Here is a 139,117-nt window from a genome sequence, read left to right as displayed (position 1 = left end):
CGGATGTGGCAAATGTAGTGTGAACCACACTCTGATGTTGAATCGATCCATCAATTTGGATCACACGCCGATTTGTTTGTAAGTGGGAACGAAGTCCTAGTGGACCGTGGCCCCTTTCCTTTCCTATTAAGGTATTTTCATCTTTTTGCGTGCAATATTCTTGCTTTTTCCCACCTCGGTAACCGTCGCTGCTATCTCTGGAGGAAGCGGTCGCAAGCCTTTTTAAACCTGAAAGTCCGGGTGATAAACTGGAGAACGCATTTGGGTCTTGCACTGCGCCGGCCAAGACCGCAAGCAGGAAATTTCACACTCGCAACCTGCTAATAATACACACTGGTTTCTCTATAAAGACAGAGACGGAGGAAGAACAAAGCCATCTTCTGTCAGGGTTTGGGTTTGTTTCTTCCTTCCCTTTCCTCTAGCTCTTTGTTTTGTTTCCAAGCCCAGTTTGTAAGAATTAGAATAAAGTAAGCACATCAGAGTCAAGTAAAGCAAGAGTATTTGGCAATAGAGCCAATGTGGCAGTGGTTTGAACATTGGACTCTGACTCTAGAGACCAAGGTCCGAATCCTGGCTCAGTCCTTGGGAAAGTCACACTCTCTCAGCCTCAGAGGATGGCAATGACAACCCCGCTATGAAGAAACTTGCCAAGAAAACCCCATGATAGGATCACCATAAGTTGGAAATGACTTGAAGGCAAGAATTTGGCAACAACAATCAGGGCCTGGAAGTTACTCTTTTGGAGTCCCAAGATCCTCCAGTTGCTGGGGCTTGTCATCCAAAAAAGTAACTTTCCCAACCTCTGATACACTCAGCTCCAGAATATGTTCTGGCTTCATCTTTTCTTCCTCCAATGCAGATTGTATGTATCTCCTTCCTTTTGGAAAGTTGGAGTGAAAACATGGCACAGCCGGTTTGTTTGTGGGCTGTGTCTCCCTCTGCTGACTAGAGACTGAATAACTTCCCAATTTCCAGCTAGTTGGAGCCTTGGACCATGGATCTGGAGACCAGGGTTCGAATCCTAACTCAGCCATGGAGAGTGAGTCACACTCTCTCAGCCTCAGAGGATGGCAATGGCAAACCCTCTATGATGAAACTTGCCAAGAACCCCCCATTATGGTCCACCTTAGGGTTGCTATAAGTCGGAAACTACTTGAAGGCACACAACGACAACCACAAAATCTCTTTGTGCAGGATCATCCAAGATCCACAAAGCAGTGGATACCTTTATGGGACCAACCAAAATGCAGAAAATACATGATTGCAAGCTTTCGAAGCTATCTCTGGCTTCTTCACCAGACAAAAGGGTTAAGAATCGTACAGGAGAAAGAATAAGTATAAAATGGCCATGTTGCGCAATATACATATTGCAAGCCTTCAAAGCTCCACTGGCTTCTTTATTAAGCGAAGGTGTTGAGCATGATAGAGAAGAAAGAAAGAAAGAAAGAAAGAAAGAAAGAAAGAAAGAGGAAGGAAGGAAGGAAGGAAGGAAGGAAGGAAGGAAGGAAGGAAGGAAGGCAGACAGACAGATAGATAAATAGATAGATAAGACAGACAGACAGACATAGACAGAGAGAGAAAGTTAAGATAGATGATGATAGATAGATAGATAGATAGATAGATAGATAGATAGATAGAGTTGTTATCTTAGCCCTGCATTTGGTCAAGAAGTTGTAGTTGTCCTCAGTTCCGATGTTATGGAAAGATATTCCTACACAGTTCCAAGGGGGAATGTGCCATTGCCTCCCTCTGAGGCTGAGAGAGTGTGGCTTGCCCAATGTTACCCATTGGCTTTCCATGGCCAAGCAGGGATTCAAACCCTGCCGCACATAGCCATGATGTTGTGCTCTGTGTCTGATGCAGGATCTCGGCTCACGACAACAACAACAATGATGCCAAGAACAGGGTGAAGAAGAGGGTGGGAAAAACACTGTGCGAAGGAGTAGCCAGAAAGAGAAAGAGAAAAAAAGTCCAGTTAAATTGGGCCGAAGCCAGGGCTCAGCCCCAGCTCCAGGCGCATAGTGTGGCTTTGGCTCCTGTTCCACTATATCATGGAAATCCCCCAAATACACAAGAGAAGCGGCATCTCGTGATGGTCTGAAAGCACACGGCGCTGTAGTGCCGATGATTAATTTTTAACTCATGAAGCTTTGCAGCGGCGGCATATAAAAAAGAGCTTCCTTCCTCTGTGGCTTAGCAACAGGTCCTTGCCGCAGAGTGGCATGCGCTCCTTCCCAACCCAGGCTGAGAAAAATCAGAATTATATTGGGCCAAGATTTGAGAAGGATCAGCCGGGAACAGACAATGGGGGCTTGCCTTAGTCCAGCAGATGGTAAGCAAAGAGGCATGGATGGGGGGCATTGCCAAGGCAAAGCGGTTCTGGAGCAAAGGGTCCAGAGGTATTGGGGTGGAAGCTGGGGAGAGTGGATCTTTTGGACTATAACACCCACAATCCACAGTCAAGGCTGGGGATTGTGAGAGCTGGAGTCCCAAAGGAGGTGATCTTTCCCAGCTCTTGTTATGAAGGCTAAGATCAGGTGAGGATCAAGTCTAAGGATGGTCTTACAGGACAGTGGTTCTCAAGCTTTGGTCCTCCAGATGTTTTGAGCTCCATCTCCCAGAAGACCTAGGAGTCAGGAATTCTGGGAGATGAAGCCCAAGACATCTGGAGTACCAAAGTTTGGGAACCGCCATCAGAGGAGACGGTGCTCCAAATGGTTGCTTCTGGGAGTTGCTGCACCCTCAAAATATTTGCCAAAAAGGCTATAGATAAGGATTGGGTTTGGATCGGGGGGGAAACTGGCTCCCTTGAAGTGAAATACCAAGAATAAGTGTGCCTCTGGGCATGCACAGAATGCATTTCCTGCAGCACTGGGGATGCACTGAGCATGCACAGAGTACATTTCCGGCAGCACTCTTTGCCTGCTCACAGCGACATGTGGGATTTCTGGCTGCAAGGGCCCATCCACAGTGCACAATTATCGTACTACATTCCACTTTAACCGCCATGGTAACCACCTGTGGAATCCTGGGATTTGTAATTCAAGGAGTCACTGGAATCCTGTGGCTGAGGATTCCTTCTAAATGCCACCCACAAGCCGCCAATTCCAGCATCCCATAGGATACAGCCGGGGTGGTTAAAGGGGAATGTGCCACTACGATGGTGTCGTGTAGGGATGATGAGCAACATCGCGATGCACACTGGGCATTTGTCATACTCATTGGGCACTTCTGCTGCACACCAGATTTTGATGCACACTGGATATTTTGGATGCACTTGGACACTTCTGATGCACCCTGGGCATCCCTGTTGCAATTCAGCTCTTCTTCACTGGTGGCTGTACGCACACCAGGAATGCTCCAATGCACACCGATTCCATTGCACATTGGGACTGTTGTGTCAGTCAATCCACTGGCTACCGTTGTCCAATGGATACTCATGCAGTTTAATGCTGTGGGAGCCCTGAGAGAATACAGATATTGCAAAAACCACCCTTCTATTATTTTTCCTGCGCATGCAAACCCACTAAGACCCATACTGCGCTCCAGCCTATATTGTTATCCTACCTTTCCTTCCAATATTCGAGGTGGTTTACAAAGATTTTTAAAAATGCAATCTAGTGTACATAACAAAACCCTATAAAAGTTAATACTGTATCTCAGTTAAAAGACATAGAATTAAACTCATATTCCCAAGCCATGTTTCCAAAGCTCTGGTTGTCTCTTTCTGGGGACAAGCTCTGGTAAAAAGAAATCAAAAGTGAAAGGGAGATACTTTCCCATCTCAGCCATGTGTCTTTTTGGCGCCTTGGACACACAGCCGATCCCTAAGGACAAACACTTCCATGAGAGTATATATAAACAGAGTTAATGTTTAAGCATTTGGAAGAGTTGAAAAAACTCAAGACATGTTCTTCGCATGTATGCCGACAAGACATCTTGGAACTAAGACAAATTGGAATTGATAGCCCACATTCAGACAGAATTCTCTAAAGGGGGGATTTGTTTGTATTTTGCACATACTCTTCGCTATTTATGAAGCTCTAAAAGAGTAGTTGCTGTTCCCCCAATGCAGTTGCAGGTTGAGTCTCTCTTATACTGAAATACTTGGGACCAGAAGCGTTTTGGATCAATATATACAATTCAGGTTGTGTCTGGAATTATGAAACACTCCAAAAGCCAACGCTTTGTAAATGTATGGCTGAGATAGTGACACCTTTGCTTTCTGATGGTTCAGTGTACATAACCAGTTTCGTGCATAACAATATTTAAAATGCTGCATAAGGGTATAAGGTGGATCTGAAACTTCAATGCGTTTTGTGTTTAAACATGGATCCGATTTCCAAGATATCTCATTATGGACATATACTTAAATACAGGTATTCCAGAATCCAAAATCCCAAAACACTTCTGGTCTGAGGTATTTTGGATACATCCTGTACTCAACCTGTAACCGAGTTGGGGGAGCAGAAAATACTATTTCAGGGCGTCACAAATGCCCTGATTTTATTCCATTGGAAAAAGAAATCTCCTCCTATTCCTCTGCTGAGTAAATGGAGTGCAAGTTGCTTTTGAACCCAGTTTGCAGCAACTGAAGTATGCTGAGGCCAAAGGGGGAAAGTGGGAAGAGGGGAGAGAAATTGGGGCATTTTAAAAACAGCTGGAAAAGTGGGAAGAACATGGAGTTTCCTTTTTCCAACTCTTGCAGCAGAAAATGCAAACATCCATGGCTCAAAAAATAGAAAGGAAGGGAAGTCTTAGCCATTTAGCTTTCCTCTATTGTGCAACTGTTTAGGGCTGCTAACTGGTTGGTTTCGGTTTTGTCTTCTTGGAATTCAAGAGATGTTATCTAAAGCGTAAAGCAGACAAAGCAAACCCGACCAATACCTGCTTATAGACTCAGAAGGCAAAAATGCTTCAGATAGCTATGTCTAGTGTTAAACTTGAGTTTTGCAGGAACCAGAGGGCCATAGTCTCATCTTGACCAAGCCAAGAACTATAGCTTTCTTTCTGTATAAAACAAGGTTCTAGTCCTTATTTTGGGGTTCTTTGCAGTGGCAACTAGTAGCTCTCAGTACCAATTGTGAATCTGCACTGGACTTTTCTTGGAACTTACAATAGCAATAGCATGTACATTTCTTATACTGCAAAGTTAATGCAGTATGACACCACTAGCCATCATGGCTCCATAGCGTGGAATCCTGGGATTTGTTGTTTGTTGTGGTACCAAGCCTCGTTGCATGACAAAAGAAATCCAAGACACAGCATGAGAGAAGTGGCTTTCTTGCCTCTCATAGCACTTCTGTTCTCAGACCCAACAGAGACGGTCATAAAAAGTGTGCCTTTTGTTGAGCTGGCAAAACCCATTTGGTAAAAGGCATGCTTTTATGACCCTTGGGAATGAGAACCAAAGTGCTAGGATGTCATGCAGAGGCACAGAGAAAGCCGCTGCTCTCCTGCTCTGTTTCAGCTTTCTTTTCTCACGCAATAAGGCTCTACAAATCTCAATATTCCATAGCACTGAGCCGAGGCATTTAAAGCAGTGTCAGACTGCATTAATTCTGTAGTGTAGATGCACTACACCAACACTAGATATAACAGTACTGATCTCAATGAAGAGCTCACTTGAGGGTATGTGGGAGGGGAATATATGCGGAACCAAACCTCCTCTTTTTCCATTTCCATTGGTCATGGTAGTCCTGTCCCCCACAGATTCCGACGTTTCGGGCTGCCCGACCTCTGCTCCACTCTTCTTCCATCCTTACGTCAAAGGGTCCCAGATTGTGATGGACGAGTCGCACTCTATTGCCAGCCGAGTTGCCACTTTCTGCAACGGCCTTGTCTTCTCCAACCGACCCATGGAGCCTTATGAGAAGGTGACCCTGAAGATCTCCAAGGAAGATGGAAAATGGCACGGCGGCTTGAGGGTGGGCTTCACTTGGGAAGACCCTTCCCTCTGGGAGCCCAGGGAGCTGCCTCCGTTCGCTTGCCCAAACCTGGTCAACCGAGGAAAGACTCGAGCCTGCGTATTGCCGGACGAATACTGCAAGGAAGGCACCATCATCAGTTACTGGGTGGACAACCAAGGCTGCATTTTCTGCAGCATCAATGGGGAGCCAGAGGACATCTTGCTCTTAGACGGGGTCTTGGTGACGTCTCCGCTTTGGGCTGTGATGGACATTTATGGCAGGACCAAAGGGGTCCAGCTGCTGGGTAAGTAAGCAACTCAGGCATCCAATGGGTTAATCAGTTAGTGTACTAACAGTTTAATCTGTTAGAGGCACTGGATGAGATTCCCATTATCATCGTTATTATTAACATTTATTTATAGAGCGCTGTCAAGTTTGCAAAGCACTTTACATAGCAAAGTTCAAATAAAACGGGGGGGAGAATAAAAACCTGCCAAGCGGCATAATCTAAAACAACACTGCATGATTAAAATATCTCTAAAATAATACTAATTAATAATACTAATACTAATAATACTAAACAATGCCTTCCCAGAGGAAGCAGTGGTGGCTAATGAGGCAGAATTCCACAACATGGTGCCCTGGCAGTCGAAGCAGTGCCAAACTGCATTAATTCTGCAGTGCAGAGGCAGCCTAAAACATAAAACAGACCCATTGACATGGGACTTGCATACAACCAGCCACAGACAAGGCTATGCTAATGTGCAAAATAGTATTATCGGGATAGGAATTTGCATTATCGGAGTGGATAGGGAAAGACAAATGTTGATGTGTGGCATCCTGAACTCTCTTTTCTCTCCACTTTAGATCCCTCAAACCTACCCACAAATAATAACATCCACAGCCCACTGCTGTTGGCCCACGAAGACGAGATTGGTAAGTCCCTGCAAAGATCTTTTCTGTTGTCTGACTCGGATAATTTCCTCTTAACCTAGGAGGCCATCCTGCAAAAAAAGCTGGCGTGAACCCTTTTGCTTTCTCTCCGTACTCCATACCCTCCAACTGTCCAGATTCAGCAGGGAGAGTTCAGTTAATTCTCTATTGTCCCTTTTTGTTTCCAACTGATTTTAAAACATCCCAGTTTCTCTGTCCTCCTCCCACTTTCTCTCTTTATCCTAAGCTTCTTTCAATTGCTTGGAGGATGAATCTTTCCCTTCTCAGTCAGCTCAGGCAAAAGCAATCTGCTGCATCCTCTCCTAGCTTGTCTGTTCTTCCTCTTTAATAACCTTTATCATCTTGACCACACTGTGATGCTGCTTGTCCAGATGTGTCCCAGTTTTCATATGTAAAATACAATGGGTCCTTGGTATTTGCTGGGGTTTGCTTCCAGGAACCCCCATGGATACCCAAATCCTTGCACGCTCTTCACATTACATGCAACGGCATAGTAGAATGATATCTCTCATATAAAATGGCCAAATCAAGGTTTGCTTATTAGAATTTTTAAATTTTTGGAATATTTTTAAGCGGATACGGAGGGCCGACTGTGTTGGATGTGTCTCGCTCCTGCACCTTCTACACAAAACGCTCTTTCTTTTCCAGAGTCAAACCGGCATGACTCCCACAGCCTCCTTGAAGGCCCAACCGGTGATGAATGCGCCGTGTGCTTTGGGTACAAGGCCAACACCATGATGCTGCCTTGCTCCCACGCCAACTTCTGCGCCTGCTGCTCCTTGAAGATCTTGAAAACCAGCGGCCGTTGCCCGTTGTGTCGGACGAAGGTAAAGAAAATCCTTCACGTCTCTGGGTTGGCCGAAAGAGAGGGAACAGAAGATCAGTCGGACAATGCAAAGGACATCCAACCTCTTCGGTGACAAAACTGACCCTGCAAAAACACTTGGAAATATTTGCACTCTCGACGGGAGTGCGGAGGAACTGAAAAGGTGGAGAAAAGGTTGGTTTGAAGGAGGAGAAAGGGAAAACAAAGGGGTCTCCTTTGCTGGGAAATGGATGAGTTGACTGACTGGGAAGGATCTCCTCGCTTTCCTTTCATCTGGGAGATGAGAGTTGGAATGACACCTGTAGTAACGGCAATAGTGTCTACAAAGAGAGGTCATTCCATAATGCAGGTGCCACAACAATTGTATGCCCACTGATCTCATACCCAGTTAGACTTTGAAGGGGCACACTTTTTTTGGCAGCAAAACAGTTGAGCAAGAGGGTGTGTATATTATCATAAACTTTTGTAATCTTTACAGATGACCGCACCTGTAGAGCAGAAGGCAGTTAACATTTTATGACACCTAGATAACACTCGAGTAGAGAAAGCGTGGGCTATAGGATGGCAAAATAAAACTCAAATGAAATCAACTAAGGTCTCTTTAGTAACTACACACATTCACCACACAGGTCTGGACAGAACTAACAAAAGATCTTGGAGCCAGATCTGAAAAGCCTGGGCAATGGAAGATTCTGGGAGTCACAAGCCAAAAAAACAAAACGCACCCCATATCCATGTTGGTTATGTTGTTGTGTGCCTTCACGTTGTTTCTGATTTATGGTGACTCTAAGGCAAGCCTATCCTGGGGTTTTCTTGGCAAGATTTGTTCAGGGGAGGTTTGCCATTGCCTTCCCTTGAGGCTGAGAGCATGGGTTTCATGGCTGAGCTGGGAATTGAATCCTTGTCTCCAGAGTCCAACACTCAAACCACTACCCCACACTGTGTTTCTGTCACTATTCCACTGGTTTGGAAGGATCTCAACGCAGCCAGAGGCTGCTCCCCTCTTCAACATATAGGGACCAAAACAGTAAAATTAAACTCCGTTAGCAGCAGTCAAGTAACTGCTGGTGGGATCCAGGATGCCTCCGTCTTTCGTAGGCAGAGAATATTGAATATCTCAAGACATTTCTGTTCTGCTACACTGGAAAAAACCCTTAGGTGCCATATAGATAAAACTCAGCCAATTTTAGTCCAAAAGAAAATGTTCAGCCACATCTAGAGGTCTATACAATTCCTCCTCCAATTGTAAAGGCTTGATTTTGTGCGTTTGTTTAAATGTTCCTTCCTTGGATAATTCAGCATTTGCAATAGATGAGTATTCTTAGAAGTCAGTGGAATAAAACCGATTAAACTGGAGCAGGATGAGTCACTCGGGGCCTTAAGAAAGTTCAGCCGCTGGAGTGCCAAGTTCAACAGACAGCAATGATGAGCAAACCATTAAAAAAGAAAGCTCAAATAAGCATGGAATTTTTTCCTTGGGGCAGGATGCTCACATGAGCCTTACATCATACTCACACTCTCCGTCCTCCTGACTATTGTACTAAAATGCAGGCAGGTGTCGGGACCAATGGAAAATTTCCTTAACCGAACTGTCCTCCCTTTTGGTTTATTTGTATTCCTTTTCCTGTTTCAACACAGCTCAAGGTTAACACAGACCTCACCTGGAACATCAGATGCAGAGATGAAGGATTACAAAGCACAAAAAGCGATGACGGTATCTTGAAGCACGTTCTCATTTGGGCAATTATTGGAGACATAACTATAGTCACAATAGCTCACATTGTTCATTCTGTTGGAGGAGGACTCTCAGAGGTCAAGAGGTACAACAGGAAACGTTGATTTAAACAGACAAGCGCAGATGAGATAAAAGCAGGGAAAGCCCCTCTATCAATGGAGCTCTTTGGCCAAAAGGCACAGCGGGGCAACATTAGATGAGATAAGCATCATGGAACAGAGGAGGAAATGCTTTCCTTGTAACATTTCAAGGAAGCTGATCAGAGTGGTGCCAAACTACAAGGGACAAAAATACAACCTCAGTTAAGATCCTAATGAGATAGATAAACTTCACACACTAATATTAGCCCCATTCACTTGTTAACAGAGATTTTTGGCACTCAATAAAGCTGGCTATTTTTAATCAGCAAAAGACTACAGGAGACTGAGTTTGTGTTAAACAATTGGGAAACATCCCAGCTCCACTTCCCAATGCAGGAAAGCCTTCCCGTCTCATCCGGCAAACAACTCACTCCTTTGCAAATCCAACACGTTTTACATGCAGCAGTTATTGAACAAAATCAGCCCCTCTGAAATGTTTGGGGGACCTGGTTGTTCCATCAGAGGCTTTTAGGGGGAGGAGGAAGGGGAAGAGAAGTCCAAAGCAAGGTAGAGTGCAGATCCCATACTGTGGTCATTTATTTCTTTTAAAAAAGATGTTTGTACAAATATATAAAATCGCTGAGGATAATTTCAGTGTGGTGTGAGAAGAGACTGTAAAAGCAAAGCATGAAAGAAACAGGTCTTTTATGTACAGGAAGTTCATCTAGGTTGAATATACATTGCAGTCTTTTGCTGTCAAGAAGACAAACAAATTTTAGAGGACTTGCACAGCAGCTGGATAGTCACATCAGGAGAGGGAAGCTGAAGGATTCAGAAGACAGTTAAGGGCACAATGAAACAGGCACACTGCTCCTGATTGTCCATAGTTCTTTATCATCAGTGAATCATGCACTGTTTTGACAGTCCCAGGAACTGATGCTGCAGGCATCGTTAAGCAGAGAGACAGTTACAGATGGGCATACGATGTGAAAGAGGCCATCCATCTATGCATCTCTTTTGGGATGCATCAATTTCCTCCTCGAGGGTCCCAGATTTTTTGCCCAGCTGGGACACATTAAACTCCTTGCATCACTAAAACGTCTGACAAGTCTTCCAATCCCTCCAGCTTCAAGTTCTGGAAACAAAGGAGGAGGTGGGAAATCAGCAAACACAGCCATCTTCAAAACTGTTTACATACAAGTTTGGTCTCAACATAAAAGTGTGTGTATGTAGGAGAAGACATCACCAGGTAGTTTACCAAAGTCAAGATCTTTATGACAGGAATAGGTAGACTGAGAAGAACCCACTCGTCCTACTTGTCCTCTGAATTCCTGGTGAATTTAGGATTACTGTACATACCTTTTCATTAGCTAAGTGCAAAAGGGAAGCAAACGCCAAGGGCACAGACAGGTTCTTTGCCATTGTGGGAGGCAGCCTGCAAGAGACAGACAAGGAGGAACAACTCAGACTAAGAAGTAGTCCTTGCTGTTCTGAAATAAAATCCATAGCTTGCATTGAACAAACTCGGTTTATAAACTCAGTTTATTCATAGGTTGCAATGCAGTTTACGCCAACATGATTCCAGCCTTTAAACATTATTTTACACTACAGGTGTGCTGGTGCAAGACAAAGCCAGTGTTAGTTAGGTAATGAAGAAATTTGCCAAGAAAAACCTCATGATAGCAATCCCTAATTTGGATTGGATTACAGGGTTACCATGAATCAGAAACAATTTGAAGGCACACAACAACAACAACAACCTTTAATCAGTTATGGGGAAGAGAACTGCTCACAGATGCTTCATCTGGAAAAGAGTCAGAAGGGATGGAACAGGCACATCCCAAGCCAGCCTGTGCCTTGTTTGAATTCATCCTCTGCTCATAACAATAAAAAGGATTCGAAATTCTGCCATTGGCATCCCACCCTTACAGCCTGGCATCCTCTCAAGAGTCTTGAAACCCTGAAGTACCTGTGAAGTAGATCCTTTGTGATGCTACTGAAGACCTTCTGTCCTGATACCACTGAACAGTTGGTGCTTTTCTTTAGAGCTTCATTCTATGTAAGGAAGATGGAAAAATGTTAAAGTTAGCTAGTTGCCAGCCTGAAAGCCTGTGGCGCAGCACCCGCCGTGTGTTGGTTTCTGTACAGTTCCTGGTGATTTTAAGTGTAGCAACACCTATCTTACATGGGCTAAGGATTTCAAAGTAATACACACAAGTACTTTTGGAGCCTTGAATTTCCAAAGCATTACATTCATTAATTAACCGCTGACTCTATTGTGGGATTTCAGGGAAATGCACAGACCAAATAATTTAAAACTATTCCAGATTTTAATACCATAAAATAATTTAAACAGTATAAGAACATATTAAACTAGACACATAACAAAACGTAAAAGGCTGCACCCACTAAAAGCCATCACATTTTAAACATATAAGCAATTACTACCAGTAAAGATCTTGTGCCCGAGAGTTGGGTGCCTACCAGTTACTATAGGAAAGTACCAAAGTACAGAATGGTGTTTGAATGAACTACTTTTAAACTAGAGCTTAAAAGTCCTTTAGTGGACATGATGGCACACAAAAAACCCTACTCTAAATCAAATTCCCACAAAACCAGCTGAGGCATAGGGCACTGTGGAAGAGAACTTGAATTCCCTCAGAACAGAGACCTCAAGGATAACTAGGAATAGGGATTCTCATTTATCCTGGTGCATACCTCTTCTTCGGTTTGATCCTTTGCAATATGAGTCAGAAGACCCCACATGGTCTGTTTTAGCCTCTTCATGTCCATCCTTTTGGCAATCTTTGCATACTGAATATCGATCTTGTTCACCTGGAAAAATCAAGGCATAGAATTAAAAGAACAGAGCTAACCGACCATTACCTGGGCAGTTTAGCAGAACAACAATACAGCAACATAAGATAAACTTTTGAATCCTGCCCTCATGGCACCCAGGCACTTGCATCCCATCCCTTAGTACTGAAGGAACATGCTACTTGGTGTAGTTTTGCACGTCTTCACTCATTTCAGAGACTATCTGCTTGGTGTGGAGGCAAAATTTGCCCAACAATCACATTCACAGGCAACACTTTGCCCACTTACTTTGCACAATGGTTGAAGGGGGAATGAGCTACTCATAGCAATAGCCTGCATGACTGGCGAATTACGTTAACTTGGCATTTCCCTCTCAGAACAAAAATAGCACAGCTTTAACTCTGTAGACCTGGTTCCCATGCTATCTTCAGTATTTGTGGAGGAATGACGTTTACATTTTCTGCTCAGCCCCAACATGTAATGTAAATCACAACAACCTTTAGAAGGGGTGCCACTTTGCAGTTAAGTATCTGTCAACACAAGTGCAAAGTTGTGTATATCTCAACACAGAGCCAGCATGGTGCAGTGGTTTGTGTGTTGGAATCAGAACATTGGAGGTCCAGGGTTCAAATCCCAATACAGCCATGGAAACCCACTGGGTAACACTGACTGAGTCACACTCCCTCAGCCTCAAAAGAAGGCAATGGTGAAGCCTCCTCTAATAAATCTTGCCAAGAAAAAGCTAGGAGAGGGTCGCCATAGGTAGGAATCCACTTGAAAGCACAAAACAAGAACAACTCCTCCCCACAACTTGCCTTCTGTGGCTCAGCCACCAGGTTTAATTCACCGTAGGTAGTGATGTTGAGCCCACTGAGGTCTCCATTGAGTTCTCCACCTTGGCCTGCTGCTCCTGCAGGATGGGCAGTCATTTCAAACATCCCACTTTGGCCCACAAAGTCTATAGGATCATCATCGTCACTGTCATCATTCTGGAAAGAAAGTGGAAAGAAAGCCAAAAGTAGGTATATTCAAATGGGGAACATGGTCTTCCACAGACAGTGATCGATTCTAAAATATTTATGACTCATGTCTCCTGCCATCGGAAGGTGGTCCCCACCCCAAAAGAGGGGAGCTTTGACAGCTGTATTGGAGATGTATTGAATGCATGGTTTTTTTAAGAAGCCAAGAAACTTTGGTTTATGGGACTGTGTTCCTTAAAACTTTTAAACTACCCCCTAAAAGAACATAAGAATCTAGTTTCAAGGACTTCAGCTCTGCATGAATTGCTACATCAGTCAATATATCACCTCTCAGCCTGGCAGGACCCACAAGGCAATTGCAGAATGGATTAAAGCATTCAGAACAATACACAGATAATAATTTCTTTTAACAAAATAAAAAATACTCCTTAAAAACCAAACACTTAAAATGCTGGGGTTTGGTTCCAGGACCCCCTGTGGATACCAAGATCCATGGATGCTCAAGGCCTATTAAATACAACGGCACAGTAAAATGGTGTCCCTCATGTAAAATGGCAAAATCAAAGTTTGCTTTTTAGAATTTGTATTTTTAAAAACCATTTTCAAGCCATAGATAGTTGAATCTATGCATAAAGAATCCATGGAAATGGAGGGCCGACTGTATTTCTTTTCTTTTATTTTTTTTAATTTATTTAGGTATTGATACCCCTCCCTTCAGCCCTAATGGCTCTCAGGGCGGCTTACAATTATTATTTTTGATCAGACAGTTCCCTGCCCTCAGGCTTACAATCTAAAAGACACGAAACAAAAGGAGAAGGGAATGATGGAGGGAAAGGGGATGAGGTCCAGTGGTTCTTCTCTCCCTCTGAGGCCTGGACCAAGGCAGATGGATTGGAGGGAGGGCTCTTCCTTCTTCCAGGCTAGTCCTGATTCTACAAGCCACCATGGGGGAAAGGCCTGATATAATTAATGCGATTGACTGAATCATTCCTTGTTCTAGTTAAGACATATTTGTGTTTCTTGAAAGTCAGCAAGGCCCTTTAAATTTCTACAGATCATAGCACAGTGGGGCAGAATAGCTACTCATGTTATTGCTAGTCAAGCCCACCAAAGTTTGATTAACCAGTGAAAAGACTGCAACCACAGCAAAGTCTACTATTACAGCTCTCACCATGAAGCACAGACAAGGAAGGATGCACATTCAAAGCAACACATACATTGTATTATGTATTTTTATGTTTTTATTGTAACCTGCCTCAATCCGTAGGGAGAGGTGGGCTATAAATAAATAAATAAGTTGTTGTTGTTGTTGTTGTTGTTATTACTATTATTATTACCACTCTCTACAACTCACCTGCAATGCGGGACAGAAATTAGAGGTATCATTGGGGTTATTGTAATCATACTCTCCCACCTCATCGTCGCGACTGGGCGAGTTACTCTGCTGTGCCATCTTCCACAGCTATAGAAATAAAAAAACCATAGAAGAAATTAGTTACAGATACAAAACAATAACAACTCCAGAGTATCTCTCAGTGAAGTCTTCTGCCCAGAATAGCAAACTGGTGAACAGACCGAGCCGAGAATGCAGCAGAGATACAAGAAACAAAGCAAACCATGCTGAGCACCTGAATGAACAGACATAGCTCACCCTGTGGTTTGGTTTGAGGAAGAGGCGAGTGAGGTTCTCTGGGTCGTAATGGAAATCCGCAGGGAGGGTGTTGCTTTTCTTGTTTTGGTTTTCAAGGGTGGCTTTAGACAGAGTCGTAGCTGCCTGTTAGAGAAAACCAACAGTAGATTGAGAAACCAAGCATTTCAATCCTCTTCCAACTAGCCTCCATCTTCAAAGTTCATGTTACAAGTAATCTGCAGCAGAACCACATTTGACAAGTACACACAGAGGCTGGAATCGTGTTAGTTATTCTCACCTGGAGTAGGTCTACTGACTCAATTGCTGAATGGTGAGTCAACCTATAAATAAATCCCATTGTCTGACTTTGCGTTGTTCCTTGTCATTGTGTGCCTTCAAGTCATTTCTGACTTATGGCGAACATAAGGCAAACTTATCTTGGGGTTCTTTGGCAAAAAATTTTCAGAGGGAGTTTGGCCACAAAACTGAAAACTTAGGAATTCCATAGCATTGAGCCATGGCAGTTAAAGCGGTGTCAAACCACATTAATTCTTCAGCATAGATCTAACCCAACATTATTAGAAGGATGCCAGGTTGAGGAAACCTTATCAAACTGGGAGCCACCATGACATCTTGCAGAAATCGCCACCATAACATTATTAAGGCTTAAATACCTACCCTTGTTTTGCGGAAGTAAGGCTCAAAGTTAACCTCTTCGTCAAAAACGATCTCAAAGATTTTTTTTGCAGGCTTTCTTTTGCTTACTTTTTCAGAGTTGGCATCACCTGCACGGAACGGACAGAAGATCACAAGGCAGAACGACTGAGCAGATGTCTTCGGGCAGATGACTCCATTTATAAATCAACACTACATTCAGATTTCTAAATGAATTATTATTAAGGAAAGGGCAGATGCTAGAGACGCCAAATGTTTGGTGTGGATTTGTTACCTTTTTGCTATGTTCTAAACTATGTAATCTTTGGCAGTAAGTTTTAAGAACTATAGAAAATAATAGGATACGTCCTAAAGTTGTGCTTTTCATTTATATTAAATGAGTTTTTGGAAGAACAAGTTAAATGCCTATGAACAAGATAAACTGTTGTCTGTAGGTGGCAATCTGACCTGTCTCAAGCTGGTTTGATCAGATATAAGCCATAATATAAGCAATTAAACTTACATACTATGGATAGGGTAAAGAAATGTGAAGTTGAATTAACAGATTCACAGAAAAACTGAGGTTGTTACTCATAGGAATACAGGTTTTCACACCCTTTGTATGTTTTTTTTTCCTCACACAGTTTTATCGCAGGTGTTTTTCTGGCCTGATACTTTGGAGATGATGATGATGATGATCAAGAACAACAGCACTACATTTAACCCTAACTTTGATCTACCAAACCTGATTCTATGATCAAGATAAAGCTTGGACCTGTATTTGTCATGGAAAGGCATGCTTCGAAAACAACCAGAAAAGCATCATGGTCCAAGCGAAGGCCTTTGGAACTACTTCACACCCCCTTTCCAAAACCATACCTTTCTGGCGAGGCTTGAAGCGCCAGTGCTCTGGGCCTGCCCACATGGACATTGCCCGAGGGCTGAAATAAGAGTATTCGCTGGGGTTCATTGACAGCTGAAGGCACATGGAGCCAACATCGCCTTGTCCCAGGGGAACCACATCTTTTCTGGCAGAAACACAAACACATACAAGAATGATAGAATTAATGGGTGTGATCATCCTCAATTCTAAATTGCAGAATGTACGGGTTTGATCATCCTTCCTAAAATTAACTGCATGTGTGAGGCAAGGGCAACACACTTGATTCATGACTACTTCTTCGGCAGAAAAAGTGAACTCTGATTAAAGATTCCAAAAGGTCTGCATATAAACAACTGAAAGGGAAGAGCCAGAAACTGACCATTAAACCTAAAAGAGGTAGAGCAGTAGTACTCAGACTTTGACCCTTGGGACCCTCCTTTACCTGCACCTGAACATACCTTGAGCTTCCTGGTGCTATTCTGCAGGCCTCCACCTTTTCTGGAAATTCCCCAAGATCCTTTGCAACTGTCGCGTCCATGTTGTCAGCATCAAAATCATCGTCCACCAGAGGGTCCCCAGGGTCACTGTCAGCCTCTGCGTTGATGTCAAACGCCTGGTCGCTCTTCTTAAATTTATCCAGCAGAGCGGAGACTGACTAAAAAAGGAGCAAAAGGTTAAAGGACACTCTTTACAATGTGCAAAGGGGAGGTGGACCAAAAACACACCAGTCAGGGAATCGCATGGCCCCATAAAGCTCACCCTCCCCACCCAAATCTAGAAGACAGTAGAACAGATTTCAAAACCGGGAGGAACAGATGTTGTACACACCATTATGTGTGCCCAATGAGTGCATAAGGATGTGTACACAATGATGTACACTGTTTGTACATAATGGTGAGGTTGTAATTGCCTCTGCCTGTACACTTAAGGACTCAGTAAACTTCTCTTACTAACAAGATCTGATAAGAAACAAGAGGGACAGAATATAAAGTCATGCAGCTCTGAGTCTACCTGGGATATAAAGCTGGTGTTTGTAGGTGACATAGGCTGACTAAATGTGCAAGCCTGGATGCATCTGCTTGAAAGTAAGTAAGCCCCATTATGTCCAACCAAGTATATTCTAGGTAGGTGGGTAGAGTGTTGCTTGCCTGAAGAGCAATTTCTAATGACATGATGAAGATAAACGTTTTTAAGGAATTCCAAGCTAAGCTATATAGCAGATACCTGATTTGGAAAATTATGTGTGTGAAGGGAGGAGATATGTGTAAGTAGTGGAAACAAACAGGCTAAAAAGTTTTTTTCCTAGTCATTATACTATTATATTACTTATTCCTGTATCTATATTATATTAGAATTTGGTCACTCAATAATAACAATTGGTCGGGAGTTCAGGAAAAAGGAAATATTGACACAATGCACAATTTAACACAGAATGCAGCATCTCAGCCCACACTTAGATGTTGTTGTTTTTTTTAAGAGTATAGATAAACATTGAAAAAAAGCCCTATCAATAGAGAGTGGCCAAATGAGTGGGAACTTCTTATCCTCACCATGGGATAGGGTTTACTTAATTCCCTTGAAGCAAAGTGACAGCCAGGTTGACCTACCTCATTATGGGAAGTACTGTCCCACTCAGAAAACCGAAAGCCAGCCAGCGAAGGGCAAATGGGGCGCTTTTCAGCACACTGCAGAAGTATAGCTAGAAAGGATGACAACGGGGATGTCTGTCAGAACCAACGAACTCTTACCCCAATGTACAGTCAATCAGTCTTAGTCAAGTGAAAACAAAATACTTTTATTGCAGACATCAGAAACAGAAGCCATCAGTAATGCGTTTAGGTCAAACCTACCAGGTCCTACTCACTACAATATACTAAAAACACAAAATCTGTAAACTCCACTCCTGCTGTTTGGCCTGCAAACTTTATCCCCACGGCTAATACTAATGGTCTCTTCTATTTCCCTCCTGCCCTCCTACATGCCTTTTTCAAGCAGCACAGTTCTACAACCTGACAGTAAAAGTCCTCCTCCGCATTCCTCCAACGTTCTTCAGTAGCAGACTCCACTACCAAGCAGATTAACCAAGCATGATAGTACAATGCCTCAGCTCTTTATTAAACTACCTCATATCGATCCTTCCCAGTAAAACCAATTCCCCCTTGCAAAACACCCATACATTACGACAGACCCTGCAATAGGTTCTGACAATGTCTCAGTAAAGTTTCTGATACAAGACAAAGCATGTCTCCTACCATGCTCCTCAACAAAAGGACTACCAAATGGTCTGAACAGTTCTGATCCTTGCAAAAGGCATTACTTCACTTATATCCTTTCTCCTGGCATGGGTCTCAAGGTGGCTTACAAGAAAGTTAAAATCAGATACAGCTAAAAACCTGTGGACAAACAAAAACAACACAACACGCGACTGATGGACAAGCTTGCTTAATGTAAGAGCCGCCTATGATATACTTCAGATCTTTGAGCCACAAGAAATGAACAAATATTACACACATGTCGTTATTGTTACATGCACATTTCATATTTTGTTACAATTACATCTATAACAAACACTAAGAAATACATGTACATAATATTTATTCATGTATGCTATTTTTAAAACTGTTAATTTGTATTAATATAATCACAAAAGAGTACTCTTCCCGATACTCCAAGTCAAATGCAATGGGAACAGAACATAAAGCTAATGGTTTTTAGCGCTTACATTTCAAGCCTGGCACTTGGACATGTGAACTTGATAACTCAGAAGTCACAGATGAAGCCAGAGGTGTGACCATGGAATCAAACAGGACTTCACTGAGATCGCTCTGTGTATGAAGCGTGGCCAGGAAAACCCCGGCTGTACTGCACTCATCGAAGGAGGCCACCGTTTGCTGGAATATGGGATCGATCTGAATATGAATCAGGAGAAAAGACCAGGTTTAAACATCAATGTGAAAGACATACCTGCCATATACCACAGTGTCTTTTAAGGAAACACAGCTATTTTTGTGGGGAGAGAAAGGGGCAAGGAGGCAATTTGAGGATCGGATCAACTCGGAGGGGAGGTGGAAATGGGAGTATTCAGAAATGAAGTGCATTCTTCCATCCCTTCCCTTTGTGGCCCAGACCAGCTACATCTTCATTGCACTGCCTTCTCTGTCTTCCTTCCCCAACTGGCGGCAGAGCCTCCAGCGGACAGGACTGGACAGTGCGTAAAGGGCTACAGAATAGCACCTCCTTTGTGTGATGCTTAAACACGTGCAAGTTACTAACAAGAGTCTGGCCCATGTCTCTGCATCGCCCAAATGTCACCAGGCAGTTAAGTCAAAGAACTGTTCTAAGAAGGATGGAGAATAACCGTCAGAGGAGGTTTTCTTACCTCGCTCCTCCGATCTGCCTCAGAGGCATTGATGTTGTTCAGATTCTGTTCAATGGTTTTGTACAGATGCTTCCTTTTACTTGGCTGCTTCTTGGAATTTTCAGGATTCACATCTGCTCCACCTAAACGAAAAGCCACAGTCCAAAGCTGGGCCAAACACACTTTTCGGGGACTTAAGCTGAAGCCAGGCAGAGAAGGCTAAAGACTTTGTAAAACTACAAATCCCAGGATTACATAGGATGGAGTTACAACACTTAAAGTGGTGCCAAAATGCATTAATTCTATAGTGTAGATGCATCCAAGTAGAGACTGGGGGATGAATCTGGGTCCCTGTGCATTCAACACATGTGCTTTACACATGTGAGCAACCCACACACATTGCATTCCAAACCCTACACCATTAACTGCATCAAAAAGCATACCTGCATCCTGGCCATCTCCAGGCCCTGCTGCCGCATCATCTTTACCCAACCTGCCCAGAACTCTGTATACATCAGCATGGACAGCATCAACCCTAACTGCATAGATCTTTGCACTGGCATCAAGGGTACCAGCTGCCACCTGTAAGAGGAAAGGGAAAGAAAGGAGTTAAAGAGTAGGACCCAGGATGGGAGACTTTGGCTGAGAGAGGGGACTTTGGACTACAGGATTCTTTTATCCCTGTATTTTTCAGTTCAGAAACTCTGTACTTTACAAGACAGAGAGGAGTAATTTAGCACAAAAACCTATTAAAAGGGGAATCAGCACAAATAGAGGGGAAAGTCCTTATTAACTGGTGGAGCATCTTCTATGTGTCATAGAAAACACCATCAGAATGGATGCTAACCTTAAAGTTAGTGACTTCAGACTCCTTTTGCTTGAGTATTTCTGTCATATAATCGATGAGGTACAAGCCAAAAGCATTCTTGGTGGTGATTTTCTGGAAGAGAACAGCAATTATGCATGTATGAATAGCAATGCTATTCACAAATGCAATCCTAGTACAAAGTCAAGATTGGATTCAGCACTAAAATAATCATAGGTTCAAAACACATCTGAACCAGGGCCGTTAAAGCAGCCTCAAACTGGATTGTTTCTACAGTGTGTTTTAAACCATAGATTCAGCAGCACTAAACAACAAATTCTCAACGAACAGGAGGCAGACTTACATTTTCTGACGAAAGTTTAATGCATGTGGAATAATGATCTGCAATCTGAGCGTTGGATAGTTGTGGGATTGCTGGGAATGACGTCTCCGTTTGCCTAGAAAATCCAAACAGAAGAATGGCAGACGCACAGAAACCAAAATTAGAAAGCAAAAAATGACTCCCCCCCCCCACTTTCTTTGATAGATTGCCTTTCAACCAAAGCACAGGCATTCATGTTTATAAACTATGGGCCCGAACAGACACCAAATAAAGCTGCTTCGGGTCACTTTGGAAGTATGCTATTTAAATGATGCATGAGTCCTAAGAGGACAGAAGCCACGCCAAAGCCATGCTCCAGTCCTAAGGACTTGAGCGCAGCTTTGGTGCAGCTTCTGGCCTCTTAAGAGGTGTGTATCATTTAAACAGCGCACATCCAAAGTGACCCAAAGCAGCTTTATTTTGGCCTGTCTGTTCAGGCCCCATGTTGTCACTGTGTTTACAACCCACAGAGCTGAGCCATGGTACATTGTTCACCACTGTAGCATGAGAAACGATTGAACAGACAGATACACAAATGTGGTTTTTGCAAAAGCCGCTCTTACTTGCTGGAGGGAGACTGTATGGCCAGAGGCGAATCGGCGTTATACTGCAAGTCAACAATCCTGGAGCGCCGCCGTTGCTTCCTCTCCCGCTCATCGTCGTTGCAGCCCTCCAAGACGGGGGTACCAGAGGCATTCAGGGGCTGCCGCCTGGGGCCAGGGGACACAAAGACGTTGTCCGAGGAAGTGCTGCCTTTCTGGCCGGCGGACTGCGGCGTCGAGGAGCTCATCGCTGCTGAAAACGAAACAGCTTGTGAGACCGATATTCCAGCTGGTTGAAAAAGCAACCCAGGGCTGCATCCGCACTGCAGACACAATCTGGTTTGGCCCCACTTTAAACTGCCACGGCTCAGTGCTATGCAATTAACTGGCGCCAGAGTGAAGAGCTACTCAGAGGAGGTTCGTCAAAGCAAAAAAAAGTTGTAATATATATATTAATTATATTATACTATTATTTATAATAATTTATAAACACAAAACACATTCATGTTTCGTATACACCTCATGGGCATAACCTAATGGCTATGTTTTTAAATAATTTTGTGCATAATAATATAATATTATACATATATCACACACACACACATATATATATAATGTATAATAATTGATAATGTTATAATAATATTTTATATATATATATATATATATGTTATAAATAATAACATAGAATAATTTATATTATAATAATATTTTATATATATATATACACATATATATTATAAATAATAATGTAAAATAATCTATAATATAATGTAATATACATATATATTATAATTAATAATGTATAATAATGTATAATATTATATTATATATATATCATAGTGTATAATAATTGATGCTATTATGATAATATTATATATATATAAGTAATAATTTATAATATTGTAATATAATATTATATATATTATTATAAATAATAATGTATCATAATGTATATTACAATAATTATATATATAACAAATAAAAATGAATGTATAATATTATAATAATATAATATTATATATTGTTATAAATAATAATGTATAATGAAAATAATTGATAATTTTTATAAAAATTGATAATAGTATAAAATATAATATTATATATTATTATATATACTAATGTATGATAATAATTGATATAATAATATATTATTATACACACTAATGTATAATAATAGTAATTAATATTTATAATAATTATATATATATTACATAATGCATATATATATATATAAAATAAAGTATAATAATTATTAATAATAAGTTATTGTTATAATTCTTATTTGTTTATTCTTTGATCATCTCTTGGGTTTAAAAATAAAATGCATTGGAAATAACTGATGGAGAGCTTTGCATGGGAAGGGCGGGGCGGAGTTTGAATGACAGCGGAGGGAGCTACTCCTGGCCAATCAGCGGCCAGCTACCTTCCTTCCTCCTCCAATCCGCCAAAGTTCCACGCTCGCATCCTTCAAGGCTTTCTATTGGCTGAGCCGTCCCCGTCTCGACCAATCAGGAGTCTCCTCCGCTACCCCCTCCCGCCCTCCGCCCGTCAGTCAAGGCGCGGCTCATGCAGAAACAATAGGCGCCTTTCGGGCCTCTAATCCTTCTTTCCCTGCCGACCGCTCCCTTCGCAGCTCACCTCTCCCACATACGGGGGACGAAGCGGATTCGTCGCGGCCGCTGACGCTTCTCTGGCGACGAACGTCTTTAATAGCCTCCTACTGCCGCTATTTCCTCTCTCTAGTTTGAATCGACCCGCGCTGGTAGTGCGCATGCGCGTTGCGCGCACGCCGTGACGTCAACGCGCAGGCAACGGACTTAGACAAGCGCACGCTTTCGCTCCGCCCCTTGTGGGAGGGGCTTAAACAGAACCTGCGAATATAGACCTATAAAAAGTGTAGAGAGGAGGATTTTTTGTTCACCCGGAAAAAAGAGCTTAAATGGAGTCTGGAAACATAGAGTTATGAAAAGAGTGGAGAGAACCATAGATATCTATGGCTGCTGCATCTACAAAAATGCATTTTATTATTATTATTACTAACATTTATTTATAGAGTGCTGTAGGATTTGCACAGTGGCACCGCTTTAACTGGGGTTTGTAGTTTTGTGATGGCACTAGAGAGCTCTCAGAGAGAGAAGGCTAAATGCCTCACAAAACTACAGTTCCCAGGGCAGTTAAAGCGGCCTCAAACTGGATGATTTCTGTAGTGTGTTTGGACTGTAGTTGACAATATGCTTGTTGTCCCTCCATATTGACTAGGGTTAGGGGCACAAGACCCCCACAGTGAATTTGGAAAAACACTGTGTTTTGACCTGAGAGGATACCTCTCTAGGAATCTCTAGGTCCTCCAGGGCAACTCTATGGTCAACGTCCGGCAGACAATGACCATAGAGCTGCAATGGAGGAGCTACAAAGGCCTAGTAGCGTATTCTCTCTAGGAATCTCTAGGTTCTTCAGTGCGACTTTTATTTGAAGTTGACCATAGAGTTGCACTGGAGGATCTAGATATTCCTAGAGGGGACATATTAATCAAATCCGTGAATAATCAAAGGTGCAAATATCAAATATGGAGGGATAAGTGTAAATGGATGAGCGATCTGACTCTGCAGCCTCTTATGTGAAAGGCCTAGGTTCGGTCCGCAGTGTCTCCAGATACGGCTAGGAAAGAAAGAACTGAAACCCACTATGTTTTAAACTAGACGGACCAGAAGCCTGACTCAGTCTAGAGCAGCTTCCTAGATGCCTATTGATTCAACATTGAAACTCCATTGAAACGACAAAGCACAAACTGCAAGCACATCTTATAGCCATGAAATCCCTGCGATCAGGTTATGGGTTTTTCTAGAATTTCAAGACCTATGGAAGCAAATGGAAAAGTTAGACGTCCCTGGCAGCTTCGTGCATAAAACCACATTGAGAAGAATGTCAAAACACAGCCTGCTGGAGCCTTTATTTCAAGTCTAATAGAGCAAATTTGTTTGTAACCGGAGAGTATAAAAATACAGAAGCGTCACTGGTGCAAGGAATGCACACCGACTTTGGTCTGAAGCCCCTTGTCTGCCTTTCCCCAGATCGTTCTGAAGTGTGGGAGACCTACGAAAACCCCCAAACCTGGATCGCTGTTCCATATTCAATGAAACCACCTAACCCAGCTTCATTTCATTGCTGGCACCAGTGCCTGCCACCTTCCCAGCCCATTTGGATGCATGGTTCTTGGATGAAACGCTCGGGAAAGCGTCGACCTGCGCTACTTTTTGTGGTCCGAAAACAGAGCCCTCGCTAATTCCACGACTTCCACGGACTCCTTCACGGCCTCAGCATGAAGTTTGGGGTCCACCGCCAAGTGTTCGAAAAGATTGAGGGGCTCGGCGCTCCGGAGGACTTGGGGCATGGGGATCTGGATCGGCAAGGAGATGTTGCCGATCAAGAAGTGCGCAAGGTATTTCTTGCGCAGGGCGGTGTGCAGGTACAAGAGGATGTCCTGGAGCCTTGTCGCAATGTTCTCGGGTCCCCAGTCGGAAAGGGGCCGAAGGAGCAAGAGGTGCATCAGGCAAGTCTTGTAATGGTAGCTTGTGAGGACGGGGTTCTTATTGGACGGGCTGGACTCCTTGAAATAAATGAGGATTTGGAGGCATTTCAGGTGGCAGCTTCTCTCAGGGGCCCGCTGGCTGACCCATTTGAAGAAGAGCAGCTCCTGGATCGCAAAGGCTTTCAGCCAAATCGTGCCCTTTGCGTCTTCGCTCTCACCGCAGTGGCTGACCAGAAAGACCAAAGAGTCTCCTTGCTGGACCCCAAGGATGATGTCGACCAAAATGGACCGCCCAGACGGAAAGGCCAGTTTCAGACGACATGTTGTGCTGGACATCTGGGGCGTGAGTTCAAGGTTGTACTTGTGATGGAGATTGCCCCAGGCCTTGCCCACCATACTCTGGAACCACTGGACGGTTTTCTCCGCATCCAGGTGGGAGCTGGTGCACAAGACGTGGAGGAGGAAAGCCCCTTGCTTCTCTTCCCTCAGCTCTTGTTCAGGGTGGTGCAGGAAGCACACTACGTCTCCCAGCAGCCGCTGTCTCTTACACATGCACTCCATCTCCACCAAGATGTGGCCGTGTTTGCTGGGGCCGCCCTCGAAGTCACTGCTTTCAATGTGGAAGGAGTGGCCCTTGGGCGGCAGGAGAGGGATGATGACGGCGAAGGGCTTGGAAAGTTTCTGCGTGTGCCATCCTTCGAAGGCGCTGTCCACCCCGATGCAGTTCTCCATCAGAGGCAGGGTGTTCTGGTACGGAAGGGCTTTCCGGCACTCCTCCAGCAAGTCATTCACGAAGGACTCTACAAAATGGCACATGCTGCTCAGGTCGCTGGTTTCCAGCTCGACATGGCTGTCGTAGAAGGCCTCCAGCGTTATCTGGCTGGGTTCGTACTCTTCGGGCTCCACGTCGGTGTCGTCATACTCGTCCGTGGTGGAGGCGCTGGAGCTGTCCGTGCTGGAGTCGTAGTGGGGCTCCTTCTCCATGGTGTGCCTGCAGCACCCAAAGATCACCAGAATGACTAGGCCCACATAGGGCCACCCGTCCCAGGTCCCATCTTCAGCCGGCAGGTCAGATGCCACCAAGTCCTCCTTTTTCTGTCTTGGGTCCCAGCTCCAGTCCTTTTGGTCGAATTCCACTTGCAAGCGCCCCATTTCCTTGGCCAGCAACTCCTCGTGCTTCTGTTGTCGGTCCAGTGTGGCCTGGTCTGTGTCGTCGCTGACCATCAGGGGGTGATAGATAAGGCCTAACACCGCAAAGAAGATGATAGGACCCAGGGCCATGTCTACAGCTGTTGACCCTGGAGGGGGCAAAAACATGAGAGAGAGGGAAAGACTTGAGCAGGAGCCAAGGAAGACTTCAGGCAGAATATTCATTGGCTTGTGATTGTTGCGTTGATAAAATGCCTTCCTTCCAAAGAGCTCAAGGCAGTGTGCATGGCTCTCCCGCCATCCCCACTTTTTAATTTCACAACCACTCTGTGGTTTCTTAGGCTAAGAAATTGTGGCCCAAGATCACCAAGACTGAGTGAAGATTTGAACCTAATACTCTCCTTGGCTTGGCTATATAAACCCACTGGGCGACCTTTGGCAAGCCCCACTCTCTCAGCCTTAGAGGATGGCAATGGCAAACCTCCTCTGAACAAACCTTGCCAAGAAAACCCCATTATACATTGACCTTAGGGTTGCCATTAGTTGGAAATGACTTGAAGGCACACAACAACAGCAGCAACAAACTCTCCATCCTAATCCATGATTTGAATTGCTGCACTATGCTATATAAACAGGACTTTATAGATAGACAGATGTATAGATAGATTTTCCTAAGTGCTAGCCTGCTGATGTTTCCATAAAATTAATATTTTGGGGTTTGGAGGGAGATTTGGCTTCAGCTATGAGAAACTTCAAAGCAATGGGGGCAGGCAGAGCAACCAAGACAATGTGAGCACAGCAAATAGAAGAGTTCTAGGTGTGAATGATTTTCATCATCTTATTCTCTGCAATGCTAGCAATAAGGAGAATTCCATTTGAGGCACAAAATTCCCATGGGAGGTGGCAATGCCTTCATTTTGTCTCCTTCGCTTTATGGTGATTTATGTTCTGTACACCAAGAGGTTGCTAAAACGACATCACAAGAGCCAGGACCTGTACAGAGGTTTGCCTGCCCCTGTTATAGATCCCCCCAAGAGTCTCACCTCCACAGTCCTCCCCTACATACCTCTGGAGGCATGTGGCTCTCAACAGGGCAGCACATCTTGAACCAGGGGCCGTCCATCCCCGATTTCCACCCCGTTGGCACCGCATACCATCCTGAGCCACTCTTCCCTTGTTTCAAGCCCAGGTTCCCTCCAGCAGCCCCTCTGTCTGCTGCTGGCCCCCTGAGCCACCTCTCCCCATTGTTACTTGACTGACTGTGAAGTCACATCTGCCTTGCAGTCACAGCTGGCCTTAAAAGGATAGCACAGCACAGCCATCCTCCCTCCACTGCGAGAACACCCAGCTTGGCACAGACCTTTCACCAGCAAAACCATGGCTGTTTGATGTTGAGAACCACCTTGAGTCAATTGACAGCAGCAACAACCTCATCTGTTTCATTAGCCTTGTACACCACTTTGAAGATTGCTCATTTCAGCACTTTATAAATGTTCCAAAATGAATAAATAGTTACATCTGGACCCCAAATGCTGTAGGTTTCCCATCCTGCTTTCCTCATCACTTAGAAAACCTTCTCAGAAAAGCCCTTGGAAGGGAGTCCAGTCCAGAAAAGGTCTTATATAAAGTCCCAACTTTTGGTTAGGAAGATCGATGGGGCATCTGTGCCCTGGCAGGCAGAAGCCTGGCCCCCTGGCATTGCCCTTGGGATCAAGTGCAAGCGATCATGGCTATGCTTGCCTCCCATTGTCTCCTCCCTGCAGAATAATCCCTTCATATCATCTCCATAATCCCCCCTTTATACACGGCAATGTGTCACCTTGCAAGAATGTGAAGAGAATGACTCTGGGGTCAGAGGAAGAGGGATTTGGAGGGTGGAGAACTCAGGGGCACGCCAAGCATTGAGTTCAATGGAGAGGCGATTGACGGACTTTAATGGCGTTGCGGTGGATTTACACTCGTGTCAGACCAGGTGCCAATAGCCCTCGTGGCTCCCTTTGGGAAACGCCGGTGGCATCTGAACCGTAATCGCACAGGAATCAAAGCCCACAGCCACCTCGGGTCCCATATTGGGAGGCAGGCAGGATAAAAATACCATGAAACGTAATGCATGAAAATAAATAATAAATCAACATACATGTGACACATGAGAAACCCTTTGCTGGCTTGCTGGGCAGTGAATGTAGAAATACCCTCTGAAATATAATTTTTAAAAAGCACCTGGAATTGGAGGACAATGGAAAAAAAGAAGCCTCAACCTAAGTCCTCTTAGTAAAGATTTCCAAAGGACTGAGAGGCGCATGCTTTTTGTATTTGCAAGCAAAGCACGTGGTTCAGTTGCAGATCGGCACAAACCACATCAGAGAAAGTGATATGCAAATCAAATCCATTTAACAAGAGTTCAGATGTTAAAATTACACCTTGCCTCATAACAGGGCTGTGTGTAGGACTGACCCATGGCATTCATTATGTAGAGGGAGCTTGTAGCACCTTTGAGACGAACTGAAATAAAGAAGTTTGCATCATGAGGTTTCCTAGATTTCAATCTGCTTCCAAAGCATCTGAGGAAGTAGACTGAAGTCTATGAAAGCTCATGCTGCCAACTTCTTTCTTTCACTTAGTCTCGAAGGTGCTCTCTCCATACTGATTCTGCAGAGTAACACAGCTATATTTTTGAAATCTACCACCATGGTATTCATACAAGTGTTTTTAAAGACTAGGACTTAAGGAGAATCAGATCTCTATCACAACAAAAAAAAACAGCCCTTTGTAGCCTCTTTTCCGATGGACCCCATGCGGTGAAGGTGGCTGGCCCTGGAAGCCAAGTGGCCACTAGCCCTTCTGTTTCCAGGTGGCCACCTTCTCTAGAAGGACATTGCAGTTGGAAAACCTTGGGGCCCAGCTACGAGAATAAGATGTAACACGACAGCGGCTGGCATATTTACGGCCTGCGATGGGACAATATCAAGGCTCCATGTGCCGGGTGGCAAGTCATTGAATAACCTTTAGGGGTTTATTTATGCTGCGGCTGGCCCTGTGCCCCCCGCTGTGCCAAGTGGCGCTGAGGATTCAGCGATTCCAGATCGGCCCTCATCCATCAGGCCCTGACGGCTGGCTTGAGTTACGAGGGTCTCCCAGTAATGACAGCCAATTAATCCCAGCCTCTTTAGCTGGGATTACTGTCCATGTAGTTCATTACTTTTGGGTCCAATCACGGCCCCCATTCTCCGGGGCGGGATGGAGGGGCACGTTTCCACTGGACCAGCGACACTTGCTGCCCAGAAAGCCTGTCGTCGCAGCTATAAATAAAGCAACTTGTTTGCTGAAGAACAAATTTAGCCTGTCCAGAAGGTCAAGGTGGCAAGGAGCCCAGAGTCTGGCTCCAAATAGCCTTCCATTAAAATGGTTGTCGTGTTTGAGCTCCGCCACCAAAGGAGGAGAAGGCCGAGGGGGCATGGAAGGTGGAAAGGGGGCGGCAAGGGCAGGACCCTCCATTGCCTTTTCTCCTTCTCTCACCCCACCTTCACTTCGGCAGATGGTAGGGAGGAAAACACCCTATAACCCTGGATTGGTCTCAGTCAGTGGCATCATTGGGTTGGTGTTACCCCAGTGCGGTAACTCATGCTTTCAACCTCAAGCTTGGAATTGCCAGGCCAGTGGTCCCTCAAGAGTAGATGGAGCCACTATGGAAGAGAAAGGCTCCAATGCACTTGCCACTGGTGGACTGGAGCACTCAAAGGCACTGTCTATGTGCTGGGATGCTCTGGTCTATCAGCCATGTTCACATGTCCTAAAGGGGCCCAGGCACCATTTGGTGGCAGGAGGGACCTCCAGGAGTGTTTACAGCATCCTGGCCAGCCTTTTTGCCACCTAAGGAAGGGTTGACCCAGTCCTTCCCAGGACCTTCAGTCTCTGGGAGACCTAGTCTATCTGTGGCGAGGGTCAGCAACTCCACACTGGAAGGCAGACACATGCTCCCTGAGATGTCACCCAGTGTGGTCCACACTCCAGCACACCCCTAATGATGCTCCTTTTGGGGTTGTTCTGCTTCAGTCCACAGTGTGGCCAGATCCCAGTTGCTGACTGGTACAGAGTCTTCCCTTTTTGTGGGTCATCTCCAGGTGGGAGACAAGGGTGCAACATTCTCCAGTTTTGGTGGCTCACTCCAAGCAATAGGAAAGGACTCTATGGAAATCTCCAGCTCAGCTGGGATACCACCGGCTTGATACAATGTCTCAGGATTGGTTCATTTGTTGCTGCAACTTGCAAAGGTTCTACAAGAGTTTATCTATTTAGTTAGCTTCTTCCTTCCCTCCTTTCTGATTCTGACTTGATGGCTCTGAGGCACAACTGTATCAAGAGAAAGGTGGCTGGGTGGGCATTTGAAAGCCCAGGAATGGCACCATGGACTCTCTGGGTTTCGCCTTCCTTTAAGTCTCCCTGCTCCCAGGCATAAAACAATACAAGGGAACACTGTTGCCGCAACAAGCTACAGTGATCATAATTCTATAGCATGGAGCCATGGCAGTTAAAGTGGTGTCCAAATGGATTATTTCTGCAGCCTGGGATGGTTTCACAAAGTTTGCGTGGAGACGCTAACAAAGACAATTGGAGGCCATGCATGGGATGGCGGTGGTCCTTTGACTTTTCTCTTTGTAACTGGTGGGGTGGGGATACCAGCCCTCCATTGAGCTGGAGGCATTTTTCCCCCAAATAAAGGAGGGGAAGGGAATGTTTCCCAGCAGGTTGGCCTCTCAGCTGTCACAGCTGTCTTTAAAAATTCCAGCCCGTCTAACTCCGTTTTAGCACAGCTGCCTGGGAAAGACATGAGATGCAAGATCGGAGGCTGCCAAGGCTGCACCAAGCTAAGGGTGCATCTGCACTGTAGAAATAATGCACTTTAGCGTCACTTTTAAGTGCTGTAGTTCCCTCCTATGGAATCCTGGGATTTGTAGTTTTGCAAGGTCTTTAGCCTTCTCTGCCTAAGAGTCCTACAAATTCCAGGACTCTGTAGGATGGAGCCATGGCAGTTAAAGAGGTTCCAAACTGCATTATTTCTACAGTATATTCAGGAATCCCTAAATTTTGGTTCACCAGGTGTTTTGGACTCCAACTTCCAGAAGTCCCAGCCAGCTTGGCTGACAATCAGGAATTCTGGGAGCTGAAACCCAAAACATTTGGAGGACCAAAGTTTATGAATCATTGGTATAGATGCCCCCATAGACATTTTGAATGAAGGATGGAAAAAACGAGATTGTCAAATGGATCAAGAAGACCGTCCTGGGGTGCTTTGACACCAGTCTTCCCCTTCCCTGAGCCTTCCAGACTTGTTAGGTTATGAACTCCACAACCAATCTGGGGATGATGGAGTTGTAGATGCAACGGCTTGGAATTTGGGTTTCTGGGCAGCGAATAATAGAAAGCGGGTATCGCTGGCCCAGAGCAAAAGGATTTTCACGACAACTTGAGCTGCCTTGGAGGAGGGGAACTCCCAAGTGGCTTGCAGAAGCCAGTCTGTCTGAGTGGCTTGGATGGAGAAGAATGAAAGAACACACTGCCTTCTTCAATCATTCAGCGGAACGGAAACTGTGGAAACCTGACCTTCTCTTTGGGATGGCAGCTCTCCTGACCCATCTTTCAAGGCCTAATTAGCCAGCTGGAGGCCTGTCCTGCCTTGCCAGTTGCTGACAGCCAGCGAGAGAGGCAATGGGTGCCCAATGCCAGGTCCAAAGGGATGGAAGGATTGGTCCCAAGCTCCCTGCTGAATGTGGGCCCCAAGGCTAGATTTGCGGAACACAAATCCCTCGATTCCACCCCAAAAGTGGAATGAGAGATGCAAGATGACTTACCTTTTAAATAGGATGTATAGGTTACATCTCCCATATCTGGAATTCCAAAATCCCAAATATTCCGAAATCCCAAAATAGTCCCCGTGGCTGGCTGAGATTGGGATGCCTCTGCTTTCAGTGTACCCAAATTTTGTTTCATGCACAGCATTATTTAATATATTGTGTATAAAATTACCTGTGGGTTATGTGCATAAAGTCTATTTGAAACATAAATGAATTTCACCTTTAGACTTGGGTCCCATCTCCCAGAGATCTCAGTATTGCAAAGGGATCTTGTAACGCCTTTGAGACCAACGGAAAGAAGTTGGAAGCATGAGCTTTTGTAGACTTGAGCCTACTTCCTTGATGGCCACTTGGCCATATGTTGGCCATATATTTCTATAAGTGTTCAGGTTTGTCAGATCTGAATGAATAATGCATATTACCTAGAGTCCTTTAAACACTACACAGTTATAGTGCTATGATTCCACTTTAACTGTTCATGCTTGCATCCTGTGGGATTTGTAGTTTGAAGAGGAGCATTAGAATTCTCAGCCTCTAGTGATGCACCAAACTGCAAATCTCAGGATTCCATGGCAATTAAAGTGGAATCATAGTGCTATAATTGCATAGTATGGAAGACCCCCAGTTCAGGGAAGGGACAAACCAGAGTTCTGGGCTTTGGATGTCATGGAGAGGAAGACTCTGTTTTGACACATTGCCAATGATTATGATCAATAGCTCTGAGCGCATATTGGGAATGCACTGGAGGAGGTGGCCTTTAGTGCTCTTTCCTGGAGCTTCCAAAACCGTCTGACCAGCCATAGCTTGGCTCTTAATCCTACTCTCGAAGGGCTTTTGATTTGACCTAAGAGGCCAGTTTGTCTGTCCTTCTCTTAAGTGGTGTCCCAGACAAGCCACAAGGATGAATGAAACTCCATCTGGAAAAGATAAACACCGAGACAACTGGTGCCGAAATGGAGCATATTTCACGTCGTCTCTGAAAAAGCACCCTGGACGAAACGGCAGCCTCCGCCCCAGCTGCCATCTCCTCATCCATCCCCACGTCCAACGCACCCAAAGAAGCCCGCTGCGGAGACCATGGCTGATTGACACCTGGTTAGACTAGACTCAGCTGTCCCTGATATTTGACACACACAAATGCACACACACACACAGACACAGACACACTCTCCCCTTCTCCCTGGCAAGCCAAAGAGGGCTCCAGCCCTGGGAAAGAGACAAAAATATGTGAGAGAAGGAGGTGGGATAGGGTTAAAAAAAAGCTAGTGTGATACTTCGAGGGTGAAATCAGTTCCTAAGAAGCTGCAGCCGTCTTTGGGGGAAGGAGACCACCAGCAGAAGGCACTGGAGGTGGATCTGGGGGAGAAGGAAAGCGGATCCCAGAGAGAATGAAGGAAGGGAATTTTATAACTGGGACCCTATTGCCAACAGAGGAGATTCCCTAGACTGGAGCATTTGTCCTCCTGGAAAACCAGCGTCCCAACTTTTGTGCCATTTTGTTGCTGCCTTGGCTCTTGAAAGAGCATCACAATAGACACTTCATATCTTACTGATTGGGGAGCTCTTGGGGTAGGAAGCAGCACAGGTTTACTTGCAGCTGGTGGACTTTGCAACAGGGAGATCCATCTCTGAACCTCGGGGAGTATGTCAGCCGTGCTGCAAGCCACCGAAGGTAGCGCCAAGGAAATGCCATCCAGAACACTGACTGGGACCCCCAGCACAGAGAGCGGAGGTAAGGCCTTCAGGTGGAAAGAGTTCAAGGAGGTTCTAGCTCACAGGAGAGCTTCAAAATGCTCAGCCCTGGAGTAGCTGGGCCTCTGGAAGTATGCAGCTGGGATTCTCTTGGTTAGTTCTAACTAGACCCAATGAAGTAGTCAGCAAGTAGTGCATTAAAAAGGGCCAACTTGGTGTAATGGTCTGGGCATTGGACTAGGACACTGGGAGACTTTCAGGGAGAGGGCAGATGACTTTCCCCTTCCATTATCAATGAAATATCTTTGAAGACTCTGAGAAATGCAGTGTCTACTTAGGAGTCCCTTCCATGTGTTTGGTGTGGCTTATTCCCTAGTAATTATGCATAGGATGGATGGATGGATGGCAAGCAGCCTTTATTATTCCTAGGAGACCACAGCCACCATCACTGCTCCAATGTTTCATTCAAAGACATAGGAGTTTATCACACAAAGGAGATAGGGAGTTTATCCCATGAATATCTTGGGAAAATTGCGTAGTTACGCAAGATGATTTCACACGACGTCACACAAAACTCACCATTAAAGTGGCCACAAAGAAGCATTACTTTCGGAGTTTCAGTGACAATGCATTTCCAATATCACTTTATTTATGCAATTGCGTGTGCAATTACTCACCATTTCCACTTTATTTGCAGGATGCTTTAAATGCACTTTAATGTCACTTTAATGCTGAAATTAATCCCAGTGTGATAAACTGCATCGTTGGGTTAGTCTGGAAAATCAGTATGCAAAGGGATCTTCTGGCACCTTTTGAGACTAAAGGTCCAAAACACACTGCCGAAATAATCCAGTCTAACAGTGCAAGGGAATCCTGGGAATTGTAGGACCCCTCCAGCCAAGTCTTGGGTGTTTGAGCTCCCTCTGCCCCACTGATCCAGGGTCCATGGGGGTGAATCTGATGCCCATTATATGCACTAACCCTTCCCTTCCTTGTGGTCTTATTCCAGGAGAGAACGGTGAGACCTCTCAGTGCAAATCGTCCGATTCCAGCGGCGAAGAGGAGGCCAATGTGGGCAAAAAGAAGCCGCGGAGGCAGAGGACGCACTTCACCAGCCAGCAGTTGCAAGAGCTGGAGGCCACATTCCAGCGGAATCGCTACCCGGACATGAGCACCAGGGAGGAGATTGCAGGCTGGACCAACCTCACTGAGCCCAGGATCAGGGTGAGCACAAACCCACACCGTTACAGCTTCCACGTTGCTTCCAAGTTCCTGTGTATACTCATGTATAAGTCTAGAAATTTTAGCCAAAAAATTGACTCCAAAAACCTGAGTCGACTTATCGACGGGCCATTGTAAGTAATATACTTTAACTCTTATTTAAAAAGGAACCATGCTGTAGTGAAAAGCAAGAGCATAGTTTGTTCTGGAAGCATTGGCCCTCCTCTGTTCTCCCATTCACCCAGCCTTTAGGATAAGCACAAACAGTTGTGCCTGCTGGAATTTTGTAAGTTCTTTGGCATTATTTTCCTTGCTTCATCCTTTAGATGCTTTGTCATACGCCCCTAAGTTTTACCCTCGACTTATCTACAGTTCATATCAAAATCCATAATTTTGGCCTCAAAAATTTGTCCCCGCCTTATACATGAGGTCAACTTATAGTCAAGTATATATGATAAGTTGTTGTTGTTGGAATATGGGAGAGGGGCTTCTCCATGGCCGCCCCAAGGCTCTGGAACTCCCTTCCCTGAGAAGTTAGACCTAAATCTCTCACTGTTCAGCTTGAATAGGGGACCCTATTTGAATTCTAGTATTATGAAAGAACCGGGACGGTTTGAGTATTGGAGACAAGGTTCAACTCGCTGGTCAGGCATGAGATTGGGAGGGTGTTTGTTGTATTCTGGTTCAGGGGTTGGAGGGGGTTGTATTTGACTTACAAGCTGTGAGTAACTGTGGTTGGTATTTAATGCAAAAGTGTAAATGATTTCACCAAGGGCTGTCCCTAGATCTCAGAAACCTCAGAGCCTAGGACAATCCTGAACTGGAAACTCTACATGCAACAATATTACGCTGCACTGGTGATTCCCAAACTTTGGTCCTCCAGATGTTTTGGACTTCAGCTCAAAATTCCTGACTATTGACCAAGCTGGCAGGGCTTTCTGGGAGCTAAAGTCCAAAACACCTGGAGGACCCAGGTTTGGGAACTACATTGTGACATATAAGAGCTCAGTTTGTATTTTGCAGAGCATCACAGCAGAGGAAGATCTTGCTTACATGAAGCAACCTCACATTCAGTCACCTCTTGAATTGTTGCAATCCGCTACATCAGAGAGTACGTTCTTTCTCCTTTCATCTCTGTCTTTCTCTTTTTCGATTTCTCAAGGTCTGGTTTAAGAATCGGAGAGCAAAATGGCGTAAGAAGGAGCGTCACCAGCAGTCTGAGCTTTGCAAAGGAGGCTTTGGGTCGCAGCTCAACGGCTTCCCTGGAAACCCATACGAGGACCTCTACCCAAGCTATGCCTACAGTGCCTGGGGTCCCAAGGGGCTCCATGCCAACCCCATCCATGGCAAAGGTTTCCAGCTCTTCAACTCCATGAACTTCAATTCCACCTTTCCTCCCCAGAGCGTGTTCCCTGCCACCGGAGGAGCCTCTACGTCCAGCGTCCCATCTCTGGAGAACTTCAGCAGCCTGGCAAGCCCACCTGGGCCTCCTAGTTCAACCTATGGACCAGGTGGTTCTTCACCGTATATGTACAGGGACCCCTGCAATGCCAGCCTGGGCAGTTTGCGACTGAGGGCAAAGCAGACACAGCCTCCTCTTGGCTACAGCACTCCGCCGAATGCAGCCATCAGCCCCAACTCTGGGCAGTATCATCTGGACAGGCCAGTGTGAAGGATGTCCAGATGGGTGTCCCACCAAGACTGTTAGTATTAGCCTCTGGGAAAGGGTTTGTCATCCATTGGTCCTGTACAGAAGGTAAATAGGATGCTGGTCCTGAAAGACAAGGTGCATTTGGCTTCCTCCATTGTGGACGTTGCCGGTGTTCACTGCAAAACTTTCCTCCGATCATGGAACCAGGGTTTGTAAGAACATCAAAAAAGCCCTCCTGCATCCCACCAAAGGCCGATCTCCTTTGGCATTCTGGGTTCATATTGGCCAGACATAAGGTAGAGGTGCGGAAAAGCATCCTGAAACAGCTAGATTGGAATGGCAAGGAATGGTCTGCAGGGCTCCCAAGTGGAAAAAATAAATTGTCCTCCAATGGGACATTTTAACCATGTTTATGGGCCCTGGGATATGGCAGGAGGTGTGGTCCTCCAAGTTCTCCTGGGCATCTATTGCAGCCTCCAACCATTGTCCACCTCAAAGGTGGCGGTCAGCCAATGCCATCCTGTGGGTTTCATGGCCATGGGAGATTTGAACACTGGTTTCCAGAATCATAGTCCAACACTCAAACCATTATACCACATTGGATTCCTCCCCCCCAATTTTTTAATGGCTTTGGTAATGTTAAATGTTTCCCTTTTTAAAGGATGATAATTCCCAGAATCCCTTGCTTAAAATGCTCGCCAAAGGATTCTGAAAATTGTCATCCAGGAAAGTAATTTTTCCAAACTCTGGTTTTATGTTGTTAGTAGTGTGGAGGCATGAGAGATAAAATGACAGCTGCATAGCCGGACATTTTAAGCCACAGTTTGCCAAGTGATGGCCCTCCTAGGTACTATTGCACTGCAACTCTCATCAGCCATTGTAGCCTGAGCTGCTGGATCATGGGTCTTGCACTCTGCCATCATTGAGACTAGGACCTCAAACCGCCTACCTCTGGTTTAAACGCTTTAGAATTGCCAAGGAGAATCACAAAGGAGAGGGACAAAATAGACATCTCCCATAAGAAGAGGTGAAGGAATTGTGGAGAAGCAAAGCTAACATAAACCATGGATGCTGGAGCTGTCTTGGCAGCCTAGCCTGAGTCACGCAAGTGGATATTCATATATGCGCACAGCCTTGTCTATTATAGCATCCTGAGATAAAGACTCTTTTGAAAGCCCGGTTTTTTTAAATTGTTGTTTTATGTGTGACTGCCATGCGATTCTTCTGAACAATAAACCTATTTTCTTTTCTATTTCCCTGCAATACCATGCCACTCTAATCTGCTCATTAAATCGGTTAGTCTATATTTTGTGCTAAACCAGGAATAGGGGGGTGTCCACGGAAGTGTGGGCAAATGCTCATGATGTAAAATGCCCTATCGTTTCTGTTTCCCGAAATGCATTGCTACATATAAATTCTAAGCATCTTCATTTTGAGCCTGGGGGCTTTTGCGGAAAGGTAAGTATCTGGAAGTATCGAGACTTTCCCATTCTTTTCATTTCAAATTTACTTGAATATTCATGGTTCTGGGTTCAATTCCAATGTAGAAATAATTCCCCCGAGGCTGAGAGAGTGTGACTTGCCCAAGATCACCCAGTGGGTTTCATGGCTGAGTTGGGAATCGAATCCTAATCTCCAGAGCCATGGTCCAACATTCAAACTACTATGCCATGTTGGTTCTCCCTATATTGGACTAAGATTTCCATTATCCCCAGCCACCATGACCAATGGCCAGGGATGATTGGAGTTGTCATCCTCCACATCTCTTCACACCAAATTGGGGAACGCTAAGCCAGTGTCACAAGCCAGGATAAACCTTTTTTTGGGGGGGAGGGAACCAACCTAGATGTATTATTTTTCATATCCTTTGAAAATTCTGAGCCATGATTAATTTCAGGTATGGGAGCTTCCTAGGCCAGATGGCTTCTCCTCCTCTGGTTCCCTGAATCCCTTGGGAGCATTTCTCACAATGGACGCTTTTCAATCCTCCTGACCTAAGGTTGCCCTTGAAGACCATCTGGAGGTTGTTCCTGGTGTCCTTTCTGCTTTGCCCAGTTGGAACTGCTAGGAAATACAGTTGGTAAATTTAGAACAAATAAAAGGAGATACCCTTGCGCACAGCGTGTTGCCGGATGGTGGAATTCGCAGCCGTGGGAGACGCTGGTTGGCTAGTCTGCCTAGAAATGTCCTGCTTGGTGTGGCTAATATCATCAGGTTAAATAAGTCACACAGTTCTAGGAACTGTGTGACTGCTATCACTCCTCCTTGATCAGAGCTAACAGTGAACCAATGCTCTTTTGCACCCATGTAATATTTGCAATCATCATGATATCACCATCGTTTCATAAAAGCCGTGTCTTGACTTGGCACTAAAAGGAAACCAACATTGGCCCCACTTCTACATCAGTCACTGGTCAGGCTTGGTTCAGTGCTATGGAATTCTGGGAATTGTTGTTCATGAAATATTTAGCCTTCTCTGTCAAGATAGCCCTGGAGCCACTCCCCACAAAACCCGGGTTTCTATAACATGGAGCCTTGGCAGTTAAAGCCGTGTCCAACTGGATTATTTCTATAGTATGCATGCTAACCCAGTCATCATAAACCTAGTTTGGAGCTTGGAAAGATTACTTTCCTTTTGGATTATAGCTTCCAGAATCCCCCACAAGTAACCTTTCATTCTAGGTTTACAACGACTGGGGGAGCATCCACACCGCAGCAATAATCCAGTTGGACACCTCTTTAACTGCCATGGCTCCATTCTATGGAAACCTGGGATTCATAGTTGTGGCACCAGAGCTCTCTGATAGAGAAGGCTAACTAGCTCACAAAACTACAGCCCCCAGAGTTCCATAGCATTGAACCATGGCAGCTAAAGCCATGTCAAGTTGGAATATTTTTGCAATGCAGATGCAACCTGGGCTTCAGTAGCTGAGGCATCTTTGCTGCTTGCAAATCTGGACCTTCCGAAACTTCCCTGGGTGCGTCCAAAAATATCCCAGCTGCCTGCAAACTCCCTTGGAACACGGTCCCTGGCAGAAAGATGGAGGGGTTATTTTAGTCCCACTACAAAGGAAATGGCCATTAAAAATAAAAGAACACCTTGACCTTCTTGGCCCAGGCAGACTGTGCCAATGTCACCCGGCCTCAAAGAACCTCTTGGCTCCTTTGCTTTGACCAAGCTGAGATCTTTTACCAGCTTTTTTGTCTTTCATTGAGAAAATGAATATGAAATGCAATATGTGAAATAAACAAAATTTACAAATGAACTAACACCGTTGTGAAACATTCATACAATGCACTGTGTTTGATCCAGTGCCCAGAATTAATGTCTGTTTCAACCAAATGCATTGTTCGATGTATGACCATGAGCGACCAGGACTTGTTGGGCTAGCTACATATAAGTGTGCCATGCAAATCTGTGCATGTTTTCGCACATTTGCATTGACAGTTAATTGTCTTCACTTTCCTGTGCAAATTCACATCTATTCAAACTCGCCCTGCAGAAAATGTGCATATGTCCATGTCTTCATTCAGTTCCTTGACTCTTTGTGTTAACTTTTCCAAGAGAGCGAAGTCCCATATTCTTGCATCCCATGAGATGATGTTTAATACATTTCCTGATTTCCACTACTGTACTATTAACTATCTAGCAGCTAAAGGTAAAAATACAGTTGAATCCAGTTATGTGGCAACTGAGCATTAGAACCAAAGGAAATGTTCTCTAGTGCTAAGTCTGGAACAAATTGAGCCTGTTGGCTTGTCATGTTATACATATTTTTGAAACCCACTACTGAAGGCAAGTGATCAAAATCCACCTCCCATCCCTGCACCCTGGAATGAACCTTTACTGAGCCATCCTATAATGCAGTGGCTCCCAAACTTTGCTCCTCCAGATATTTTGGACTTCAGCTCCCAGAATTCCTGACTTTGGGCCAAACTGGCGGGGGCTTCTGGAAACTGAAGTCCAAAACACTAGGAGGGCCAAAGTTTGGGAATTGCTGCTATCATGGATATCGGGTCTTGTAAGGTCAGTGTGACCTACTCCCACCTAAGTGAGCCCTGGATTGCAGCCTCAGCCATGAATTCAGACATTCATTGGTACTATCATTCCAATGGGAAGTAACCTTACAGGTAACCATCAAGGCGACAAATAATAAATAGAAAAATATATAATTTATTGGATATAAATAAATATATAAATATATAAATATATAAATGTGAATGTTTAAAAATACTAATGAGACTAAAGGAAGGATAATTTCCCAAGATGAATGGATAGACTCAGTTGAGGATGCCATGGTTGCCCTGAACTTGCAGGACCTGAGCAAGATGGTTGACAACATTAGGCGATTTGGAGGTCTGTCATTCATAGGGTCCCCATACGTCAAAGTTGACTTGATAGCAGTTGACCACAAATTAACTCATGTGTCCCTAATTGTAGGGTGGGAAGCTATTTGGTGCCTAAATAGAGCTCTTTTAGTTTTAAGAGACTTAGTCCTCACCCTAAGGGTAGCCATAGTAGTTGGCAATCGCCATTTCTCTCTCCCTTTCCCTAAAAAACCTGACCCTGCCCAGCTTGGTCCAGCAGGCTGCCTCTGCCCTCTCCCTTTGGGCCTGGCGCTTCATCTTCTCTCGGACGGGCCGCTGCTCCTCCGTGATGGGCTTGCAGACCTCCAGGTCAGGAGGGGGTGTCCTCCATGGGATGAAGGTGTCCCCTTTGTAGGGCGGAGATGGAGGAGGGTCAACAGGGGGAAGGTCACTTCTTCTGACTGGGGGCGAGGAAGGTCTGCAGGTGGGCCTCCGGATCTTCTCCATGGTCACAGCTGGCCCAGAATGGAGAGTTGTCGCTTTGGGGTCACGCACTCTGTCTCCTCTGGCTTGGAAAGGCTGAGAGGATGGCGGCTTGGGATGAGGTATCTGGCTTGCAAAAAAGGGTATGTCAGCAGGCTTGAGTAGGGCTGGCTTCCTTGTTGCTGGTGGTGGTGGCTGGGAGCAGAGAGCTTCTGGTGGCCTCAGCTGTGTGTCTTTGGTTGAGGTCCCTGCGTACGGCCGTGATGGCACAGAAGGGAAAGGCACCTGTTTCGGCACAGATGGCTTCATTTTGGGTAGGGTTGGCTGAGGCAAGGAAGATCCTGGTGGCTCTGCTACTGATCTTGTGCTCGAGATCCTTGGTATTTTGGGTAGTGGCTTCCCGATGCCTCCCCCCAAGAAGGCCAGTGTAGGCTGGGGTTTCTGTGCAATGGCTCCTGATGGTGGTCTCTTTTCGGGGTACGTCCTTTTCGTGGGGACACTTGGAAGCTTCTTCCCCAAGGGGTAGAACACATGGACGGACTCCATCATTTGCAGAGCCAGACTGCTCTTGGGGATTGTCTTGGGAGGTTCTGATTCTGCCGTTTTCATGTCTCTCTTCTTCCCTTGAGCGCCTCGGACAGGAGCGTTCGGCTTCCCTTTGCCTTGTTCAGTTGTTTTAGACAAAGCTTTCTCAGCTTTTAGGTCTTGGGGCTTTGCCTTTGGAGCAGCCGTCACCACCGCCTTGTCCTTGGCTCCTTGTTTCTGCTGGGGTACCTTTTTCTTTTGGAGATTCCCTTCTTTGTCTCCAGGTTTCTCAGAGCAAGGGTCCTTTTTCTTAGTCTCCAAAGAGATCAGCGATGGCTCTACAGATTTAGGAACCTGGGACTTATTTGAGTCCATCTTTGGGTTTTTTGGTAATGTCGCTCCTTCTGTGGACATTGCTTTTCTTTTCTTGCTGATCTTGGAGGGTTTTGAATCATCTGGTTTTCTATGAGTTTTGGAGCTGATTTGCTTTTCTGCAATCGAGATGTCTTTGGTTTCTTGAGGCTCCGGAGCAGTTGTTGGGTTTTTTTGAAGAGTGATGCCTTCAGGTTGAGGAGATGCTTTCTTGGTTAGAGTCCCATGTGGCTTCTGGCTCACCTTTCCAGCATCTTGCTCCTTATGCTTTACCCCATCTGAGTCCACAAGGAGGTTTCCATCACAGGGATGCTGTTCCCCAAAAAAGGACCTTGCTGCTGAAAGAGAGGAACACAGAACCATTTTATTCCAGTTCCCCATCCCATATCTATGAGCAAAGGCCCATCAGGGCAAAGCTCTGAGGGCAAAAGAAGCATGTAGGACAAGGCTGGAAAACATGCCTTTCTATGGAGGTTTTTGCCACTCCCAACCCCACATATCCCTTACATAGATTTGGGGGAGCATTCATGGGATCTTGCAACAACCATGATGCCATATTGTTAGTGAATACGGAGCAGTTGCTGATCAGTAATTCTAGGTTATGGATCCATAACTGCATTACAGAAAGCCAGCCCTATTTTCCAAAACTTGTAATGTCCTTCCAGCCATGTCCTTCTATATTTATTGGATTGTGTTAAGTGGTGTGCTGTGTGTGTGTGTGTGTTGTGTACACACACACACACACACACACACACACACACAGAGTGAATCTTTGGTATCTGCTGAGGTTTAGTTCCAGAATCCTCGTTGGATACCAAAATCCATGGATGCTCATGTTCCATTATATACAATGGTATCCTTCATGCAAAATGGCAAAATCAAGCTTTGATTTTGGATGATGGATATGATGACGCCGATGATTTTGGAATATTTTCAAGCCATGGATGGTTGAATCCATGGATGCAGAATCCGTGGATTTGGAGGGCTGACTGTGTATGCACACACACACATGCTGTATTTTAATATGTTTATATGGTTTTCACCATTTTAATCATGTTTTAACAATGCTGATATTTAATTCCTTTTTTTAACTTTTGTAGATGAATATTTTAGTTGGATACTTTTAAAAATTATTCTAAGCTGCCTTGGATCCCATTTTGGGAGAAAGGCAGGATATAAGTGCAATCAATAAATCAACCTATCCATCAATCAACCAACCAATCAATCAATCAATCAATCAATCGTCTGGCTCTTTGGAGGTCTCAGCAGAAGGAAATTTCCAGAAAGAGAGGCATCTACCTTTGGAGTCTTCCGCATTCATGGCTTTTGATGGTGAGGCTGCAGAAGATCCACCGGTCGCAGGAGGGCTCTGGACAAGGTTGGGTTTTGCTTCTTCCAGAAGGGAAACGATGCTGTTGTTTGGGACAGGTGGGACGGGAAATGCCTGCAAATTGGGATTTCCCTCTGCAAGGAGAATGGGGGCCAAAGCTGCCTGGGAGTAAAAAAAGAGTCCTGTCCTGTCCTGGAACGGGGCTGGCTGAACTGGAAAGTGCCTTGGAGGTTGGATCGGTACCAGCTGGAGCCTGGGTACGGGATGCAGGTGGGGAACATACACCTGTTCCATGGCACTTCCAACTATTGGAACCTTTTCATAGGGAAACATCCTAGGTATAGGCCTGGGAATGCGGCTTCTTCTCCCTCTGTCCTGGAGGGAAAAATAAGGTGCAGCTTGAGTGGGAAAATGAAGCCCAAATGCTCCTTGCTGCTGAGGGTGAGGCACATAGTTGGAGCTGAAGGCTTCTTCAGGGTTCAGCGGAATGGACTCAGCCTGGACAGAAGCAGTGCTCAGCGATGGAGGTGAAGTTGCACTAATGCTCCAAGGAGCTTGTCCCTCATTTGCTCTTGACATGATCATCACCACTGAGGAGATGCTCTGGGATGGTTGGGTTGAACCCTCAGCTGGCTGTGTGTTTGGCAACCGATCTGTAACACACACAAAAGAAGAAGACAGGAACATCAATGGTGGCCCTTCCCGATCAGCCATAAGAAGACACATGACCTAAACTACACCAATTGATTATGACATTGCATTTAGTGGGACTTGAGCATCCATGGATTTTGGTATCCACAAGGTATTCTGGAACCAAACCTCAGTGGATGCCAAGGGCCCACTGTATTTCTACAGTGTAGACCCATCCTAAGAGGAAAATTTGCAGTTTGGGAGTACTCTTGGACTCATCTCTACAGTTATCATCTCAAGTAGATGCGATGGCCAAGAGTGCTTGGTACCAGCTTCGGCTGATACGCCAACTGCAACCCTGCCTCGACCGAAAGGACCTTGAAACAGCAGTACATGCATTGGTAACCTCTCAATTAGATTTCTGTAATGCGCTCTACATGGGGCTACCTTTGTACCAGGTTCGGAAGCTTCAGTTAGTTCAAAATGCTGCAGCCAGATTGGTCACCAGAACTTCTAGATCAGATCATATAACACCGGTATTAAGATCTCTCCACTGGCTGCCTATTAGCTTCCGGGCTCAATACAAAGTGTTGGTTATCACCTATAAAGCCCTACATGGCTTGGGCCTCTGTTACTTGAGGGAACGCCTCTCTCCATACAATCCGCCCCGCACTCTCAGAACTACAGGGAAATGCTTACTTGAATATCCTAAGACGAGATTGGCATCAACTCGCCAAAAAGCATTTTCACGTGCAGCTTCCACATACTGGAACAAGCTCCCGGAGGAGATAAGGCTTAGTTCCTCCTTAGATGCCTTCAAGAAAGCCTTAAAGACCCATCGGGTCCATCTGTCTTGCAACCAAGAGACCCCATAGAACTAGGACCACCTCCACTGGAGGAGGACCACATTCCAGAGTAACCCCCAGATCCTAGGAGGCCAGAGAATGTTTTGATGCAACATGGATTCCAGAGCAACAGTCAGTTGGCTAGAACTGAACTGAAGGCGCCTGGAGGTCTAATGTCTGTTATGCAACTCAAACCAAAACAAGAGTAAAAATTAGTATCTGAATTAAATAGTCTATCAGTTGAAGATTTCTCCAAATACAGATATATATCTGTATTTTCTGTAGACATCAGAACTACTCTTAAGTGAGTCTGTTGTCATGCGCTTTCAAGACCTTGACAACTTACTGCAACCCTAAGGCAAACCTGTTTTTCTTGGCAAGATTTGTTCAGAGGAGGTTTGCCATTGCCTCCCCTTGAAGCTGAGAGTGCGAGTTGCCCAAGATCACCCAATGGGTTTTATGGCTGAGCTGGGACTTGAACTCTTGTCTCCAGGGCCACAGTCCAACACTCAAACCACTACACAACACTGGCAGTCCTCTAAACTCAAGGGGCGCCCAAACCTCCCATCACCTTTCAAAGACACTTTAGTACGTTCCCTCTGCCATAAATAAATAAGATAACCCTGAAATGGCAAAAGTTCTGCTGTGTCTTTGCTCCTCCTCTTCTCAATTCTTGGTGTTTTCACCCAAATTGCACAAATAGAGATTGAGTACTTCTTGTCTTGTTGGTCAAGACAATGTCCAACTGAAGGTCAACCTAAGTCCTGCTGACCTTGTTGGGGCAGCACTGGTTCCTCTAGCTCTGGATCTTCTTTACTCCCCTTTTTATTTATTTACTGTCACCCTTTTCTCCCTCCATTTCCAAGAGTTCCCCCTTCCCTAGGCTAGCCCTGTGACTTTACCCTTTCTCCAAACCTTATTCCACCGCTAGGTTTTATCCACAATACATGAATCAATGGTCCATACGAACATCCAGGCATCCTCACTGCCTACCTGCCATGCTGAAACCAAAGATCAGTTTCTTTTAGTAATGGCTGGAGACCTGGACTCCTGACCTCCTGACGGTTGAAGTGTCCAGTAAGGAATGGCCAGTAGGAAGATGGGGAATGGTTTATTTCTGTTTGGTTCTGTTTATTTCTGTTTCTATGGTAATTCTGGAGCTGGTGAAGGTGGGGGCATGGAGAAAAAGAACCATCCAGGCTGGAAGGTTCTACAATGGCCATGGGAAGAAGAGGAGACCCAGGGCAACCTCCAAGAAATTTGGGGGAAGAGGGTGACATTGATGGACAACTCACTTTCACAAGCTTTCTTGCTTTTAAAAAAAATCAATTTTATTCATATATATATATATATATATATATACATATATAAAATCAAACAATACTTATAAAAGCAAACAAACAAATCACTCATACAGTACATTTGATACATCCTAAAACCTCCTTCACTGATTCATATACTCACTCTTTGTATCTGCATATCTGGTTTAAAAGGTTCATTTTCCTTATTTTAATCAGTTTACCTTTCCAATTTCTATGTGATCGTCTTAAACTCTGATACTCTGATTTCTGCTCCCTTCCTTACTTTTTCCCCATCCCCCCCCCCCCCAGATACTTACAAATGGGATATCCTCCCCACTTCTTCTTTAAGCATACATAGGCTTTATCCCAGTCTTCCAAATAAATGGGCTCCTTGAGGACACAATGCAAATGTTGGAAGGGTTCCCCTCCTTAATTTCAGCATAATGGACAAGTGAAAGGAATAATTGAAATATAGATCCAGCAAGAGGTTGTTGCGAGTAAAGTACGTCTTTAAGCATTTGTGTTGCTCAGAGTTATATAAGTATATTGCAAGCCAATAAGGCATTTTAACGAAGCTAAGTTCATTAGAAGAATGAGCTTGGTGTAGCGGCTTGAGTGTTGGACTAGGACACTGGGAGACCAGGGTTCGAATCCCGGCTTCGTCACACTCTCTCAGCCTCAGAGGATGGCAATGGCAAACCCCCTCTGAAGAAACCTGCCAAGAAAAACCCATGATAGGTGAATGCCTTAGGGTCACCATACACCAGAAATGACTTGAAGGCACACAACAACAACGACACATAACAAAATACAGTGCAGTATATGCAACATAGCTGTAAATAAGCCGTATGATTGGAATGTATATTATGCTGTTTTTAACTCTTATTTGGTAATGTACATTCTACCTTTTGCTGTGCCTTGTTGTCCTTTGCCATTATGACATCGGGTCACTTCTTAGGCGTATGGTGGAGCCTCCTTCTTTGGAGGCTTTTAAACAGAGGCTGGATGGTCACCTGTCAGGGGTGCTTTGGTTTGGAGTTCCTGCATAGCAGAATGGCATTGGGCTGGGTGGCCCTTTTTGGGGTCTCTTCTTCCAACACTATGGATTCTATGATCAATTCTCTGACTGTCCTGGTCTACCAGGTAAAAATAATAGGCACACATTTACCATCATGATCACTATCCAGAGTGCTGAATCCATCCAATAGATTAAGCTAGTCCTTTTGTGTAAGCATAGCTGGAATGGAGGCAGAAGCACGCCCAGAATTCCATAGCACTGAGCCATGGAAGTTAAAATGGTGTCAAACTGCTTTATTTATGCACCCTTTAATCACTTTCTTATGCTTCCTAGGAACAATTATTTGGGGGATCATTCCATTCAGTCCATTACTGTGTGCCTTTGAGTCCAATGTAAAGTCAAAGGTGAAGTCGAAGGCTTTCACAGCCGGCGTCCATAGTTTTTTGTGGGTTTTTCGGGCTATGAGGCCATGTTCTGGAAGACCTTATTCCTGACGTTTCGCCAGCATCTGTGGCTGTGGCATTCTCTGAAGATGCCAAAGCCACATCTGCTGGACAAAACGTCAGGAATAAACTCTTCTAGGAGATGGCCACATAGCCCTAAAGTCGAAGGCTTTCACGGTTGGCATCCATTGTTTTTTCTGGGTTTTTGAGGCTATGCGTCTCTATTCTAGAAGAGTTTATTCCTGGCGTTTCGCCAGCATGGCTCTTGGCTGAGAGGAGGCCATTTCCATCTTAATCTGTGTATTGGTCCATCATCATGCCAGCGTTTTCTGAAGATGCCAGCCACAGATGATTATTATTATTATTATTATTATTATTATTATTATTTATGGTATGTATACCCCACCCTTCAGCCCTAAAGGCTATCAGAGCAGCTTATTATTATTATTATTTAGACAGGCTAATTAAAATTTAATTTTAAATTTAATTAAATTTAATTAAAATTAGATGCTGGCGAAATGTCAGGAATAAAGTCTTCCAGAGGATAGAAAGAGGAAGAGGGAAGGGGGAAGTGAGGAAGGGGATTTAGAACACACACACACACACACACACACACACACACACACATATATATATATAATTTATTATTATTGTTATTATTGTTGTTTATTTTTGTTACTTTTATTATTGTTGTTGTCGTTTATTGTTGTTTTTCTGGGAAAAGAGCAAGAGATACATTTATTATTATTATCATTATTATTATTTATAATCAAACGTGTTAAAATGCTTCAGCAACGATGCACCAAATTAAACATTAGGGCCGTTTCTTTTTATTTCTAGGATCCCCTTGTTTGAGAGAAAGCGCAATAAATAAACAAATAAACAAAAACAATAACAACAGTAAACTCTTTTCTTTCGCTTTTAATTTCCCGCGTTTTTCCCTCCAAAACAAAATGGAGGGGATGTAAACAAACATGGCGCCCAAGCAACCGGAAGCCGGCTCTGAGAAGGGGCCGCCGCTCTAGGACTCCAGACCGCAGAGAACTCTATGACCCAGAGCCGAGGCGAGAGTTTAGCAGTTTAACCCGGAAGTGTAGAGTCCTGAAACCGGAAGCGGAAGCCTTGGAGTGGGCTCCTGCGTGCAAGAGGCGTTCGGCGGAGGAGGAGAAGGCTCTTTGAAGCGAAGGGAGGAGAGGCTGTTTCTCCGGAGCCGCCATGGCGGACGTCACCGCCCGGAGCCTCCAGTACGAATACAAGGCGGTGAGTGAGGGAGGGAGACGCCGAGGGGCTTGGGTTAGGGTTAGCCTGGAGAAGAGGGCCTTGAGAGGGGAGATGGCAGCCCTCTTTAAGGACTTGGAGGGGATGGAGCGAGCTTGTTTTCTGCTGCTCCAGAGAATAAGAGACAATGGAGCCATGGATGCACACTGCAGGGAAAGAGATTCCAGCTCAGCTTCCTGACAGTAGGATGCTGCCCTTGAGTCTCCCTCCTTGGAGGCTGGAGGGCCGTCTGTCAGCGGGGCTGCTTTGATGGAGAGTTCCTGCATGGCAGGATGGGATGGCGCTTCCAACCCCAAGAAGATCTGGAGGCCATGAAGCCTTGTGGGGAAGATCTCCAGGAGCTGGGGATGTTTAGCCTGGAGAAGAGACGCTTAAAGGGTGATATGATAGCACTACTCTTTAAGTATTGAAAGGGCTGCCATGCTGAGGGTGGGGGACCTTGTCTTCTGCTGCTCCAGAGAATAGGACCCAATGGAGCAACGGATGCAAAGTACAAGGAAAGAGATTCCACCTAAACTTCTTGACAGTAAGAACTGTTTGAGAGTGGAAGATACTGCCTTTGAGTCTCCTTCCTCGGAGGCTGTCTTTAAGCAGAGTCTGGATGGCCATCTGTCAATGGGATGCTTTGATGGAGAGTTCCTGCATGGCAGAACCGAGTTGGACTGGGCGGCCCTTCTTGGGGTCTCTTCAAATGCCATGATTCTATGGTTATACAACCATACAATATAGCCCTATCTAAATATCGGGTGTCATACTGAGGATGGAGCAAGCTTGTTTTCTACTCCTGCAGAGAGTAGGACCTGGAGCAATGGATGCAAGCTTCAGGAAAAGAGATTCCAGCTCAACATTAGGAGGAACTTGCTGAGAGTAAGAATTGTTGGGTTGAATGACCCTTAGGATCTCTTCCAACTCTATGATGCTATTATTTTAAGAGGTGATACTATATAGCCCTGTTTAAAATATTTGGAGGGGTGTCACATTGAGGAGGGAGCAAGCTTGTTTTCCGCTGCTCTAGAGAATGGGACACAATGGAGTCAAGCTACAGGTAAAGAAGTTCCACCTCAACATTAGGAGGCACTTCCTGAGAGTAAGGGCTGTTTGATGGTGGAAGATGCTGCCTTTGAATGTTTAGGAAGTAGTTAAATCCATTGCTCTATGCCCCAGTCTCTGGAGCTGCAGAAAACAAGTTTGCTCCACACTGTCCACATTGGGTCTCATATTGATAGAAAGGTGGGATATAAACCAATAATAATAATAACAACAACATGTATTTATACCCCACCCCGCTATGAAACACAGTCGGGGTGGCTTACAACATTACACTGAATAACACTAACAGAAAGCAAGTTAGAAAATGGCTACCTGTTGCTTCTCGCAGTGAGGCAGAGATGATGGCAACATTTGAAGGGATCTGTTTCGGCGCTTTCTCCAAAGCCCTGATCGTTCCTCCTCTTTGCGCTGTCATTCCTTCAGAACTCGAACCTCGTACTCCAAGCCGATCGCTCCCTGATTGACAGGACTCGGCGCGATGAGCCCACGGGGGAGGTCCTGTCGCTGGTTGGGAAACTGGAAGGCACCCGGATGGGCGACAAGGCCCAGAGGACCAAGCCCCAAATGCAGGAGGAGAGACGAGCAAAGTGAGCAAGCGGCCGATTCTATAGTCGTATCTGATGTGTCAACATACATAGCATGTTATCCTTCGGGTGTTGGACATTACATAGCTAACTACAGCGGTACCCCCCATGGATACCAAAACCTTTGGACGCTTGTCCCATTATATACAGTGGCATAGTGAAATGGTGTCCCTTTTGTAAAATAGCAAAACCAAGGTTTGTTTGTTGGAAGTTATATGTTCCTTGGAATATTTTAAAACGGTAGATGGTTGAATCAGTGGATAAAGAGTCTGGGTACAAAGAGCAGACTGTATCTGAGCCAATATGGTACGTTAGACTTGTGTTCTGCCACTTAGAACTGAACAGCATACAGACAACTACAGGAGATCATTCTTCGTTTATTGAGCATTAAAATCTCTATCTCGAAAGGCCCAGTTGAAGATTGTGTGAAAGTTGTGTGATTGTGACTACATTCATTATGGTTCAGAAAACAAAAGTTAAAGGAAGAGCGTACTAGCATAGTCACATTCATCTCTGTGTGTATGGTATATAGACTACAAAGTTTTGTTTTGTGTCTTTATTCTGTGTTGACCATCATGGAGCCTGCGGCTGGGGATAATGTGGGTTTTACATTTCTGGAGGACACCAGTTTGGAGAAGATGGAGAAAAATAGTCTGATTTCCTAATCTTGAATGCTGTATTGCCACTGTCATAAATAAACTAGATAGCACTTATATGGAGAGATCTTGCAGCACCTTTGAAACTACCTGAGAGAAAGAGATTGGCAGCATGAGCTTTTGTAGACTTAGATAGCACTTAGTACTGGGGCAAATAGCTTTTCTGTATTTCTTCATTAGGGAATGAAAGTGTGGTTCTTGTTAACCGTGTTTTAACTAACCTGGAAGGGTGGTCCTCCTGCTTGTCCTGGTTGTGTGATGATCTTTTTTGCTGCTCTGTAGGAGGCGGAAACGTGATGAGGACCGACATGACATTAACAAGATGAAGGGCTACACTCTGCTTTCTGAGGGCATTGATGAGATGGTGGGAATTATCTACAAACCCAAAACCAAGGAGACTCGGGAAACCTATGAAGTTTTGCTGAGCTTCATTCAGGCAGCTCTTGGGGATCAGGTGGGTCAAGGGCAGGGTTGTGGAGGACTTCATGCTCATAGGGTACTGGGCTAAGTGGAGGCCTAAAATTCCTATCTTCTTTCTGCATAGGCTTGAGATATTAACAAGATCCCCTATAAAACACTTCAGCATTCTTGAAGCAGTATTAGTAGAAGTGGTGTTTTAAGTCCCTTTTTTCCCTTTCCTTGCAGCCCCGAGACATTCTCTGTGGAGCTGCTGATGAGGTTCTGGCTGTTTTGAAGAATGAGAAGCTGCGCGACAAGGAGCGTCGGAAGGAGATCGACCTCTTGCTGGGACAGACAGATGACACTCGTTACCATGTGCTGGTGAACCTGGGCAAGAAGATCACAGACTACGGTGGGGACAAGGAGATCCAGAACATGGGTATGGCTGGCCACCTTTTTCTAAATTCATTGTTTGTATCCTGAATTCTGCATAGAGCACTTTGATGTTTAATTCAATGCCTGCCTCAAAGGCAAAGACTGGAATCCTCTTCGTGACTTAACTTTTTTGCAATGCTTTTTTCCTAATGCTCTCGTAATTAGCCCATGTGGCCTCTTCTAATCTTTGGCTATCTTTGCAGATGACAACATTGATGAGACCTATGGGGTAAATGTGCAGTTTGAGTCTGATGAAGAGGTGAGTGCATTAACTCTTTTGATGTGGGATGGGGGTGGTGAGAATGGAAATGTGCATGCAAATCCTGGCAGATTCAGGGATGAATCTTGGCTGAAAGTTTTCCCAAGAAGAAAGCAGGTTCCCTTGATCAAATGATCACAGAAATATGTCATAATAGGGATCGCTTGACCACACAAGCAGTTTCCCCCCCAATGCTCTTTTTGTAAGTGTCTCTTCATTCTTGAAACACTAGCCATGGTAGTTCTTCTTGCCCACTGCTTGCCATGCTGCTAATGGAACTCTTTGGGTTTTGGACTTGTTGTGAAATGTCCTCGCGAGGAACACTGAACAAAAGCCATCTTGCTCCAACAGGAAGGGGATGAAGATGTTTATGGTGAAGTCCGAGATGAGGCGTCTGATGATGACATGGAAGGAGATGAGGCAGTTGTGCGCTGCACCCTTTCAGCCAATGTGAGTCATTCTGCAAATGCAGCAGGGCTTTTGCCATTTTAGTAGGATAGTGACTGACAACAGTAGCTTTTTAGACTGTGTAATGAGCAGAATAACTGGCAATTTGTTGCTACCATGCCTGCTAGAAGCATTTTCCAAACCATAACTGATTGACTAACTAACTAACTAATATTATTGGAGCATGTTCCCATAAATTGGGTGTGATGTGACATCACTTCTGTTTCCCAAATGGCAGCCATGATGGAGTATTGTGGCTCTCTGGGGGAGTTTGAAATGGTACAGTGTGGCCCATAGAGAATATGTGCAGTGTTCAAGATGAAATTGCCTAGCATTCTCTTTACCTCACACAGTTGTATCTGGGCTTTGTGTGCTGTAGGCTTTTATTATCAAGGCCCTTTCTGCAAATGATTGTGTCTCTCCTCAGCTTGTGGTATCAGGTGAACTGATGAGTTCAAAGAAGAAAGACTTGCACCCGCGAGACATCGATGCCTTCTGGCTGCAACGGCAGCTCAGCCGCTTTTATGATGATGCCATCGTATCCCAGAAAAAAGCTGATGAAGTCTTGGAAATCTTAAAGGTGTTTTGCTTACTTCTTTTGCCTCATGGTTACAGTACTACTGATTCTTGGGCGGGTTGGAGTTATCATTTAATGATGTACACATTGATTTAAAAAACACTGCATCTGTGACTTCTTCCCAAAGAGAAAGGGATCCTCTTGTCTGCCATTTTACTGTAGCCCAACTTAATTGTCCTGGCCATTCTCATCTGTCACTTGACACCCGATTCAGAAGTGTGGGGCAAAACTGTTACATTTTCCTTCCTATTGAGACTTCCATGCCACAGATATCCAGGTTCATTCTTTCCTGGAACTTGAGTTTTCTGTCTCTGACTGCTCTTCTTTAGCTAGAAGCCCCCAGGTAAAGAGGAATGGTTCTTAATGGGAACAAGCATGAACTCCTTTCTTCCTTTTCTCTCTCCCCAGACTGCCAGTGATGACAGAGAATGTGAAAACCAGTTGGTCCTGCTCTTGGGCTTTAACACATTTGATTTCATTAAAGTGTTGAGGCAACACAGAATGATGAGTGAGTGTTTGCCATCAGTGTTACTGGTGTCCTGTGTGTGTGGGGGTATTACTAAGTGTTATGGCTGGGTTACTACTACATATGTGTGTGGGGTGTGTGTTACCTGTTCCCTTAGTGAGGAGGTGTGTTCTCTTTTATTCACTGCCTTTTCCTTTCTCCCCAGTCCTATACTGTACACTCCTGGCTAGTGCCCAGAGTGAAGCTGAGAAGGAGAGGATTATGGGAAAGATGGAGTCTGACCCTGAGCTGTCCAAATTCCTGTATCAACTGCATGAGACTGAGAAGGAAGATTTGATTCGGGTAAGGAATGGCAAGGAAAGAAATTCTGAGTGCTAGCCTATGTTCACCTCATGAGTATCAGTTGCAATATGGCTTTGTTGTATTGTTTCTGTTGATTGCAAAAATCAGGCTGTTTGACAAAGGTGGTGAGGCTGGCTGACTTGGCCAAGACCCCTTAGTAAGACCAAGCAATGATTTGAATGTACAGTGCCCTATATCCAAAGCGGCAAGTGCATTATGTAGGTTGTTCCTTTTGTGTTGGTATGGCTCAGAATGGTATTCTAAATAAGGGATGGACATCCCTTCCTGTGTTAGTGTATGCATGTGTAATAATAAGTATGAGCTGTTGTTTTGTATTGAAGCTTTGAGTGTCAAATGGCACAGTTCTGATAACTTGAAAGTAAGCTATAGGTAAAGCATATTTAGCACAGCATCTTTATGGAGTCTGGGGGACTGCATACACACATTGGTTAACAGCCAGGCAAGATACAAAAAACCTAAAAGAAACGGCTAAGCGTATATAGGACTTAGACATTGTTATGTTTGGTGGCATATACTTTCAGCAGCAAAAATCCATTTTGCATTTCAGGAGGAACGTTCTCGCAGGGAGCGGGTCCGCCAGTCTCGCATGGACACTGACCTGGAAACCATGGATTTGGATCAAGGAGGGGAGGTTAGTTTGCTTCATCAAAGGTTCACATTGCATGAGAGAAAAGACAACAAGGCCGTGCATCACTAAGCTGAGGGAAGAGATTTCCTGTCTCAGGTTACCTTGTGTAAAATATTGGTTTCTACACCAAAACAAATTTGAGGATGATCATTCTGGAAGGCTCTGCTAGGATGAGTAGTAGCTCTTTTAACTGCAATGTATAATACCTTCCTACCTGAACTGTATAATAGTAATTTATGAACTAGGTGAGTACCCCAGACCATTCACTATCACTTTACACTTACCAGTGGGGGTGAAGAATAAGGTTCCAATGTCTTTATAAGCAGCAAATACATGCGCGGGATTAAGCAAATGTTTAGGACAAGCCCTTTGCTATTTATTCCTCATCTTGGGTTTTCTTCTTCCATGTCAGGCTTTGGCCCCTCGGCAAGTTTTAGACCTGGAAGACCTGGTGTTTGCCCAAGGAAGTCATTTCATGGCTAACAAACGATGTCAGCTGCCAGATGGTTCTTTCAGGAGACAACGTAAAGGCTACGAGGAAGTCCATGTCCCTGCCTTGAAGCCAAAGCCCTTTGGTTCAGAGGAGGTTAGCAAAATATTCGTACATTTGCTTTCTATGACTAGTACTCAGAGTTAAGTTTGTCTGGCCCTCACTTATACCAAACCATTTCTTATTTTCAAGCTGGCATATTTTCTTTATGTCTTCTGTATTTATATCCATTCTTATGTGCCTTGCTTTGTATGCTTGTACTTCCTTTTGATCCTTGGCCCCTCAGATTAGTAGCATTGTGTGTTGTGGCTGGTAAATTCTGATCTCTTGTTTGCTGTTCTGGTACTTGCATATACAAGCATAAATAGCCTCAAACCACCTCTGTTCCAAGAGAAAGGATTCCATCTCACAAGATTGTGGCCAACTTACTTTGGTAGTAGTGATAATGATAATAATGGTTTCTGTTTCTTTTCCTCAGCAATTAGTTCCTGTGGAGAAGCTCCCCAAGTATGCACAAGCTGGGTTTGAGGGGTTCAAAACACTGAATCGAATTCAGAGCAAACTCTACCGTGCCGCACTTGAGACGGATATGAATCTGCTCCTATGTGCACCTACTGTAAGTAACCTTGCCATCTTTCATTGAGTCAGTAGATTTCTGTGCCTCTAAATGATTCCCGGATAGTTAAACTTGCCCACTTCTATATTGTATGTTTGTCTCTGGTTGAAATATAAGCAATATTTTAGTTTGTTCCTTTGTCATATGTCTCTTCTGATTTCTCATCCATATACCTGTTTATCTTTGGAAAAACAGAATAGACATAAGCCTAAAGTGGCCTTATCTTTTGACCAGTTTAACCAAATACTTTCCATATAAGAGTAGTAATATCTACAATTGCCTTGCCAGAATTGAGGCTCTGGTTCTGAAAAAGTTAACTGCAGTCCCTCTTTTACAATGAAAGGTTTATATATACAGGTGTGTATGTGTAAGTGTCAGGAAGGAGGATGAATGGGACTTTTTTGCTCTGATTCTCTCCTTATATTCCAGGGTGCTGGGAAAACCAATGTGGCTTTGATGTGTATGCTGCGTGAGATAGGGAAGCATATCAACCTGGATGGAACTATCAATGTGGATGACTTCAAAATTATCTACATTGCACCAATGAGGTCCTTAGTCCAGGAAATGGTGGGCAGCTTTGGGAAGGTAAGACAGGAACACTGTTTTGTACGAGACTTGCACTGAGTAGGTGATGATGGAAGGGGGAGAACTGGAGCTTGGAAAGGGTTTATACAGTGAGAACTGGTGGAGCATAACAACCAGGGATTGGAAAAGTTAATTTTCTGGAAGGTCACTCCCAAAATTCTTCTGTTTATCTGTGGGATCTTGCCTGTGCAGTGAGCTCATCATGTGGCCTAAGGCATGCCACACTCTTTCATAATCATCTCTGCGTCAATCATCTATAACACAGGGGTAGTAGTCAAATACCTGATAGGATTGTTGGATGTGGACTACATGAAAGCATTGTGTGAGTGGCTATTTATTGTTAACATCTGTATTCTCTTCTTCCTCCTAGCGCTTGGCCACTTACGGCATCACTGTGGCTGAGTTGACCGGAGACCACCAGTTGTGTAAGGAAGAAATAAATGCCACACAGATCATTGTCTGCACCCCAGAGAAATGGGACATCATCACCCGCAAAGGAGGGGAACGCACATATACCCAGTTGGTTCGCCTCATTATATTGGTACGTTGGCCTGTTTTTGTCACTCTTGAAATGTGATGGATGCTGTTTCCTCTATCAAATTTTCACAGCTTGTTAGTTCGGAGAAAAGTCAGGCTTGCAGATATTCAGTTATATTTGCTTCTGGATTTCCATCACATTAATGAACTATGCAAGGAAGTAAATCTTTCTCCTTTCTGCAGGATGAGATCCATCTCCTTCATGATGATAGGGGCCCTGTTCTGGAGGCTTTGGTGGCCAGAACCATTCGCAACATCGAGATGACCCAGGAAGATGTGAGGCTTATTGGCTTGAGCGCCACCTTACCAAACTATGAGGATGTGGCTACCTTCCTGAGAGTGGAGCCTGCCAAAGGCTTGTTCTACTTTGATAACAGGTAAAGGTAGTCATGTTGGAGTCAGAAATGATCTTGAAGAGGTGATTGAGAACTTCTACAGCATTAGAGAGTGATTCTGTTAACAGACAGTGAACAGTATGTTTATTTTGAAAATCTTGTTTTTTATATATATATATATATATATATATATATATATATATATTGTGTGTGTGTGTGTGTGTGTGTGTGTGTGTCTCTCTTCAGGGAACTCTAGATTAGTGAAAAAATGATTGTCTCCTATAAGTCTTACTGTTTTGCAATATTTTCCTTCCAGCTTCCGCCCAGTGCCCCTGGAGCAGACTTATGTGGGAATTACTGAAAAGAAAGCCATCAAGCGCTTTCAGATTATGAATGAGATAGTGTATGAAAAAATCATGGAGCATGCTGGGAAGAACCAGGTAGGGATGATTTGGGGTTTGCTTGCATGCCTCTAGTTGTCTTTGTGTAAATGGAGTTGCAGCTGATGAACAGGTTTTGGAAGCAGAGTACCACAACTAATAAGGATATAATTTACTTCTGTGTACATCTTTATTGTTTGAAATATATAGTCCTCCTACATGAACATTGCTTTGATTTTATACCATTTCCTGATGTGCTTTTCTATTTGCCTCTCAAATGGTGGCTGGGTGGAATAGAGCTGCATCCAGCTGCAGTTGTATAGCCAGGTGAAAGGCATTGTGCAAGGAGGTGCTGTATACCTCCTTGCACAATCCCCCAAAAGTGCCCAGTCACTTTTTCCAGCAGATGCCATTACTCTTCTTTTTTCTCTGGCATTATATGTCCCTTTTCAGTGCCTTTTTGCTTCTTCGGTTATCTCCAGGATTGCTTTCTTATCTTCTGACTCAGCTTTCCCGCTGTGTGGTTAATTGCTTTGATTTCTGGTGTCTGAAACCAGGTGCTTGTGTTTGTCCACTCCCGGAAGGAGACTGGGAAAACAGCCCGAGCCATTAGGGACATGTGTTTGGAGAAAGACACCCTGGGTCTCTTCCTGCGAGAGGGCTCTGCTTCCACTGAGGTCCTGAGGACAGAAGCTGAGCAGTGCAAGGTATTTGTTCATTAATCTGAAATGCCTTAATTTCAAAAGCAATTTTTACACTAAAGAAAACACCATGATAATCGTCTCAACAAACAAAACAGTCACACAGATGGGTGAGAAGCAGCACAGTATTGAACGCTGCATGAGGGCCGGAAGAGAGAACCATTTGTTTTCAAAGGCTGGCCAAAATTAAAATGGGGTTTTGCCCTTTTCTGGAAAGTCTTGATAGAAAGTTCCACAACTGGGGGTTGTTCCAGAGAAGGCCCTGTTCATAGGGAACAGCAACACATTTGCAATGAACATCATCAGTTAAGACACATTAATTAAAACATGCAACAGTTTAAAAGGACAAATAATGTATGCACATTTTGAAACAGTCCACATTTAAAATATAGCTTCTAATTCAGCCTACCTTCCACATTAGGAGATTCCCAAGAGCTAGCAAGTGATGAGCAAGCTTTTGTTCACTCCGGAATACAATAATTTCCTTGTCTCTTCACCCAGTTACAATAAATCAGGAGGGATTCCTCTCTTAGTCTTTTGATGTGAGTTTTATTTTCTTTTTTTGCAGAATTTGGAACTGAAAGATTTGCTGCCCTATGGCTTTGCCATTCACCATGCTGGCATGACTAGAGTGGACCGAACATTGGTGGAAGATCTGTTTGCAGATAAGCATATCCAGGTGAGACAGGGCTTTCCCATGTCAGAGGTCCTTTAGTGTTTCTCCTTCAGTGGGTTATCCCCCAAATTTCCCCCTTCCCCAATAGCTTGAAAAGGTCTTCAGAATTTCCAGAAATTTTCCATCTCTGGTTAGCTCCTTATGTAACTTCATGACAGCTATGATACATGTGTGCAGAATTTAAAAACAAGTTTCTTTTTAAATTCATATGGAGCCCTGGTGGCACAGTGGTTAAATGCCTGGACTGCAGCCATTCACTCAAAACCACAAGGTTGCGAGTTCAAGACCAGCAAAAGGGCCCAAGCTCGACTCAGGCTTGCATCCTTCCGAGGAGGGAGCTAAAATGAGTACCCAGACTGTTGGGGGCAAATTAGCTTACTTGCTAATTAGCTTACTTGCTGTTCACCTCTATGATCTTTGGAATAGCGGTATATAAATAAAACAAATTATTATTATTATTAATTATATATGATCATAGGTAACCTTTAGCGACTCAAAACTTTTTGCTTGTACGTTTACAGTCAATTTCTTGTACCCTTTTGATCATCCTGTTTACCTTCCTTTTTGAATACATCCAGGTTCTGGTCTCGACAGCAACCTTGGCGTGGGGTGTTAACCTCCCTGCTCACACTGTCATCATCAAGGGGACACAAGTGTACAGCCCAGAGAAGGGCCGCTGGACTGAGCTGGGTGCTCTGGACATCTTGCAGGTACATTCTATGCCATGTGGATAATCTTGAATAGATTTGGGGCTCAAGATTGTATTTTCTCTGCTGTACTTTATCCAGGGCTGGGAAAAGATATCCTTGGGAAAACAGCTCTGGGAATCCCTCAGCTGGTATTGACCTGTAATGTTTCCAAACTTTCATCTTAATGTAGACAAGGGATGGGCAAGTATGGCAGTACCAGGGACCATTTATGTTTTTGGCCCAGGACTCTTTGTGTTGGGTGTACTGTGTGGACTGCAGAGATGAGAAAGGCAGTATAACCAGACAGACACTTCTAGTTTTGAAAAATAGTAGTTTTTAAAATATTAAATCAGTGCTAAAGGCTTTAAAACTTGTTTTAAAGGTGAATTGCTGCTCCTAGAAGGTTCCAAGAGAGGCAGTTTGCCTGAGGGGGTGGTCAAATGAAGAGGAGTTTGAAAGGGTCAAGAACTAGAAGGATGGCTTTGGAAAGCTGCATACATCCACCCCACCTCTGTTGTCTTACACTGTGCAGAAGTCTTCTAGAGATAGGCTGAACACTCTTCTCGTTTTCACTTTTACATCTCAGAATTTGGGTTTATTTAGATGCTGGGTCGTGCTGGCAGACCTCAGTATGACACCAAGGGTGAAGGTATCCTCATCACATCTCATGGAGAGCTGCAATATTACCTCTCGCTGCTCAACCAGCAGCTTCCAATTGAAAGCCAGATGGTAGCTAAGCTCCCTGACATGCTGAACGCAGAGGTTGTGTTGGGTAATGTCCAGAATGCAAAGGTGAGCTACATTCCCTGCCATGAACTGTGGCTGTTGTTTTGCTAGAATTTCTCTCCCTAGAAATAATGAGTAGGCAGTTGATCTTCTGTTTCTTGGGTGCCGTAGGATGCTGTGAACTGGCTTGGCTATACTTACTTGTACATACGCATGCTGCGTTCCCCCACCCTGTATGGGATATCCCATGATGACCTGAAAGGAGATCCGTTGCTGGACCAGCGGCGGCTGGACTTGGTGCACACTGCTGCACTGATGCTGGACAAAAACAACTTAGTCAAGTATGACAAGAAGACAGGAAATTTCCAGGTGAGGATGAAGAAGAGTACAGGCTATGCATGAAGGATGCATTCTGCAAATGTTTGTTGAGGCATTACAAAGACCAGTCTTGGTTGTTCTTTTGCCTTTTCTTCTTTAACGTGGTTCCTCTTTCCTTTCTCATTCTCCCTCTCTTCTGCCAGGTTACTGAGCTGGGTCGCATTGCTAGCCATTACTACATCACCAACGAGACCATACAAACCTACAACCAGCTGCTCAAGCCCACTTTGAGCGAGATTGAATTGTTCCGTGTATTCTCACTGTCTTCTGAATTCAAGAATATCACTGTGAGAGAGGTATGGATCCAGGATCTTTTGGGCAGAGGAGTGGTGTGTCTGTGTATCTTTAAGTATATATGTCTGTGTGAGCGTCATTTTATTAATCTTGAACTTCTGATAATGTTAGCATGGGCAATGTGTTACCCCAACTTTTTAAATCTTATTTTTATTTTGAGAAGCATGAGAACTTGATCTGTGTCTTCATGTTTATGAGGATGGGCATAAGGAGAAAGAGATTCCTAGCCACAAATACAGGGTGAGGTTTGAAGACTGATTCAAGTACTGTTACCCTATGGAACAATAAATCTTTGTTGCTTGCTTATTAGCTCTTCATCCAAAATACCATTATTTCTATGCCTGTAACTAAGGGACTAAACCATGGTGCATTGTTGGGAGCTAATATCATACAGTCCGTCCTTACCTTACGCGGGGGATCCGTTCCGGATCCCTCCGCATAAGGCGAATTCCGCCTACGCTCGAGCCCCATTGGAAACAATGGGGCTCGTGCACGGCGGTGCGGGCGCGCACAGGGCACAACGGGCGCGCCCGCCCATTCAATTGAATGGGATGTGCCGCCCCTTCCGCCCCGTGCGCGCCCCGCGGCTTGAACGCGTATGCTCAAGGCCGCGTATGGCGCGCGTGCGCCATATGTTACCTGCTAATTAGGGAACCTGATAAAATAATAAGAATGACCTTGTTCCTTTATAATCTGCTAGAATCCTGAGTGTTTCCTCCAAGGTGCAAAGTACCTGTGACTTTTGGTCTCTTTCCAACATTGCCCCTGTAGTGATTGTGCTGCATATACATGTGATCACCTTGATTTGATTTCAGAAGAAAATTGGTCAATTGTGGACTAGATGGGATGTCCTTTTTTGTATTTTTTTAATCCCAATCTATTGGTTTCTTGTTTGCAGGAAGAGAAACTGGAGCTACAGAAGTTACTAGAGAGGGTCCCAATCCCAGTGAAAGAGAGCATTGAGGAGCCTAGTGCTAAGGTATACTCTTTCTGCTCCCAGCTTCCCTGTGTGTAACACTCCACAGAAAGCATTGGGCAAAGGGTAGGGTGTATCATATATAGAGGATTGGATGATCTCTTGGCATTGGAGCGGAGCTTGTTCTTTGTAGGACACTAACCTCTCTTGTCTCTTCCCTTCCTCAGATCAATGTGCTCCTCCAGGCCTTTATCTCTCAGCTGAAGCTGGAAGGCTTTGCTCTCATGGCAGACATGGTGTATGTCACTCAGGTGAGTCACAGTGCTGACAGAACATGATATTGACTGTGTGTCTTCGGGTACACCAGGGTTTTATTAAGACAAATTGCCATGACTATCTAAAAAAGAGGTGAGGTTGTGCAACTTTCCATAATATGTTGAGCTGCAACTCGCAGCAGCCCTAGCCAACACAGTGATCTGTGAGGAATGCTGAGAGTGCCAGTTGAAGAGCTGTATGAGTCTCACCCCTCCTGCAGATGGTTCACAAGACAATCATAACACAGCTAGCAATAGACTTGAAGATTCCCTTACACACACAAAAGGTCAAAAACACAACAGCTAGCTATTGCAGAAAAGCAGCAGAGAATCTTACAGCACCTTGAATTATTGCAGAGTCTTTGGAGGCAAAATCTGCTCTCTCAGATGTCTTGTTTGATTGTCCTAGCTTGTGTAGATGGAGGCACAAGATGAAGAACATCCCAGTAAAACCTTGCAATGAGCAGGTTGGAAAAATGGGTTTCAGAACCTGAGCACTTTTAGATACAAAGGAAAGGTGGTGGTGAGGGAGCTTCTAGGAATGAACGAAACATTTTCTGGGAGAGGGGGGATTGTGTGACTTCCTCCCTCCACCCCCAGATGTTGAGACCCTCCTTTGTACCCTTTCCAGTCTGCCGGACGTCTCATGCGTGCCATCTTCGAGATTGTCCTGAATCGAGGCTGGGCACAGCTCACTGACAAGACTTTGAATCTCTGCAAGATGATTGACAAGAGAATGTATGTGAGATGCTGTTAATTTTTTTTAAGTTATGTGGGGTTTGGGTTTAGTAAAGCATTGCCACCTCCCAGTTGAGGTGATTAGTAGTTCAGGTCTGATAATGTTCCTTACCTTAACAGGTGGCAGTCCATGTGCCCCCTTCGTCAGTTCAAGAAGCTACCTGAAGAGGTGGTGAAGAAAATTGAGAAGAAAAACTTCCCCTTTGAGCGACTGTATGACTTGAATCACAACGAAATAGGTTGGTGGGTCTAGATGGACTTGAGTATGTTCATCTATGCACTTGTGTGTTAAGAGACATAATTTCCCTGTGAGTGGATTTCAGATCCATAATGGCTGCCTTTAGGATAGGCAACTTCAGTGGGTTGGTGGCCATCATTCTGCCCCTGGAACTCTCATAAGGGCCATGGTGACTGCAAAGCTGCCGAAAGACCTTACCCAAAATTCCACTTCTGGTTTGAAGAACTGTTTGGATTTTTGGTTGGTTGGTTGGTTGTGTGCACTTTGGCCATGTCTTGAGAAGACTGGACTCACTAGAAAAGACTATAATGCTTAGCAAAGTAGGAGGCAGTAGGAAAAGAAGACCACATTCCAGATTGATAGATTCAATCAAGGAAGCCATGGCCCTGAATTTGGACTAGCTTGATTGGTACGGTGCAAGAAAAGAGCAAAACACAGATGAATAGAGTCCACAGAATATGCCTCTTCAAAGTTAGGTGGAGATTAGGAACCAATTTGTGTTCCAGTACACATGCAGAGTATGTAATGCTTCTTATCAACTGCTGAGAGAAAGGGACAGATAGAGTTCACCTCAGCCCTCCTTTTCTTCAGGGGAGCTGATTCGGATGCCGAAGATGGGGAAGACGATCCACAAATACGTTCATCTGTTCCCCAAGCTTGAGCTGTCTGTCCACTTGCAGCCCATCACCAGATCTACTCTGAAAGTCGAGCTGACAATCACTCCCGATTTTCAGTGGGATGAAAAGGTAACCCAACTCACATGGAAGAGGCTGCTTTGATAAACATCAGGGCTGCTTGGTGGAATGATAGTGAGAAAAGGCAGCTGGGGGTGAGGATTGGCAAAGGATGGGACACTAGGAGATTTAGTGCTCCTCAGGTGAAGGCCTGATGTCTGTCCTTGCACGGTTTTAAGTCCATTCTCTCTCTTCTGGGGCAGGTCCATGGTTCATCAGAGGCCTTCTGGATTCTGGTAGAGGATGTGGACAGTGAAGTGATCCTGCACCATGAGTATTTCCTTCTGAAGGCCAAGTATGCCCAAGATGAGCACCTCATCACCTTCTTTGTGCCAGTCTTTGAGCCACTTCCCCCGCAGTACTTCATCCGGGTCGTCTCAGATCGCTGGCTCTGTAAGTCACATGCTCAGGTTCTTTGGCTGAGCCGTGCAACATGGGCCCCTAACCCATTTGTATTGTGCTCTGCCCTGTACTTACCAGTATATATATTTTTAAATAGGGATGGCAGTTTGGCAAAATCTGGAGGTGATCTGCTAAATGTACCAAAGTCAGTGGGAAGGGAGTAATAATTGACTATCCTATTGACTGTTATGCATATTTATTTCCTTTTACTGTTAACTGTAATGCATTCAACCATTTGTTGGTCAATCATTTGCTGGCGTAAACACAGCCATGATAATGGTGAAATGATATTATGGTTATTGAACTGATATATAAATATTATAAACATATTATTTGAATGTGTTATTATGGTTTGTAACTGTTCTGGAACCATCTAGAAAACCGTTCAACTCCATTATTACAAACTTACAAACCAACTTCCAAGCTGTTATTAAGAGAAATGAAAAAGCCGCCCTTGCTCTCGTGGCTACTGCTAATATTTCCCCACATTGGATGGCTTGTAGCTGACTCTTAGTGTTCGACCTCTTCTTAGTTGTGTTTCTATGCTTGATGATTCCAGCCTGTGAGACGCAGCTTCCCGTGTCCTTCCGACATCTGATCCTTCCAGAGAAGTATCCTCCGCCAACTGAGCTGCTGGATTTACAACCTCTGCCTGTTTCCGCTTTGCGAAACAGCGCCTTTGAGAGCCTCTACCAGGACAAGTTTCCCTTCTTCAATCCCATCCAGACCCAAGGTGAGCAGTGCATGTGTGCTGGGTCAGTGGGGTGTGGAGCTAGGGGAAAAAATGATATCCTATAGTGGGATTTCAAGAAAGTTGGTTGGCCAGAGTTAGTGTTTGGTGGATGCCTACAGATGTTAGGAGCAGATGAGCCAAAAGGCATAATGCAGAAACACAATCAAGTTGTTAGATTGATAGAAGCCCCATGTTGTTGTTGAATGCCTTCAAGTAATTTCTGACTTAACAACAACCTTCAGGTGATCCTCTTACGGGGTTTTCTTATCGATTTGTTCAGAGGGGGTTTGCCTTTGTCTTTCTCTGAGACTGGGAGAATGTGACTTGCCCAGGATCATTCAGTGGGTTTCCATGGCTCTAGAGGGATTTGAACCCTGGTCTCCAGAGCTCTCTCATCTTGTTGTAGCCAGAGGAGTTTAGACCACTAGTCTTATTAACAGCACTCTGGTATGTCATGTTTAACAGTGACATAGTAACAAATTCAGCTCCTCTTCAGTGTTGCTGGGCAGAAATGTTACTCTGTTTTTGTCTATCTAGTGTTCAACACCGTCTATAACAGCGATGAAAATGTCTTTGTGGGAGCTCCCACTGGCAGTGGAAAGACCATCTGTGCAGAGTTTGCCATACTAAGGATGCTGCTGCAGAACTCGGAGGGCCGCTGTGTCTACATCACGCCCATGGAGGCCCTGGCTGAGCAGGTACAATGCCTTCAGCTTACTGCTTTTTCAATCTTTCTATTCCAGGAAGGTTCATTGGAGCAGATATTATTATTATTATTATTATTATTATTATTATTATTATTATTATTATTATTATTAGACTTAAACCAGGTCCTCTTCTCACAGTTCACAGACTGTTCTCCTTGGAGAATATTGAGGAACAGTCAAAATTCTACAGAACTGGAAGAAAAATCTTGCAGAATTGTTGATTTGCATCATGCAAAATATATGTTTGCATTATAAGCTAAAAATCCTAGAAGACTGTGCATGAACGGGAGACAGGGAGGGGAGAGTATAGCATGGAAGCTGTTAAAGATTTCAGCTGTTCTTCCTGTCCTGGCAGATCTTCCTGGATTGGTACGAGAAGTTCCAAGAACGTCTTCTCAAGAAAGTCGTCCTGTTGACGGGGGAGACCAGCATAGACTTGAAGCTGCTGGGCAAAGGCAACATCATCATCAGCACGCCTGAGAAGTGGGACATCCTCTCCCGGCGCTGGAAGCAGCGCAAGAACGTGCAGAATGTCAACCTCTTCATTGTGGACGAAGTGCACCTCATTGGTGGCGAGAATGGGGTGAGTCATCTCCACAGAGAAAAGCAGCTCAAAGGAGAATGGCCACTACTGACCTCTCTTTTAGGGGAGGGCTTGTAATGTCTGGAGTTGCTTAACTGTAATGATGATGTGGGGTGGAGTGAAACTTCATTGGTTGATCAGGTGGGGGACTCCCCTTAGGCCATCCTCATAAGGGAAGCTGCTACCATGCCTCCATCATGAATTCATCATCATCTATCTCTATCTCTCTATTTATCTTAAGTTACTTGATGTAATTTAGCTGCCTCTGGCTTCCCTTTGCAGCCTGTCTTGGAAGTGATCTGCTCTCGGATGCGCTACATCTCCTCCCAGATTGAGCGGCCCATCCGCATTGTGGCCTTGAGCTCCTCCCTCTCCAATGCCAAGGATGTGGCTCACTGGCTGGGCTGCAGTGCCACTGCCACCTTCAATTTCCACCCCAACGTGCGCCCTGTGCCCTTGGAGCTGCACATCCAGGTAGGTCACCCTGTCCCTCTCTCTCATTCATTCATGCAGAAATTGATAGGAGTGCCTCAAGCAGCTTTGTATCAAGCCAGACCACTGATCCACCTGGTTTAGCATTGACAACCCTGACTGGCAGCAGCTCTTTGGGTTTTAGGTGGAGAGGCACCAGAAATGAAACCTGGTGCCTTCTTTCTGCAAAGCACATGCCTTCCCACTGTAGTATAGCCCTTCAGCAAGTAAACTGGCCCTCTAAGCATCCATCTTATTTTCCATTTTCTTTTTCACACTCAGGGTTTCAATATCAGTCACGCTCAGACCCGCCTGTTGTCCATGGCCAAGCCAGTTTATCACGCCATCATGAAACACTCCCCCAAGAAGCCGGTCATTGTGTTTGTGCCATCTCGCAAGCAGACCCGTCTTACGGCCATTGACATCCTCACAACTTGTGCCTCGGATGTCCAGAGGCAGAGGTAGGGATGAGACTAAGGGCTGATGCCTTAATTCCTTTCTAAAATGTTAGAGTTTAAGGACAGTGTGAATTTTCTGAAGCAGTGGTTTTGGGGTCCACTTTGCCTATAACTTATGTTGCCTTATTGCTCTTGTTTTGCTGCATTTGGACAGGTTCCTGCACTGTACAGAGAAGGATGTGGCTCCATATCTGGACAAGCTGAATGACAGCACCTTGAAGGAGACTCTGGTCAATGGCGTGGGCTACCTGCACGAGGGGATGACCTCTATGGAGCGAAGAGTTGTGGAGCAGCTTTTTTCCTCAGGTAAAGTGGTGGTGATAGAGGAAGTGGGGCAGGGATTGAAATGCAGTAAAATCATCTTTTTTATTTGGGGGGGGGGGGAATTGAAGAAGAATTGTGATCCTAAATGAGCCCCATGAAGAAACACCTGTGGGCACTACCTCTGGGGAGAATTCTCAGAGAAGTAACACCATATTCTGGGTAACATTTGTGTGTGTTCCAACACCACTCAGGTGGACTTGGGATCATTCCTTGCCTCATTCTCTTCTCCTGTTTTACTCTTCAGGTGCCATTCAGGTGGTGGTGGCCTCGCGCAGCCTCTGCTGGGGAATGAATATGGCCGCTCACTTGGTCATCATCATGGACACTCAGTATTACAATGGCAAGATCCATGCGTGAGTGAAGGCTTCTGTGGGGTTGTGGGGTTCTGGGCCCGTGAGAGACTAGAAGGGAGGCCTAAGAGCAATTCAGTGGGAATCTGAGCACCATGAGGCAAATGCACTTTCATTCCAATAGCTATGAGGAGAAGGGAGGTAATTTCCTAACCTAATATAGTGGTTCCCAAACCTGTGGGAATGATATGTAACTTAAAATGGGGTTCTCTAGATGTTGCAGGACCTAGAGTTGTATCTTAGCATATTCTAGATTCCTTGACCTCTTTCTCTGTTCACACTGTGAATTCTCTATGTGCCAGGTACGTGGATTACCCTATATATGATGTGCTGCAGATGGTGGGTCATGCCAACCGTCCATTGCAGGATGATGAAGGACGCTGTGTTATTATGTGCCAGGGATCCAAGAAGGTGGGTAGAGGAGGAGGAGGAAGGGGTAGACTCCATGATGTCTGTTAGATTCAAGACATTTGGAATTTCTGAATTCTTTGGCATATTCTCTCTTGTACTTTCTTTAGAGCATACTTTTCTCTTCTGGGTTTGGCTGTTTGTTTGGTCAGTGTAGGAACCTTATAGGCCAAATGGTTTGATTAAAATACTGAGACACCCCTTTTGGTTCTCCTGTTCCAGGACTTCTTCAAGAAGTTCCTGTATGAACCTCTGCCAGTGGAATCTCACCTGGATCATTGTATGCATGATCATTTCAATGCTGAGATTGTCACCAAAACCATTGAGAACAAGCAAGATGCTGTGGACTATCTCACCTGGACCTTCTTGTATCGCCGGATGACTCAGAATCCTAACTACTACAATCTGCAAGGTAGGAAGGCTACTTGATATCTGAACTCTGGACACTGTGTAGAAGACTTTGGCTGTTCGGTGGCTTTTAATTTTTATTTATTTTTAAATATCATCAAGACTTTCAGGTTTTCCCCCAAGCCCTCCAGCTGAGCAGCATCTGATGTGGCTTGTCTGTTTTGTTCAGGTGTTTCCCACAGGCATCTCTCTGACCATCTCTCCGAGTTGGTGGAGCAGACGCTCAGCGACTTGGAGCAGTCCAAGTGCATCAGCATTGAGGACGAGATGGATGTGGCACCTCTCAACTTGGGCATGATTGCAGCTTATTACTACATCAACTATACCACCATCGGTAAGGCTGTTTGTTCTAGGCTGGAGGGATCTGAGCTCAGCATGTTGTGTTTTTGACTTACTGCGCAAGACATTATGCCTGATGTTTTCTTTATTATGAAACCCTCTTCTGTAGAGCTGTTCAGCATGTCCCTGAACGCCAAGACAAAAGTGCGAGGCTTGATTGAAATTATTTCCAATGCTGCGGAGTATGAGAACATTCCCATCAGGCACCATGAGGACAATCTCCTGCGACAGGTGAGGGAACGAGACTCCTCTTCTGTCCTCAGTTCCAAAGAAGAGGCCCAGTTTTCTAATGGGCATTGTGGGTTGGGAGCCTGATTCGTGTGTGTAGTCTTCGCTTGGCTGTGATCAGCCTGTCAGTCTCATTCTTTCTGGGCCTGAGTCCTCCTTGAAGTTTAGCAAACCAAAATATTTTTAAAAAGCAAAATAATTGTGTAATCTAGCTTTGGTGTATTCTAGAAATGTCAAATATATGGCAGAATGATGTTATATGGACAGCTGTCTTAGTGTATGAATAGCAGGGGTGAACAACTGTTAGAAGGAATGTAAACTTGTGATCTGCTGATTCTTGCTTCTCTCTCTTCTTCAGCTTGCCCAGAAAGTGCCTCACAAGCTGAATAACCCCAAGTTCAACGACCCTCATGTCAAAACCAACCTCCTGCTGCAGGCCCATCTCTCACGAATGCAGCTGAGTGCAGAGCTCCAGTCGGATACAGAGGAGATCCTGAGCAAGGTATCAGACAGGGAGAGGAAGGTGGCGGCCGGATACTCCCAGCTGACTGCTTTTTCAATAGGGGCCAAAGGGACCCAGACTGCCATGTTTTCATGGAATTTTGTAAAAGGGGGGGGGGGGGTGCAGTTCTTAAGTCTTTTGGGGGGTGCAGAATGGGGTCCTATGTGTTTCACTTCTCTCACCCCAGGTTGTGCTCTTGGTTTTTGGGGTAGTTCAGATGAAAGAGTTGACCTTGTTGCATATGTGCCAAAACTGAACTCCAAATGCTTTGGTTTTGTTTCCTTTCCCAGGCAATTCGGCTGATCCAAGCCTGCGTGGACGTCCTCTCCAGCAATGGTTGGCTGAGCCCTGCTCTGGCTGCCATGGAGCTGGCCCAGATGGTCACCCAGGCCATGTGGTCAAAGGACTCCTACCTGAAGCAGCTACCCCACTTCACCTCAGAGCACATCAAGCGCTGCACAGAGAAGGTGAGAGCAGGGGAAGGCAGGAGAAACATGGCAGTTCCTCTTTTCAACAACACGGGGGCCAGGAAAGCTTTTCTCTCTTTGAGTCCCAAGGCCTTGCTCACCCTGTACCTGTCCTCCTTTGCAGGGAGTGGAGAGTGTTTTTGACATCATGGAAATGGAGGATGAGGATCGCAATGCCCTCCTACAGCTCTCCGATGCCCAAATCACTGACGTGGCCCGCTTCTGTAACCGCTATCCCAACATTGAGCTTTCCTATGAGGTGGTGGAAAAAGATGGCATCCGCAGGTAATGCCAGGAGTAACACTTGCTGTGGGACGGCTTCAATGAGTAACCCTCAGATATGAATTTATTGAGGGAGGGAGGAGGTTGCAGAATAAGCTTAGCAGGTACTGCCTGGACACTGCACCACACTTGGGGTAGTGGTTAATGCCTCTTCTCTGGGTTGTTTCCCCAGCGGAGGGCCGGTAGTGGTGCTAGTGCAACTGGAGCGAGAAGAGGAAGTCACTGGGCCAGTGATCGCACCCCTCTTCCCACAGGTAAATTGTGTCCTTGGAAGGAGGGATTATTTATGGGTGGCAAAAAGTCTAATGAGGCTGTGAGGCCTAAAGTTTAGTTCTCACTGCCTTCTCCCCCCCCCCCTCCTCCTTTGTACAGAAACGTGAAGAGGGCTGGTGGGTTGTGATTGGTGACTCCAAATCCAACAGCCTCATCTCCATTAAGAGACTCACGCTGCAGCAGAAGGCCAAGGTGAGCTGAAAGCTGTTACCATTTGTGGGGAGAAGGGCATTATGAGAAGACTTGATTCCTGTATTCTTGAGCATTATATGCAGTGATGATGAGCTCAGCATGGTAGATCAAGCATGCTTGTGCTGGCCTGCCATAGGCGCAGTGGTTAAATGCCAGCACTGCAACTACAAGGTTGTGAGTTCGATCCCAGGGTTCCAAGGTTGACTCAGCTTTAAAGTGAGTACCCAGCTTGTTGGAGCAATTGGCTTACAGATTGTAAACTGCTTAGAGAGTGCTGAGTTTATTGATAAGTGGTATAGAAATGTAAATGCTATTGCTAGGCTAATGGTGTGCATGAGCAGGGCCATAAAGAGAACCATAGGGTCAGTTCACAGCATTTGTATGTGGGGAGGATGATGATACTGGAACTGTAGCTGCCTAGCTCAGTCTGGGGAAAATATTCTGTTACTTTATTTTGCATGATGAGCTGGAAAACACATTCCTTGGAGCATGCTTTCCTTCTATATATAGCCAGTTACAATCAAGGTAAACGAAGAGCACCTACTCACTAGTGTCTTCCCTGATTTTAGGTGAAACTGGACTTTGTGGCCCCAGCTACTGGGACTCATAACTACACCCTGTACTTCATGAGTGATGCTTACATGGGCTGTGACCAGGAGTACAAGTTTAGTGTGGATGTGAAGGAGGCAGAGACTGACAGCGATTCAGACTGAGACCAGCCTTTGGTGTACGTCTCTGGTGGACCACAGACAGAAATGGAGACACCTTGGAGCAGGGGCCTCACTGTGTGGCTCCTTAGCAAGACATTTCACTGGTGTGCTCTTGACCATTGGACAGTTCCTGTTTTCCACTCTCCTCCCAGAGACCCTTTTCACCTACATCTCCAGCCATTGGCTGGAGAGTCTGTGTTTTTTGTTAGGAAACCTCAACCATTTGGAGGAATTACCTCCATGTCTTTCCAGCACCAGAAGAATCTTCAGTTTTTGGGGTAAAACTCAGCCCTAGATTTGTGTACAGTATTTTAAGTAACTGGCTTGTGTTGGTTCTTTTGAATTCCTACTTGTGTCCAAAATAAAATTATTTAGGGACAGACCGTGGGCTACTTTTGTTATGGCAAAAGGAGAGGGTTTGCTAAGCATGCTCTGTGCATTCGCCCCTATTGCTACTTAAGGACTAAACTTGTCTTTTCTTTAGGACAGCCAATAATTAGGACCCATTCTTTCTCAAATGCAGGAGGCTAGCCCAAGAAATTGCTTACTCTGGGGAAGATAATAGTTCTTCCATCAGGGTGTTCCAGATAATGAAGCTATACCACAACCTTACAGTGGTTATACCCCTGCTCTGCAAGATAACAGTTTCTGACCCCAAGCATTGTTCTGTTACAGAATCAGTGTCTGCTTCTGTGTAAAATTAGTGTGCTAAATATTCTGTAATTTGGTTGTATAATTTTTACATGAAACAAAACCTCTTATAGGATGCTGGATGGGAACTATGAACCTACCAAACTCAACCCAAGCCAGTCCATTTCCACTTCTAGAGGCCTTATGGCTGCTTGCTGATAACACATTCCACTCTGGAAATCCTCAATATAATGGATGAGATGTTGCAGCCCAATGATTTTTTTAGTGTGAAGTAGTTGCCTACAGCTGTATTGCTCAAGAATGCACTGGGCTGTAGAAGGATGCTTGCTAAAAACAAGAAATGGATCCCTGCATGAATAGGCTAGAAAGGTGGTGTAAACGTCTCCAGTGCTTTGTAAATGGGCATGCTTCCATACTCATGGCAGTCATTTTTGTGATACACTGAATAGTAAAAAATAAACCCACAACCTTCAAGGTTTCAGGAGTCTGTCTATGTATCCTGTAGGGACTCCAGCAGTTTAGCCAACAAATTTCACTCAAAAAATGTACTTGGAAGAGAAATTTTTATCTTTTCGTTAAGAAACATGTATGACACAGAGATTCCTCCCCCCCCCCCCCAGTAAATTTTAAAGAAATTTAGCGATGACCAATTATTTATAGTAAGAGCAAAACCTGTTTTTACTGTAAGGTCTGTTATATTGAATTATATTGCCCCTTTTGCACTTTCAAGAAAGAGTGAGAGCAACAAATAGAATAGCACAAAGTCTGTTATGCTGAACTGTATTATTGTTTCACACAAAATATCACAAACCAGCTTGTTTCTGTAACTGTAGCTCTCGCCTTACACCTTCCATGGGCTAATCTTACAAGAATGTAGCTGCCAAGGCCTGTTCGTTCCTGAACATCCCTCCAATGGAACTCTAACCTCCACAGAGTGAGTGGCTGCAAGAGAACACTAGGCCACTAGCACATGCAATCCAGGCAACACATGAATCTCTATGGAAGAACCAGCTTCCAGGAATGAGTTCGTTCTGGAAACCTGAATGTGGGTGAGGTGAGGGCAGCCCCTTTCCTAAGGGGATACAGTCAGGACATCAGCTCAGCAAACCTCTAGGCGCTGGTATTTCCAGAAGGCTATGTCTCCATCGTCGCTACAGGAAGCCAGCAGGCCAGACTCCTTGGGATTCCAAGCCACACAGTTCACATCCTGGGAGTGCGCCCGGGCCATGTGGACCGTCAGGCTGAAGGTGGGCTGCTGGGCATCAGAGTTGGGTTCTTCCTCAAACACCCGGATAGCGTCATCCCCGCAGGCTGTGGCTAAAGCCCCCGTCAAGTGGCACCTAAAGAGGATTAGAACCACCACCAATGCAGCAATACTGGATAGGTCTGGGGAGCTTTTTTGGCACCAGGGTGAGCAGCCTGGATTGGGAGTTGGCAGCAAGGTTGCCAAGTTTTCTACACAATATAGAACTGCCCTTTCTGTTGCCAGGCCAGCTCAAGTCTTATGAGATGAGGTCCTCACAAGCGTTCCAACCTCCAATGACCTTGCATGAGAGCTTCCCTATGTAAGACTTCAATATATAAGACTTGACATAAACTGGCCTTATGTGTTGCTTGGGCTGCCTAAATCTGTAGAGCTGAGTAGGAAAAGCAGGCAGCAGCCCTGCTCACAACAGGTGTTACTGTGTAATATTCGGCATGTAATTTAAAGTTATTTTGCTGCATATCAAATGCATGAAGTCAGCTTATGAGCACAGCTCATGCTCCACTATTTCTCTCTCCAGACCAAAAATGAGGAGGTAAAAGCAGGGGACCCTTTTTATGGTGCAGCCTCTATTCCCACTCTTAATTTAGCTATTCCCTGAGACTTTCTTTCCTTCCTCTTTTCCCTCCGCTTCACTCACCATGACACATCATAGATGGTCCTCGTGTGGAAGCCAGAGAGAGTGCAAATGCATTTCCAGGTAGGATCAGTGCCACAGCAGACCACCCCTGCAAAAGAAAAACAGCTCTTGAGGATCAGGATATAAACTCTGACAATCCAACCAATACTTTGGGACTCAACACAACAACAAATATGGTATCACTGTTAATACTGATATCTGTTATCATTAGGGCCATAGGAAGGGAAGGCATTTGGGCCAGTATGAGAAAACGGAGAACAACTGTATTTCTGCACTGGCCCCAATGAAGTCTTTACATCCTTGTTTAAATCACTTCCTTGGGATGGTTCAGCTTCTTCAAGGGAGCAACAATTGGAACTGGTCATATCAGACCTCTACAGCCACAGCCTTTGGATCATGGAGCAAATACCAACTCTTTGGCCCGATTTACTGTGGCCTCACTGCACCACTGACCTTGCTCGTTCCCTGGCTTGTACTGGCGCCAAATGCGGACTGTCTTGTCATCGCTGCAAGAGGCCAGTCGGTCTCCGCTCTGGTCGAAGGCCAGGCTCCAAACGGTGGACTCATGCCCTTCCAGTGTGGCAAAGCAAACCCAGTCATCCTCTTCCTCCCGGTACAGTTTCACAGTGTCATCGTAACTGGCTGATGCCAACAGCTGGGAGCAGAAAGGGAGACCCCTGAGTTCATTTCAGAAGGAAGCAACCAGTGGGGGTTCCCCATGTACATAAGAACAGGAGATAAAAAGCATGCAAGATGTTGCATCCAATGCAAAATTCAATTTCCTGAGAATCCCAGTATTCATGACAAACCAAGATCAAGTTTCTAGTCATTAATATACATGCAAGTGTATACATGCGAACTAGAGAGAGAGAACAAAACTTCCAACTATCTGAAATAATGAGAAACCATGCACTGGTTAAAGACTTGTTGTGTGCATTCACGTATGGTGACCCTAAGGTGAAACTAACATGGAGTTTTCTTGGCAGAATTTGTTCAGAGAAGGTTTGTCTTTGCCTTTCTCTGGAGCTGGAGAGAGTGACTTGCTTAAGGTCATCTAGTGGGTTTCCATGGCCAAGCAGGGATTTGAACCCTGGTCTCCCAGTATCCTAATCTAACACCCCAAACAGTACACAACATGGACTCTTTGGTTAAAGAGTGTTACCCGAATAATGCACAAGGAACCCCCTCCCCATGCATACCAGATTCCCTCCACACTCAGGGATATCAGCCGTTCACTCACCTCTTGGTTGGGATGCCAGGCCACATGCTTGACGTCCTGTGTGTGGGAATTCAAGACGCTCATGCACTCATACTCATCCTCTTCATCCACTGAAAAAGAGTGTGGAGCAGGTGGTAGTATGTGTAAGATCAGCTTAGAGAGGAGCCAAACCTTTCCCCATGCTCCACAAGCACATAACAACCATAAGGACCCTGGCTCCTCTCATCCCACTTCTCACCTTCCCAAACCCAGACGCTCTTGTCTCGGCTGCAGGTGGCCAGGAGGTTGCCGGAAGGAGCCCAGGCCACAGACTTCACCTCGTTCTCATGGCCCTCTAAAGTAGCGACACACTGAAAGAAAGCATTTCTTAAAGGAGAGGGCAACTGACAACCAGAAAGAAGCGAGAATCACTTGCTGTGACAGGGTCTGCGTCATGGAGATGAAACCAAAATGAGTTTAATCTAGATTCCACGGTGTTGCTTCTTTTTGAAGCTCACATTGTGAATTGCTGTCACAGTGATTGCAACTGCTTAATTTGGATGACCCAGTTTCAGGCCAATCCATTTGTGAGCTGAGTTTCAGTCAGGTTCCCCACTCTCAAGTTTCCATTTTGATCATCGGTTACAGCAGGTGAGCACATTCCAGAGCTCTGAGGGCCACACCAATTGATTTTGAGTTCCTCCATATGACTGGAGGAGGGGTTCTGCCCCCAAACACCGACAAAGCCGCCAGTTTGGGTGACCCTCCATAACAGCTCTTTATAATGTTTTGAGTAGCTTCAGGGCAGAAGATCCCCACTGGGCACACTCCCAGCTCAGGTTAACCACTGGCCAAGCCAGAATGTGGCCTTTAGCATATAATATACCCAGAAACAATACACACAATACGCCCAGTGACTCAGTAAGTATTGCCAAAGGTCAGTTGAGATAGGCAAGCTTCTTCTTTTGGGTAAACTGCAATACTTTTTCCCTTTTAATTTATTTTTAAAATGTTAATAAAGTGCAAAAAAGAGTCTAGTTTGAGGATCTGTTAGTTCAAACTTTGCATCATCCCATCATAGTCATCTGTTACCTCAAAATCCTCCTGGTTCTTCTTCCAAATGCAGGTGGTGGCGTCAAAGCTGGCCGACGCAAGGTAGTTACCACAAGGAGACCAGGCCACTTTGCGGATGGTCCTCTGGTGCCCCTCACCCAGCACAGATTTGCATACCCAGGTGTCACCTGTTGGGAAAGAAATTCATGAGGGGCATGTAACACTTCTGTGGTCTCCTATAAAGTCCTTCTCTTGACCATGGAACCCAAAGGGTTGTTTGTTATTTGCCATTGAGTCAGCTTCAACTTATGGCAGGTCTCTGAACAAGACATCCATGAGCTCCAGTCATCAATGGTCCTGCTGAGGTCTTGCAGATTCAGGGCAGCCGTGTCTTCCTTGACTGAAGCAATTCACCTGTAACGTGGTCTTCTTCTTTCTCTACTGACCTATACTTTCCCCAGCACTGTAGTCTTTTTACCGAGAGCCATGCCATCTCATGACGCGTCCTATTATTAGGAACACCAAATTCAACAGGTAGGAAGAGAGGGAGGCCACATGCCAGATGGATGGACTCTATTAAGGAGGTCACTAAGGGTTTTATGGGGCTGCAGGAATTAAGCAGAGCAGGGGAGGATGGGTGTGTGTGTGTGTCTTGGAGATGTCTCATCCATAGGGTCAAGATCGACTCAAAGGCAGTTAACACAACAAAATAATCCAGTTAAACCTTTAACAACCATCGTTAAAATTGGACCTGTAACTTCATTTCCAAACAGAAAGCATTTGTAATTTGAAATGGCATCCTCACATACCAATGGCATATACAGTCAACCCTCTGTTTTCGTGGGGGATCCGTTCTGGACACACACACACCCCTGCATATATCCAAGCACAGTTGGCTTGAATATAGGTGCGCAGCCCCGGGAGCGTGCATGTGTGCGCCTTGGGCACACGCCCCATTTCACCCCCTCTGTTTGTCCCTTGTGCATAAAGCAAGGGGTCCGGGTTTGAAACCTGAGAGGATGGAGGGAGGACTGTATATGTCTGTGCCTGGCTTCCACTCCCCCAAATGCATCTGAGGAAGTAGACTGAAGTCTGCTAAAGCTCATGCTGCCGATTTCTTTCTTTCAGTGAGTCCCAGAGGTGCTGCAAGATCTGGCTACCTAGCAGTGAAACCTGGGCGCTCACCTTCTTTGCCCCAAATGCGGATGCTGCGGTCCCCTCCGCAGGAAGCCAAGAGGGTCCCTGTAGGGTTCCAGGCCAGGAACCAACAGCGGGAGTCCGGGTGCGCAGGGATGCGAGACAAGAGCGTCAAGGAGTCCTTCATGATGGCGCCGAAGGCTGACACTTGGACCTAGGAAGCAGCAAAGGAAAAGAGAGGCCCGTGAGCAAAGAGAACCAAGGCTGGAGGCTCTGCTGAAGGGAAAAGAGAAATAACAGAGCGGCCATTTTGTCATTCATGCGTTTCTGGATGAGACACTGGCAGCTCTTCCACACTGAAGGAACATGGCAGTCTGACACCGCTTTAACTGTCATGGCCTTGTTCTGTGGAATCATGGGAATTGTAGTCCCATGAGACATTTAGCCTTCTCGGTCAGAGATTTCTGGCGCCACAATAAACTACAAATCCCAGAATCCCATTGGCTGGAGCCATGGCAGTTAAAGCGGTGTCAAACTGCATTCGTTCTGCAGTGTAGATGCAGCCAGTGGTAGGGGAGGGCAGGTCTCTTTTGGCGGGCCAGGTGTGCTGGACTCCAACACCCGTCATCCCCCAACAACCAGGTCCACGGGCAGGGGATTCTGGGAGTTGTAGTCCCAAAACACCTGGGAATGGGAGACGTTCTCCCTCAGTTCCCTGGGAATAATATAGGCAGCCTGGGCCTTTCGTCAGGGGCTGGAAATGGCTCCAGAACCGCCTCAATCCAAGCGACAGGAACAAACCCTGCCTTTCCTACCTGTTTCTCAAGCCCGCTCTCTGCGCATGCGCGAGAGACCGTCCCTAGACGAAGGCTCACTCCCGCCGCTATGCCTGCTGGGATTCGTAGTCTCCGCTCCAACCCGCCGCTACGTCTATCCAAGGCCTGCAAACCACAACACCCAAGATGCCTTGCGGTTCAGCCCGTTGAAGGCCGCCTTCTACCCTCGAAAAGAAAGGAAGGAAGCTGATATTTATGTATTTATTTATTTATCTACTTATACATCGAACGGCGCTCATAAGACAAACATCCTGAGGTAAACTGTCACCGAAACGTCACTAAAGTGAGCATCGTGGGTTTTTTTTTGTTCTGAAGTCTCGCGAGAGCTCCTGGGAGCGTGACGCCGGCCGTCTACGTCACCCTGACGTCACGCGTACTCTCGTTCCAGCCTCCCTCGAGCGGAGGAAGGCGGAAACGGAAGTGCTGAGCGGCGGCGGCGGCGGCGGCGGAGGAAGGGCCGGGGTCGTCGTCGGCGAAGGCGGCCCCTGAGGCGGCGGCGGAGCGAAGCGAGGGGAGCGGGAAGCGGGGCCTCTGCGTCCCCCTTTGTGCCTGCTTTGGTGGAGGGGAGCCGCCGCCCGGAGAGGTAAGGGCCGCTCTGGGTCCTCCTTGGAAGAAGGCTCTTCACCCGGCCGTCCCTTGGCAATGTCTCTTGGCCTGGGATTGCCAGCCCTGGAGGCAGCCCCAGGCAGGAGTCTCTCTCAGTCCTGGCGGGAGATGGCGCTTGGCAGGGGGCCTGGACCTCCCCAGACCTATCCTCGGCCGCTGCCTTCTGTACTCAGCCTGGTCCCGGCTGGAAAGGCTCCTCGGGATGGAGCCCGGAGCTGCTTCTAAGGGAAAGGGAGAGAGTAAGGGCAGTTCGAGAGAGGAGCCCTCCCTCGCCTTCCTTCCTCAATGGAGACCGCGGTGGAGGCTGGAGGGCCATCTGTGGTTGGGATGCTCGGGCGGAGAGTTCCTGCATGGCAGCAGAAGGGGCTGGGCTGGATCATGAGCCCTTAGCCTGGAGGCAGCCCTGGACCTCCGCAGCCCCGGCGGGAGCCTTTGCTAGCCCTGCCTAGAGATGACGCTTGGGAGGGAGCCTGGACCTTCTTCCCAGAGGAGCAGCCAGAGCTTCTTTAGGGACTGGCTTTTCGCCTGCTACGGCTGGCTCTGGCCCTTCAGGCTCCCAGGCAGGAGCTGCTCCCTCTCTTGCCTGGAGAGGATGGGGACAACGCAGCCCCAAACCTCCCAGGCCAGTCCCTTGGCAAAGGTCTCTTGGCCTGGGATTGCCAGCTCTGGAGGGAGGCAGCCCTGGGCTTCCTTAGCCCTAGCCCTGCCTGGAGATGATGCTCCAGAGCTGAAGCTGCCTTTCCCCAGAGCTAGTCCCTTGCTGTTGCCTCTTAACCGGATCTTATCACCCTCTCTGGCTCAGTGCTGGGGAATCCTGGGAATTGTAGTTCATTGTGGCACTAGAACTCTCTGACAGAGGAGTCTCACAAACTGCAGTTTGAGAATTCCCAAGCATTGAACCGGGGCAGTTAAAGCAGTCCCAAACTGGGTTATTTCTGCCGTGTGTTTTGGACCCTGGAAGCCTCCGTTTAGGAAAGCATGAAGTGACTGTGACCAGAGTCATGAACTCTCTGACAGGCGTTTGGTGTTTCTTGGTTCAACCTGGATCTTCTGAGCATCAAAACAGGAAGCGGCCTTCTATTCTGAGTCAGCCACCATCGTCTTGGGAGCTGTCATTGTGGCGCTCCAAAGCGGGGAGTCCCTAAGGTTGGGCCTCCAGATGTTTTGAACTTCAGCCATCTTGGCTGACAGTCAGGGATTCCGGGAGCCAAAGCCCAAAACATCTGGAGGACCAAAGTTTGGGAACCCTTCCTCTAGTCTAAGACTTCATGTAGGCTTCTTTATCTGGAGATCCCTGGCATTCCCTTCCGATGAAGTGCCTCCTTAGTAGTGACACACCTTGACTCCTAAGGGATGGCCTTTCAAGGCAGATCTGTCCCATGCCCTCTTTGGGATAACCTTGGTGATCTTATTTTCTCCCCCTCAGTTCTCTCTTTTAAATGGTTAACCCTATACAGTATCTGCCTCTTGATTTAAATCTACCTTCTAATTGTGGTGTTGGTTTGCCATCTCTTTGTAATCCTTTTCCATTGTGTGTCAGTTTTATTGTTGTTTGTGAACCACAAAGAAAAACACCTCTGCAGTTGGGCGCATAGATGTGGCATTGCTGCTGTTATTGATACCAAGAAGAGCGGAGTCTCCTCCGCCAGACTTTAGCTTTTGCCACAATAGACCTGTTTGTTTCTCAGGTGCCACACGACTCTTTGTTTAAGGCAAGCAGGATTAGTGTTTATAGAGAGGGCCGCGGTGGAGATTTCCCTTGCGTGCCAAATGAACGTAACAGCAACATAACGCTTTCTGTGTTTTACCATCAGTTTCAGATGGTAAAAAATGTGGATCATCACGCCTGATATTATTCCGTGGTGGCGACTTGTGCGGAGATGTGTCTGTGTGCAGGAGCTGCCGTTGAATAATATGGCCTGTGGCGATCGATCTGTGGGCAGCCAAATCCATGGATCGCCATCCCACTGATATGAAAGCTCCACTGTCTCCTTTGTTTTGACATACACTGAGTGGCTTCCAGTGCGCTAGTGTCTCCAGTACACTTACAGGAGTATCTCCTTGTGTCTAAAAGGAAAAGGAGTCTGAGATAAATGGGTTTCAGTTTAAGGGCAGGGAGGGCAAGGAGCACCTTGTGTCCCTTATTCCAAGTTGCATGTTGGTATTCTTCAGGAAGATGGCTGTCTTTGTCCTCATCCAGGCTGAGTGCTCTTGATGTGATGCATACAATGAGCTTGGAATAAGTGAACCAACAAAGCAATGCAGTCCTGCCAAGGTTTCTTTACATGAAAGAACAAGTTAGAGTGAAGACTGGCAAGGACAAGTGAGGGAGCCCTTAGCTTTCCAGCCAGCGGAGATCTACACGGAGCTGATGTAGATCAGTGGACAAAGATCCTGGAGAGCCCCTATTATCCTCAGGCTCTACACTGGGCTCTCGCCATATTGAATGGCTTTGTTAGAAACAGTTCAGAGGGATTTAAATGCACGCTAAAGGCACAGGTGAAGGTTAAGATGGAGAAGGATGCCTTTTGCCGAGCGGGAGCGTATAATCTCTCATCATCTCACTAGTTCCAATGCTGAATGGCATTCAGTGACACTGATACCCAGTTCAACATTTCAGTGGGCCATGAAATGATGAATGGCAATTAATGAACAATTCAGTCAGCCTTTTACCTAAAGGTAAACAGTTGTTGGTGTGGACCTTCACAGGGTTTCTGACTTAGGACAGCCCCCTGGCAAACCTATCATGGGGTTTTCTTCGCAAGCTTTGTTCAGTGGGAATTTGCCATTGTCTTCCTCTGATCTTGAGAGAAGGTTGCTTGCCTAAGGTTAATGAGTGTTTACTTCCCAATGTCCACAATGTATTTGCTAGCCTGTTCATCACAGATTTTTGTGGTGCACGCATATATATATATATATATTGAACTTCCTTACTTGGTCACCTGAAGGCATTTCTTTGTTGTTGTTCTGTGCCTTCAAGTTGACCCCCACTTATGGTGATCCTATCCTAGGACTTTCCTGACAACGTTTGTTCAGAGGGGTTTGCCACCATTGCTGCCTTCTGAGGCTGAGAAAGTGTGACTTGGTCAAGGCCACAAGGTGGGTTTCTGTGGCTGAGCAGAGATTCAGACTCTGGCCTCCAGTCCTAGGCCTGTTACAGACTGCCAAAATAAAGCTGCTTTGGGTCTCTTTGGAGGTATGCTATTTAAATGACGCATGGGTCCTAAGAGTCCGGAGGTTGCGCCAAAGCCACACTCCATTCCTAAGCACTGGAGTGCAGCTTTGGTGCAGCTTCCGGATTCTTAGGATGCATGCATCATTTAAACAGCATACCTCCAAAGAGACCCCAAGCAGCTTTATTTTGGCAGTCTGTAACAGGCCCTAGTCCAACACTCAAACCACGACACTACACTTACTCCTAGTTCTTTCTTACTACAGACAATAAGTTAGTTATAACTTTGCATCTGCTGGTCGCTTGATTCCTCCACTGTTTTTTCTTTCTTTCAGATTCTCCATTTAACAGTCTGTTCTGTCCACAGGCCTTCAGCTTTCTCTTGACCTGGGCCCAACAGCATTGGCAATACTGGAGACACATAGCCTCACGAAGATCCTGAGTGCCTCCGGACGCAGTTGTGTTCCTTTGGATTATCTGGCCTGATCCTGGAAAGAGCTTCCACATGTACACCCCAAGTGGCTCGGTGCTGCCCAGTGGGCGCAGGCGGAGAGGCCAGGATGGGAGTGCCTTGCCAAAGCAGCCGGAAAGGAGCCTGGCTTCTGCCTTGCCTGGTGCCCTCTCGATAACTGCCCTTTGTACTGCACTGGCGGAGCCTGCCTGGCTACGGATACATGGGGGCACTTGTACTCGCCAAGAGCTGGGTGTTGCTGATGTGCTTGGATATGTTGACCCTGAATTACTGAAAGGTGAGAGTGGAGTGTGGGTTGCTGTTGTGTGCCTCCAAGTTGTTTCTGATACATGGCAGCCCTAAGGTATTTCACAGGGTTTTCTTGGCAAGGTCTGTTGAGAGAGGAAAGCCTTTGCTTTCCTCTGAGGCTGAGAGTGTGTCACTGTGGGTTTCCATGGCTGAGCAGAGAGTCAAACTCTGGTCTCCAGAGTCTCCCATCACTCACTTACACCAGGCTGGCTCTCTGGATATGTATAACATGTTTTACTCTCTGTTGCACCTGCTTTTCCCCCTTCTTTTCCTCTTTTTGTCTTTTCCACTCCCAAATTCAGACAATAAGGCCCTGATGTCAGGAACCTGGCTTGCTTACTTTTCCTATCTGTTGCACAAAGTCCAGCCGCGGTGCCATGTAACTCCAGGTGATAATTCTCTAAATGGGAGCAAGAGGAAGTTAATGTCATATTCAGAGGCGGCTGAGTCATTCTGGTGTCCCTGTCCCTGTCAACTTGGCAGAGTCCTTGGTACATCAGGCTCCAGGCAAATATTGCTTTGGTATTAGATTATGTGACTGTGCTGTGCTTATTACACATGAAACAACCTGAAATTAAGGATATTATATTGTATTGAATAGGCAGTAAATGCTGGCTGTTGTATTGGTGAAACAGATGTAGAACATGATAGAACAGCGTCAGATTGAGAAGAGCTGCATCTTGAAATGGTCTCTGCTTGGTCCTTGCTAAAAACCTCGGAATCCATTTTCTCATTTCCCACCAGTCTGTTTCCAGCCTTCATATCTGTAGACAAAATAAGAAATGGGAAGATATAAACATTTATTTCCCCCCACCATTTTTGAGTTCTAAAATCATGAAATTCTTGCTTCAGTTTGACATTAAAACTAATCCAATGTGCTGCTCTTGAATACCCTCTGGGATATTATGGAAACGAGAAAATCAACTACGTATGGTGGGATGGAGAAGTGTAAAGTGTATGTTTTTAGCGGTATGTTTAATGAGGCCAGTACCTAAAGAACCGTAGATTGAGTTTCTGAGCTCGGGGTCTTTAGACTTGTATCCCAAAACAACACAACCCTTTTGAAATGCCATTAAGAGAGTATGTCTGTTGCTCAACTCATTGTGGCTACAGTAAGCTTTTGCAGCCAAGACACTTGTGCCCCCAGCCCTGCACTGAGGGCTTGGTATTCTGCCAGATTCATCGTTGTCGCTCAAGCCATGCCATTTTCAGTTACATGCAGCCAAGGGAAACCCTTCCCAATGTATCTTGAGCCCTGCCACACGTATGCCATGAAGTGGTCTGGTTCTCCATTACAGTCGCTGCCTTTTTGCAGTGGCTGTCGGCTTCCTGATGGGCCACACGCTGCACTTGGTTTGTGCTTTTTGTCTTGCCCAATGTGTGGTGCAGTTTGTTGCCATGGTAAAAACAACAAGACAGGTTTGGGTGGAACACCTATGTAGCTCGAAAGATCTTTGACGAAAACAAATACATTTGAAGAGGCTGTGAACTGAAACGGCCCCTTGTTTATGTGAGAATGGGCAAAATAGCCAACCGATCAGCCTTGCCGAAACAGAGGAGAAGGAAGTTTTGAACCACAAGGGAAGCTGGAAAAATCCTGAGGCTGAGTCAGACATCCTGCTGAAAGACATTAAAAGCAGGCTGCAGGAGACTGTTATGGCAAGCTATAATTAGAGCCACGAACCAGGAGAACCTGCCCCTGGCAAAATGGAGTGCCCTTCAGTAGCAACTTCCCATGGGCATGTGATTTCTTCTTTGTGTAACCATAGCCAGAAACCTCCAGCCTTGTGCAGGTTTCCATCAGGCAACTCTGGAATATACTTAACTATATAGGTCTGATTCGAGTGCAAAAGCAAATCTCATGGTTGTAGAGTCTGGCTTGGAAGGTTGTTTTGTATTTCATGAATCCCTCTAGAACAGAGTGGGGAAAGTACAGCCTATGAACCACTTTTGCAACAGTGCAGTCCATGGGTGAATATTAGCCCCTTCCTCTTCTGCAGTAGCCCACCTCTGTTTTGGAAACAACAGCATTCTCTTCCTAGATGTTCACTGCTGCACAATTCACTTCTTCACAGCCAGTAGATGAGTAAGCGGCATAAAGAGTGGTTTTAAACACTGAACATGTCAGATAATATTGATCGAAACAAAGCCAAAAGCAGCAGAGCACTGCTCCCATTTTCACAGATGAGCAAGTCACTCTTAGGCCTTTTCTTCAAGTTAAAAGCTGCCTGAGCAGACATTTTATCAAACATTTACTTGTAAAAGGTAAAACCTTTACCTTTGCTGTGTATGTAAAAAAATTGTTTCCTTTCTTTTGCAGTAAGGAAGAAGCCGGCCACCTATTTTTAGGCAATAAAACCATCCAGATTAGGCTGGCATATTTCACACTGCTGCATTTTATGTCAAAGATGTTAAGCCTCTTGATCGCCAGGGTGCAGAGAACTTGCTGCCAGTAGTACTATAAAGACTTTTAATGGAGCATTAAAATGATGGAAATGATTTTTTTTCCCATGCTAATGACAGTCACCATCTTGATCATGCAGATCACATCTGCTTTCAACCAGCCTCTGCAGATGCTTAGCAGAGAATTCCAGATAATGTGACAAGCTGTGAAGTCGAAGGCTTTCATGGCCGGCATCCATAGTTTTTTTGTGGGTTTTTCGGGCTCTGTGGCCATGTTCTAGAAGAGTTTCTTCCTGACGTTTCGCCAGCATCTGTGACAAGCTGTGGGAATTCTGGCAAAGATCTAGGAGCTTATGTGCAATAGTGAAGTTTATGGAAGCTAACGTTTGGTTCTGTCTGCCCCTCCTAGACTACTGCATGAACCCCCAGACAGTGTTGTTGCTCCGGGTTATTGCTGCCTTCTGCTTCTTGGGAATCATCTGCAGCCTTTCTGCCTTCCTCTTGGATGTATTCGGACCCAAGCATCCTGCACTGAAGATCACGCGGCGCTACGCATTTGCTCACATCCTCACAGGTACTCAAACTGGGTTGATCTTCCATGAGGGCTGTTGGGTGGGGCCCATGTCATTTATATTTGCAGTCCTGTTCCAAAGCACGGTTCACAAACTCCCTGTATGGGTCGGACATCTGGTTCCTGGGCCAGCCATATGCTAGTTCTGCTTCACTAAGCCCATGGGGTTGCTAGGCGGTCCTTTGAAGTGGTATCCTTGGCTGCTACTTTCCTATTGTCTGGGGGCAGCCACTGAGAAGGCCCTCTCTTACCCACCCAGCAACTGTGGTTTCAATGGTGGTGGGACTGAGAGAAGGGCTTCTCCTGATAAGCTAAGAATTGTGCTTGGAAAAGAGCTGGCAGCCAGTGGTGCTATTTCAAGAGAGGTGTAGTATAGTCTCTGTAACCTGCCCCAGTTAACAGTCTGATTGCTGGTTGATTCCCGTTTTTCAGCTGCAGAAAAACATCAGCATGAGAGAGTTATTGATGCCAATATGTCCTGTGGGGAGCATGCAGCTCAGTCTCAATTATACTGCAAAAGCATTTCCAGTCCAGGAGACAATTCCTGTCTTCTACCCTTCATATACTCACATTTGACAAACCAAAAGAACGTTGAAGAGGCAAAGTGTTGTTCTGTCAGGGCCACTTGAAAGAGCAACAGCATGCGGTATCTTGGTACTGCATCTGTTCCTCCTCCTAATTTGGAACACCCCTCCCTCTTTTTTGCTTCCACTTTCAGTGTTGCAGTGTGCCACGGTGATTGGGTTCTGTTACTGGGCCTCGGAGCTGATCCTGGCACAGCAGCAGCAGCACAAAAAGTACCATGGCTCCCAAGTGTACGTTACGTTTGCCGTCAGCTTTTACCTAGTGGCCGGCGCAGGTGGGGCCTCAATCCTTGCCACAGCTGCCAACCTTTTGCGCCACTACCCCACTGAAGAAGAGGAGCAGGCCTTGGAGCTCCTCTCAGAGATGGAGGAGAACGAACCTTACCCAGCAGAGTACGAAGTGATCAACCAGTTCCAGCCACCTCCGGCATACACACCCTAACACATCCACTGGGAGACCGGGCCAGGGGAGGACGGCTTTTTTCTCCCCCAGCCTGACCCTGGAGCCGAACTGTACACAATTGCTTGGGAAGATGTTCCCTTGTCCTGGAGCCACTCACTGGTGCTTTCCCCCTCACCCCCAGGTGGTCCACTCACTTCTACAACTTCCTTGCCAGGGAGAGAACTCACTTGAAAGAGTCACCCACACAGAGCTTTGCTCAGGCACCGACCTCCAAAGCCACTCTGTGCACTAAGACGCAGTCAATTGGGTGAGCTTTTCTTCCTCCAATCCTTCTTGTGATGAACTTTGAAATAATTGAACGATGTGAGCCCACTTTTCTGTGACTCTGCAGACTTGAGGATCGTCCAGGCACTTGTTCTCCCTTGGATGTGCTCCTGTGCAGAGATGAAAGGCAGAGGCATTTCAGTCGGTGGAGGAGCGTCTCATCTCATAGGTGCAAGGGATGGCATGTCTGCACCTTGACTGAGCAGGAGCAGGTTGGGGCACCAACATTTTTGTTTGTTTTGGGAATGGCGATAAGATCTTTCACACCGGTGTACACACTCAGAAGTAGTGAGTTTGACAGTCCTGCACTGCTCATCCTTCCCCTCACCTGTCCTCCGCCAGCACAGAGGCCTATCTTCTTTTGGGGGAATGTGACTCACACCTGGTGGGGCTCTATGTTTAGCACGTCTGAAATTGGGGCTCCTTCTCTATGCACTGGTTTGTGGGGTGGGGTGGCAAGAGGGCATCACATTTCATTTGATTCATGTGTTACCTGAAAGGCACAATAAGCTTGCTGCCACCATTGCTTCATCCGCACCCACATTCTGCCTCATGCTACTTAAAGAAGCATTTTGCACTTTATTTGCTGTTCTCACCCCCTGCTTCCCCTCTAACCATTTACGGGGCAGAGGGGGAACAAAAAACTTGGCAGAACCAGCTCAAGGGTGTTGCCACTACTGAATTTCTCTTCAATAGGTTAGACTGTCTTTTAGCTTAAGAGACCAGGGCCTTCGTAAGGGCTGTCATTCCAGTTGGTACTGAGGTGTGTGCATAAACACTCATCCACATGTATACATAGGCAGCCCAGCTCTCAAAGTACAAAAGTTTATTCAGCTATCACTGATGTTAAGAAAATATGCAAATACCTGGTTCCAGGCCTGAATTTAATTATTTTTAGCTGTTTTCATCTTTTCCCCGCCACCTACTTTTTGTTCGGAGCCTCTTTCAAGCCTCAAAACAATATTTTCTGACTTATACCAGAGGCCGCATTCTCACATCAAGTTTCTCTTAGCTATGATTTATTCTTCAGCCATAAATTGTCCTACAGATGACCAAACATTCTCCATTTTAGGTCTGTATCTCCCCTGCTTTGCCTCTCAGCTCCTATTTCAGGGTGAGCAGTGGGAGAAACAAGCTAGGGATGGACTGCATTTCTCAGCAGACGGGTAACACCAAGCCATGGTTTAAAGTGGTCAGAGTTTGTAAGCCAGTAATGACAGTGACAGTTTGCTTGCAGGGATAGGTTTGAATAAAACAAAAAGAGTTCAGCAGACCACAACCTGGCTTACCTTTATGTATCAATCTGGCCAGTGTTTACTGCAGAGATTCTTCTGGCAAAGCAGCTCAGAGTGCTCTGTATCCACTCCACATTGTGAAGGATGCTTGCTAGTCTAGTATTCTGAAGCTATATCCTGAGGTTACCTTTGCCTTTCAAATTGATATCTGAAATATACCAACTTTTATCTTTCCCATTCTTGTCGCAGCTCATGCTGAGGAAATCATGTGCAGTACAGTGTCTTCTACCAAGGTTCCCAGGCTATAGGTACGGTATCTTAGGGGGAAGAATGATTCCTTTCTCTTCTAATCCAGAGCTGGGGAAACCTTCAGACCTCTGTGTTCATAAGCGCCAGTTCCCATCATTTTTCATGAATGGCAAGATTGGCTACTAGGGCATGAGGGTGAACATCTTAAGACCCACAAATTTCACAGCCTCTTCTTAAGAGCATGGTCAGAATAATTGGCCATTGGCTGTAGCTGCGTTTTGGAGAAATGTTTGCCTTTTTTGTGAAAGGCAGAAAGGGAGTAGACAAATCTATAGAACTTGGTCTAACTTTAAAAACAGCAGCATTCTCTTTGGCAGCAGATCCAACAGTGCTTTAACCCACTCGTCTGTTAGATGAATGCATCACTTCAGTAGCCTTACTTTTGGTTCCTCCTTGCTGCTGCTTGCCATCCTTTCCCACAGAGGACTTTCCAAATGTTCACAAAGCAGACTCCGTAGCCTTTTTTGCGTGTGCTGGGAGTGAAAACAGTTCTTCCCCATCCCCTCCAGGCCAACGTGTACGAGAAAAAGCATTTGGCTGTAAATAGTGTGCATAATTCTACTATCTCCACCTTGGTTTCTAATCTTTGGGTCGCAAAGAAATGGATGTGAGCTCTGGGGAAGTGGGTTGGTCATGCTCTTGCAGTCCTCCTCCTTTTCTGGCCCTCGGGAAGGAGAGCGATGGTGGCAGCACCTCCATGTGCCAAAGGGAGTTCGACCTGTCTCCGGAACGGAGGCGGCTGCACTCAGCTTGTTTCCACAGAGGGGACTTGGCCAAATCTGGTTTCCGTGTGATCTGTGCACTTGGTTACTGTGATCATTTTTAGACCTTGAACATAATTCATAAAGCACTGTTGATTATAAAACCATCTGTAAAATCCTGGATTCCTTTTTCTACCAAAAAGAAAAATAAAACAAGGATGTAAATAGTCTCTGTTGGATATTTCCACCTGAGCTTGCAAAACAAAGTATCACCATTGGGCAATCCTGTGCACTCCCCCTCCCTTGAAAACCATTCCAAACATAGCTACTGCTTGCCTGTGTGTAACTTGCCTTTCCAGTAACCAAAGGCCACTATCTTGCATGTACATAGAAAGTTTCCTAATTTTGGTTTTTAGCAACAGTCATGCCAATGCAAGGTATGTATTAGTCCTCAGTTTTTGTCAATCTGCCTTCGACCTATTTTTCGTGAGGCCGGTGCATGACAAAGAAAAAGGATTTATGATCTCCTTTGTGGGGATAGGTAAGCCTCCCGCAGCAAGGGGAAGCCTTTCTCTCGCCCTTCCCTTTGTGGTGTTGTCTGAATCTGAATGGAAAGGTCTCATGGTTGGAGCACATTCGGCTCTGGAAAGGAAAGTATTGTAAAGCTGTTGAATGACCTCTAAAAGCACTGATGCACATACCCTTAAGAGAGTGTCTGTATTGTTGGACTCCAAGTCCCATCAGGTCCCAGCACGCTTGACCACTGTTGAGGGGTGATGGGTATTGCAGCTCAGCAACTTTTGAAGGCCCAAAGGTTCCCTGGTCCTGATATAGTGGCTTCAATATACAGAGAGAGGGAAGAAGGTTAAAAAAAACACCTTTCCTCCTTGAATCTTGCAATCTGAATTTTGAAATGGGGAAGAGAGCAGGAAGGTCTTAGCTTGAGCTGAGATTGAAAGGATGGGGCACAGAAGTCCTCTTGGAGCTCCAAAAGCAACAGCGAAATATTCTAGCAACGCAGCAAAGCTTGTGGAGTATATCTTTTAAACATTTAGCTGGTCTTGGGGGAAAAAGAAAGCGGTTGTGTACTGGAAACAATTGTATTTTATCAGCTGGAGTTATTTTGGTTGTCCTGCCTTAGTCAGCAGCACAGCTTCTTGGATGAAGTATTTCGTTTCGGATCAAACACTGACCCCTTTGTTCTCGACACCGCTTTACCCAGTTTGCTAGCAGTCTGCTTGGGCATGTAATGAAATGCATTTTTATTTTTCATCGGAAGATCTGAGGGTGGCGCAGGGGAAAGAGGATGGCAGGACCTTGCAGTTCTTATCACTGGCTTATTTATAAAGAGTTATGTACATGGAAGGTACGAAAAGGCAAGGTCCCCTAACCTGTTACACAGCTACAATTTGCTCACTGTTTTTAAGGGTAGTAGCCACTCCGAGTGGTTTCTTAAAGAAGTGATTATTTCTTAACCAACCGATCACACTTGAATACGCTTATATATGTTGTTACACCTCCATGAAGGTGCCGTTTTGGAGAGCCTGATGGAAGAGAGATGTTACTTTGAGATAACTTCACATTTAATAAAAACTACCACTTACTGTTAGCCTTGTCGTCTTTGAAGCCTTTCCCTGCGGGTTTGGAAATGTGTCTGTTCTTCGCTGAGATGCTGTAATAGAACTGGGCAAAGAAAGCTGAAAAGGTCACTTCAGAGCCTTATGAGCATTGTAGAAGATCCGGGTTTAAAAGAGAGAACGAAATGGCTTTTAGTAGTCTTATTGCCATTATTATTAGCATCCCCCCCCCAATATTATATATTTGTAAGATTGTAGAAGTAGAAATAGCAAAGATCTATTAATCGTTCTTTCTTCTAGGATGTTGTTTGTCAAACTTTGTCATTTGGTGTGAAGTCGAAGGATTTCATGGCCGGCGCCCATAGTTCATTGTGGGGTTTTCGGGCCAAATGTGGCCATGTTCTAGAAGAGTTTATTCCTGACATTTTGCCAGCATCTGTGGTTGGCATCTGCAGAGAATTCAGAGATGCTGGTGAAACATCAGGAATAAACTCTTCTAGAACATGGACACATTTGGCCCAAAAAACCCACAAAAACCAGCATATTCAGTTTTGTACAAATTGATGCCAATCTTTTTTGGTGGCGTACAAGCGGCTGCTCTGATCCTATAACGGAAAAAGGCACTTGCTGTGGGATGGGGAAATGTGAGTTACTATTCCAATGGGTTGTTAAATCTCTACATTTACAATGGCCATTTCCACCTTTTGCAAAAACAACACACACACACCCATATATCTACTTTTAGATTGTTCTCTCAAAGGCAGATTTGGGTCATTTAAAGCCAAGTTGCGTCACTAGTAATGTGTGGTAATGAGAGAGGAGGACAGAAGAAAGGAATAGGGGATGCCTGGTATCTGCACTGCAGGATTAATGCAGTTTGACACCACTTTGACTGCCATGGCTCCATCCTATGGGATCCTGGGATTTATAGTTTGATTTTTCTGACAGAAGGCCAAATGTCTCACTAAACTACAGATCCCAGAATTCCATAGCGTGGAGCCACAGTGGTTAAAGCAGCATGAAGCTGCATTAATTCTGCAGTGCAGATGCCACCCAAATCTCTCCCAGAATTACAGGTCCCAGAATTCCATAAAATAGAGCCATGGCGAGTTAAAATGGTGTCAAATTGCATTCATTCTGCAGTATAGATACAGCTTAAAATCTCTCTCAGAACTACAAATCCCAGAATTCCATAAAATGGGGCCATGGCAGTTAAAATGGTGTCAAACTGCATCTATTCTGCAGCCCATAAATATCCCACAAAACTACAGTTCCCAGCAATTTCACAGCCACTGAGCCATAGCATGCAAAGCAGTGTCAAGGCTGCATCCATTCTGCAGTGCAGAGAGACTGAGGCAGCCTTAATCTCTCCCAGAACTACAGATCCCAGAATTCCATGGACCCCATTAGCCTATTTTCTCTCAGGCACCTCCCTGGGCAGCCCCCGCCGGGGTCCTTGCTGTCTCCAAGGCGCCCTTGAATGGGTCACAAGGCGGGGCTCAAGCTAGGTGGAGAGAGCGCGAGGCGGCGACGACGGAGGCGGCGGCTGAAGGGAAGCCAAGGGGCCAGACTAACCTAGTGGCTGCAGAACGAGGGATGGAAGACGGACGCCTCCTTCGTCCAACCAGAAGCCGAAGAGGGTGACGAGTTGCCAATGGCAGGCGGCGCTGTGGGGATGGGGGCGGGACTTGCGGGACAAGAGGCGGGCCTTCTCGCCGCGGGCTTCATGGGGGCTTTTTCGACGTGAGCCGGAGAAGGAGAGGAGGAGAAGGGGCCTAGGGGAGCCACCGACGACGCCGGGGCCGAGAGCGCTGGAGGGAGCCCCGGGGAAGGCCGGACACCGCCCAGGTGAGGACGCCCACCGTCCGCACTGCAGGGGCTAACTGCCCTGGCTCAGGGCTAGGGAATCCTGGGAGCTGTAGTTCGTTGTGGCACCAGAGCTCTCTCTGACAGAGGAGGCTCAATGCCTCACAGAACTACAGCTCCCAGAATTCCCTAGCATTGAGGCAGGGCAGCTCAAGCGCTCTCAGAGTGGGTTATTTCCAGAGTCGTGATGCAGAATGTCCTCCTGACAGCAAGAGCTGCTCATCGGGTTCAGGGGCGCCATGATGTTGAGGAGGGAGGGGGCGAGCTTGTTTTCTGCTGCTGCAGAGACTAGGAGATGATAGCATCTGAATCAGGAAAAGAGGCGCCAGTTCAAGATTAGCAGGAGCTTCCTGAGAGTAAGGGCTGTTTGCTGGTGGAAGATGCTGCCCCTGAGCCTCCCTCCTTGGAGGCTGCTTTGATGGAGAGTTCCTGCATGGCTTGGACCAGATGGCACTTCCAGCCCCAAGAAAGATCTGGGAGGGAGCTGGGGGTGTTTAGCCTGGAGAAGAGAAGGTTAAAGGGTGATATGATAGCCCTACTCTGTAAGTATTGAAAGGGGTGCCATGTTGAGGGGGGAGGGAGCTTGTTTTCTGCTGCTCCAGAGAATAGGAGACAATGGAGCCATGGATGCAAGCTCCAGGAAAAGAGATTCCAGCTCGACATTAGGAGAGTAAGAGCTGTTCAACAGTGGAAGAATATGCTGCTTTGTGGAGTCTCCCTCTTTGGAGGTTTTCAAATAGAGACCGGATGGCCATCTGTCCCAGGGGTGCTTTGATGGAGAGTTCCTGCATGGCAGAACAGGGTTGGACCCTTCCAGGTCTCTATTGGGAATGGAGCGTCCAGATCGAGGGAAATCATAATCTCGTTCTATTCTGCTTTTTGGCCAGACCTCAGCTAGAATACAGTCATCAGCAAAGATGCCAGAAGAGCCTAGGAGACCAAATCGGAAGCTGCGTGAGTTAAGGCAGTATCGCCTGTTAACAGACTGCCAAAATAAAGCTGCTTCAAGTCTCTTTGGAGGTATGCTATTTAAATGACGCATGGGTCCTAAGAGTCCGGAGGTCGCGCCAAAGCCACACTCCATTCCTAAGCACTGGAGTGCGGCTTTGGTGCAGCTTCCGGATTCTTAGGATGCATGCATCATTTAAACAGTATACCTCCAAAGAGACCCGAAGCAGCTTTATTTTGGCAGTCTGGAACAGGCCTATGTTTTCAAACGCTGTGGCTGAGTGCCTTAGTCCCAGAGTGCCATCTTCTGGGAGAAGTCAGCAGTGTGACGCTGCAGCTGAAAAAGCCAATGCAATTCTAGGCTGCATCAATAGAAAGTATAGGGTCCAGATCGGGGGAAGTCATAGGGCCACTGCTGGCAGAAGTTCAGATATGTTTTATGCAAGGTCCGTTAAAAAAAGTTGCAGATTTATGCTAAAATGAGTCAGTTCACTGGAGTGAAAAGGGGAATATTGTCACTTCTCCCCCTAAAAGGCAATTAATGTTTGTGAAATGTTGATGAAACGGGTGGCTTTCCTTTCTGCTGAATCTGCCCCACGTTGCATCCAGGATTCAGGTTGCCTCTTCTGAATCTGCCATAGCACTTTAGCACTTCACATTTCTGTTCCACTTCATAGCGAACTAAGCACTCTCAAGCCAGTTTGCAATCTGTAATCCAGTTGCCTCCAACAAGCTGGGGACTCATTTGACCGACCTACAAAAGGATGGAAGGCTGAGCCAACCTTGGAGCCCTGCCTGGGATCGAACTCACAACCTTGTGGCTGCAGGACCGACACACACGGATCTTCCTATGGGTTCCCATTTATTCCTCCCTCTTAACCCCTGCCCTATAGCCAGCGTCTCAGAGCCACAAAAGCAAACAAGGAGTGTTGGTTTGACAGCCGCAGCCAGTTCCATGGGGCCTCTTTTTCCTACCCACAGAAACTTTCCAGGGCTTCATGTTAGTCATTGTGGAGCTAATAAGCTTAGACTCATGATCAGCAGCGTCTCTGAGAGGAAGAACACTTGCTAAACGGTTTCCAGTTCCTTGATATACCTTTGGAGAGCCTAAGGAGCCCTGGGTGAGGGTCTTCTTGGACTCTCTCCTTCCCTGCAAAGAAGAGGCTTGTGCTTTCCCTGTTTTCTGATGTAGAGCCCAGCGACACACACTTCTGTATCAGAGTTGCTGTGGATGGTGGCCAAGTATGGGTCGCGAGACTCAAAAGCGGATCATCTTGCTAATGCAGATTACTTGACAGGATTTGCTGCCTTGTCAAAGGATATGGAGGAAGGGAGCAGGTTTGTTATTTGCAGGCATGGAAGAAAGAAACTGCTTTCTTATTTTTGGCTCCCAATTACCTGATTGGAGCGGATGGAGGACAAGTCCCAGGAAATGCCATCTGGCCAAACAGCGTGCCTCTCTTGAGTATAATTTCTGGCCAGGATTGTCACGAACAACTGGCCCTTTGCATTTGATTTCAGTTGACTGCGCTCATTCTTTCCCACTCAGCCCACATCAGTGATTCTGCAACTATGTAGGAAACCTATTTCTTTGAGCAAACAAGTTCTTCAAATCCTGGGTTTTCATACTGTTAAAGTGTACAACTCCTTTTCAGCCAGACTCCATTCCCTTCCCCTTTTCTCCACGATTTTCAGGTTTGTCTGCTGCTAACAGGTGCAGAATGCCAATGCAGTCAGTTGTTCCATTTCGTGCCTTGTCTTTGGTATCTCTTTATTGACTGATAATAGAACTGTGGTCCTTGAACGAAAAAAGCCTGTGTTTCAAGAAATGTGTTCCCTGCCACTTGATAAAACCTTTGGTCACTCTGTGTCCTTTATTGTCCTGGATGAGATAACCTCAATCACTGATTCCACAAATGTTGTGGCACTTGCCTCTTTGCCAGCAAGTTGGCTTACAGAAGCCACAGGTAATTTTGGCGTTAACTGTACATTGGGTCAAGTACTGTACCCAGATAGTAGGGCAGACTGCTAAGTATGTCGGTGTGAAAGGCCCCTGGCCTCTCCTGTCGCTAATATTCTAATCTCTTTTCTTGGCTAGGACTCCGTCTTGTTGGTGAAGCTTGGCAGGAATGTTCCACCCACTCCAGTGGAGGCCTCCCTCCAGCATCTATTCCTATTACGCTAACTCATCCCGCTTCATCAGCTACGAAGGGAAACGCAGCTTGTGGCAAAGCCATAAATCCCTGAAGGGCAGGTACCAGTGGCTGCTCACCTGGCTGCAGAAAGCCCCTGAGCAATGTCCAAAGCAGAAGAGCCTCCTTTCCCTCCTGGCCAACCAGTGCAGTTATGTGACTAGCCAGAGGATCCGGCGCGCCCAGCAGATTGGACAGCTGTACAGTAACATCTACTCGGAGAGGGCACGCAGAAGCCTCTTCAGCTCTTTGTGGCGCAAGTTCCAGGGGCGTCACGCCAATGCCTGCAAACTGATGGCAGCCCTCACCGGCGTGTTCCTGTGGGAAGAGGAGAGGATCAAAGAGGAGGAGCTGAAAAGGTGGGCTTTCGCTTTTGCCTTCTGTGGGGAAAGGAGTAAGAAATGCAGAAGATACTGTGTGAGTGTTGAATGTTGCCATTTCCCTGCATTTTATTTCTGCCTCCATCTTGAAAATGTTTATATGCCATCCTGAAATCTGGCAGAGGTAGGCTAGAAGAGTTTAAAACCAGTAGTACTCATTTACTGGCCCCCAGTCAAGGCACAGAGGCTTCATCGTTGTCTGTTTTCCACTAACTTTGCAATCTGGAGGGCTAGAAATGCTGTGCTCATTTCAGACCTAATCTCCTTGGGCTATCTATTTTTAACCTAAGTAACTGATTCCACAAATGCTGAATGACTTGGCTCTGGGTCGGCTGAAGAGATGGTTTAGGAGTGCTTAACTGTACATTGATTTTTGTTTTTGTTTTACTGTCACAACTTCTCAGCCTCTTCCTATGCAAACTGTAAACAGAACTACTTCTGGTTAGTACTGCTCAATGACTGGGGCTTCCATATAGCAGTTGTTTCATGTGTGGGAAAGGAAAACACTTGTCAGAGGATGGCAGGTGATTCAGAATTATAAGGACTGCCAAGACGCTAACCTCTACTTCTTTTAAGTTACAAATTCTAGAACTGTTGATGTGACACATCCAAGAATTCCTTAGCCTGCTGAAACTCCTGTGTAACCCTTTGGAATAGGATAGTGGAAGATGGTACCTTAGTTAAATCATGTCTGCATTACTATAACATGTCTACAGGGAGCTGCCCTTAAAAGAGGGGTAGCCAAATTTGTGGTCCATCAGATGTAGGACTGCAAGGAGTATACAATGTTTATTCTGCTTTGAATTCATTCCATTGGTCTTAAGGTCTTTCATGCTTTGCTTTCATGATTTCTCAGCCTCAGTTCCCTGTTCTTCAACAAGGAGGATTAATATTAGTGACTTATCTTTACAGGGGTGCATTGTTAAATAGCTGAAAATGCTAAACACGTGTTTAGGACTAGTTATTACAATTGGGACTGTAACAAAATGTTGCAAATGGCATGCTCTTCTTCAGAGTGTCCACTCCCATTTAATCCCCCCATTCCTGTTTCCCATTCCTCCCTCCCTCCACCCAGAAGAGAGTGTTCACTCTTCACTGGGTTGCCTTGGGTTCTCTGTCCCATAGAGAAGGATAAGCAACTGTGGCAGCTGTAAAAGCCAACAAACAGACCCTTAGAGCATAAGGCTGAATGAACAGTAACCGGAGAGCCTCCCATTAAATCCATAAGAGAAAAGGAAGAGCTGTCTCAAGATGCTAGAAGGTAGTCTTTTCATTAGCTAATACAGGCCATTGTCTAGCAGCGTGAGATGCCTGTTTCTTTCCTCTTATGGACTTGAAAGGCTAACAGATTCATGACGGTGTGAGCTTTCCAGGAAAGTAGACCACGTTTGTATACTGAGCCAGGAGATGACAGCTGTGTGGGCTTAAGCTATTTCTCCTTAATGTGAAATAGGATTGCAGTGGTGATCTTATTAGTTTTGTAGGCCTGATCTGCACTAGTTGGTAACTTGTGATTCACTGAGCTGAATGCAAACTGCCAGTCCTGGATGGAAGCCAAGCAGGCCTCCTCCTCTTTCTGCTGCCTTTGTGGGTTTGCAGCAGTCAGAAGGTTCAACATCCCTCCCATGGGTGGCTGATGGCTGGCATTGGACTCCGTGCGTCACAAAGCGCATGGGCCTGGCCTTCAGTCTTCTTTTTTGAACTCTTCTGTCTCCAGATCTGTGGCAGAACCTGGAAAGACTACTGCTTCCAAGATCCCCAACCCCAGGCAATTCTGGGAATTGCAGTTCACAATTATTTCCCCAAACTCTTGTATGTGGTAACAGTAAAGTGCCATCAGCCCTGCTGTCTTAGTTTGACAATAAGCATAAAGTTAATACAAATATTTATAGGGATGCTTTATTACGTAATCCAGAGAGTCAATTCATCTGAGACATATTACAGTTTCTGGTATAAGAAAAAGAGCAGTTAAGTCTGATTTCCCTGATCTAATTCTGTTTGATAGATCCCAAAGGTTTTACATTCTCTGAAACAAAAATGCACCCCAAGGAATAAAATCTGTCTTATTTCTTGGATACATTTTGTTTGGGGAAAAAAAGAGCTGTACATGGAAAGTGGCTGAAACTGGGGGCTTTATTTAGTGCTACACATTTGCAGAGGGAATGGAGCTTTTCCACTTTCTGCTTCCAGTTATGTAGTCTATTTGATTTCTGCATTGGCATCAAGTGATGTCCATGTATGCATTCGCCCCTTTGATTGCTTGAAGGATGTGTGCAATGAACTGACAATTGGCCTCACAAAATTCAGTCAGTTGCTGTCCTGGTCTTTGTAAATTCTTTAGTTTAAAAGTGCATCCAGGGTAGAATTTTGTCTCATAATTGTTCAGGAAGGATGCAAGAAGCTTGGAAACACTTTTCCTTACCTCAAGGATGCTTCTAGGGACAACAGTCTATATTTCTAGTTGTCCTCTGCAGAATTCTTTGTGGCCATTCTTGCAGAAGGCAAATTTTGCGTGACTGAAAGAGTTCTCTTGGTTGGGTTGGAATCTTTTTAGTCATGTTTTAATGGTGTTGAATGGCTGTCTTGGTTGGGTCCTGTGAGAACCCAGTTGGCCTTAGCCTCTGCCCTTTCTTTTTTGGTTTTATTTTTAGGGTTTGTGTCAGTAGTGCTTGGAAACATGAAACACTTCCAACAGCGGCAATGCAAATGTGCCAAGCTTTTGTCTTCCGGGGGGGAAATTGGGACTCTTTCCAGTGCTCCTGGGTGCTTGAAGTGTCTTTTGGTTTTTCTTGGGCCGGTTCCAGCCCCCATTAACCAAATCTTTGTAAGAATAAAAATGACAATAAACTACAGCATGCCTTACAGGCCAGATGGAGACCAGAGATAGTTAAATTGGTCCACCATATTCAAAAGTCTTTGTACAAGGAAACAAGAGGCAAAGGTTTTTTTCCCCACCAAGGGATATGTGTGGCTTTTGTGCAGTTTGCAGAGGGGCATCCACCCTTGTGAAAATCATTAAAAGAAGTAAATTGTTGGTAAAATAAAGCTCCCCACGTCATTTGTGCTCCGATGTGGGAGTCCTAAGAGTCCCTTTTTATCTGGACATAGGAGATTGACCTCTCCTCTTAGAAATGACAGCACTCCTCAAGCAGCAGACTTTGGGTTGGACACAAGTGCAGGTTGTGTAAGATTTTCTTTTATTTTGATGGCCAGAAACCAAGGCAGTTTCATTTGGAGTTGCAGTAAGAGGTGGCTTCTGAATTTTTGTGTAGACTAATAATAGTCCTCTCCGTTGCCTGACCCACATTACCTCAGCAGCTATTTTGGGGGGAGGTTGGGCGACCCACCTGTCACAAACTCCTGGCTGATAACCGTATACTAGCAGTGAGCATGAGGTGGAGGCCAGTCGGAGTCTGTGTGTATGTATGGATAGATAAAGCCCAGAGCTGCTGCCTGTGAGTCTGATTTCAGAGGGTTTAAACCACATACAACACATGGCCCATGAGTGCAGAGTGCCCACCCAGCCATGCGCTGGGCAGTAGAAAACAGAGTGCAGTTTCCCTGCTGTGGTTAGCTGTGGTGAAAAACATCAGTCTTGACCCAGAGAGAATTAGGATTACCCATGGTTTAGGCTTTGGAGGTAGTGCTCAGCTGTAGTAAGAGGGAACTGAAGACTTCTGCAGTCAGCTCTCCATATTCACGGATTCTGCATCCAGGGCCTGCAAATGTTTTTTTTAATATCCGATTTTGCCATTTTATATAAGGGATACCATTTTACTATATCATTATATATAATGGGACTTGAGCATCCACATATTTTGGCATCCATGGGGGATCCTGGAACCCAACCATGCTGTTTCAATGGAAATCTTTGAGTGAATACCAAGGGTCCACTGTAATTTCCTTCTTGTGGATCTGCAAGAGGGAGAAGAGAAAATGCAGAACTTGGTGTATCATGTACATAACAAACTATTATTTATTGTTAGAACTAAGGCTAATATTTCCTCTGTTTTGAACTTAAAGCTTTCACAAATTTAGGAAGAAAACCTCTCCTTCCAATCTCCACCATCCCTTGCCTTTCTCTTCACTGTTTAATCTTGAAAGTAGGGATGGGAATTGTGTGACTCTTCAGATGATTATTGAACTGCAACTCCCAGCATTCCTCACCTTTAGCTTTCCTGGCTGCTGGAAGTTGCAGTCATCTGGTGGGCTGTAAAATTTCCTTCTGTGCTCTGGGCCCATTTGGATTAGAGGTCTCCCATAAAACCTGCCCAGATAGGATCACATCAGTGTGAGCAAATGTGGACTGATTTTCCTCTCTCCTTGGCAAGGTCTGCAGACGAGATGAAGCGCATGGAAGAAATCAGCCAGATGTTCCAGGGCAACCGAAGAGAGAAACAATCTCAGGAGCCAAACCCTGACAAGGACATTGCTTCTGATCCAGAGGAGCAGAGTTGGGAAATGGTGATGGACAAGAAACACTTCAAGCTGTGGAGACGTCCGCTTGAAGGGAGCCATCTCTACCAATACAGAGGTACCCTCCCTTGCCTCTTGATTTGTGAGCCTTGTATTTGCGCAGCAGGGAGCCAGAGCTACAAGGCCACTCAAGGGCAAAACATAGCAGTCTTTCAAAGTGTGAAACGGTTGAGAACTGCAAAGGCAGTACAAGGTGATAATAAATGCTCAGGTATAAAGCATAGTTACACATTTATGGGAGTGGGATGGGAGGCAATATGTGCTACTGCACATTTGGTAAGCAGATTTGTTGCTTTTACAAATGAGCACTAACTGACCACTATAAAGATCAGAAAGATCTGGATGGCATTACACAGTCCTTTGGAAATTTAGGGCAAGGATCACAATTTGCATCTTTCTGGATCCTATTACATTCCTTCCCACTCCCACCACTGTTTAAATATGCTTTATACCTAAGCATTTTTATCACTCTATACTGCATCCCTTCTTCTCCTCCCCCCTTCTTTTTATTTCCTAGTTGCTGGTTTCATTTATTTATATTCCACCTTTATCCGAAACACTGCGATTCAAGGCAGCTTCCAAAAATTAAGTCACTTACACATAAAAGCACACGTTAATAACTGCATAAAAAAGTTAAAATTAATTTAAACTCTTTATAGAATTAAAAGCAATTTAAAACATTCCCTTAAGAAGCAAGAAATAAATATAGTATACTAGTTTAGAGTTCCCTGAGAACTCCCCTTGTGACCAACCTTATGGCATTGCCACCACATCTTTCACTATGTTGTAGTAGCCATAAAGAAAGACTGGACACTTTTGGGGATACCAATTTATATATATATAATAACTGATTTTGTTTTTATGATCCAGTTCTGCTGTGTTTGTGCATAAAATCTCGAATCCAATGTCGTTTTGTCATATTGCTCTCACCGAACGCCTAGCTTTTGAAACAATAATCATATTTACCTCTTTCTGTTGTAGTATTTGGGACATACACAGATGTGACTCCAAGGCAGTTTTTCAATGTGCAGGTGAGTGTTGTTGCACTTTACCCTCTTCCTCACTAGTGATAATATGCCATGGCGTTGGAATTTCCAGCTCCTCTTGTATTCAGAAGGCCCCTGGTTCTCACCCGTGCTTTTAAGATGTCTGTCTTTTAAGAGACAACAGGGTCTTTCCTCAGCTGTTTTCAAATCTGAAAGCAGAAGCACCAGCAGCCAACAATCCTGGTTGCAGGAGTTCATTATGCTCAGAGGGATACATTCTTGGCAAAACAATTCTGCTTGCTTTCATTTTGCAAGCAAACCCCACAATTCCAATGGGATCTCGTCTCTCTGTTTTTCTTCCCCCACTTGTTGCACACCTCATTTTCTATGCTTTCATGAAATTTTAACCCCTCTGAAATTGATGCCCCATTGTCCTGCAAGCTTTGTGTGGTGTATCTTGCTACTTCCAATCTGCTTTTCCCCTCCTTTTCATTAGATTCCGTTGTTGTTGTTGTTGTTGTTGTTATTTATATTACTGTAGTGATTTATGTTGCTTGGAGAGAAAGCAATCCACAAAGTGAAAAGTGAAGTGTAGGAAAGTGGAACACTTATCTTTCAGGCAAGAGGATGCAGCAGGCTTTAAGTGTCATCGGTTTAGTTCTACTTACTTAGGTATTGTGCCTGGGTTTAGAAGGAAAGGAAGCCATGAGGGATCTAGTTGCCATCTTGCCTCTTTGTAATATAATGGAGCAGTATTCTTCAGTTTGTGCTTTGCCAAGCAGAAGGCATACTTTTGCTTCACCCAGAGTAAGCTTTTGTGGTTTCCTGCCTTCCAGCTGGATACAGAATATCGAAAGAAATGGGACTCACTGGTCATCAAACTGGAAGTGATTGAGAGAGATCAGGACACTGGCTCAGAGGTTGTTCACTGGGTGACCCACTTTCCGGTTAGTGCTTATTTATGTCCTGTTCTGATGATTGGATGTTCCAGGTTCATGATAAAACATTTCATCAATGAGTTCATTGTACTAGTCAAAGGCCATGGCCAATGCAAGTTGACAAATGCAACTGTTCTTCTTTTTCTCGTCTCCCCACAACCTGCAGTATCCCATGTACTCACGGGACTACGTATATGTTCGGCGGCACAGTGTGGACCGGGAGAACAATCTGATGGTTCTGGTCTCACGGTAAGGAATCCTGTGCCAAGTGAACAATGTTTATGCTGCTGTTGAAATGTGTACAAAATCTGGAGATCTGTAAGAATGTCATTTGCATATTTCTGCCCCCAGAGGTCTGCTTTTCAGATGGTTTAAAGAGCTTTGGGGAGCAAGTGCTGAGGAGATGGAAGGAAAGCAGGAAATGAGCATTGTTAATTTGCACATGCAGAGTTTTCATATAACGTGAGCCATACGCTTGGAGTACACTCTGTTTTAAACATGCTTATAGGTTCTTCCACCCTCTCCTTCCATCTCCTTTTGCTGTTCCAATGGATATCTTTGAGTTGCTGAGTGTATATACTACGATGTCTTCTTCAGAGAGACCTTGAGGTGGAATTTGGGATTCTTAGTGAAATGCGTGGCCTCTTTTCTTTCTTTGCCAGAGCGGTTGAGCATCCAAGTGTCCCAGAAGATCCTGAATTTGTCCGTGTCCGCACTTATGAATCCCAGATGGTTATCCGTCCGCACAAGACATTTGATGAGGTACATTCCTGGTCCCTGTGGGGAATTTTTGGACAAAGTGGTGATGTTGTCAAAGCCAAGACCAGAGAGGTGGGAGAAATGGAAGAACTCTGGGTGTTATGGGGCACCCCTGGTAAGGATCTGCTAACTTTGTTTCTCTTTTTAGAATGGCTTTGACTACCTGCTAACATACAGTGACAACCCTCAAACTGTGTTCCCTCGGTATTGTGTCAGCTGGATGGTCTCTAGTGGTGAGTAGTACGGTGAACAATCAATTTAAAAAGGAGACAGAAAATGCTAGAGAGGCAATCATTCTGGCTTCTGTAGAAGCAAATACCTATTCACTGGGTGACACCTTGGGGCTCAGGTATGTATACGGTTGCAGGTTTAGGTGTGCCCTTCTCCATTTCGTCAAGCACCCAGGAAGCTCTACTCCAAGGAGTTCATAGCTACTGCCATTTCTGTATCGAAAAAGAAGCAGTCGCTGTAGGAAGATACAATGTGGGTTGCCCTGCAATATTTGGAGGAAGGCTGTGTTTTCAGTAGTCCCAAAGTACAGGGAGCAGGGCTTTGAGGGACGCAATAAGATGAGGGCCCATAAGAAAGCCTTTCTGGCCACTCCTAAAAGTGCAATTCCCATGAAGCCCATTCAACAGGAATGCTATGAGTGCTGGAGTTGGGTTGATTTTTCAAGGGCTCTGCAAGTGTCTCTTCTCCCACTTAGCCTTCTTCAACCATGGCTGTTCTGGCTGGGGATGATGAGAGGTGCAGTACAAACTGGCTGAGGGATGCCAGGTTGGGGAAGGCACCGTCTTCTGTTAATTAATATTGTTCTCTCTCCAACCCCTGATAGGCATGCCAGACTTCCTGGAAAAGCTGCACATGGCTGCCCTCAAAGCCAAGAACATGGAGATTGCAGTGAAGGACTATATCTCCTTTTCCAAGCCCACAGAGTGTGACAGCAGTGGTGGCAGCGAGGGGAAGGACAGTGTGCCCACCCAGGAGCACAAAGGTGAAGGAACATGCAGTCCTGTTCACATAGACTACGCTTAAAGTGGAGGGCTTGATCCCCGGAGTTGGCAGCCCAAAACACTTGGCCTCTGGGCTTACTAGGAAGAAAGAAAGACCAAGAAAGGGACACCTTTGGGACCGTAGTTCAGCTGGTTTCCTCCTATCTCTGTAGTCCTTTCCCTCCCCCCTCCTGTGCCATCTTGGAAGAGGGCGGCTATATTAGCCATTTGGATCCAGGCTCAGCAATTTTGAAAAGCTCTTTTCCATGGCCACTGTTGTGCTGGTGAGCTTCTTTCCCAATGGGGATGTATGGGAGAAATCTGTCACTTTCAAGGGGAAAACCTTTCTCCCCATCACCATGGTGCCACCCGGTTATAGATGCCTTTTGGGGACACCTTTGCAAAACCACCAAGCTACTGCAGCCTTTAACTGCAGCCTTTTTGTAGATATCGTGGCTTAGGGGCATATCTGCAGTGCCTGCACAAGTGTGTTGAGTGAAGCCAGTCCAAAAGATGCTTATTTCTACGACAGATCTGTTTCCGCATCCACGTGTGCTTTGAGGAACAGGGCTGGGCACATGAATCCCTTGTGCTCTACCTACACAGGGAATTTCTCTGCTGCAAATGTGCCTTGTTTTCCTTCTGGCACTACTGCATGCAGCCTCTGTAGCTGCTGGAAACAGGCTCTTGGGTATCTCCCTTGGGACAGTGCTGCCTTTCCTGGCTCTCTGTGTGTGTCTTTGGAAAGAAGACTGCATCTTCATAGTTTCTATTTTGTCCTCTTCCTCTTTGGATTGGTGACACTCAACCTTGACTAGTTTATAACCCCAGCTTCTGCTCAGGGTAATTTAACTCTTTGGTCCCATACCAATGGTATCTGCACAACCTCTGCCTTGGGGTTGCCCATGCCTGTTTCCCTGATGATGGTTTAGAGTGAAACCACAACATAGCCACAAACTGGAATACTTGCCATTGGTGTGTGACAGACAAGACCTTCTGAATGTGATTTTTATCTTAGTGCAAAGGGTTTTGAAACCTGAAAAGGGGATAATGGGGGGAAAGTTGAGCAGCCAAACTGCTGGACTTTAGAGGAGCAGCATAGAGCAGGATGGACTGAAAGCACAGTGTTAGGCATGCATCCATCCCAGATTTTGTAGGGTTTTTCAAAATGACCATCTTGGTTTACTTGTTATCCCCATAATCTAGAATTTACTAATGATTTTTAAGCCAACCTCTCATTCTGATGCTCTAGAACTAGGTTGGGAGGGGAGGGGAGTCATTCCTAACATGCCTGCAATACAGGCACACTGCCTTTTGAGCATGTCCCAAGGAAGCGAGGGATGTGCCTATATTCTTTTTCCAAGTAACATTCATTCACATCTGTGGCGCGCCACAGCCTGCCTGAGTTGGGTCCTTGTAGTACCCATTGATACGTGCTGCATTCAAAGAGACTTTCCATTTATTGCACTGTCTGCAAACGACGCAAAGCCGAACGAACCATATGTGAGGTTGGGTGTAGTGTGCGAGTATCCTTGGAGAACCGTATCTGTGCCAGTGAAAAATGGGAGGGCAGGGGGTTTCTTCTCCCACCCTCTTTTCTGTGTGTTCAAGCATGTGATGTATTTTCATTTTATTTTTTAAGTCCCATGAAGGAGAAAGTATGAGCCGCCTGGGTTGAGTTGAGCAGAGCCAGGTCAGCATTAACGCAAGGAAGCTCCTCTTCTCGCCTTGGGAACTGGGGTTCGGGGGTATGTTATCTGTGGGATGGGGATGGGGTGAAACTCTGCATGGAGACCCCGTTGGGTCTTGTTCTGTGGCCAGCGAGGGCCTATTAACAAAACTACTGATGGACCGCCTCGTGCTTTTATTAAATACAGAGTTTTTATGAGAACAGAAGAACCAATAAAGGTCACGACTAATACAACTGGTTTAAGGGCCCTTCCTTTGGGATGCGATGGAGGGTTTTGAGGGTTTTTCTCTTCTGTTCCTCAACTTCTGTCAGATGCCACCACTTGCTAATGTTTGCACTTCAAGATACAGCAACCTAGTAGGAAATTGTAACTTTCCTTTCCCCCCCACCTCTAACTCTGCAGAGGCTTCCCCTTCCTTTGACGTGGAATATGGGAATCCTACTACATCCACACACAGGGAGATGAAGTGTAAAGGAGAAGGTCTTTGAAGAAAAGCTTTAATTCAGAGTGAGCAATCCTTTATTAGTTGACTCATACACAGGGCACCTTGCACATTGAAGGCGCCTTCCTTCATGCATTACGTAGGAGTTCTTACATAATTACAAAACAGCCTTAAATCCTATTGAGCTGAAATGTAAACCCTGACTCAAGTAGCTAAAATATTCTTATTCTGCTCACGATACAATATGATATTCAGGGTCTTTGATATTTATGGGAAGCTTGGAGTCTGGACATCCTTGGACAGTGAGGCAAGCAACATCTCCTATGCAGTTAAATGTAGAAATTAACTAGTTTGCCACTTAAATATTCCATACTACATGATCTCTTTTACCACTCATCTATTTTATCCATATGCCGCTGGGTGGCAGCATCTCATTAGGATCCCATTGTAAGAAACTTGCTCTGCTGGGCAGATCTGCATTGGGAACTAGCATGTTATCTTCTCCAGTCTTGGGCGGTTTAGTCAGCACAGCTTCCTGTATTTAGGTTGGCTTTATGGAACGAAATCCAGGGCATTTGCAATTCTAGGAAGGTTTTTTATTATTTAAAGAGCTGTGGAGCCTTGAGCATCTGAATTAATGCACAAGTAACTCATGGAGAGTAATTCAGGCAACTCATGGAGTGGCATAGTGGCTTGAATGTTGAACTATGACTTGGAGACCAGGTTTTGGTGAAACCCACTGTGTAACCTTGAGTGAGTCACACTCTCTCAGCCTCAAGAGAAGTATGTGTGAATGTTGTGCGCCTTCTAGTCATTTCCAACTTATGATGACCCGAAGGCAAAACTATCCTTTTGTTGTTGTTGTTGTTGTGTGCCTTCAAGTCATTTCCAGCTTATGGAAATCCTAAGGCAAACCTATCACGGGTTTTTCTTGGCAAGACATGTTCAGAGGAGGTTTGGCATTGCGTTCCCCAAGGCTGAAAGTGTGTGGCTTGCCCAAAGTCACTCATTGGGTTTCATGGCTGAAGTGGGAATCGAACCCGGGCCTCCAGAGAGTCCTAGTCCAACACTCAAACCACTATGCCATACTAGGAAATTTGGAGATACATCAGGGTGCATTCACATTTGCACACACACATGTACCCATGGGCCCACATTTCCTCTTGCAGTTGGGTTGGTGACACTTTCCACTTCCCCCTTGAAATGCGGGGGCCCATTTCGCTGACCTTTGGGAGGAATGTCCGCAGGCATCGAAAGAGTTGTAGAGCTGGGACTCGGTGTGTCTCTGTCACAGAAGTGACTCATTCAGAAAAGGAGTCGCTAACCTTTACCTTGCACAGCCCAAGCAGCTGCACTACGATGGAAACAGGATGCCGACCCACAAAGCGTGTCTTCCCCCCAGTCTGGCCTTGTGGTTTCTACAGCTTTGTGAGCTGCTCCTCTGCTCTCAAAACTGCGCAGCGCACCCCGAATTACGACAATACGGAAGACGTGGTCCGTTTCATCTGTACTGAAGAGACAGACCCAGGTTTGACTCTATGGAGCTTATCAGGGCAGCTTACAATATTAAAAAACACCATACAGTTCTGCCATTCCTTCACTTCTTCCAATGGCACCTCTTTGTAATCTTATATTTTTAAAAATTAAATTATAAGATGCCAAGGTGGTTTAAACGGGGTTTATCCCGTGAAAATTGTGCAATTACTATTAAATCGCAATTAAGATTTTCACACACAGCGGTCATTATCCCGAGAATAACCAGGCAATAAAATGGGATTTTCCTGTGAATGATTTGTTGCTGTTTATTGCCTGTTTATTCCTGGGTTAATGGTGCTTTAATTGCTTTTGGTAGCAACGTCGTGTGAAAAACCTTTATCACAATTGCTTGATTTCCACGGGATATCCCTGGCATAATGGTACTTTATTCACAAAGACGTGTTAAAGTCTTAATTGTGAATGGGCGATTTTCACAGGATAAACCCCACTGACATTTCCAATTCTTCTCATCTGATCTCAGCCTCGGGAAAGCAATGGCAAACCTCTGAACAAATCTTGCCAAGAAAACCCCATGACAGGGTTGCCTTTAGGGTCACCATAAACACTGACTGGCATCAACGCCTTCCTCCTCCTTTGTGCTGTCATGGATTCCTGAGTTAATGGAGTCATCCAATAATTCCTGGTAACTTGAGAATTGGAAAAGTGGTTTTCCTGACCTCTGGGAAGATGCTTCTTCTTCTTTTAGCCCCCAAAGTGCCCCAAGCCAACCCTCAAGAAACCTTGTCTATCCCGTCTCCGTTTCAAAAGCCAGTGTGGGATCTTAAGCAAAGGTTCAAGGAAGTGTCTGGAAATGCAAGGCTGGGCGAGAGGCGAGGAGAGCGAAAACCAGTTCCTCCAGAAAGTACAGAAAGACGTTGCAGCAGCTATATTTGGCCTGGCTGGGTCTTTCCTCCGCACAATCGGTCATAAGGAAAACACGACACAGAACGCAGTCACAGGATGCGCGGGTGCTCTCCCCACATGTGCCCCTTTGGAGCCACATGAAATGAAATGTAAGGTGGGGAAAGTATTGCAGCATCGCACATCTCCCACTTCACAAAAAGCACATATACGCATACACACTAACACCAGGTGAAGGGAGCCTGGATTGAATCATTGAGACAAGCTGAGACTTGGCTCTTCGTAATGTCCAGACAAGCATCTTCCTTGGATCATCCACACTACAGAAACAATCCAGTTTATCCAGTTCCATAGCTCCATGCTATGGAATCCTGGGAACTGTAGTTTGGTGAGATACGGAGCCTTCTCTGCTATAGAGCTCTGGTGCCCAAACACACTACAAATCCCCAGGATTTCCTAGCATTTAGCCACAGCAGTGTCAAACTGGACTATTTCTGCAGTGCAGATGTGGTCTATGTCCTTTTAGACTCGGAGAGCCTTCCTCCTGTGTAATAAGGTGCAATTTTGGGGCTTTCACACAAAGCAGCAGTGCTTTCCCTGTTGGGTTGCAACATGGTTGTGTGTCTCCCACGCCTTCTTAGCTGGGCGGTGTGTGGGAAAATGCAGAGAGGCGATCATTGAAGGAGATGGCATCTTCCTCCGGGTGTCAAATGCCTCGGCAGAAAGAGAGGAGGAGGAGAAAAGGCAAAACTGGTTTCTCTCAGAAATAATAATGATCATAATAATCATAATAATACTAATAATACTAAAGCACTTGAGTGCTGATGGGGTTGGGAAATGGCTGCAACCTTTTCACCTGTCAGCGATCAAGCCAACAAGTGTGTAATTATTGTTGCCGGAGACGGAAGGAATGTGGGTTGCTGGAAGCGCAATGACACACTGCGGAAGTGTGCATGGGGGAGAGGTCCTCTCAAAATAGCTCAGAAAGGCAAACGATGAAGAGCCGCTTCCCATTTTGTGCGCTTGGCGATGGGCCTGGGACCATCTCATGCTCAAATAGCCATGGGCATCGACACAACCTGGAAAGAATGAAGTCTTCTCTTTCCTTCCAGGCAAGGCCAGTCCCAGAAGTCAGGTGGCCTGAGAAGGAACGATGCCCACCAAACAACCCCAAATACTGGGTCATTTTGTCTCATTTTGTCCCATCAGTTCCTCGCCATGGGAGCTGAAATGCAATGATGATAACTCAGATAAGCCAAAGCCACAGATGCTGATGAAACTTCAGGAATAAATAATAATAATAATAATAATAATAATAATAATAAATTTTTATTTATATACCGCCCTGTGGCGAACCAATCCGGGCGGTTTACAGCATTAAAATAACATACAGCATAAAAACAGTTTATTTCCCTCCCCCCTTAAAAAGTAATTAAACAACATATCTAATTTAAAACCACAATAACTAGTTAAAATAACAATAAATTAAACAAAATAATACCAACCAATAAACCACTACAACTTCAGTTCTAAAGAAAAGGGGGCTTTGGAGACATTACTGAGGAGGGGGAAATCCTAAGATCCTGAGGCCGGGATATTTCAGTCTGGGAAGGCCTGCCTGAAGAGATCCGTCTTGACAGCCTTTTTGAAGCTGTCCAAAGATGTTAATTGAGGGATCTCATCCGGCAGGCCGTTCCAGAGCCTAGGGGCGACAACAGAGAAAGCCCTCCGGGAGGTCGCCGCAAGCCTCGATTTTTGAGGCTGCAACAAGTTCCTCCCAGAGGACCGGAGAGCGCGGGGAGGATTGTAGAACTCTTCTAGAACATGGCCACGTATCCCAAAACCCCCACAACAAACTAATTCTATTATCATTTTCAGGCCCACCCAACTCCCATGAGCCACAGTATTTAAAAGTGGGGTTAAACTGCATTATTTCTGGATAGGCATCTGTTGGGAGTGCTTTAATGGTATATCTTCCTGCATGGCAGAATGGGGTTGGACTGGATAGTCTTTGCGGGTCTCTTCCACCTCTATGATTCTGCAGTGCAGATGCAGCCCCATTTTCTCCCCATGTTGTGGATTTTGTATGTTATTGTACTCTGCTCTATGGCCAACACAGCTACCCCTGAATATGGAAAAAGAAGTTTTTTCTTTCTTTCCCAAACTGTTTGCCTCTTTTCCTGCTGCCATTTCCTCTTGCCCTTCCCTAAAGCAGATGAAAGGCACTGTCATCCCATGCCACATTCTTGTTCTTTCCCGGCATACGCACACATTTTGTCGCATCAGATTCACTTTTCCCCATCTGCTCTGGCCGCTTGGCCAAGGTGCACCGGGGTCCATTTTGCCAAGGGCACGCTCCCACTCTCTCTGCCAAGGCAGCGGCTGGTGTTTTGCTCTGGCCTGGCACGTGCACGGCAGCCATGTGCCGAAGGAGTCACGCATGGGGGCTTGCGCTTCCAACCTGCCGTCCATGCTGCAGATGTGCACCCAGCTGCCTCTAAGCAAGAACAGGGAAGGGAGGATGGCCTTTTTCAGTAGCAAGCTGTTTTGTTCTGAGTTTCCACAATCAGGAATTCAGATTCTTCTGGACTGACGCCACTCCAACTGAGCCCAGAAGAAAATGTTCTCTGGCCACAGGTCTATTTACCAGAGAACAGGTGTAGGTGGGTGGCCTTATCCTCCCTCATAGGAATGCCCATTGAAATTAAACTTCCGTCTCCCAATTTCTAGTACTCCAGTAGCCTGGAATGTCAGCTGAGCACAATTTTAGAGATACGGTTTAAGCATCCAAAGATAAAGAGCAGGTAAAAAGAGCCTGGGATGGTAAGTGCAGCAAATAGAAGACATCTAAGAGTGAATGATGGGATACTAGTGTGGCGTTTGGGTTTGAGTGTTGGACGATGTCTCTGGAGACCAGAGTTCGAATCTCTGCTTGGCCATGGAAACCTATTGGGTGATCTTGGGCAGAGTCACACACTCTCAGCCCCAGAAAACCCCATGATAGGTTCACCTTCAGGCCACTGTAAGTTGGAAATGTTGCTGTGCGCCTTCAAGTTGTTTCTGCCTTACCGTGACCCCAAGGCAAACCTATCGCAGGGTTTTCTTGTCAAGATTTGTTCAGAGGTCATTTGTCTTTACCTTCCTCTGAGGCTGAGAGAGTGTGACTTGCCCATGTTCCAGTCTCCAGAGTCATAGTCCAAGGCTCAAAGCACTACATGACGTTGGTTCTGGCCACCTTCTACCTGACCATTTTAAAATGGAGACAACAAGGATTTGAGCCTGGAACTTCTCTCTTTCTCCTTCCTTCCACCTTTCATAGCATTGTTGTTTTTTCCAGTGACTCATGCCTTCTCATGATATGTCCAAAATACGACAGCCTCAGGTTGGTCATCTTGTCTTCCAGGGAGATTTCTGGTCTGATCTGTCCCTTTGGCCATCCATGGGATCCTCAGCACTCTTCTCCAGCCCCACATCTCCAATGCATCGATTTTCTTCCTATCTTCTCTCTTAACAGTCCAGCTCTCGCTCTCCAACTCCAAGCGTCTATAATTCTGTGATTTACATCCTGAGGAGTGAGTGTTAAGGTCCACACACTGAGTATTAAGAAATGAAAGTGCCCGAGGTGGGTCAATGTTTTCCTTGCCCTTTGGATTATCCCAGGGATTTGAAGCATACTGGGCTCTCTGCCCCGTCCGTCCGTTCATCCATCCCTTTACCCTTCTCTTTTCCCCCAGACTGGGACTCAGGGCAGTTTTTTAACCTATTACCTTAAAAATTTATATAGCCAGAAACATGCAAAATTTAAGATTGAAATAGTATTAAGTTAACCACCGAACTGAACTCTTGGCTCTCATTGGTGCCCTTCTCTCTTGGTTGCTTCACTTGAGGTTTTCTCTGGCGACCGACCGGACATAGGAAGGGGCTGAAAGGGCTCAGCTTCTTAATCCTTTGGGGCTCAAGGGAATTTAGCTGGCCTTGGCAAGGTCACAACAATGCCCCCGACACACACACACACACACAGAAAGCAGGCCTTGTGGTTAACAGATTTAGCAGCATTTAATCCTTTAAACCAAAGGGGAGGTAGGCAAAGCCGGTGGGTATCATGCAGGAGGGCTAGAAGAAATTCAAAGGGGTTGCCAGCAGCAAGGTGGCAAGTTTCACACATCTTGAGACACTACAAATCCACTAACCCAGCGCCACTGGTGCCAAAAAAGAGTGGCGTTGAATGTAATGTGTTGCTTTTTGGGGTGAGAACCCTGATGTTGTTAATTTTAAGGGATACATGACACTGAGCCCATTAAATTACTGTACAGGCACCCCTTGGTTTCCGTCATTCCACTTTTCAGCATTCCACTCTTTGGACCGTTTTCAATTATATTTGGTCAAATCTCATCCGGAATAACATTGTGTCCAGTTCTGGGCACTACAATTCACGAAGGATGCTGAGAAGATGATGCCTGTCCAGAGGAAGGTGACCAAAATGTTGGAAGGCCTGGAAACCATAATGCTCTGTGAGGAGATGTTTAAGGAGCTGGGGATGTTTAGCTTGGGGAAGAGGAGTTTAAGGGCTGGCATGATAGCCAACGTTGTAATATTTTACCCTACACTGCGCCGAGAAGGTGAGAGCTAAATATTAAAATAAATGAACATTTTAGCAAACAAGTGGATTAAAAAATAAATAAAACAACGTTGGCTGGGACTTTTAACCCAACAACATCAAGAAGGCTGCATGCTTGCCATCCCTGCTTTGCCAGTGCCACGGGATGCTCCAATCTCATTTGTGGCACATCAGATTTCACTGCACCCCAATTGCCGCAGTCACATTTCTGACCTACTGAGCTGCTTCCTTGCCCTTTGTTTTCCTTGGCATCTCCTCTAATGTCTCTCCTAGTCCCAGGCATGAATACAAATCTTTCCAAGCAAGATCTGTCCCATCTCACTGCCAGGAGCCATGATGGTGTGTTCTCCCACCAGGAAGGAGGAAACCTGTCTGTGAAAAGAGCAAACGTCTTGCAGTTTTGGAACTGGCTCGGCAGAGGAATTCCCCCTGAGGCTCGGGCGGCTTTTGGGAATTGCTGCAGCCGGGTAGGAGTGCCCTGGCCTGGCGGAGCGCCCGGGTGCCGTCGGACGGGTAAGGCTGTCTCCGGCGAGCAGAGACAGCCATGCGTTTTCTGCATTAAGTGAGCTGCCATTTGCATGCACGTGCATGGGAAACAAAACCAGCCAGCCCACACTATCAGCAGAAATTGAATGCCTGGTGACCTGGAGAACAATAACTGTCACTGACCAAACTGGAACAAGAAGACACCACACAACATGGGAGCAATGGCCACAAATATCAACCTTGTTCCAAGCAAATCAGAGTGCCAGCTTGAATTCTTCAGGGATTCCCAAAATGTGGCCTTCCAGGTGTTTTGGACTTCGGCTCCCAGAATCCCAGACTATTGACTAAGAGGGCTAGGGATTCTGGGAGCTGGAGTCCAAAACACCTGGAGAACCAGAGTTTGGGAATCGCTGCTACTGCCGACTAGAGTAAATACCTTGAATCAAGATGGGTTTACACCAGCCAGGCTACTCCTGGAGTATTCTGGCCCCAGATGTGCTCTGAGTTCTCTCTGTTATCTTCACGCTCCAAAGTGATGCTGGATGGTTGTCTACACACAGGTCCCATTGTGCGATGCTGCCTCCAGTTTCCTCAGGGGTTAAAACTGAGATGCTCACTGTCAACCATATGCTGGTTAAATGCTGGCGCTGCAACCACAATGTTGTGAGTTTGATCCTAGGACTCCAAGGTTGACTCCGCTTTCCATCCTTGCATACCTTGGTAAAATGAGTCCCCAGCTTGTTGGGGCTTAGAGATTGTAAACTACTTAGAGCAGTGGTTCCCAACCTGTGGGTCGGGACCCCTTTGGGGGTCGAATGACCCTTTCATGGGGGTCGCCTAAGACCATTGGAAAACACCTATTTAATTACAGTTATGAAGAAGCAACAAAAATAATTTCATGGGTTTGGGTTACCACAACATGAGGAACTGTATTAAAGGGTCACGTCATTAAGAAGGTTGGGAATCACTGACTTAGAGAGTGCTGAGTTCACTATGAAGTGGTATGGAAATGGAAATGCTATTGGTATTGTTCCTTGTGACCACAGGGAGTCTGACTCGGACACTGTTCAGTACCAAAACAATGCAATGTTTTTCACATCCAGAAGTGGATCTGCCCATTATTATTATTATTATTATTATTATTATTATTATTATTATTATTATTTACTTTTGGGCCACTTTGTGCCTCCTGCCCAGAAGAGCTGAGCAACAGAAGATTGCAGATTGGCCACCCTTCTTTTATAGAAAGCCTCAAAGGTGGAAAGATATTGGATCAAGAGGGCCAAAGAACTGAGCAGACTGTGCCTCTTTCAGAGCAGACCCTGCAGAATGGATGGGAATGGAAAATGTCCCCAATTCGACATAAAAGCACACTCCAAGCATGGCCCAGATGGGCTGCCATCTATGGGCTCCCATTGCACCCTGTCTTTCTCTCTCTTTGACTTTGCTCTGGGCAGAGCTCAGTTCCCACGCTGGCCTCACCTTTCCCCTAAGCTACCCATCCCAAAGTGGCAACCCAAAGTGGGCCAGCTAGTCACCTGTCACTCACGTGAACTCCTCCTGTGGCTACCACCAGTGCCACCACCATGGCCTTGCCCAGTTTGGAGTGGGTGAAGGATCAAGAAGACGTATAAGACGGGTGGAGCAGGGCAAGTATGCCTTTGTGCCACCAGAGTGGGAGAGGCAGGGAGGTGGCAGCGGCTGGCGCACATGTTGGAGACGGCAGCCACATGCTTTGAGCTGCCATGGCCCAGATTCCCTCAAACTGGGGCAGGAGCATGACGGGAGGAAGGAAACGGGTGGCAGAGAACACTCCCTTATGCCCAATCTTGCAACAGGCATAGAGCTTGGAAAACTTACTCCTGGACATAACAATATCCACTTAGAGCAAGAGGAAGCGGGTGGGTGGGTCAGTGAACTGGGATGTAACTATATCTCCTGTCCTCATCTCTGATCACTGATAATGGCAGGACCGCAGTTTTATCTCTATTGCAAGCTGTCAGAGAAAATGCAATGGGGCCTGATTAGGATTGCCCGGCTGCCAATACCCTTGGGGTAGGACCAGCCAAGGAGCGCATGCCTCTGTGAGCGAATGCTGCACCTTTCTTTCAGTGCCAAGGATGGGCTGGACAGCCAGAGAGCCACATCTCCTCACCTCTGGCTGCAGAGCCATCAACAGCGGGATGAATCATCGCTTGCTGAGAGATCATCTAATCATGCTCCTGCACATCAGCAGAACACTCTCACTGCCTCTTTCTCGCTTGTGCCACCACTCTGGGCGGCTGCAAAGTGGGTCGCATCTTTAGCCATATAAGCTAAAACATAAGCAGGAAACCAGGGTTCGAATCCCAACTCAGCCATGTAAACCCACTGGGTAACCCTGGGCAAGTCACATTCTCTCAGCATCATGGGATGGCGATGGCAAACCGCCTCTGAACAAAGCTTTCAGAGAAAACCCCATCATAAGTTTGCCTTAGGGCTAGTGTAAGTGAGAAATGGCTTGAAGGCATACAACACAACAACAACAGAAACAAGGGCTGTTTATACACTTCACTCACACCACTCCTGTGTTTCTTCAGTGGCAGCCGGTGACTCCCATGTAAGAAGCGAATCTGCTCTGGCTTTGAATCCAAACTTTGCCAGAGCTGCCTGAGGCACTGAGACTATTTTGCTGACAGGGTCCAGCAATCCTGGACCACTCTTTTAATGCACAGACATGCGCAAATTTACCGATAACCCAGTCTCGGAGCTATCACTGCTTAGAAATGTATATACAGTCAGCCCTCTGCATCCATGGTTTTTTTCTAAATCCATGGATTCAAGCATTCATAGTTTGCAAAATCTTTAAAAAATTATAAATTCCCAAAAGCAAACTTTGATTTTGCCATTTTATATGAGGGACGCCATTTTACTGTGCCATTGAATTTAATGAGACTTGAACATCCATAGATTTTGGTATCCATTGGGGGGGGGGGGGGTCCTAGAACCAAACCTCAGCAGACACCAAGAACCCACTGTAAATGCATTGCAAATGGATGCTAAATCTCTAATTGAAAATTGGAATCCATCCTTTGAAAAGTATTAGCAAGGGCTGTGTCATTCCTAATCTCTCCAACCTCCACTTTTGTAGATCTGTTTGGACATGCTGAGATGTAGATATTGACATTATAATAACCTGCCAACTGAAGCAATGCTCCGTGGATGTGACAAAGTCCACAAAAGCTTAAGCCTCATAAAACCTGCCGGGTGCCACATTTTCCCTGAAACATGCAATGGACTAAGATATGGCTGTCAGACCCCTGGAATAGTAAAATCAGACTTTTCTAGGTCTGAGGTGGTGGCGGATTTGAAGAATCAGCCCAAAATGCAGATGGCTGGTCCATGGCTTTGTTTCCTTTTAGTTAATTTGTTGAAATCTCCCCAGTGAAAGGCGGCTCCTCTGCTTTTCCCACCAGTGAAAATGATAGCTCCTCGGGACTGTCATTAGCCGAACCCTATCATCTCCCGGCAGCAAAGGGCAAGCAGCCAAGTCCTTGGCGATCGGCAATCTTGGGATTGGGAGACATCTCCACCCCTTTGGCCTCCAGGCTTCAAACGTGCCGAGAGACGCAGGTGACCCAAAGCGTCCCAGGTCCCTTTTTTATCCCTTGGAATTTCATACATGACAATATTTTATTTGCTGCCCTATATCCAGTAATTTCAGGGCGGTGTGCAATAAAATCGGTTTAGGACAATAAGTAACAATAGCTTTAAAGCCCCAATTCCAAAATGCTAAATGTTCTAAAATCCAAAATGGTCCCCATGGGTGGCTGAGACAGTGACACCTCTGCTTTCCGATGTTTTATTGTACACAAATATTGTTTCACACAAATGTATTAAACTTATTGTGTATTAAATTACCTTCAGGCTGTGCGTACATGAAACATAAATGAATTTCACATTTAGACTTGGGCCCCGTCTCTGAGAAAACTCAGTATCTATAGGCAAATATTCCAAAATCTTTAAAAATCTGAAATTCGAAACACTTCTGGTCTTAAGCATTTTGGAGAAAGGAGACTCAGTCTGCATGGGCAAATATTCCAAAACCTGAAACACTTCTTGCCCTAAGCATTTTGGATAAGGAAAATTGAACCTGTCAAAACAAAAACAGCATCTCGCTTTGGCAGGCCAACGTTGCAGCTGCTAGCTTTTCTACCTGGGGATTCTGGGAGTTGTAGGCCATAAAGGGACCTTTTCCAAGCTTTGCAAAGAACCCATGCGTGGTGTATAGAAGGAGGTGAAGATGAAGAAGACAGAGAAGGAGAAGGCACAACTGTATTCTTAAAGTAAGATTATTGTATGACCCAGGCTCAATAGCCGGGGTGACCAGGAATTCCCATGTCATTTATGCAATGAATCCATTCTGGGCTTTAATCCAGATTTTAAAGGAACTGTCCAAGGTGCAGAGGTCTATGCCCCAAGTGTGTTCCTGGACTATCTCCTTTTAAAGTCTGAAACAGATTCATCACCCCATTGATGCAGAAGCCGCCCAACCTTTTGCATCCTATACAATGTAGGAATGGTCTTCTTCTCTGAATGGGATTCATTTCTGAGCCATGGAGGGAGCCTTAGCTTTCTTGCACCAAGGCAGCCTTAATGCCACTGGCAGAGAGAGATGAGATGGAGGATCTTGAACTTGTACCCTGGCTTGTCCTGACTTCAGGGGAGGCGGCTTTTTGGCTCGTCACACTGAGTTTTGGGAGGCACACCACAATTCCAGATCCGCCCCTGGAGTCTCGTGTCAAAGCCGTGCTGCCGGTTCATGAAGCCGGGCATAATGACTACCAGCAGTGATAGTGCTTGGCATATTTATCTTAATGTATGTTGGTGGTTTGGCTCAGGGCCCTTCCAGGAGAGCTATGTGGGTTGGCCTTTGGGTCAGCCATGGAACCCTGTTCTTGGTGCCTATGGAAGAGTCTGGCTTGGCATCACCAACCATAGGAAGCCTTGATCTCAGAGGTGGGAAGTGTGCGACCTGGGGACCTCATTTCACCCTTGGTGGGCCATGTGGCCTTTGGACACCCAACCCACTGCCCAATTTTTAAAGAAAGAGAGGAATTTTCAGCTTTAAAAAACCACTCCAGAAAGTATGGCTTTGCACAGTATGGAAATGCAATGCGCCACGGTCTGGAGGCTGCTGATCTACTGTGACACAGGCGGCCTTGTTGGCAAGACATTATTCCTCTTCCCTGGGCAGGGCCAAGACACAATGCAAGGGACTGGTGCGTATGGCCCATCCTTGGCAACAGAGACCTTCACCCTTAGGGTTTACACCAAGGCAACCAACCTGGCTCCTTTCGCCAGCATCATGTCTCTTTGCATGCAAAGCTGGGAAAGAAAACCCCTCCAACCAGTCAGGCAACAACATCCCTGGGAACGGTTGTGGGAGGCAAAGCTAAGAGTCCCAGCAGCATTAATTGGGTGTGCAAACCAGGCCTTGGCGCACGAGACTCTTTGGGTGGAGAGACCGCAGCACTGGTTGCCTCCCTTCTGCGACTTTGTGCACGGGTTTAAGGCGAGGGAGAAGGTGTGGGGCTTAACCAGGATTGCGACCAGGCCCACAGGCCTTCCATCAGCCATGGATGGAGTCCACCTAGCAGGGGCATCACTAAGAGGTTCAGGTGGCACCTTAAGGGGGGGGGTGACACCTGTGCTACCCAAACATATGTCTTTTGGTGTTCACTTGTGTCCCTTTAAAATGCAGGTGGGATGGTGTGAGTGGGATGTATAGACAACCCTTGTTTATGTTGTTGTTGTTGTGTTGTATGCCTTCAATTCATTTCCCACTTATGGCGGCCCTAAGAGGGGTTTTCTTGGAAAGATTTGTTCAAAGGGGGTTTGCCATTGCCTTCTCCTGAGGCTGAGAGAGTGTGACGTACCCAAAGTCACCCAGTGGGTTTCCATAGCCAAGCCAGGATTTGAACTCTGGTCTCCAGGGTCATAGTCCAGTACTCAAACCACTACACTATGCTGGCTCTCATTTTATCATAGATAAAGTAATTTTTGTGTCCCCTTTGTCACCCAATGAAGAAGCCAGCAGGGCTTTGAAAGCTTGTATGAGATGCCTGGTGCATTTTAGTTTGGGCTGCCATAATTGTCCACTTTTACCAGGGACAAAATGTAGGACAAATTCAAGACCAAACTGTAGGCCAACTGCAGGACAAAACTCAGCTCAAAATGTAGGACATTTAAGGTCCACCATTTTTCTTCAATGTCCTACATTTTGGGCTGAGTTTTGTCCTGCAGTTGTCCTACAGTTTGGTCTTGAATTTGTTCCACATTTTGTCCCTGGTAAAAGTGGACAATTATGGCAACCCTAATTTTAGTTGCCCGATATAGGTGCCGCTTTTTTGTGATGGATAACACATGCATATGACGCCAGTAGGAACCCCGGCTTTCTCAATGAAAAGATGCAGATGAGTTGCTGGAAAACCAAGGTAGCAAACAGCAACACCTTGGCAGCGGATTTGACTTCTGGAGCACAACTCCCCGCATGTTGCAGCCAGCCTTGCCTGGAATGTGCAGCAATTGGCAAAGACCAGGAGGGATGGCTTGCCTTCTGCACCTAGCAATGTGCCTGACATTAATTATATTGCACATGGGTTAGGAGTTTAATTGTAAGTTGCTCCAGCAGCCAGTCTGGTCTGAAAAAGGAAGATATAAATCATAAACAGATGCTTTGAGAAGCAGACTGGAAGCAGCCTAGTTAGCTGGCTTGTAAACAGCCATTTAGCTGGTCATTTATGGAGGATAGAAATCACATGCAGGGACCAGACAGAGATGCCTTGCTGGCCACAAAAGACAAACACAAGCATCTGTATATAAATGGGTCCAGGATCTCAAGAATATCACTGTTTCCTACCCAAGCAGACCAACTATATCAGTGAATTTTACATATGTGTAAAATACACCAGTAAAACATTAATTCAATTGCTTTGTACCAATTCAGATTGTTGTTGCTGTTTGCCTTCAAGTCACTCCAGAGACTACCTACCACCATTATTTATCATTGCCGTTTTAATTACTGATATCCTACCCTTTTCCCAACTCAAGGTGGCTTAAAGAATATTAAAACCAGAACAAATGAAAAAACACCCAGAAACGTATGACACACACACCCACACTTGCTATTTTAAAAAGCAATTAACAATCTATTGCTTGTTTATTTATTCATTTGATTTATATCCCACTTTTCCTCCCAAAGTGGCTTAACAGTTTCATACCATCCTTAGAATTAAAACCATGTAAAAATATTAAAAGAGAGAATATCAAAAAAGGATCAGAGCAACACAACATTCAAAGTCCATTGCAGTCAGTTCAGGAGATGATGGAAATGGTGATGGTGATGGAGATGATGGCGATGGAGATGGAGATGGAGATGATGGAGACAGAGATGGAGATGATGGTGATGGAGATGGAGATGGAGATGATGGATAGGGATAGAGATAGAAGAAGGCAAAGGCAAACCCACTCTGAACAAATCTTGCCAAGAAAACCCTGTGACCAGTTCACCTTAGGGTTGTCATAAATGAGAAATGACTTGAAGGCACACAACAACACATAGATAGCTATAGCTATATTTTGCTGCAAGCAGTGAGAAGGCCATCAAGTCAAGTGAATGAAAAACTGAACTGAAATAGAAAAGTCTGGATTCTGTTGCGGTGGGAATAAGATGGCAAATGTTTGAAAAGGGTATGAGAAAACCGATTTGTTCAGCAGCCAAACTCTGCACAAAATGGAGGCGCGTGGGTTCTGTCAGTTTGGTTCGACTCCTGCCCAGCTCCACCCTCGAACTCTCTAGCAAGGCTAATTTGCCATCCATGAGTCATGGGGCAAAGCTGGCATCAGCTGTTTATCACTGCAAGCAGCCTGGCATCTAACAACTTCCCTGAACTGTGATTACAAATTAACACTTTCACTGGCGCAACAGCGTTGGCCACCTTGACTAACCCGCCTTGATAAGATCAGAGCCCATGAGGAGGGACTGCTACCCTACAGACCAGCGCCGTAAGCGGACTCTTTTGCCGCCTCCTGTGATTCCAGGATGAAAGGAGTTAACCATCATTCTTCAGACGATTAGCATTAGCAGTAATCTCAGTTGCCACTGAGATCTCTCCAGAACAACTGAACTACACCAGAAACAACTGAGACAACATCTAGGCCTGTGACTTGACCATCATCACTTCACTTCTCCTGTAGGATAAGAGGCCAGTGGAGCTTCGAAAGCTTGCGTGATGTGTTTTGTGCATTTTGGTTGGCCAACAAAAGTCTCGCCCTTTTGTGGGTTTTGGATTTGGTTGTATCTTGAAAATCCTTATCTCGTTTGGCAAGGTCCTCTTTGTCCCAAGTGGAGTGTAAAGATCTGTCACTACTAAAACAGTGGCCTAGATCCTCCATCTGGGTGTTATAGAATTGTAGACCTCATTCCCACTTACAAATAAATCACTTTGCGATACGAATTGATGGATCGGTTCGGCAGCAGAGTGTGGTTCCCACTACATTTGCTCCAATCGCATTTTCTTGCTGCAAAATAAAATAAAATAGCCCACTTGTGGTTCACGTTGGTGAATGAATCAATTCAAAATGGAGCCGCTCCAGCTGGCCAAAGGGCAAATTTAAATCGATTCCGATCCGCATCTGGTTCACACTTGTGTGGAATTGATTTGTCCAAAAAGACACAGAAAAAATCAGTGTCAAAAAGATGCGGGTTAAATAGGTCTGGCGCATGGGCCTCTTCTCTGAATCAATTCAGCGATTTGGTTCAAGTGTTGTTCTATGTTGCCTACTTAGGGCTTTATTACACCAGCCTGCTGTCCCACCACAATTGCGCTAGTCTGAGCATGGAAGTGTGCCACTTTGGTATAATTTCTTATCACACTTTCCCCCACAATAGGGCTTTGGCGATCTATAGTCGTGTGATCTGTTTTCCACATTGCCGAACACTGCTTTCCAGGAGGAAGCATGCGAATGAGCCGTCGCGGCTGCCAACCAGCTACCAACCACATACCGAAGCTGTGTGAACGTGCCCCATCCACTCAAAAGATATGGTCGCCCCTGTTGGGTATGGAAACTGGATGTAAGTCTTTGCTCTGGAGCCTGGACATAGTGCCACTTAGCAATCGCTCCTGGAGGCTGAGAAAGTTAGGAGTGGCCTCACGTGGCGCAGCATCTGATGCCGGGGTTGTAAACATAGGGAGAAGTGTCCGAGGGAGTCAAGCCACAGGGACACAGACAAAGAGAGGAGCCTTGCCAGCATTGCAGCTGATCCAGATTGAAACGCCTGGATTAATGGCTTGGCAGTGGGAGTAAATGGCACCTTGTGAAATCCAAGGGAAGGAGGAGATGCAAACCTTGGCTGGGAAGCGTGTTGATAATAGCATGGGGATTTTCACATAGCTTTCTATCACTTGCTTCCTACCTTCCTCTAGTTGCAATAATAATGATAATAATAACAATAACAATAATAATTGCAGTCTCTATCTCCATGTGATAGGAATCTGGTGGATTCACATCTTCCAAAGTGACCTGATTCCTGCCACTTTCTACGGGTGTGGTATGTCACAGGCATAATGATTTAACCCATGTGGCAACAACGTGCCTTTCCATGTGGCATGGAGGGTGGCATTGGCTGATATGGCTTCTAGAGATGTGTTATCAGTGGAGCATTTGTCTCTCTGTGTTTGGGAGAGCAGTGCATGCAAAATTCAGGCCCAGGACTGCGCAGGAACACAACGCACTCCATGTTCAATTAGGAACTCATGGGTGATCCCCTCTAAATGCCCCTGAGACAGAAAAATGGCCCGTTTGTGGAGAGATGGGACCTGAGCGACTCAGAAACACAATCCCCCAAACATGGTGACACTGAATTGTTGTTGCTGTTGTTGTTGTGTTGTGTTGCAGCTGAAAACAGGGAAGAGGTGACTGTAAAATTTGTCTGGAGAGGAGTTCTAAGGACTTGGTGCTGGTGTTTGTCTTTCGCTATTTCAATTTGAATCTATACAAGAATGGGACTTTGATTCTTCATGTCAGCACATTCCTCCTCAACCTCAAACCTCCTTCCCCTCCTTTTGTCACCTGCCACAAATTTATAATGATGGATCATGGAATCCAATTAAGGACAACTGGAGTAGAACTGTGGAACCAGTTGTTGAACTGTGGGCCCATGTATAGGTATTGAGAGGCAGTACGGTGCAATGGTTTGAGTATTCGACTTCGACTCTGGAGATCAAGGTTGGATTCCCCGCTCAACCATGGAAACCCACCTTCAAGTCATTTCTGACCTATGCCTTGGGTGAGGCATACACTCTTAGCCCAGAAAACCCCATGAAAAGTCCACTTTAGAGTTGCCATAAGTCAGAAATGACTTGAAGGCATGCAACAGCAATATAGGTAAATCCTATTGAGTCAATAGATCTACTCTAGTTGGGATTAGAGTAGATATAGTGACTCAATCTATATTGTTCTACTCTAGTTGGGATTAAGAGAGCCAGTCTAGTATAGTGGTTTAAGCACTGGACTAGGGCTCTGGAGGCCAGGTTCGAATCCCAGCTCAGCCTTGGAACTTGGGTGAGCAATTCACACTGTCTCAGCCTCAGAGGATGGCAATAGGAAAACCCCTCTGAAGAAACGTGCCAAGAAAACCCCTCACCAGGGTTACCATTAACTCCGAAATGATCTGAAGGCACCCAACACACAGTTGGGATTAACAATACAAAATGGGACTAGTGTTCAGGATACCCCCTCGGTCTATATTGGGGATGCCAATCTGGAATTGGAGCTCTATGGTAGAGTCTTTGGGGACCAAAACAAGGAACGAGTTGAACTATTTATTCTCTGTTGATTTGGGTGTGTGAGGCTTGGAGGTGAAATCCTGAACCGCTGTAGTCATTAAAAGAGCACACAGCATTTTTCAAACCAGATTTTGGGGTGTCAACCACAGAGTCCCGGCTGGATTTTTAACTGGAGTTAATGATGCCATGGCCTCATTTTCAGCCAGGGAGGACGCTCTTCACTTCCTCTCTTTAAAAAGCCAAAGTCCCAAGGCATGCGCTCCTTGGCTCTAATCAGATCCCTGGAGAAGAGCGGCAGCCCCAATGCCTACATCTTGATTATATGGTCCTTTTGGAGCAAATGACGTGAAGAAACTCAACTGATTCGTCCAGGCAAAGCAGGTCTGTTTACATACACACACACTTCGGATTCTGTATTGAAAAGAAAACACAAGTTCTACCAAAAAGGAAGAGGGGCTGGTTAATAAAAGGTGAGTTTAGGGGTCCCCCCGCTCCAATCCATTGCTTTGCCTCGCTTTGCAAATTTTGCAGAGCCTCCAAATGTTCCCATTTTTGTATCCAAGGCCTCATTCCTGCTACCTTTTAAACCGGATTGCAATTCATTTTGAACCAGTTCAAACGACCCTGGTTCCCACTTAAATCGATTTGCTGAAGCTATTCGGTGAGGAGTGGCCATGCACCAGACGCATGTCACCCGCGTCTTTTTGACGGTGACCCTTTTCTTCATCTTTTTCGCCAAATCAATTCAACGCAAACGTCAACCAGAAGCAGATCGGAATCAATTCAAATTTGCCCTTCGGCTGGATGGAGCTGAATAATTTTGAATCGATTCATTAGTGAATGCGAACCACAAGTGGGTCATTTTGATGCCAGAAAATGACAAAAAATGTGATGGGGCAAGTGTAGTATAAACCACGATCTGATGTTGAATTGATCAATTGATTCGGATCGCACATTGATTTATCTGTAAGTGGGAATGAGGCCCAAATGTGTGACTGACACACTTACAACTAAAGTGAAGTCACTCCGTTGCTCTCCTTAAGCAGGCACAGAAAATGCCCTTTCCGCACAAAAATCCGGTGCGCGTTTTGCACAGAATCCCATTGTTAGTGCCAACTGGGGTAGACCTATAGAGTCAATGACATTTACCTATGTGTATTCTTCTTCTGCAATAGCTCCTTAGAACTGCAGAGTAAAACCCAAAGTGACTCCATGGAGGCCACCACTCACCACCGACGGTCATAGCTTCCATGAGATACATTCCATAATACTTCATGAGGAAGTCAACATTATTGCATCAGGCCAGAGCTGGAGCTCTTCCTATAATTCATTTGAAGCCGATGGAGCTGATCCCAGTTGCATCAGGTTCGGAAAGCACATGTAGTTACTATCCGGGGAGAGGTTGGGCGTGACAGCCGTGTGTCTTACCATCATCCAGGACTCCAAAGACTGGTTTGTCTGAGAGATGTTCAATGCTGTCTGCTCTTGTTTTGCCCTCTTTGAAACGTTGCTGCATGTTCTCTGAGCCTGGAACATGTGCCTATTTGCTGGGAAGGAAATTTTAACACACACAGACACACACAAACGCACAACATTTCCAAATGCTGGTTCTGCCCAAGAACTGAGATGTGCGGCTGGAGTCCTGCTTCTTGTTCCATTAATGGCAATGATACGTCGGACAGAGATATGGGACGGGGCCTTCTCTGTGGTGGCACCCCATTAATATAATATAATAATATTTATTTGTATCCTGCTTCTCCAAAAAGATCAAAGCGGCTAACAATAAAATAAGTAAATCCATAAAATAAGTAAATAAATAATCCTCTTTTATTTATATCCCTTCTACTCCGATTAGGACCGACAATACAATAAGCATACAATAAATGTCTCATTACCCATTGCATCTCAAACCCTCCCAACCTTCCCAAAAACAATAAAATGCAATTAAATTAGTAACAATTGTTACATTAGTAAAAGCATTAGTGCAAACATGGATCTCTCTTAAGCATGAAGTTAAGAAACCTTATTACAAGTTGAGTCTCATTCTGAAATCCAAAATATTTCAAAAACCAAACCTTTTGAGGCTGATACCTTTGCTTTCGGATGGTTCAAAGTACACAAACTTTGTTTCATGCACAAAATTATTTTACAATATTGTATAAAATTACCTTCAGGCTGTGCGTATGAGGTATTCAGGTATCCCAAAATCCATAAAACCCCAAATCCATAACACTTTTCTTTGCCAGCATTTCGGTTAAAAGAGACTCAGCCTGTACTCCTTAAGATGTATATGTGCATATTTCAGACTCTGTTATCCGTTTCTCTTGTGTAAAACTTGGCGGCGTAGATCTCAATATGCTTTTATCTATTTAAAATATTAGGTTTATTTTTTAAAAAAAAAAAAATCTGAAATGGTTTTTAAATTGTTTATGTTGTGAGATCTCAAAACAATAAATAAAATAAAATAAATATCTTTAAAAGGCTGCTGAAAGTAGTGCAATTCCAGCTGGGTGAGTAATGCCATAAGCACTGCTGAAATAATTGTGTTTTTGATTGTTTTAGTCAGAAAAGAAAAGAGCTTTATTATGCAACCCGTCTCCCTCATTCCCAGCCTTTTTATGGGCTTGGAGTTTCCAGGTATTGTTGCATTGCATCCCATTTGTTTTTCCATCACTTCTTCCCTCTTTTCCCTCGTTACTTCAGTAATTCAGTTTGAGAGGAGAAGGCAAAATGGCCAAAATTCTGCATCACAGTCTGCCTTTCATAACTTTATAGATACTGAGGGTGCATTGCAGAATCAATGCAGTTAACATTGCAGAATCAATGCAGAATCAATGCAGTTAACATTGCAGAATCAATGCAGAATCAATGCAGTTAACATTGCAGAATCAATGCAGTTTCAACACTGTTTTACCTGCCATGAGGCAATGCTACGGAGTCCTGGGATTTGCAGCTTGGTGAACTATTTGGCCTTCTCAGTCAGATAGCCATATAACTGATAACAAACTATAAATCCCAGGATTTGGGATTTGGGAATGTAGGACGTGATGCAGGGTCAGACTTTTGCAGGCGCATGAGTGATTTCTGCCTATTCGGTTCTCATTGACGGCTGTACAATGATGCTTGTGTGGTTGTGTATCTCTCTGCCGTTTATGGGTCTGTGTATCAGTGACTCACTGGGAGGTTGTGTGGTCAACACAACCGGCACTTTAAGCGCGGAGGAAGTTCATGATCTGATTACAGAGGCGGATTTGTGGGTCGGCTTATCTCTAATCCTTTCCCTTCTGCTTCCTTTTCCACTCCCTCCTTCTTCTCCTCCTCCTTCTCCTTCTCCTTTAGATGAACCTGATCTTGCACTAAGTCTGTCAGCCTCAGAAAATGGCTCTCCCCAACATCCCAGCCCAAGAACCTTCCTATAAAAGCAACGTTAGCATTTAATTAACTATTAATAAGCTATAAATACAATTCAAATCCAGTTGCACTAGAAAGGGTCGACATTTAACTATTGAATGTATGTCAAATGACTATTTAAAATTAGGGTCAAGCGCCTGGACTAGAAGCATTGCCAGATTTAAGATGAAAAATGCCATGATTATTATTGATATTATATTATACTATATTATATTAGAAGGCTGGACAAGACCTAAGGCAGGTGATTTCTGCTTTTCACATGCATATGAGCAGATGTTTTAGGGTTACAAGTTCCTGCATTCAGTTTCCTGGGACAAATGAAGCATGTTGTTGTTGTTGTTGTGGTGGTGGTGGTGGTGCGCCTTCAAGTCATTTCCAACTTATGGCGACCCTAAGGCAAACCTATCATGATGAGGTTTTCTTGGCAAGGTTTGTTCAGAGAAGGTTTGCCATTGCCTTCCCATGAGGCTGAGAGCATGTGACTTTCCAAGTTCACTGTTTCATGGCTGAGCTGCAAATCGAACCCTGGTCTCCAGAGTCGTACTTCCAACACTCAAACCAACCCCTCTCTTTTAATTAATTAAAAACCTTAATTCTGGAATTTAGTCAATACTGAAATTTCAACATAGGTCTAATCAAGTTGCAGCTTTTCAACCCAGCATTTCCATCTCTATGGACAACTCAGCTGATTCTGATCCATCGTCTAACAAGACAAGATGCCCAAGCGGAAGGGTATATCAAAGTCTGGGTGACCCTTACCAGAGTATTCCCAATTTCGATGTATGGATATGAAGGCTGGGCTTCATATGCATACATTGAAATTGGAAATGCTCTAGTAAAGGCTATCCTGACTTTGATATACCCTTCCGCTTGGGCATCTTGTCTTGTTAGACTATGGAAGCTGATAGGGAAAAATAAATCAACTCAGAGGAACGTTCTACAGAGACAATGGACTGCCCCAAAAGACAAATGAATGGGTCCAAGAGTACATTATGCCCAAACTCTCACTAGAGGCCAAGATGATGAAAGGGAGGTTTGGGCACATCATGAGACGACGTGACTCTTTGGGAAAAGTGATAACCATCAGCTAATTGGAAGGTAATCGGAAAAGAGGAAAACCACATTGTAGGTGGATTGACGCACTCAAGGAAGCCACAATCTGGGATACGCAAGACCTGATCAGAGCTGTTGTTGACCAAGGCTTTTGCAGGTGTCCCATTCACAGGTTTGTCTATACATCACAGTTTACTTGAAAGCATAGAATGACAACATGTTAGTTCCTATTTTCAGCCATCAGGATCCTGAAGGCAAGAAGGAAGCCACCTGAGATCATCATCATTCACCATCAACTTGTCTGTCAAAGAAGGGTCTAGCTGCCTTGGGTCCTTTTTGGGAGAAAGGCAGGATAGAAATAAAATGAATACTATATATATATATATATTTCACCGCCATGTACAGATGTGAGAGCTGGACAGTGGAGAAAGCAGATAAGAAGAAAATGAACTCTCTTGAGATGTGATGCTGAAGAAGAGTGCTGAGAATAACCAAAAAGTCAAACAAATGAGTCCTTGAACAGATCAAACCTGAACTCTCCCTAGAAGCCAAGATGGCCAAACTGAGGCTGTTGTACTTGGGGCACATCATGCAAAGGCAGGAATCATTGGGAATGTCTTTGTCCTATATTGTTGCTGCAGCCACCAAACGGCGCGGCAACGATGTGCTTCCAAAATGAAGCTGCCAAGAGTGGTTTCTTTTTTGCAGTGCCATAAATAGGAAAGGGCGCCGCCATAACACCACTTCCTGCAAGTGACGTCTCCTCGCTGCGCTGTGCATGAGTCATCATGGCAGCCCTTGTGTGGACATGAGGCTACCATGATGGCAGCGCCGCTGTGCGATAGGACTTGGGAGCATGCAGTCACTCCACACTCCCAAGTCCTAGTTTTGTACCGGGCCCAAAATGCTAGGAAAGAGAGGAAGACCACCTGCCAGATGAACAGATGCAGCCAAGGAGGCTGAGTCTGCAAGACGTGAGCAGAGTGATTGAGGACAGGGGCACTTGGAGGTCTCTTATTCATAGGGTCACCAGGAGCCAAAGGCTGTTCCCCAATACCCCGTTTCCCCGAAAATAAGACATACCCATAAAATAAGCCATAGCAGGATTTCTAAGCATCTGCGCAATATAAGCCATACTTCGAAAATAAGGCATAGTGATAGGGCCGGCGCAGAATGGAAAGATCGGGGCCAATGGTTCTAAAGGAAATGGAGTCGCAGGAACTTCAGAATGGAATTCTGGGTTTGGAGAGTTATGACCACATTCCAGAAGAAGACAACTTAACTATAGTTGAATAAATGTAGATTGCTGTACCATACTTAATAAAAATAAGGCATTCCCTGAAAACAAGCCATAGTGTGTCTTCTTGAGGAAAAATAAATATAAGACAGTGTCTTATTTTTGGGGAAACATGGTACACATGCAGGAGCTGACTTTGACATCTTGACGTCTTGTCTGCCTTCTTGACTAGTGGGCTCTCTGAAGGTGAAACCAGATTGCTTCGCACATGACATGACATGCAGCTGCACCTCTATTCTTTCCACAGCCTAATTATAGATGCATGAAGAAGACAGCGATCCGTATGGAAAGGTGGCAATTAGGTTAATATCTAATTATGATTTTTGCGTGCCATGTATCGAAGGAACATCTAAGCCTTTCATGACATCATGGGTCAATATTTTCTTTAGGTCTCCCACCCTTCCCCAGTTCATGGCACCCAAAGTCTTGAGATGTTGCCTTCTCCTTTATGAAGGTAATGGGTAGACTTTAGTTTTATCTGATCTGCCGATTGAAATTTAATTTAATTGTATTTTATTGTGGATGGGAAAGTTTGGGATACAATGATGATAAGTTGCTATTATATTTTACTGATGCTTTTATTGTTAGCCACTTTGACCTGTTTGGAGAAGTGTAATAATAATAATAATAATAATAATAATAATAATAATAATAATAAATATTATTATTATTATTATTATTATTATTATTATTATTATTATTATTATCTGGAGCCAGGTGCAAAGGTGTTAAAGAAGAAGATACCTCCACTATCATTCTTGGCCTAGGAACTTGCTTTCTGTGCCAGAATGGAACTGAACTCAAGGTCCATTGCAAGCTTCATTTTCAGTAGCATAATAATGGTGAGAAAGTTATTTTGTTGTGGGTTTCATAAACAATTGGGATCAGAAATCCTTGCTGGTCTACTACAAATCACCTGGACATCTACAAGTACAACATAGCCCATGTTCTATGTATCTCTGTCCTATGTCTTAATGCCATGCACAAAACCCATTAGAGACACATGGAAAAGTCATCCTCAGCACAAATGGACAGAAAAGCATGGCCAGGGGATGAGTATGGTTTAAGTCCAACGATATCCAGAAAAGAAAAGAAAAACATGTTGGCTGAGATCTCACATGAGGGTTGTGTAGAAATCTCTGCATGTGGAACTGTGCCCTCATTGTGCTGTACAACTTTTCTGTTAAATAGCATGTTGCACAACTGAGCATACATCGAAATATGCAACCAAACGCACCACCCAATGGCCATGTGCATCCGCATGTGTAATGGCACCACGTCCACAACTCTATTTCTGCAACCTTGAAACGAATATGGATGTTCCTCATTGGACATAGGTACTTCCTTATGTAAACTATATATACATATATCACCAACATAGATAGCTCTATGTTGTTGTCCCCAAACCTAACACACTAGGAAGGGGATCCTGTTAGTGACATATTTGTGCTCAAGTGAGGTTTACACATGTTTATGTCTTTTTGGGGACAGTTATATAGAACTATTCTGGTGGCCCTTTGCATCCCACCCATAATCTCCTCCATGTAGCTGTTAAGTCCCTGGAGGGGTGTATATAATATCCCCAAATAACCCCCTTTTCCTTATGTCTCTGAGCATGTCAAAGGAGAAAATATAGGACCGTCTTCATCTGCTGCACCTCTCTCCTTTAGCCTGAGTCAGACATCAGTGTGGTCTGTCATGCCTCACAGCTGTCCTATGGAGACCAGCAAGGAATCTCACATTACTGGCTTTTCCAAAGAAATACCACCCAGTAGTAGTGTGTGGGTTAGTTTTCCATGTATAACAGCCTCCTAGTCGTCCGGAGGGTAGTTGCTGCCAGTAGTTCCTGTGACTTCAATGGCTTGGGAGGGACAGCGTTTCTTTAGGCACGGGAAACCAGTTCAGGTACATTGTTTCTGCCCTTATATTATGTTCACACTCGTCTTGTTGCAAGTGGTTCACACTAAAAGCCAGCCTTGGGTGCGTCTACACTGTAGAAGCAATGCAGTTTGAACACCTCTCTAGGCATTTCTAGATCCACCGACACTACTCTATGCTTAACTTCAGCTGGAGACATACCATAGAATTGTGCTGGAGGACCTAGAAAATGCCTAGAGAGAACATATTTCCAAATAGTTAACTGAAACTAGGTATTTCTAGGTCCTTGGACATGACTCTGTGGTCAGTGTCAGTTGGAAACATACCATAGAATTATGCAGAAGGACCTAGAAAATGCTTAGAGAGAACATATTTTTCATGCACGGTTAACTAAAATTGTATGTACTAGTCCCATTGATATGGGGGTCATACTGTAGATACGACTGATAGCAGACGATCTTGGCCCATGGTTTGCTTAAATAACATGAGGCCTTGCAGAATTATGGGTTTACCCCCCCCCCCCATTAAAAGTCCCATAATGCTAAAAATCTCACATCAGGCCACCAGTTTCGGCAGAGATGCTCGATGCGTCAAGGCACCCTTAGTCACCAGGGATAAGGAAATTTGTGAGCATTTTTCATGTCCCTGTCTGGGACATACTCTTTTAGTAATGCTTACAAATGCCTGTCTCTTCTGACGTCTAGAAGAGTATTCTGCTAGCAGAGCGAGTGTGCTGTAGTGGTTTGAGCATTGGACTCTGGAGACCTGGGTTTGAATTCCTCCTGACCCTGGTCCAGATTTCAGTAGACTGGGATGTGGATGTTTCTTTGGCAAGGGGTTTGGAGAGAAGGTGGACTCATGGAGATGGACAAAAAGGCAGCCAACGTTAAATAGTGTCCATCTATTCCATCTCTTTGAATAGTTTCTGGCTGCGTCGACAAGGCAGAATCAATGATGTTTGACACCGCTTTAATTTCTATGGCTCCTTGCTGAGGAATGCTAGGATTTGTAGTTTCTGGTGGCACCAGAGAGAGAAGGCTAAATAGCTCATAAAACGACAAATCCTAGACAGCTAAAGTAGCGTCAAACTGCATTAATTCTGGCGCGTGGGTGCAACCAGACAGACTCCATTTTGTCCATCCCATACTTTGCCTCCCCTTTCGTGCCTCTAAAAGCTCCAGCTAAGCCCTGAGACTTAGCCCCTGGAGTCCCCCGCCGTCTGCCATTGTACGCTAATCTCTTTCGGGAGGCTATTTGTTGTGGTTTTTTAGTATTCGCTGCAGTGTTTCATTAGTTTCCATCCTAAATCCTCTGTGTATTATTTCCTTCCAGATTCAATTAAATGGGCCGCCTGTCCCTTGAGCCAGGAGGGCTAAAGCCGGAGAGGGTTATTAGTGCTCTTGGCAGAACAGGTGGCTTTGCGACCGACAGAGAGAGACAGAGAGAGAGAGAGGGCTTGCGGGGTTTTGTGTAATGAGTCCTTAAGCCCCAGGCACATGGGTCCCACACGGGACCGGCCCTGCGCAAAGACAGGACGCGACCCCCATTTCATATCTCTGGGTTAGGTGACCCAAATGGGGAAAGAAAGGGCATGAGGAAGAGCTTTAGGGAAGGATAACAGCAGCAAGGGTTGGCTTTCAAAATATACCATACTGTATATCAGTGATGGTTAACCTTTTATGGGCCAAGTGCCCAAACTACAACCCAAAACCCACTTATTTATTGCAAAGTGCCAGGTCCCTCTGGCTTTCTAGTAACAAATTCCGGCAAACTCTGTGCTGCGGTGACGGCACATGTGCCCACAGAGAGGGCTCTGAGTGCCACCTCTGGCGTGCGTGCCATAGGTTCACCATCACTGCCATATATACTCGACTATAAGTTGGCCTCATGTGTAAGCCGAGGGTAGGTTTGGGGGCCAAAATTATGGATTTTGATATGACCCCTGGATAAATCGAGGGTAAAAGTTAGGGGCACGTAAGGAAGGATGTAAAGCAAAGGAAAATGATGCTAAAGAAATGCAGAAGTATTCCTTATTCTGCAAAATTCTAGAAAGCATAGCTATTTGCGCTCATACTGAAGGCTGGATGGATGAGAGAGTAGAAGGGGGTCAGTGCTTCCAGGGCAGATTAAACTCTTGCCTTTCACCAGGGGAGATATATATATATATATATATATATATATATATATATGATTTAAAGTACAGTACTTATGTTGACCCATGGATAGGTCGACTCAGGTTTTTTGGGTCAATTTTTTAACCTACATTTTTAGACTTATACATGAGTACATATACAGTACAATGCTCTGCATAGGATGCTTTCACTGATATATATGATGTATAAATTATTTAAAGGCACAAAACAACACACACACACACACACACACACATATATATAATGCACACACACACACACACGTTGTTGTGTGGCTTCGAGTCATTTCTGACTTATGGCAACCCTAAGGTTGTGAGGGAAATCATGGGATTTTCTTGGCACGTTTCACCAGAGGGGGTTTCCCATGGCCATCCTCTGAGGCTGAGACTTGCCTGAGGTCGGCCAATAGGTTTACATGGCCGAAATGGGATTCAGACCCTGGTCTCCAGAATCATAGTCCAATGCTCAACCACTATGCCATGCTGGGCATGTGTGTGTATTTGTGTGTATGGAGCAAATGTGGCATAGTGGTTTGAGTGTTGGACTAGGACTCTGCAGACCCACTGGGTGACTTTGGGCAACTCACACTCTCTCAGCCTCAGGGGAAGACAATGGCAAACCTCCTCTGAATAAATCTTGCCAAGAAAACTCCATGATAGGTTTGCCGTAGGGTCGGCATAAGTCAGAAACGACTTGAAGGAACACAAAACAACAATGACACATCTCCTTTATTCTATACCTCACCTATCATAACTCATCTTCATGATCTCCACTCGTGAGAACGTTTGGCATATCCAATGATTTATCTCTACACCTGGTGACCCTGGGCATCTTTTCACACACCCACAGAGAAGAAAAGCCATGCTACTGTCCTTTGGGAGCAGCCAAAGGAGAGGCTGGCGGCTGGCAGCTGGCAAGAAAAGAGACTGAACCAGTTCCAAGTAGGCAGGCAGCTCAGGGCGAGGACTTGAAGGCCCATAATCCTGCCTGGACATGTTTCCATGTTGGTCTTGGACACTTGCCTCTTCTACAAAGGAGAGGAGGTTTCACGTGGTTGTTGACAGACACTGCCCTGAACCCTGCTGGTAGTCTGAATTACATTGGATGGATCAATGGCATTTGCCCATATGTCAACTCACAATCCAACAATCCATGGGTCTACTCTAGTTGAGACTAACCAAGGCGCATCCAAGCCACCATCTTGGCGTTTATAGGGATTCGACTAGACTACTCTCCGTTTAAGGATTAGGAGCATAGTTTCACTGTTACTGGCTCCACATTCTACTCTGTGTGTATGTATACACAGATAGCTAGTATTTGCTGCCCAGCAACACCTGGAGGGCTACACTTCTGCTGTGGTTCTTCCCAGTGCCCTGCACATGCTCCTTTTGTCGCTTGTGCCATCTGGTTGGCACACACACACACACACACACACACACACAATGCTCCCATTAGTTTGTGAGGAAATACATTATACGGTGTATCTGTCTTGCTCTGCGCAGTCCAAGTGATGAATAGTTTTGGTCCAGAGGGTTTTTGCGTACGAAAGGCCTGGGTCTGAATGCCAAGAGGTTGTGTATTGTGAGGTGTGAGGAACTTGGTGGCAAGGGATCAGACAGCTGCATCATGTCCTGTTTGTGTCCGGCTTCATGTTCACTGTCATTGGTAACGTCTTGAAAGTTGCATAAGGAAGTGGGGTAACATTTGACTGAGCTCAACCACAGCAACCAGAGTCCCGTCAAACACTGGGTGCACATATATATGAATGAGAAGGTCAAGAATCACATGGTTATTAAGATACAACAGTTACTGTATATACTGATGTATAAGTCTAGAAATTATGGTGGGGGGGGGGGGGGAGATGACCCAAACAAACTGAGTTGACTTATCCATGGGTCAATGTAAGTACTATATCTTAACTCTTATTTACAAGAAGTAACCATCTCCTGGTGAAAAGCATGAGTATAATCTGTCCTGGAAGCACTGACTCCCTCTACTCTCTCTTCCATCCAGTCTTAAGAGTAAACACAAAGAGTTATGTCTGATGAAATTTTATAAGTTCATTCACATTGTTTTGCTTTGCTTCGTCCTTCAGATCCTTTGCTATATGCCCCTACGTTTTACCCTCGACTTATCCATCAGTCATAGCAAAATCCATAATGGTGGCCCCAAAACTTGCCCTCGACTGATACATGAGGTCAACTTATAGTCGGGTATATATGGTACTCTCTCTATAACCTCACATTTGGAGTACCAAAAAGACCAATGAGGCAGGTGGAAGGTCTCCCCTTGGAGTGAGCCATGATGTGAAATGTCGTCTCGATGGAGAAATACGACTACTTCTGCTTCCTTTACGTTTTTTGCAGCTGCATGAGGACAGTCATTTACTGGAGTCAGGTAGCAGAGAAAAAAGCCTATGACCCATGGATAAGCTTACTACACTTGAGACACAAGGGCTGTTGTTTCATCCCTCTGCAAAGTAGTAAGGATGTACACTATGAAGCCACCACCACTTTCCAGTTTCTCCATCTGTGTGTGGACTTACCTTGCCAAAGTTTCTCTTTAAGCAACCTTTTGGGCTGATTCTCGCTTCGGCCACATTTTCAGGGTTGTATTGACAGAATCCGAATCCATGCAGGTTAGTTTGGAAAGTATGTTCATGCCGGGTAAAAGCATTAATCAAGAACATGTGGATCTGTACCAACATTTTGGTGATCGTGTGGTGTATCCTTGGTGGGGAGACCATGCGGACCTTCTCCAGATTTAAAAGAGTTTGGATGACCAGCACCAGTTTATACATTGGTCCCCATTCAGTTATGCCTTCTCATCAAAATATAAGACTAATCTTTGTTGTTGTCGTTGTTTAAAAGAACGTTTGTCCTGTGTCATATTTGACCATCTCCATCACATCTTACCTGTAAGCTTCCAAGAAACATCTGGATAACTACTGCTAGGAACTCAGAACTGATTTATCGATTTGATCCTATATTATAGTTCCTATGGACTTTATCACAAAGGAGGATTTTTAACAAGTCGAAAGTTACTTATCACATGGCATCATGGTTTTAAGTTACTACATCCAAGGTCAGCCTCGGTTTTAAGGGGTCTTTCTGGACAATTTGCCCTGCATTCATCCTTCTTTATGGGTAGGCCTTTGTTGGCAGTGATCAGAAGTATTCAAAAGCATTGCAAGAAATCCTGGGGAGGGGTATCTAGTTGTCATGCTAATTTCCCATCATTCAAAATAATGACTGGAACCCTGCATCAGGAAACATACGTCGCATGTGGCTACATTTCCATAACTGTGCCTCCCTTCCCAGAACCCACCATTTTAACAATATAGGCAGCATGGTGTAGTGGTTCAAGTGTTGGACTACAGCTCTAGAGATCAGGGTCCAATTCCCTGCTCAGCCATGGAAACCCATTGGGTGATCTAGGGCAAGTCCCACACTCTCAGCCCCGGAAAACCCCGTGAAAGGTTTACCTTAGGGTCTCCATAAGTTGGAAATGATTTGAAGGCACACAGCAGCAACAAAGCCCCTGCATCGCAGCCATTTCCACGCTGTAGGGAGAATCAGTGGCGACACATCAATCTATTTTCCTGTAAGTGGATGAATCAAATCAGGCATCCACGGGGATCTTTAGGGGCCATAAATGCCTGAAAACGA

At 45.3% G+C, this 139,117-nt stretch overlaps 9 protein-coding genes across 14 annotated transcripts; 5 read left to right on the top strand and 4 right to left on the bottom strand.

The window, feature by feature from the left end:
- The first annotated feature begins 2,252 nt into the window (after positions 1–2,252).
- NEURL3 (neuralized E3 ubiquitin protein ligase 3) lies at positions 2,253–9,485 on the top strand. 2 transcript variants are annotated; one of them, XR_016282350.1, is made up of 5 exons: positions 2,253–2,332; positions 5,713–6,213; positions 6,777–6,845; positions 7,512–7,863; positions 9,328–9,485. XR_016282350.1 is itself a non-coding variant. In XM_089538652.1 (4 exons), exons 1-4 carry the CDS (start codon positions 2,305–2,307, stop codon positions 7,781–7,783), a joined length of 870 nt encoding a protein of 289 aa, XP_089394778.1. In that variant the 5' UTR covers positions 2,253–2,304; the 3' UTR covers positions 7,784–8,247. The 2 variants fall into 2 exon arrangements, 1 of the variants encoding a protein (XP_089394778.1); XM_089538652.1 differs by lacking the exon at positions 9,328–9,485 and having other exon boundaries at positions 7,512–8,247.
- A 605-nt stretch (positions 9,486–10,090) lies between these two features.
- Positions 10,091–23,306, bottom strand: NCAPH (non-SMC condensin I complex subunit H). 2 transcript variants are annotated; one of them, XM_089537444.1, is made up of 18 exons: positions 23,197–23,306; positions 21,577–21,808; positions 20,996–21,089; positions 20,674–20,766; positions 20,270–20,408; positions 19,848–19,969; positions 19,191–19,377; positions 18,076–18,167; positions 16,927–17,123; positions 16,465–16,613; positions 15,610–15,716; positions 14,953–15,075; positions 14,656–14,763; positions 13,137–13,310; positions 12,223–12,339; positions 11,474–11,559; positions 10,864–10,939; positions 10,091–10,639 (listed from the first exon to the last, which is right to left on the bottom strand). In XM_089537444.1, the coding sequence occupies exons 2-18, from the start codon at positions 21,801–21,803 to the stop codon at positions 10,580–10,582; spliced, it is 2,151 nt and encodes a 716-aa protein (XP_089393570.1). In that variant the 5' UTR covers positions 21,804–21,808; positions 23,197–23,306; the 3' UTR covers positions 10,091–10,579. The 2 variants fall into 2 exon arrangements, with proteins under 2 accessions (XP_089393570.1, XP_089393571.1); XM_089537445.1 differs by having other exon boundaries at positions 21,577–21,805.
- Positions 23,307–24,503: 1,197 nt separating this feature from the next.
- Positions 24,504–26,368, bottom strand: ITPRIPL1 (ITPRIP like 1). Its single transcript, XM_089538813.1, has one exon. It carries the CDS (start codon positions 26,366–26,368, stop codon positions 24,806–24,808), a length of 1,563 nt encoding a protein of 520 aa, XP_089394939.1. The 3' UTR covers positions 24,504–24,805.
- A 7,362-nt stretch (positions 26,369–33,730) lies between these two features.
- On the top strand, positions 33,731–37,873 carry LOC149306699 (pituitary homeobox 3-like). The gene is made up of 3 exons (XM_089538132.1): positions 33,731–33,820; positions 34,790–35,004; positions 36,164–37,873. Exons 1-3 carry the CDS (start codon positions 33,733–33,735, stop codon positions 36,671–36,673), a joined length of 813 nt encoding a protein of 270 aa, XP_089394258.1. The 5' UTR covers positions 33,731–33,732; the 3' UTR covers positions 36,674–37,873.
- A 3,101-nt stretch (positions 37,874–40,974) lies between these two features.
- On the bottom strand, positions 40,975–43,795 carry CUNH2orf78 (chromosome unknown C2orf78 homolog). Its single transcript, XM_089539027.1, has 2 exons — positions 43,640–43,795; positions 40,975–42,678 (listed from the first exon to the last, which is right to left on the bottom strand). The coding sequence occupies exons 1-2, from the start codon at positions 43,659–43,661 to the stop codon at positions 41,156–41,158; spliced, it is 1,545 nt and encodes a 514-aa protein (XP_089395153.1). The 5' UTR covers positions 43,662–43,795; the 3' UTR covers positions 40,975–41,155.
- Positions 43,796–49,017: 5,222 nt separating this feature from the next.
- On the top strand, positions 49,018–72,616 carry SNRNP200 (small nuclear ribonucleoprotein U5 subunit 200). The gene is made up of 45 exons (XM_089538327.1): positions 49,018–49,167; positions 50,659–50,822; positions 51,758–51,929; positions 52,121–52,313; positions 52,513–52,568; positions 52,920–53,018; positions 53,443–53,595; positions 54,001–54,100; positions 54,264–54,400; positions 54,969–55,052; positions 55,462–55,635; positions 56,018–56,155; positions 56,585–56,740; positions 57,111–57,281; positions 57,461–57,654; positions 57,929–58,052; positions 58,550–58,699; positions 59,262–59,372; positions 59,948–60,079; positions 60,662–60,850; positions 60,956–61,153; positions 61,306–61,458; positions 62,355–62,435; positions 62,600–62,683; positions 63,318–63,424; positions 63,545–63,663; positions 64,254–64,408; positions 64,600–64,789; positions 65,358–65,531; positions 66,069–66,229; positions 66,594–66,821; positions 67,104–67,295; positions 67,575–67,753; positions 67,905–68,056; positions 68,319–68,427; positions 68,727–68,835; positions 69,055–69,244; positions 69,410–69,574; positions 69,689–69,810; positions 70,166–70,309; positions 70,600–70,776; positions 70,901–71,061; positions 71,231–71,312; positions 71,431–71,523; positions 72,093–72,616. The coding sequence occupies exons 1-45, from the start codon at positions 49,123–49,125 to the stop codon at positions 72,234–72,236; spliced, it is 6,411 nt and encodes a 2,136-aa protein (XP_089394453.1). The 5' UTR covers positions 49,018–49,122; the 3' UTR covers positions 72,237–72,616.
- Positions 72,617–73,648: 1,032 nt separating this feature from the next.
- CIAO1 (cytosolic iron-sulfur assembly component 1) lies at positions 73,649–79,051 on the bottom strand. Of its 2 annotated transcripts, none has more exons than XM_089538329.1 (8): positions 78,992–79,051; positions 78,225–78,390; positions 77,079–77,227; positions 76,246–76,357; positions 76,029–76,117; positions 75,242–75,443; positions 74,789–74,876; positions 73,649–74,224 (listed from the first exon to the last, which is right to left on the bottom strand). In XM_089538329.1, the coding sequence occupies exons 2-8, from the start codon at positions 78,361–78,363 to the stop codon at positions 73,984–73,986; spliced, it is 1,020 nt and encodes a 339-aa protein (XP_089394455.1). In that variant the 5' UTR covers positions 78,364–78,390; positions 78,992–79,051; the 3' UTR covers positions 73,649–73,983. The 2 variants fall into 2 exon arrangements, with proteins under 2 accessions (XP_089394455.1, XP_089394456.1); XM_089538330.1 differs by lacking the exon at positions 78,992–79,051 and adding an exon at positions 78,861–78,968.
- A 450-nt stretch (positions 79,052–79,501) lies between these two features.
- TMEM127 (transmembrane protein 127) lies at positions 79,502–91,689 on the top strand. Of its 2 annotated transcripts, none has more exons than XM_089537640.1 (4): positions 79,502–79,595; positions 83,158–83,539; positions 86,363–86,527; positions 87,243–91,689. In XM_089537640.1, the coding sequence occupies exons 2-4, from the start codon at positions 83,296–83,298 to the stop codon at positions 87,548–87,550; spliced, it is 717 nt and encodes a 238-aa protein (XP_089393766.1). In that variant the 5' UTR covers positions 79,502–79,595; positions 83,158–83,295; the 3' UTR covers positions 87,551–91,689. The 2 variants fall into 2 exon arrangements, with proteins under 2 accessions (XP_089393766.1, XP_089393767.1); XM_089537641.1 differs by having other exon boundaries at positions 83,126–83,539.
- A 1,660-nt stretch (positions 91,690–93,349) lies between these two features.
- On the top strand, positions 93,350–107,118 carry STARD7 (StAR related lipid transfer domain containing 7). Of its 2 annotated transcripts, none has more exons than XM_089537729.1 (9): positions 93,350–93,505; positions 96,570–97,022; positions 101,375–101,577; positions 102,501–102,550; positions 103,342–103,452; positions 103,610–103,692; positions 104,106–104,205; positions 104,351–104,435; positions 105,038–107,118. In XM_089537729.1, exons 2-9 carry the CDS (start codon positions 96,601–96,603, stop codon positions 105,235–105,237), a joined length of 1,254 nt encoding a protein of 417 aa, XP_089393855.1. In that variant the 5' UTR covers positions 93,350–93,505; positions 96,570–96,600; the 3' UTR covers positions 105,238–107,118. The 2 variants fall into 2 exon arrangements, with proteins under 2 accessions (XP_089393855.1, XP_089393856.1); XM_089537730.1 differs by lacking the exon at positions 93,350–93,505 and adding an exon at positions 94,047–94,065.
- The last annotated feature ends 31,999 nt before the right edge of the window (positions 107,119–139,117 follow it).

The sequence above is a fragment of the Sceloporus occidentalis genome, unplaced genomic scaffold (assembly GCF_023333645.1).
Source record: "Sceloporus occidentalis isolate IW3139 unplaced genomic scaffold, rSceOcc1.0.p SCAF_9, whole genome shotgun sequence".
Taxonomy (NCBI): domain Eukaryota; kingdom Metazoa; phylum Chordata; class Lepidosauria; order Squamata; family Phrynosomatidae; genus Sceloporus; species Sceloporus occidentalis.
This window is presented reverse-complemented; position numbering and strand designations above follow the sequence as displayed.

What these genes read in the sequence shown, in the direction of transcription:
- NEURL3 (XM_089538652.1), top strand. Translation starts at nt 2,305, where the DNA reads ATGGGGGCTTGCCTTAGTCCAGCAGATG. An exon ending in TTGCCTTAGTCCAGCAGATG is followed by an intron (nt 2,333 to 5,712) that starts GTAAGCAAAGAG and finishes TGTCCCCCACAG; the next exon opens with ATTCCGACGTTTCGGGCTGC. An exon ending in GGCCCACGAAGACGAGATTG is followed by an intron (nt 6,846 to 7,511) that starts GTAAGTCCCTGC and finishes TTTCTTTTCCAG; the next exon opens with AGTCAAACCGGCATGACTCC.
- NCAPH (XM_089537444.1), bottom strand. Translation starts at nt 21,803, where the DNA reads ATGAGCTCCTCGACGCCGCAGTCCGCCGGCCAGAAAGGCAGCACTTCC. An exon ending in ACAGTACTTCCCATAATGAG is followed by an intron (nt 17,124 to 18,075) that starts GTAGGTCAACCT and finishes CTCCTTTTTTAG; the next exon opens with TCAGTCTCCGCTCTGCTGGA. An exon ending in TGGTGGCTGAGCCACAGAAG is followed by an intron (nt 12,340 to 13,136) that starts GCAAGTTGTGGG and finishes TGATTTTTCCAG; the next exon opens with GTGAACAAGATCGATATTCA.
- ITPRIPL1 (XM_089538813.1), bottom strand. Translation starts at nt 26,368, where the DNA reads ATGGCCCTGGGTCCTATCATCTTCTTTGCGGTGTTAGGCCTTATCTAT.
- LOC149306699 (XM_089538132.1), top strand. Translation starts at nt 33,733, where the DNA reads ATGTCAGCCGTGCTGCAAGCCACCGAAGGTAGCGCCAAGGAAATGCCA. An exon ending in CCCCAGCACAGAGAGCGGAG is followed by an intron (nt 33,821 to 34,789) that starts GTAAGGCCTTCA and finishes GTCTTATTCCAG; the next exon opens with GAGAGAACGGTGAGACCTCT. An exon ending in TCACTGAGCCCAGGATCAGG is followed by an intron (nt 35,005 to 36,163) that starts GTGAGCACAAAC and finishes CGATTTCTCAAG; the next exon opens with GTCTGGTTTAAGAATCGGAG.
- CUNH2orf78 (XM_089539027.1), bottom strand. Translation starts at nt 43,661, where the DNA reads ATGAATGCGGAAGACTCCAAAG. An exon ending in GAATGCGGAAGACTCCAAAG is followed by an intron (nt 42,679 to 43,639) that starts GTAGATGCCTCT and finishes CCTCTCTTTCAG; the next exon opens with CAGCAAGGTCCTTTTTTGGG.
- SNRNP200 (XM_089538327.1), top strand. Translation starts at nt 49,123, where the DNA reads ATGGCGGACGTCACCGCCCGGAGCCTCCAGTACGAATACAAGGCG. An exon ending in TGCTCCTATGTGCACCTACT is followed by an intron (nt 56,156 to 56,584) that starts GTAAGTAACCTT and finishes CTTATATTCCAG; the next exon opens with GGTGCTGGGAAAACCAATGT. An exon ending in ATTTTCAGTGGGATGAAAAG is followed by an intron (nt 64,409 to 64,599) that starts GTAACCCAACTC and finishes CTTCTGGGGCAG; the next exon opens with GTCCATGGTTCATCAGAGGC.
- CIAO1 (XM_089538329.1), bottom strand. Translation starts at nt 78,363, where the DNA reads ATGAAGGACTCCTTGACGCTCTTGTCTCGCATCCCTGCGCACCCGGAC. An exon ending in GAGCGTCTGGGTTTGGGAAG is followed by an intron (nt 76,118 to 76,245) that starts GTGAGAAGTGGG and finishes ACTCTTTTTCAG; the next exon opens with TGGATGAAGAGGATGAGTAT. An exon ending in ACCATCTATGATGTGTCATG is followed by an intron (nt 74,225 to 74,788) that starts GTGAGTGAAGCG and finishes AATCCTCTTTAG; the next exon opens with GTGCCACTTGACGGGGGCTT.
- TMEM127 (XM_089537640.1), top strand. Translation starts at nt 83,296, where the DNA reads ATGTACACCCCAAGTGGCTCGGTGCTGCCCAGTGGGCGCAGGCGGAGA. An exon ending in TGACCCTGAATTACTGAAAG is followed by an intron (nt 83,540 to 86,362) that starts GTGAGAGTGGAG and finishes TGCCCCTCCTAG; the next exon opens with ACTACTGCATGAACCCCCAG. An exon ending in ATTTGCTCACATCCTCACAG is followed by an intron (nt 86,528 to 87,242) that starts GTACTCAAACTG and finishes TTCCACTTTCAG; the next exon opens with TGTTGCAGTGTGCCACGGTG.
- STARD7 (XM_089537729.1), top strand. Translation starts at nt 96,601, where the DNA reads ATGTTCCACCCACTCCAGTGGAGGCCTCCCTCCAGCATCTATTCCTAT. An exon ending in ACTGGGTGACCCACTTTCCG is followed by an intron (nt 103,453 to 103,609) that starts GTTAGTGCTTAT and finishes CACAACCTGCAG; the next exon opens with TATCCCATGTACTCACGGGA. An exon ending in CGCACAAGACATTTGATGAG is followed by an intron (nt 104,206 to 104,350) that starts GTACATTCCTGG and finishes TTCTCTTTTTAG; the next exon opens with AATGGCTTTGACTACCTGCT.